This window comes from Zingiber officinale, unplaced genomic scaffold (assembly GCF_018446385.1).
Source record: "Zingiber officinale cultivar Zhangliang unplaced genomic scaffold, Zo_v1.1 ctg232, whole genome shotgun sequence".
Taxonomy (NCBI): Eukaryota; Viridiplantae; Streptophyta; class Magnoliopsida; order Zingiberales; family Zingiberaceae; genus Zingiber; species Zingiber officinale.
In genome coordinates this window covers 10,019-131,914 of record NW_024589907.1, presented here as the reverse complement: position 1 = coordinate 131,914, position 121,896 = coordinate 10,019, and the positions used below count along the sequence as shown (strand labels likewise).

General features: G+C 39.3%; 10 protein-coding genes, 1 long non-coding RNA gene and 2 other non-coding genes across 25 annotated transcripts in view; 8 read left to right on the top strand and 5 right to left on the bottom strand.

Annotated features, from left to right (window-relative positions):
• The first annotated feature begins 5,572 nt into the window (after positions 1-5,572).
• Positions 5,573-11,247, top strand: LOC122037049 (UDP-rhamnose/UDP-galactose transporter 3-like). Its single transcript, XM_042596504.1, has 5 exons — positions 5,573-5,812; positions 6,973-7,157; positions 7,243-7,443; positions 8,572-8,733; positions 10,704-11,247. The coding sequence occupies exons 1-5, from the start codon at positions 5,683-5,685 to the stop codon at positions 11,058-11,060; spliced, it is 1,035 nt and encodes a 344-aa protein (XP_042452438.1). The 5' UTR covers positions 5,573-5,682; the 3' UTR covers positions 11,061-11,247.
• Positions 11,248-12,749: 1,502 nt separating this feature from the next.
• On the top strand, positions 12,750-19,428 carry LOC122037062 (probable methionine--tRNA ligase). Of its 5 annotated transcripts, none has more exons than XM_042596523.1 (18): positions 12,750-12,935; positions 13,017-13,215; positions 13,771-13,924; positions 14,024-14,179; positions 14,306-14,536; positions 14,672-14,815; positions 15,786-15,876; positions 16,367-16,473; positions 16,580-16,694; positions 17,052-17,170; positions 17,246-17,311; positions 17,407-17,535; positions 17,614-17,757; positions 17,855-17,972; positions 18,102-18,331; positions 18,398-18,499; positions 18,577-18,803; positions 18,868-18,929. In XM_042596523.1, the coding sequence occupies exons 1-18, from the start codon at positions 12,815-12,817 to the stop codon at positions 18,911-18,913; spliced, it is 2,499 nt and encodes an 832-aa protein (XP_042452457.1). In that variant the 5' UTR covers positions 12,750-12,814; the 3' UTR covers positions 18,914-18,929. The 5 variants fall into 5 exon arrangements, with proteins under 5 accessions (XP_042452457.1, XP_042452458.1, XP_042452460.1 ...); XM_042596524.1 differs by lacking the exon at positions 18,868-18,929 and adding an exon at positions 18,940-19,428 and having other exon boundaries at positions 12,751-12,935; XM_042596526.1 differs by having other exon boundaries at positions 12,751-12,935; positions 13,071-13,215.
• On the bottom strand, positions 18,154-19,585 carry LOC122037066. Its single transcript, XR_006127492.1, has 2 exons — positions 19,543-19,585; positions 18,154-18,473 (listed from the first exon to the last, which is right to left on the bottom strand). It is a non-coding gene; the product is annotated as an uncharacterized LOC122037066 (long non-coding RNA).
• LOC122037097 lies at positions 19,016-19,106 on the bottom strand. The gene has a single exon (XR_006127496.1). It is a non-coding gene; the product is annotated as a small nucleolar RNA SNORD96 family (small nucleolar RNA).
• LOC122037098 lies at positions 19,352-19,441 on the bottom strand. The gene has a single exon (XR_006127497.1). It is a non-coding gene; the product is annotated as a small nucleolar RNA SNORD96 family (small nucleolar RNA).
• A 245-nt stretch (positions 19,586-19,830) lies between the features above and the next one.
• On the top strand, positions 19,831-23,830 carry LOC122037065 (myb family transcription factor PHL7-like). 3 transcript variants are annotated; one of them, XM_042596528.1, is made up of 7 exons: positions 19,831-20,247; positions 20,437-20,648; positions 20,775-20,851; positions 20,924-20,966; positions 21,111-21,168; positions 22,835-22,904; positions 23,364-23,830. In XM_042596528.1, exons 2-7 carry the CDS (start codon positions 20,450-20,452, stop codon positions 23,661-23,663), a joined length of 747 nt encoding a protein of 248 aa, XP_042452462.1. In that variant the 5' UTR covers positions 19,831-20,247; positions 20,437-20,449; the 3' UTR covers positions 23,664-23,830. The 3 variants fall into 3 exon arrangements, with proteins under 3 accessions (XP_042452462.1, XP_042452464.1, XP_042452463.1); XM_042596530.1 differs by having other exon boundaries at positions 19,832-20,247; positions 20,466-20,648; XM_042596529.1 differs by having other exon boundaries at positions 19,835-20,247; positions 20,443-20,648.
• Positions 23,831-39,252: 15,422 nt separating this feature from the next.
• Positions 39,253-43,201, top strand: LOC122037095 (transcription factor GAMYB-like). Of its 3 annotated transcripts, none has more exons than XM_042596577.1 (4): positions 39,253-39,361; positions 40,255-40,627; positions 41,895-42,723; positions 42,801-43,201. In XM_042596577.1, the coding sequence occupies exons 2-4, from the start codon at positions 40,259-40,261 to the stop codon at positions 43,010-43,012; spliced, it is 1,410 nt and encodes a 469-aa protein (XP_042452511.1). In that variant the 5' UTR covers positions 39,253-39,361; positions 40,255-40,258; the 3' UTR covers positions 43,013-43,201. The 3 variants fall into 3 exon arrangements, with proteins under 3 accessions (XP_042452511.1, XP_042452512.1, XP_042452510.1); XM_042596578.1 differs by lacking the exon at positions 39,253-39,361 and adding an exon at positions 39,370-39,726 and having other exon boundaries at positions 42,810-43,201; XM_042596576.1 differs by lacking the exon at positions 39,253-39,361 and adding an exon at positions 39,370-39,726.
• Positions 43,202-45,810: 2,609 nt separating this feature from the next.
• Positions 45,811-50,806, top strand: LOC122037051 (DNA repair RAD52-like protein 2, chloroplastic). Its single transcript, XM_042596506.1, has 4 exons — positions 45,811-46,280; positions 47,951-47,988; positions 49,146-49,234; positions 50,482-50,806. Exons 1-4 carry the CDS (start codon positions 45,967-45,969, stop codon positions 50,626-50,628), a joined length of 588 nt encoding a protein of 195 aa, XP_042452440.1. The 5' UTR covers positions 45,811-45,966; the 3' UTR covers positions 50,629-50,806.
• A 948-nt stretch (positions 50,807-51,754) lies between these two features.
• Positions 51,755-75,860, bottom strand: LOC122037089 (protein FORGETTER 1-like). 3 transcript variants are annotated; one of them, XM_042596566.1, is made up of 32 exons: positions 75,268-75,860; positions 72,329-72,394; positions 71,972-72,145; positions 71,751-71,881; positions 71,514-71,590; positions 69,004-69,185; positions 68,781-68,858; positions 67,813-67,945; positions 67,502-67,562; positions 67,341-67,422; positions 66,606-66,734; positions 66,307-66,450; positions 66,133-66,229; positions 65,933-66,064; positions 65,536-65,606; positions 65,278-65,450; positions 65,109-65,202; positions 63,265-63,362; positions 63,054-63,189; positions 62,849-62,955; positions 61,619-61,714; positions 61,446-61,533; positions 61,247-61,367; positions 59,641-59,752; positions 59,409-59,532; positions 59,251-59,328; positions 59,031-59,149; positions 57,115-57,171; positions 56,924-57,026; positions 55,587-55,715; positions 52,523-52,634; positions 51,755-52,259 (listed from the first exon to the last, which is right to left on the bottom strand). In XM_042596566.1, the coding sequence occupies exons 1-32, from the start codon at positions 75,691-75,693 to the stop codon at positions 52,228-52,230; spliced, it is 3,762 nt and encodes a 1,253-aa protein (XP_042452500.1). In that variant the 5' UTR covers positions 75,694-75,860; the 3' UTR covers positions 51,755-52,227. The 3 variants fall into 3 exon arrangements, with proteins under 3 accessions (XP_042452500.1, XP_042452501.1, XP_042452502.1); XM_042596567.1 differs by having other exon boundaries at positions 71,972-72,134; positions 75,268-75,402; XM_042596568.1 differs by lacking the exons at positions 72,329-72,394; positions 75,268-75,860 and having other exon boundaries at positions 71,985-72,099.
• Positions 75,861-76,171: 311 nt separating this feature from the next.
• LOC122037094 lies at positions 76,172-90,782 on the bottom strand. 2 transcript variants are annotated; one of them, XM_042596574.1, is made up of 6 exons: positions 90,552-90,782; positions 89,391-89,561; positions 88,716-88,952; positions 88,528-88,617; positions 76,754-76,873; positions 76,172-76,538 (listed from the first exon to the last, which is right to left on the bottom strand). In XM_042596574.1, exons 1-6 carry the CDS (start codon positions 90,726-90,728, stop codon positions 76,491-76,493), a joined length of 843 nt encoding a protein of 280 aa, XP_042452508.1. In that variant the 5' UTR covers positions 90,729-90,782; the 3' UTR covers positions 76,172-76,490. The 2 variants fall into 2 exon arrangements, with proteins under 2 accessions (XP_042452508.1, XP_042452509.1); XM_042596575.1 differs by having other exon boundaries at positions 88,725-88,952.
• A 10,042-nt stretch (positions 90,783-100,824) lies between these two features.
• Positions 100,825-105,711, top strand: LOC122037056 (phosphoinositide phospholipase C 2-like). Of its 2 annotated transcripts, none has more exons than XM_042596515.1 (9): positions 100,825-101,225; positions 102,103-102,299; positions 102,758-102,893; positions 102,967-103,233; positions 103,309-103,598; positions 103,812-103,929; positions 104,625-104,777; positions 104,842-104,928; positions 105,223-105,711. In XM_042596515.1, the coding sequence occupies exons 1-9, from the start codon at positions 100,908-100,910 to the stop codon at positions 105,514-105,516; spliced, it is 1,860 nt and encodes a 619-aa protein (XP_042452449.1). In that variant the 5' UTR covers positions 100,825-100,907; the 3' UTR covers positions 105,517-105,711. The 2 variants fall into 2 exon arrangements, with proteins under 2 accessions (XP_042452449.1, XP_042452448.1); XM_042596514.1 differs by having other exon boundaries at positions 103,306-103,598.
• Positions 105,712-109,945: 4,234 nt separating this feature from the next.
• On the top strand, positions 109,946-119,131 carry LOC122037096 (protein RETICULATA-RELATED 5, chloroplastic-like). The gene is made up of 7 exons (XM_042596580.1): positions 109,946-110,662; positions 112,342-112,471; positions 114,230-114,760; positions 115,494-115,601; positions 115,802-116,347; positions 118,093-118,215; positions 118,517-119,131. The coding sequence occupies exons 1-7, from the start codon at positions 110,025-110,027 to the stop codon at positions 118,739-118,741; spliced, it is 2,301 nt and encodes a 766-aa protein (XP_042452514.1). The 5' UTR covers positions 109,946-110,024; the 3' UTR covers positions 118,742-119,131.
• A 1,699-nt stretch (positions 119,132-120,830) lies between these two features.
• The window catches only part of LOC122037081, a 5,328-nt gene continuing 4,262 nt past the window's right edge, over positions 120,831-121,896 (top strand). Inside the window, exons 1-2 of the mRNA XM_042596553.1 lie at positions 120,831-121,171; positions 121,255-121,420. Coding sequence (XP_042452487.1) covers positions 121,076-121,171; positions 121,255-121,420 — 262 coding nt within the window. The 5' untranslated portion in view covers positions 120,831-121,075. The remainder of the gene's footprint in view (positions 121,172-121,254; positions 121,421-121,896) is intronic.

Sequence of the window (121,896 nt, the reverse complement as noted above, 5' to 3'; positions counted from 1 at the left end):
ATCAGAACTTTATGTGATGTCAGATATATACCAGAGCTAAGGAAGAACTTGATCTCACTAGGCACACTGGATGGTATTGGTTGTAATTACAAATCAGTGAGCGGGGTGATGAAAGTCAGCAAGAGAGCTCTGACGGTAATGAAAGGACAAAAGATAGCAGGAAACATCTACAAGTTGATAGGGACTACAGTTGTAGGTGGAGTCGCCTCGGTGGAGTCTGAATCAGATAATACTGTCTTGTGGCATATGCGGCTAGGGCATATGGGTGAACGTGGGATGCTAGAACTTCACAAGAGAGATTTGTTGAAGGGTGTCAAAACGTGCAAGCTTGAATTCTGCAAATTCTGTGTTCTTGGGAAACAGAGCAAAGTGCAATTTAAGACGGCAACAAACAAGACGGAGGGGATTCTGGACTACGTACATACGGATCTCTGGGGACCGGGCAGTGTAGCATCACGTGGAGGGCACTTGTATTTTGTGAGTTTTACTGATGATTTCTCACGAAAGGTATGGGTATACTTTATGCGTCACAAGTCAGAAACTTTTGCAAAGTTTAAATTGTAGAAAATTGAAGTAGAGAACTAGACCGGAAGGAAGATCAAATATCTTAGGTCAGACAATGGGATTGAGTACACAGATTCAAAGTTTCAGGAATTTTGTGAGCAACATGAGATAATGAGGCATTTCTCGGTTCGCAGGACACCTCAACAGAACGGGGTAACGAAAAGGTTGAACAGGACAATCATTGAGAAGGTAAGATATCTCAGGCTGAATGCAGGGCTTGCAAAGAATTTCTGGGTGGAAGCAGGTAACATGGCATGTTATCTTATTAATAGATCACCAAGGGTAGTACTAGAAAGTAAAGTATCAGAGAAAGTATGGATAGAGAATCAAGTAGATTACTCTCATCTTCGAGTTTTTGGATGTCCAGGTTATATGCACATATCTAGTGAGGAAAGATCAAAGCTGGATGCGAAATCAAAGCAGTGCATTTTTCTAGGGTATCAGAAAGGAGTTAAAGGCTTCAAGCTTTGGGATCCTAAGGCAAACAAGGTGGTGATCAGCAGAGATGTGGTGTTTGACGAGAAAGCTATGTTACAACGTACTCAGGAAGAAGGAAAGGAAACACCACAAAGCAACAAAGAGAAAGATATTATGCAGGTGGAGCTAGAGACTCATGACTTCGATGATTCTAGCTCAGAGCACATGGAGCATCGCACTATAGCTAGTGGTAGAACGAGACGAGTCGTAAAACCACCCACTAGATACGGATTCGAAGACTTGGTATCTTATGCACTTACCACTAGTAGCGGAGACCCTACATCTTTTCAGGAGGCAATACATAGCTCTGAAAAGGACAGGTGGACGGGTGCTATGGCAGAGGAGATGGAGTCGTTGCATAAGAACCAAACGTGGGATCTAGTGGAACTTCCTGAAGGAGAGAAAGCTATAGGGTGCAAGTGGATATTCAAGAAGAAAGAAGCAATGTCAGAGGGAGAAGAAGTGAAGTTTAAGGCTCGGTTGGTAGCAAAGGGGTATTCACAAAGAAAGGGGATTGACTATGAAGAAATTTTCTCTCCAGTGGTAAGACATACGTCAATTAGAGCGGTATTGGCTTTGGTGGCACATCACGATTTGTATTTGGAGCAAATGGATGTGAAGACGGCATTTCTTCATGGAAATTTGGAGGAGCAGATTTTTATGTCACAACCTGAGGGATTTAGTCAGTCCGGACAAGAGCAGTTGGTTTGTAAGTTGAAGAAATCGCTCTATGGACTGAAACAATCTCCTAGGCAATGGTACAAACGTTTTGATTCATACATGATTCAAAACGGATATAGGAGATGCGAGTATGACTGCTGCATATATGTGAAGGGCCTTGAAGATGAATCACTGATTTTCTTACTACTATACGTAGATGACATGCTCATTGTTGCGAAGAAGATGAGAGAGGTTGACAAATTGAAGAGGCTACTGAGCAAGGAATTTGACATGAAAGATTTGGGAGAGGCCAAGAAGATTCTTGGGATGGAGATTCACAGGAATAGAGTTGCAGGGAGATTATGATTGTCTCAACGTAGCTATGTGGAGAAGGTGTTGGATAGGTTCAACATGAAGAATGCAAAGTCGGTGAGCACACCCCTGGCGCATCACTTCAAGTTATCCAGTACACAGTGTCCAAAGACGGATGACGAGATCCAAGAGATGTCAAAGGTTCCTTATGCCAGTGCAGTTGGTTGTCTGATGTATGTCATGGTTTGCACGAGACCAGATTTGGCGCAAGAAGTTAGTATGGTAAGCAAGTTTCTCTCAAATCCTGGTCGACCACATTGGGATGCAGTGAAATAGATTTTCAGATACTTGAGAAATACAACTAATTATGGCATCATGTTCAGTAGACAACCGGAAGATCCTTTAGTTGCTGGGTACGTAGATGCAGACTATGCAGGAGATTTAGATAACAGGAGGTCTACTACAGGATACGTATTCACTGTGGCAGGAGGACCTATTTGTTGGAAATCTATGATACAATCTATTGTTGCATTGTCTACTACGGAATCCGAGTACATGGCAGCAGCTGAAGCAGCGAAGGAAGCTTTATGGCTTACAGGGTTGGTCAGAGAACTGGGTGTTCAGCAAGGTGGAGTCAAGTTGTTATGCGATAGTCAGAGTGCTATCTATTTGACGAAGAATCAGGTGTATCATGCGAGAACCAAACACATTGATGTGAGGTTTCACAAGATCAGAGAGCTGATTGCTTCCGGGGAAATTCAACTTGAGAAGGTTCACACTGCAGACAATGCTGCAGATATGCTGACAAAGCCAGTGACCACAGAGAAGTTTAAGCATTGCTTGAACTTGATCCATATCTCTAGATGCTAGAGGAAGGAAGCCCAGACCCAGAGATCCAGATGGAGTTTTGTCCAGATATTCGTATTCTTCGAAGGGGTGAATATTCGCCAAGGTGGAGATTGTTGACGAGTGGCTCATATTTGGATGAAGGGATATCATGGAAGAAAAATCTGTTAAGAATTTTCGTAATAAAATTCTGTTAAGATTTTATATAACAGAATTTTGTTATGTTTTTCATAACAAATTCTGTTACGATTTTACCGGGTCTGGGGGTTTAGCAGTATTTATAGGGATCATTGTAAACCCATTGTAGATCAGACAACACAAGAATCATTAGATGTGATTCTCTTGTGTAGAAGAGAATTCTAATAAAGCTTCGGCCGTTTTGTGGAGTAGGCAAGTCGCCGAACCACGATAACTCTTTTTCTTTCTCTTCTTCTTCTCCTTCCTGGTGTTTGCTCTCTTTTGTGAGTCTTTGTCTTGTTGTTCCGCGTGATCTCTTTTCTCTCTTCCTCTTCTTCCGCGGTTCAGAAAGGTTGAGAGGTATTGCCCTCTCTTTGCACAACACATCTAACATTAAGTATTCTGGAATAATTTTGATATTAATCAACTGAGTGTAAGAACATAGGAATGGAAGTAAAGCGAAAGATATAGCGAATGAAAAAGATGTCACGAGAAAGGAGTCGACGAGATCAGTGTATCTAAGGGACGAGGAGTTGTGGAAGAGTATACCGATAGAGTGAGAAGGACATACACGATGCATCTGAGGGACAAGAAATTAGGAATAAGTCTGCTCGAGGAAAAGATCAAAATTGGATTCAGATGAGATTAACTCTGGACGACCGAAGTATCACCCAGACAAGCGTTGAGTGATTGTCAACTTGAAAGTTGACAATCCAAGACACCTCCGATTCATTGAACGCTTCATGCTAATTTGAAGACTCAAGGCACTTCAGTTTATTGGAGACGCCTCATATGAACAATAGTCAAAACGCCTTAGATCAATTAGAGGCACCTTAGATGAAACAGAACCATTGTAGAGCAAATAAACATTGGAATCCAGCTTAGCAATAGTTGATGCGTCTCCGATGAACTGAGACACCTCCATTAAGTCATATCAACTGAACATTGGTAAATTTCATCCATTAGTGATGCCCCAGTCAAAGGAGGCACCCTAAGTTGTCGCATCAGTAAAATAATTATTTTGATTAATGCACTATAAATAGTATCATAGAGCTAGGAGTTCAATAGACACATATTTTGAATTCAATATTCATTATTGAAGTTTGTAAAAACTACTCGCCATTACTAAGGAAATCTTAGTTAGAGCTAATTGACTTTCTCTCATAAAAAATTTAATTTAATATTAATATCCCTGACTCAAGATATTTATTGAAGTTTTTTCGCTCGTGATGTTATCAATCATAAAATATGAGATTAAAGATAATTATGATAATACATATTATTTATATAAAATAATCATAGGATTCTTAATAAATAGTAAAAATAGATAAGTAGCAATAAAAGTTAATTTATAAGTACAGAGTTATTCATCCTTTAGTCCGATCTAATCCTAACAAATGATAAACTAGTGTTATAACCTTATTAATAACATTAGCAATAAAAAAAATAGCATTAGTGACCTGAGATAATTTCGATATAGTGGTAGTCTAATTTCATTTTCTTTTTCAGGACAAATATTAAATATTTAGAGAGATATTAAGTGTATATATATAAGTTACCTTATCAAGATTTTATCTTAAATTTTTAATAGGATAAATTTAAATTTTGTATTATTGAAAAGTTGATATATAGTATTAAGTTAAAAGTGGATATTTAAATTTAATAAAATAATTTTTTTTATTTTAAATGATGTATTTTGATAGGAAATTGTATGTCAATGGGTTAATAAATTGAATCTTAATATATGTATGTAATTAATATATAGAGATAATATTATTAAACTATCCTTAATAATGACTTACAAAATATATTCTAGTCATTTAGTATTATCTTTAATATTTGTTTCTCTAGAATCGTTGGCTATAATTGAATTGTAATACATGTATATAATTAATATAAAAAGATGATTTTACTAAAATATCCTTAATAATGACTTACAAAATATATTATGACTGTTTAAATTGTAGTCATTTAACATTATCTTTTAATACAATAAATTTATTTGATCAGAATCTAATTTATCAGAATTGAATTATAATACATGGATGTAATTATATATAAATGATATTATTAAAATATCTTTAATAACGACATACAAATTTATTTTAACTGATAAATTTTAATCATTTAATATTGCCCAATTTAATAATAACGTTGGAAAATTGTTAGAAGTTTCGCTTGAAGAACACAAATTTCGTCAAATAAAATAAAATAATAGATTTATTAAAAGCGATAAGCTTGAGATACATTTAGCAATTCATTTAGGTATAATTAGTACAAAATCATTATTTTTATAACAGCGTCGGCGGTTGACGTCAGCTCCCTTGCTTTTGACACGGTTTGCACTACTCCGTCCCTTCCATTGCGAGTTGGCGAGCAATGGTTCGACCGCTAGTCCAACCCTGTCCTGACACAGCACAGCGAATCCGGCACCATTACTTTTAAGATGCGATTTCGGTCACGATTAATAAAGTGCTTCGCTAACGACGGGCCCAATTTGACAATTCCAATCATTCTTTCGTGACTTACTTCGCGAGCAGAATTGAGGGGTTTGTTTTCCTCCTGGGCTTGCAGCTTCCGCTGACCTCTCTCTCTTCCTCTCTCTCTCTCTCTCTCTCCGCTGCTCATCGCCGTCGAGGAGCAGCAATGGATGCGGGGAAGAAGAAGCCCGTAGTGTCGGACGCGGGGGCTTGGGCCATGAACGTGGTCAGCGCCGTCGGCCTGATCATGGCCAACAAGCGGCTTATGTCCAACAGTGGCTACGCTTTCTCCTTCGGTATTCCCTTTCCCTCCCCCATTCTTCTTCCTCCTCGATTTAGTGCTTCTTTAGTTCGTTAAAGGGTTCGTTTTCTTGATCGTGAGATGAAGAATGTCGTTGGCTCGATGGAGTTCCTGGGGGCCGGAGAGGAGAAGTTTGAGCAGAAGAGTCGAGTTTCTAAGCTTCTTTTTGTGTTAGAATCGGGATTTGGATTTGGATTTGCGATTTTCGATGTTTTATCCTTGAAAACAAAGTCGACGTCAGTATGACAGTGTTTTGTCAATAATCGAGAGCTTTGGGTCGAATTGGAAACGCACGGAAGCTTTCTGTGAGATTCTCCAAGTTTATTGTACGATCAGATCTATGATATTCTTGAGCTTGTTTGATTTAGTTGGATTTGAGTTCTAGTATGTCTGGAAAAGCGAGCAACATACTCTTAAAATCTACGTTTTGATACTTTCTTTGTTGAGTTGAACTTATTTCAGATCTACAAAGATGTGCAATCCTCTAAGATCGCTACAGTTTGTAGGTTTTTTTAACAATAGCGGGGAAACAGTTAGCAGAACTTGAGATTTTTTCTTTTTCATGTTGGATTTTCATTTCGGACAAGGCCATTAATGTGAACCCATGCTGGTGAATTTGGAGCTTCAAAATTTATTAAAATAGTTTCTAGTGCTACTTTTGCTGCAAGCCCTTAGGGTGATCTGGGAGAGTAAAATTGACTCTAGATCTGAAGACTATGACACGATGATAGCTAAGGGGCCACACATAGTGTGTGATCTATCTGTTATGAGATTCAATGTGGAGTTTTGGTAAGTCATAAAGATGGACCTTGTACTTATCAACAGTCTTGAGGCACTGTGTTATAACAGTTCGCTTAGACCTATAGGGTTAGGGTGCTTTATATAGAAAAACAATATTCTAATTCATCAGTGTTCTTCCACTTGTGGTAACTATTTAACATTCTTATACAAACTACAACAGGCATAAGATCATCTGTAAGACCTTCGTCTGTGTGTTCTTCTACTTGTGGTAAATATTTAACATCTTATAAAAACTACAAAAGAGATAACATCACCTGCTATACTGAAATAAAAGTGCACCATTTGTACAATCTGATATTTGGTCAAGAAATTAACTCTAATTGAGTTTACTGACATCAATCTGGAATTTTGCAGCAACCACTCTAACTGGGTTCCACTTTACTGTGACGGCCATTGTTGGTTGGATTTCAAATGCAACAGGATTATCGGTCTCCAAGCATGTCCCTTTATGGGAGCTCTTGTGGTTCTCCATTGTTGCTAATATGTCAATTACTGGGATGAATCTTAGTCTCATGTTGAATTCTGTTGGATTTTATCAGGTCATTTTTGTGTGTGCACTTTTACAGAGGTTCATTTATAACCTCTTACACAAATGTGTCTCAGTTTGGACTTCAAAATGTGCAGATATCAAAGTTGAGCATAATACCAGTAGTGTGCTTGATGGAATTTTTCTTGCACAGTAAACACTACTCATCTAGGGTGATAATGGCTGTTACAGCTGTGGCATTAGGTGTCGGTATCTGTACGGTCACTGATGTAGAGGTCAAATCAAAGGGCTTAGTTTGTGCCTGCGTAGCAGTATTCTGCACCTCATTGCAGCAGATTGTGAGCATCTATAGTTTCTGCTATACATTTGATCAATTTATTTTTTATTGCAATGTCTTTCTCTATCCATCAATTGGAATTTGACTTTTGAAAGGTTTACTTCACGTTGTCTAGTTTCTTATGTACATAAGTTAACAAGTGCTGGATACTCTCGCTTGATGAATAGAAAAGCAACTTTATTATTCGTTTAAACTATTATCTAATTATGTGTGCTACATGTGGAATGTAAAGGTCACGTGAAGATATATTTGAATTTCCTGTTCACTTGTTGATTTCTAAGATTTTTTTTGTTTTTTTCGTGGATGTAGTTATTTGATAAGAAGAAATAAAGAAATTTCTTGGTCATCTGCCCTTACTCTGATTCCTGTTTCATTTTTTTTGTTATCTAAGGACTTTTTGTTTCTTTCCATTCTGTGTGCTCTCAGAATTCATTCATGTTTCTCAATTTGATAGTTAATGGGGCCAATTTCATACATAAAATTTTCAAGATCCTCAAGGCTTGGCACCTATAAATTTTAAATTATGAATACCACAAACTTTGATCATTTGTAGATTCATTCATGTGTGCTCTCAGGAGCCGTCATTTGTTTTTGGCAATACAAGAGGATCTGACTTGAAGGAAAAAAGAGAATCACCATAATATTTCTTTGTTGCTTCTCTTACTCATTTTTCCTTATACAAGGTCACATCACTAAGATGGAGATCATCTTTATAGAGTTTATTTGGAGCATATTCTTGGTTGTTCAGACTTCAGAGCACCAAAAAAGAGATTCTAATTTGTTTGTTCCCTTTTTTCTATCAATTTAAATTGCAACATACGAATTTTGTATGAATAATTACTTACTACCATTCTACCAATTGGGTATGAGCCTGGCGCATGAAAAAATAAATCTGATTTATAGATTCTAACCTAGGAGAGCACACTTGTGATCCAAGACTTTTCAGTAGACTGGTTTATACGATATCTTTAGTTCTTGAACCTCCTTGAGAATTTGTTTCTGTTAAAGTGTCGATTATAGTTTTTAGGATGTGATTGGCTGATTGCAGAGAACAATGGACTAGGTTGTGATGTAATTGTTCCAACTTTGTTGTATCTAATCATCTGATTTAAGTAATTTTATTTTTCAGACAATTGGGTCTCTTCAGAAAAAGTATGACATTGGTTCTTTTGAGCTTCTAAGTAAAACCGCACCGATTCAGGCTATCTCTCTTCTCCTCTTCGGTCCAACTGCAGACTACTATCTGAATGGGCACTTGATCTTCAAATACCATTACTCTATTGGAGCATTTGTAAGTTCCAAAAATACAAAATACCTTTTTTTTTACTGAAAATTGCTTGACCTAAGCTTCAAGTTCTGTTTGAAATTGTGCACATTGAGGTAGGCAAAATTTGCATTGAAACAATGACACATTGATAAACTCTAAATCTATATCTGACTGATTATTCAGGACATATTGAATAAGAGTGACATGCTGTTAAATAAATGTGCTCATGTGATAATTATAATTGATTATCCAGGACCTGTGCTTTCTTACTTTCCTAGCACATTATTGATTATTTTGACTTTGCTAGTTGACCAATAATAATAACAATAAATAAATATTTATCTGGTATGGTAAACATATCCAGTTTTACCTCATTGAATTCCAATTACTTGCAATTCATCTTATCGAGATTACCATGAAGAGTGGCTTGTGGTCAGTAAACAAAGTATGCCTTCTCACGAGAAAAGTTGGTGATTAGGTTAGAAAGAAGTATCCACACTAGTCAATAAAAGATGAGGGCTTCAAACAAGCACAAATGTTTTTGGCAAAAAATCAATTGTGGTGTCCAGAGCCTATCGATGCAAGCACACAAAACTATAACAATGAACTCAATCATAACTAGAAACAAAAACAAATACAGCATCCACATTTTTCTCTCACTATCCCTTTGGTGAAGTGTTAGAACAAAACAAAATGAACGAGATTACTGAAGAACAAGAAAGGGAAGGCATTATTCAGCCTCTGATGTTTGGCTCGCTGACTAAGCTTCAAGAATGCTCAAGGCTCAACAATCGAACTAGGGGTGCTTTGGTTCTGACGTTGTTACCCATTGACTGAGGTGCTAGGTTCGAGCCCCCATCTGCGCATGCTCTTATCAATTTAAGTCCCTATTTTAGGCACTGTTGACTGAGGTGCCGCGTTCGAGCCCTCTTATCAACTCTTTATCCATCGGATACGTGGTACTGAGGCTCCCAAAAAATCCCTTCGGGGGTTTCTGGGGTATGGGGCCGCAGAGCGGTGGGCCCAGTCACGTTAAAAAGTTTACCCTACCTTAGTTTCGGTCCCCTCGGATGGGTCTAGTGGCTAGCGCATGAGGTATTGCCACAATGAGGTCTGGGGTTTGAATCTTGGTAAAGTCGAGGTAAATACCTCCCTTATGTGTTAGTCACTATTCCAAAGGCTAGTAGCCGCTCGTGATTTACCTCCTCCGTGTTGGCTTTGGGACGGGTTGGCGGGGGCGCTAGGAGCGAGCGTATTCGTCTTTTGCCACAACAAAGAATGCTCAAGGCTCGCCAGATTGTTGACACATGAAGGAACATAGACTTTTTTAGGAATTTTAAAATTCATAATGCCTTGATGAGCAAGTTGAATTTCTCAATGGAACAAAGCTCAAGGAGGAAACAACAGTGTGGAAGCTTTGTATACTTTCTGGTGCAAATCACAAAGGCCACAAATAATGAACTAAGCATTTAGGATGAATGATTTACGAAAAGTAGGCATTATTATGCTCTAGATTGCCAGATGATGGCGCAAGTCCAGGCTAATTTGGCTAGAGACTTGTTCCCATTTGAGTCTGCATTCTTTCTTTGGTTCAAGTGCAATTCAAATAGGAAGGAGGAACTAAAAACATTGATTTATTCAATTGTCAATATAATGGATAATGCTTGTTTTGCTTCAATTAACAAGGGAGTTTTCGTCTACATTTGGTAATACCCTAATGAAAATTTATTTGCATTAAGGTTTTTGAGATTAGAGACCATGAAGGAACATCAGTGGGAAGTGGCAACCTCTTGTCATGAATCACCAGTATATCAACATTTCATGAAACACATCTGACAACAATGTGTTTAATTAGAACAAGTTTGGTTATCAATGTAAGAAAAGGAAAAGATTTGTTTGTAAGAAACTTTAACAGGGCTTTTACAAGTTGATAACTGTAGTAGATATGGAACAACTCCTCTGAATTCCTGGCAGACTAAGTTTGTGTTTTGCAGCTATTCATACTTCTCTCGTGTATCCTCGCCGTCTTCTGCAATACTAGTCAATACCTCTGCATTGGCCGATTCTCTGCGACATCATTCCAGGTCTTAGGGCACATGAAAACTGTGTGTGTTTTGATCCTCGGATGGCTACTATTTGACTCAGCTCTGACCCTGAAGAACATTCTCGGGATGTTGCTTGCGGTGCTCGGCATGGTCTTCTACAGTTGGGAAGTGGAGCATGAGAAGAAAGCTAAGCTGGCTTCAGATGCAAGAATCGACAGCGTGTTGGCAGGCGAAGACGCAAGGCTTTTGGGCAAGGAGAGTGGTGCTTCCAAGTATGATATCGAACTTTCCCGTTCAGAGAGCTAGGTCAGTTTACTATTGTTTGCTCCGCCAATTGATTCTACACGTATTTTTCTCCATCAGTTAGTTTCATTCAATCTTTAACTTCATCATTTTCGTCCAAATTGTTTCGGAATCATGTTAAGCACTACGTTTACTATATGAACCATAGTTTCTGTTGTAATGAAGTAGTTCTACGTATCTGTTTCCATTAGGATATTTGAGCATGCAATAACTGTGATTGTGCTATATATATATATACATCCTTACTTTGCACATTCATTGATGACTGAGTGTAAATTCAAAGGTTCATTTGGATGCTTCGATTCAATTTTAAGGATCGGAAAGTCCGGACGGGCTTCTCGGTGTCCGGCTTGACACTCAGTCGCCTATGACAGTGCAGAGTATCAAGTATATATATATTTGCTTTGCTTTGCTATGGAACAAAATTTGTGGACTGCTGCAGATCTACCCTCTGGCAGGTCTATGTAATTTTTTTTTTTCTAAAATCTAAAATTTTCTCGTGTCTTAGTCTTCACATTGTCTCGTCACTGGTCACGTCTACGGATCGCCCTAGGTCGGACCTTGTCAGGATTATGGCTGGATCGCGATCAGATTCCAGTCCGATCACAGCCGTATGCCAGCCAGATCCTGTCTTGCCGGATCAAGGTTAATTATCATCGGATTCCAGCGATGATCCGGCCACGAACCGGTCGGAGTATATATATATATATATATATATATCTTACTATTTTATTAAAAATCTCCCTCCTTTACTAACTAATTTTGGTGAAGCCTAAAATGAATTTACGTTACTGTCCTTTTTTTCTATTCACACTAAAAATAATTCCAAGGTTTATTAGTAATTCCACAAGCGAAACAATACGACGTATTATTATGAATTTTTCTCATCATTAATTTTCTCTGGTTGTTTTATATAAAAAAAATAAAGTTCTCTTTAGTCCCACGTCTTAGAATTGATAATACTATGATCAAAGAAACTTCTATAAATATTTTAAGTCGATTTTAAAAAATATACTTTTCTTAGTTTTTTTTTACTAAGATAAGTATAATATTAAATTAAAATAATTTTTTTCATAGGGAAGTCTATTATAATAATTTATTATTGGGGTCTAAATAATTTATATATTATTATATTACATACATAACGTGTGTGCACGATCACACTAGTATATATAAAAGTATATATCGTTTATGAGCTCTTCCACAGTTCCAATAACGGGAGGGAAACGGGACTGCCGTTTGGGTCCGCGGAGGGATTTCGGGCGCTTACATCGACAAGGGTCCAAAGCGCGTGTTTACAATGATGGCATACTGCTTTTCTTATAGAGGCGGACTCGTGATTCGATCCCCACGCGGGCCCCTCAGCGGCCACCGTTGGATGACGAATTGAGAAGAAGGTAGCAAAGTGAGTACGCGAAGCCTTCAGTCGGCAACGTAAAGTGACTCCTCTCACTTCGTGCGGGAGGAGTCGGAGGGAATCCGACGAACCGGATGCGAGAATGATGAATCCGAACAGTTGCAACGGCATCGCCTTTATTAAAAGTCCGGTGTAGAGCGCGTTTCCACCGTTTGATTTTATGATTTCGAATCTCGAAGCGTCGTCAACGGCGAACGCGCGTTGTCGCAGAAATATCGCACGCCGCCGCCCGCACTGTGCTCGTGGTCTCCCGAATAAAACCCCACTCTCTTTTCCTTTATATCTCTCGTCTTCGGTCTCCGTCGTCAGAAGCCAAATCAAGCTTCGTTAATCGTCGGCGATGGATGACACTCCAGCTCCGGATTCACCGAAGCTGCCAATCCCTGGTCGCCGGAACATCCTCATCACGAGCGCCCTCCCCTACGTCAACAACGTCCCTCACCTCGGCAACATCATTGGATGTAACTTGCCTCCTAAACCCATCTATTCGATTCTTCCTTTTTTTTTTTCTATCTATTTTTCGTTCGAATTCACGTGAGGAGATTTTCTGCTTTTGTATGGACGAAATATGAATCTTTTCCGGATTTTCGATGAAGGCGTTTTGAGCGCGGATGTGTTTGCTCGGTACTGCCGCCTAAGGGGTTATAACACCATATACATCTGTGGCACGGATGAGTACGGGACCGCGACAGAGACGAAGGCTATGGAGGAGAATTGCTCTCCTGAGGAAATTTGTGATAAGTTCGTACTTTGTTAATAATCTATGTTCTGCTTTGTTTATTTTGCTATGTCAATTTCGCTTTATTCCTGTGATCTGAACTTTCTAGATGTGAATTTAGGTTCCTTTGATGGAACCAATGCCAGTTTAGGTACTTTTATTAATATTGTGCTTTGAGCTGAAATTAATTGCATTTATTTTGTATTTTTTTTTCTTGTCCAAAGGAACTTTTGTCAACTCGAAGTAGAAAACTTGGTTCTTTTTTCCGCAAGAACTGCCTCCGTTTTCATCTTTGGATATGATAGCATCAAATTTTTTTTGCCTACTGAACCTATACTAATAGGACTGTATTTAGGCAGAGATTATGTAGCTCCCTTTATAATCCAGATTTATCAGCATCTGCAAGATTGATTCATAGATAAGTAAGATAGAGCCCTTCTTTCCATTGTTTTTTAAGAATGAAAAGTAGTATGTGATTGGTCTAAATTGGGTTGACTGCTCAATTTCATTTATTTATTTTTTCTTAACTCAAATGCTCACTTTTGTACATATTTTATTATATTCCACTGATACATTAGGTACCATGCAATTCATAAGGATGTTTATAAGTGGTTTGACATAAGCTTTGATGAGTTTGGGCGCACATCCTCTCCACAGCAGACCCAAGTCTGTCAATCAATTTTCCAGAAACTGATGGAGAATAACTGGTTGTCCGAGAATACTATACAGCAGGTACTTACTTGGTTCTATTGAATCATATAACATTCTTCAAGAGATGAGAGATCATATTTACTTCTTTTTTTTCTAATATAATCTTGAAATCTATTGCAGCTTTATTGTGATTCATGTCAACGTTTCTTAGCTGATCGTCTTGTGGAGGGAACATGTCCTACACTAGACTGTCATTATGGGTCTGCACGTGGTGATCAGTGTGAAAAGTGTGGAAAATTATTAAATCCTACTGAACTAATAGATCCAAAATGCAAGGTAAATTTTACTTTAATGTTTTTTCTCTAATCAGTTCTCAATTATTACCTTTTTTTGGGTGAAAATATTGTTATATCATGCTCAAGCCTTATACAGAAGTCTACCTTACGTTTCTTATGTCATTAGGTTTGCCAAAATACCCCACATGTACGTGATACAGACCATTTGTTTCTAGAGCTACCTTTATTAAGAGGGAAATTGGAAGAATATATTGATGCTATGTTGGTAGTTGGCTCGTGGAGCCAAAATGCTGTTCAAGCAACAAATGCATGGCTGAAGGAGGGCTTGAAACCGCGCTGCATCACTAGGGATCTAAAATGGGGGGTTCATGTACCACATGAAAAATATAAAGATAAGGTAAAAAACTTACCTATAAATGAAGTTATCCATACTTGTAGGCCACTTTTATACATCTAGGGAAATTTTAAATTGTTGGATTATCATCTCAAATTAAGCAATTACTTCATATTCACCTAATTTGTTCATCACTAGGTTTTCTATGTGTGGTTTGATGCACCAATTGGATATATCTCAATCACTGCATGCTACACTTCTGAGTGGGAGAAGTGGTGGAAGAATCCTGAAAATGTAGAGTTGTATCAATTCATGGGGAAGGATAATGTGCCATTTCACACGGTAGATCTTTTCTATTTTCTTGAGACTATGTTATTTGATTGACCATAATAATGGTGCTATGTTTTATTTTAGGTACTTGACTAATACTTATAAAACATTTTTTTGCTCGTGTATAGATTGTTCCTATGAAAAACTTAGGTTTAACTATATCATATAGCCTTTGGAGCTCTACCTAATTGAATCTCTTAGTTTTTTTTTTTTTTTTACTTCTGATACTCCCAAGTTTCTGAATGTGGATTGTGATTTTGTAAATTTAGTTGCATTAAGATTCTAGCATCACACTTTTTGTTCTTATATTGTCATCTGGAAATTAGAAATTGTCATATTTTTATTCATTGTATTTGTTTTTGGATTTACATATATTTCAAATGTGGTCTACATGTTTGATAATTATGCACTAATCTTATCCAATCATTCTACACTTGTAGTGAACCACAGTAATCAATTAACTGCATAGTTTTCTATGGCTTCCACATAATTATATTTTTGTATTTGTTTGAGAAAATTATATTCATGAACGTTAAAATTGAACATCTTGATATATATATATATATATATATATATATATATATATATATAATATAAAATATGATACGTCTATTGGGATTTCTGCCTAGCAATGAACTGGGTCCCAATGATCATTAGATTTGTGGCAGTAATGTACAAGCCAGAATGACATGTTCTTTTCCATGCCAGTTACAAGACAATTGTATAGGATGTATGAATTGTACCATCATAGTATCACGTAGCAATTATGTTTTGCTGCATATCTCAGTAAAGGATTGAGATGGCTAGTTAACATGCTATGGCATTGGTGTATGAGAACCCTTTTTATTAATGCCTCAATCACATTTTTGACATGATGAATGTTCTAGTTTGGTAAAAAAAATTTACAAATTGGATATACATGTATAAACACAAGTATTTTTCAATTTTTTCATGAAAATTTTCATTTTAAACTTCATTTTAGGTAATGTTTCCTTCCACTCTACTTGGAACGGGAGAAAAGTGGACAATGATGAAGACCATCAGTGTGACGGAATATTTAAATTATGAAACAGGTACCATTATCTATACCTTTTGTTTTCACATGATACTGGGTTTGTAACATACACTATTTAAATTAGAATTACAATTTGTAGTTAATTGATAATCTATCAGATATGGTCCCCTGTTTGGCAAATTAATCGACCACTTGAAGGAATAGTTCAAAAGAAGAATAGAACTAGAAAAAATACATGTGGATTATAGGTGCCTCTTTGCTATTTCACTGCTACAAGGAATCATCTATTATGCTATCAATAGTTTTAAGTACTAGTTAGTACTAGCCATATTATCAGATTGTAGATCCCGGAAAGTACTAGCATACCAGATTGTCACTATATTTATTATTATTTGTTGTACTATTTGAGTGCAACAATCTGTTGAGACCATTATAAAAGTGGCATTTAAAACTTTGGTAATACTTAAGTTTGATTTGTTACTTGCAATTAATAGAACTGCAGATGCATGTGTTTTGTTCATTTGAGCATATCACTTCCTCTATGACAGGAAAGTTTTCTAAAACTAAGGGCATAGGAATTTTTGGTAATGATGCAAAGGAAACAAATATTCCAGCAGAAGTATGGAGATATTATTTACTTACCAATAGGCCTGAGGTTAGTTCGAAAGTCATAACTGGGTTATCTTTTACCATGGATATCAAAATCCTCATATATAGTACTGCAATTTAGAATTGACCCCCAACTTCTTTGGATGATGCAGGTATCTGACACCTTATTTACATGGGTAGACTTGCAGGCTAAGCTGAATAGCGAATTGCTCAATAATCTGGGAAATTTTGTGAATCGTGTATTGAGCTTTATTGCTAAACCTGAAGGTTAGACAACTCCTGTGTTTGAAATCATGTACATACAGCACCTTAGAACTATAGTATTCTTCATTAAAGATAATGATTCAGTTGCTCAATCATAATCACTCAAAGATTATGCTTATCCTTTGCATAATTTCCTATATTACAAGATTATTCTCCCCGTGTCGCTACAATCTCCATTATTAAGTTGGTGACTTCAACACAATTGGAAGAGGCCCAAAAGTGTTTCTTCTACCTACTTCTGTAATAGCAGTATTCCTGTCAAGATTGTAGTGGCTATATTTTTTTTTTGTTTGTTGTCATCGAGATGCTTAATATGCCAGTAAGTTTTTTGGTAATCCTTTGTTATGTCTTTCTCTGCAGGATCAGGGTATAATTCTTTCGTTCCTGATGCGCCAGATGCAGAATTACACGATCTAACCAAAGATGTAGGAGAAAAAGTTGGTAAATTGGTTTATCAATATCTTGACGCTATGGAAAAGGTGATTATTGGCTTCAGTTGCAAAATTATAGCTTGCATTAGTTGAAACCTACTACTGGTTGATTTTCATATGCAGGTAAAGTTAAAGCAGGCATTGAGGATTGCTATGAGCATATCTAGCGAAGGAAATGCATATCTGCAAGTACAATACAATCCATCTTTTCTTTCTTTTTGACGATTTTCAGTAAGTAGGCAACTATTATGTTATGAATGCTCAATTGTGAATTTGCACTTTAGGAGAGCCAATTTTGGAGGCTTTACAAGGAAGATCCTACATCTTGTGCCATTGTGATGAAGACAGCAGCTGGGCTTGTCTACCTTCTTGCAGCTTTGCTAGAACCCTTTATGCCTTCTTTCTCCAAGGAAGTAAGTTTTCCTTGCACTGACTGTATTAGTCTTAAACACACACTTTTGAGTAACAATGCGATTTATTTTGCAAATCAGGTGCTAAAGCAACTAAATTTACCACCTGCATCACTTCTCTCATTCTACGACGACAATGGAATATCAAATATTGGGAAAATGCCTTGGCAGTTTCTGCCTTCTGGACTCTGTATTGGGAAACCTGAGCCACTATTTAAGGAACTTGTATGCGGCATTACTTACTGTGTTTATCTCCCTCATTCTCTAATAGCATAAGTTGCTGGAGTACGTAGATAACCTATTTAATGCTTTCCTTGTGCAGAAAGATGAAGATGTAGAGTATTTTAGGGCAAGATTTTCAGGTAGCCAAGCTGAAAGAAGGAAAGCAGAATCTGATGCAAATAAGATAGCTGAACAGCTAACGAACACCAATATAACAGGTTTCATGAAAACACCACATCCTTTTTCTCGAAACTATGTAATTCATAGTCTGTGTATTGTTTATCTATTTAATGACTAGGCAAATGATTTGATATGAAATAACTATCTAGTTTTCTGTTATTTTGCAGAAACTAGTGCAAAGAAACACCAAAGCAAATCAGGTCAAAATACAAAGGCAGAGGCTGCAGAAACTGATTCATCCATTTCAAAACTAGACATCCGAGTGGGCATCATAAGAAAAGCTCAGATACATCCAGATGCTGACAACCTTTACGTGGAAGAAATTGATGTGGGCGAGGAATCAACAAGAACAGTAGTTAGTGGACTAGCCAAGTGCATTCCTCTTCAACAATTGGAGGTCAAATACTACCTTTTCCCCTGCACCCTTCATTGAATGTGTGATCTTATCTACCCTAAATTGCAGAACCGCAAGGTCTGTGTTCTTTGCAACTTGAAACCAGCAACAATGCGTGGCATTAAATCTCATGCCATCGTCCTGACTGCATCAAGCAACGACAATACAAAGGTTAATTAGTTACAACTTAAGTGCATTTATGCTCTAGCAAGCAACTGATACGTGAAGATTGGACTGATGGCTTGCAGATGGAATTGGTTGATCCACCTGCGGCAGCTGCAGTGGGCGAACCAGTGACTTTCCCTGGATACTCCAATGAACCAGAAAGAATATTAAGTGCAAAGAGCAAGGTGTGGGAGAAGGTGCAGGCAGATTTGCATACAGATTCAGCACTGGTGGCCTGTTACAGGGATGTCCCCTTCACAACATCGGCTGGGGTATGCAAGGTCGCAACCATCGCCAATGGCGTAATAAGGTAGAATCTTATTTATCTGTAGACTGATAATCGCCTACTCAAACTCTTATTGTTCACATACAAGGAACATACAGTGTAATGTATTGATCAAATTGGAATGTACAAGTTGAATGGTGCGTTCCATCTTGTCTACCAGTATTAGGAAACACCAAAGTGTGGGTTCAATAGAGTGACAAGACCAAGAAAAATGCACAAGATAAACTCAAAAGCAGTTGCCTCAGATTTGCAGAATATCAACACAGCCCCAAGAGCTAATCAGCCCCGAAAGATGGTATTTTGATGATTAGGTTTCTTCACAGGCAACAAGAGATCAGTGAGCACAACACAAATGTTTACCAATATTCCTTTAAAAAAAAGAATAAATTTTGCGTAAGAGCGAATTGAGAATGGCTCAGAATTGCAGATTCACAACATGGCCAAAAGAGGCCAATCAGTCCCAAAAGATGGTGTGATCAACAAGCGATTCTTCACAGGCGAAGATGTAAATCTAGCACTGAAATCACAGATAAAGAACGAAAAAAAAAGGTTGAAAGATCAAGCGAGTTAAAACGCCTCGGATTAAAAGAATGACAGCATGGATACAATGATCCAATCAGCCCCGAAAGATGGTATTTGGTTTCGGATTTCTTCACAGGCAAATCAGCAATGCAAACAACCGAAAACCAATGACGAAAACCATGAGAGGAAATAGAGATCGGGAAGAGATCATCAGATAACAGAGGCGACGAAAAACCCTAACCTCGATCGAGCCGCCCCGATTCCGTTCTTCACGAGCGATGGGGAAGCAGGCGGAAGCGGGGTTACTTATAGGAACAGGCGACCGGATCTCACCGTTGGATCCTTAATCGGACGGACGGTTTTATTCGGTTTTAAGGGGAAAATATTAAACTATTAAAGTTAATTTTATTGGATATTTAGTTTTTTATAAACGAGAGAAATTAATTGTGTCACGAGATATTGACACGTGGAGGGAGGCCCCACTTGGCTGACAAAGCGGGGCCTGCCAGCTCACCGAGATGGTTGCTATTACCGCCGAAGAAGAAGGCAAGCAGGCAGCCCCACAACCATTGGATTCCTTCCTCCTCCAGAATCCCAGCCCTACAAGTAGCAGCGGCAGTCGCCGTAACAATGGCGGATCTCGTTTCCCTCCTCTCCGATTCTCTCGATTTCCCATCTGCCTCTCTCCGCGTGGATTTCACCCGTCTCCTTTGAATCCTTCCTCGCCTACTCTTTCCAGTTCCGGAGCTCTCTCCTGACCCTCCTTTCCGGATCGATGCCTTGGTCCCCCAGATTTCCTTGCCTGGCTCTGCCTCCACCCCATCTACTCCGCATCAATTTGCCGCCCTCCTCCCTCTCTCAAAGCCGAGCCACCTGGGAAGAAGTTTAGGTGGTGGTTCCTGTTTCCAAAGACGTGATTTTGTTACAAAAATCTCCGTTTCAAAAGGTACCTCTTCCCTCTGTTTCTTGTTTGATTTTTGAGCGATATTTTCCTTTTTACATAAAAATCGATTTTTTTCTCTCTTTATCTTCGTCTCTCCCTATACAAACAGACAGATCTAGAAATATGTTATTGCAGTTGTGTGTGTGTGTGTGATGGAAAAAAAAACATTGTTTTTTTTTCTCTTGCTTTAAGTTGCAGCTATATCATGCCAACGTTTCCAGCTGTTCCAATGACTTCGATCAATGGCCAAGGCACTAAGCAAGGTGGCATTGCTGGATTTTCAAGTTGTCCAACTTCAAATACTTCTGGTATTCCTGGAGTGAGTGGAAAGCAAAGGTTGAGATGGACTTCAGATCTTCATAGCCGCTTTGTTGATGCAATCACTCAACTTGGTGGACCAGATAGTGAGATTCTCTTTGATTCATGTTTTTCTTTCCCAGCTGTTTAGCTCAAATTTGTTTCTCTCAGCCAATTTTTATTTTGCAACAATGTATCTCTGCTTATAATCTATATACTAAATAATGATACAGGAGCAACACCAAAAGGTGTTTTAAGAGTAATGGGTGTACCAGGAATCACAATATACCATGTGAAGAGTCATCTCCAAGTATGCATTGTTCCTTCTAACGGGAGTTTTTGTACTTCATAATTTTATGTTTTCTTTAATTCAATTTTGCAGAAGTACCGCCTTGCAAAGTATTTACCAGAATTGCCAATTGAGGGTAAAAGTTAATTTTGTTCTTTATTTATGCTTAGGAGGGCTGTTCAGTATAGTTTTTTAAAAAAATAAAAATATTTTATGCAACATCTGTTCCTGGAAATTTATCTTTGTTGGGAATTAAGTTCCGGATGAATGATGGTTACAGGTTCTAAAGATGACAAGAAAGATTCTGGCTGTCCACTCTCTGATGTGGACTCTACACCGTAAGTGGCCTCTTTAATATGTTAGTGTTAGCATTCTTGTCCTTTGCCTTTGATGCAAATTCCATGCCACAAAGGTTCAAAAATATTTTAAAAAGGAGATTTAAATTGAAAGATGAATAAATATGAGGAGTCTAATGACTCTAATCTTTATCTACTGTAAGTTAGTGTTTTCCATTCCTTTAGACAAAAGCTTATGTTGGTTATTTGAGTTAGGATGGTAAAGTATCTTGTATTATTTGAGCTGCAAGGTTCTATATTTAATGTATTGGTCTATATTTAGTTGTTCATGTGGTCCAACAAGAACTTCTTGCTTGGTCCCCTAGTTTTCTAGTAAAGCAGAATTGGTGTGTGGTCTATATTACTTGGTTAGGTAACTGTAGATGTCATGCCTAGTATGTATATTGTCTTTCACTTAATCTGAGATTTTTCTATTTGATAATGTTCCATCCTTCAGTTCACTAATCAATAGTTCTATGAAGAATAGTTTGATAACAAAGCCTGACATCATTTCAACACAGATAGGAAGAAATTGTACTTAAGGATTAACTATCTACAAGAACTTTTTCTGTTAGGTATGCAAATACTAACCTGAAGAAAAACTGTGTAGATGTTAAAGTTGAGTGCCCTCTTAGTATTGCAAGAAATAACAAGTACATGAAAGCATGAAGAAATGAAAACACAAAATCAACAGATTAAGAACAAACAAGAGATACACAACTTGGTTCAACATGGATGCATACATCAGAGGTTTGTATGGAGACATACTATCACGTTATAAGGAATACATAAGATGGTTCGGGGCATGCATTGACGTAGGTAAAATCAGGTTGGTATAAAGTACTGGTAGAAATTGCTTTGGATTCTTACACGTTTTAGCCCATCAAATGGCATAGAATTTCAATTAGTCTTCACTGCTACAATCTCCTGATAGAAGCTAGCTGTTCAGTATCTCTCTACTCTCAATGAATGCATCACAACGCAAAAACCCATCGAGTATCATACATATATAGATTGCTTGTCATTCATGTCTGTAGTGGCCATCTGATGAAAAATTCTTATTCCACCCCATGTTCACATGCCATCTTTTTCTTACTACAACCCTTTCTTAGTGGTGGTACTAGAGAACATTTCTTTTTTTCTTTCTTTCCTTTCCTTAAATTGTTGTTTAGAAGTCAAACTAGATTACTTGAAAGGAGGTTAAAGATTAACTTTGAAATTTGCTTTTGATTTACTGTGATTGTCTTCTCCTAATTGCAATAATTGCTTGCCTTGGTTATGTCTTCTTGCTTCTCTTAATTTTTAAGATTATTAATCCTACTAACTTAACCCTATCCCTTGTTCTCCATGGATATCCTGCATCAGATTAGCATGATGTTCTGCTTTGTCCAATTTGTTGTCTTCGACCGTATAGAGAACTTTTCTCTTGCTGCAAAATGATTCCTTAGTTACACTTGCTAAACACTGAAGTTACCTGCCAAAAAGAATCTTTGCTACTAATTGTAAGATGATTATTTTTCATCCTGTGTTTTTGTGTTTTGTCATTTGGCTACTTAAGACATCATTGGATTTGCGTACTGCTTTGGGCAATTAAACTTAATAAAAATTTAATTACTAGTTATTTCCGGTGTGGGTTACACACATCTTAATGAACTTGTCTTTCTTCCAGAGGTACACAGTTGAATGATGCTCTGAAGATGCAAATAGAGGTGCAAAAAAGGCTTCACGAACAGCTTGAGGTGTGTTTCATTGGTCATTAGTCTTTCTTTACGGACACTGCACAAATTTCTCCCGAAAACTTGGAAGAAATCAGTGCCTAAAAGAATACCATCTTTATGACTCCTGGAGTTGGAGATGATCTAGTCGGTGTCATGCCAGTTCTTATTCATTACCAGACGCATTATTCTTCTGCATTAGCATGCATGGTAACAATAGATAATCCTTTAGTAACTTCTTCCATTCGAGTTACGAGCCTCACTGCAGATTATCAGCTATTCATGGTTGATGCAAAACATGGTTTACTTCATGCATCGAAGAGAAAACTCATTTCGCATAACTATAGGATAGGTAATTGTTAGCTTTATTTATCATTGAGCCAAGTCTTGAGTCAATGCAGACACACTGATCGGTGAGGGATTGATTTTCATGTTCAATACATGTGATACTTTTGGCCCCCCTCATTCTTGTGCATCATTCAGGTACAAAGGCAGTTGCAGCTTCGAATTGAGGCGCAAGGGAGATATCTCCAGAAGATCATTGAAGAGCAACAGAAGCAAGATGGCACAACCAAGTCCTTGGACGAAAAAACAATTAAACCATGCCATTCTCCTTCGATCCGCGATTCCCATGGCAAACTACCATCTTACAAGGAATCAAGGATAGTCGACCAGCTCCCGCACCATGAAATGCCTGAGCAAGAATCTAAGCCGGAGCTTCACGGCCATACTAACCATGACTACATGAAAGAAGTAAAAACAATTTTAGCTTTAGGGCACTGAGAACTCTGTTTTGCAGTATTGTAGTCCTAGCTGTTGAGAGCTGCCCCATAATGAATCTGTGATGACTAATTCTATTTGATCTGTTGAACTTCCATTAGGTTCATTGGGGAGAATTTGTGATTAAATTTCTATTAGATCTATTGAATGCGTGATGATTAATTGGTTCATTTTTTTTCTATCTTTATTTCCTAATTTTTCCACTCTAGTAAACTTAATTTCTGATTTCAATGGATATTACTATTTCTGCTAATTCCAAATATATATAATAGCAATTGATTAAAAAAACGCATTTTAAGTTATTTTTAAAAAAAAAACGCATTTAACTTTTAAATTTTGCGAATGATAATTTTTTTTATTTTATCTCTTCCATCCAAGAAAGTCTTCCGTTTCTATTTACATTAAAAAAAAATTAAGGGGAGGGATGGGCGTATCTGGTTATATTCCTTTCTTCCTCTCACCACTATATCATTATTGTATTACATTTAAAGAATATTATTATTGTTATTATAATGTTGAATTTTAAAAATTAATATTGTATAATTATTATTATGTTTATTTTTAAAAATAATATTATAGTGATGTTGATTTTTAAAATATATATCATTGATCATGTTCGTGCACTGAGTCGATGGAACTGGGGACGTGACACTCTCTGTTGTTCCCCGGTGATCTTCACAGCGACGTAAGCCTCTGATGAACCTGCAACAAAGTCGGGCCAGGAAGGGGTTCCCGGTGACGACCCTCCGACGCTCAAGTCAGGCGACGCCGAAAAGAAATAGAGGCAGAATAAAGACTGTGACTACAGTAGACAATGATAGAAAATCATACCTCCGTCGAAGTCCGAGGGTCTTTATATAGGACCCCGGAGAGGCGCGTGCACGCTTCCCGAGGCATGCACGTTCCTCAAAGCATACCTTGGGATGGCTGTGTCAGAAAAGCATGTCTGCCGCCATACCATAATTGTCCGAACATATCTCTGTCATGTCAGCGGAAACTCCCTCCGTACGATCCTTGGTACGGGTCGGTCGCCGACCATGCTGCTTGTCGGCGGCGGACGTCTCGAAAATGATATCACTAGCTGCCCATTTTGTCCTCTTCTAAGCCCCTTGTCTCTAATTGGCCCGATCGGGCTGGTCGCTTGGCTTCCCGAGCGCCCGGGTGTACACGTACCTCTAATCGAGCCAGACGTCCGCTCTGTCACATGGTCGGATGGGGCATCGCCTAGTCGTTCGGCAGTTCGACCGAGCAGCTTAGCTACTCAGCATAGCGGTTTCTCTATAAAGGAGCTTGTGAGCGTCGGAAGCTCGACCCCAGGTCGAGCTATCTTCGTGCCGGCCTGGGGTCTACCCAGGCCGGTCGGCCCAGAGATTCCTCCCTGCTCGGCCGAACCTTTGACTTCCTCCCAGCTCGACTGGACCTTTGACTCTCTCGTGCCATTAACCCCTTCCTCTGTGGGCCCCCGCCCCTTACCACCGGATCACATGTCTTCCCTTCAAGTCTAGTCGAAGGAGGTGGCGAGTCCGACTGACTGGACCGTTGACTTAGTGGTGTGTCTGCCCCTCGACTGTTGATGTTAATGTCTATCCGATCGGGGACTACACAAATGGGTGATGTCGATCGGCGCGTCACTGGTTGGTACTTGGAAAGTTTTATTTGCCCGCCGTTGTCCCGTCGCTCTGGCAGCGGTCACGTTGATTATCCCTAGAAAACTCCTCGGCATTTGTATAAATCATCGCCATTAAAGCTGAGCACGCGACCATGCCCGCATGATGGTGCTCATTAAATGTGACCAGTGGGTGAGCGCCACGTGGTCGCGCATCCGTCACCGTTTACTCGAGCCGTCAGGTCTGATGTGACCTTTGACTTTTCAAATTCGACGGTCATATCCCCTCCTCGGATCCTGTGACCTGGATCGGACGACTCCGGTCGATCGAGCCCAACGTTTATAAGGACATCTCCTCTTCACCTCTGTGGCATGGAATTTGCATCAAAGGCAAAGGACATCTCCTCTTCAACGGTCCGTCAGTCGGACTCGCCGCCTCCTTCGACTAGACTTGAAGGGAAGGCATGTGATCCGATGGTAAGGAGCGGGACCCACAGAGGAAGGGGTCAATGGCACGAGAGAGTCAAATGTCCGACCGAGCTGGAAGGAAGTCAAAGGTTCGGTCGAGCAGGGAGGAATCTCTCGGCCGACCGACCTGGGTAGACCCCGGGCCGGCACGAAGACAGCTCGACTTGGGGTCGAGCTTCCGACGCTCACAAGCTCTTTTATAGAGAAACCGCTATGTTGAGTAGCTAAGCTGCTCGGCCGAACTGCTGAACGACTAGTCAATGCCCCATCCGAGTGTGTGACCGAGCGGACGTCTGGCCCGGTTAGAGGTACGTGTACACCCGGGCGCTCGGGAAGCCAAGCGACCAGCCCGACTGGGCCAATTAGAGACAAGGGGCTTAGAAGAGGACAAAATGGGCAGCTAGTGATGCCATTCTCGAGACGTCCGCGCGCCGACAAGCAGCATGGTCGGCGGTCGGTCCGTACCAAGGATCGTACGGAGGGAGTTTCCGCTGACATGACAGAGATATGTTCGGACAATTACGGTATGGCGGCAGACATGCTTTTCTGACACAGTCATCCCAAGGTATGCTTTGAGGAGCGTGCATGCCTCGGGAAGCGTGCACACGCCTCTCTGGGGTCCTATATAAAGACCTCCGGACTTCGACGGAGGTATGATTTTCTATCATCGTCTACTGTAGTCACAGTCTTTATTCTGCCTCTATCTCTTCTCGTCGTCACCTGACTTGAGCGTCGAAGGGTTATCGCCGAGAACCCCTTCCCGACCCGACTTTGTTGCAGGTTCATCGGAGGCTTACGTCGCTGTAAAGATCACCGGGGAGCAGCAGAGAGCGCCATGTTCTCAGTTCCATCGACTCAGTGCACGGACAGGATCAATCACATTGAATAATAAAGAAGGATAAAATTATTGTGTTTATTTTTAAAAATAATACCATAGTAGTGTTTATTTTTAAATTATAATATCACAGTGGATGATAGAGAAGAATAAAAAATAGAAAAAAAATATGTGTCCTTTATACATTTAAAAGTTAATAGTTAAAGTAGTGGACTATGGGTGTAAATGAGTTAAATCGTTCGTGAGTTATTTGAAACTCGATTCGATAAAAGTTCGTTTGAGCTTGTTTAATGAGACTCGTTAAGATAAATGATCCGGTAGTAAGAACAGGGGACCCCATCCTGTGGAGTCAACGCCACGTAGAAGTCACAGTGGCAGTTGTCCATCCGGAGAGGGCCGGGTCCGACCGGACGGCAGGGCCGGGTCCGACCGGGCGGCAGGTCGGGCGTCCGGTGGAATAGAACGTCCCGATCGGACGATAGTCGGCTGATGGTTAAAAGGCACCCTGTCGAAATCAGGGTTCCGGCGCTCAGTGGAAAAGGTCGTGGGGCCGAGCGGACCTCACGCTCAGCCAAAGCCATAAGGTAACACTGCTAATAGTCTCCACAAAGTATATGATGGAAAATCTCCCCAAGTAAACCACCGCATATGTCCGGCCGGATGTTGAGGTTGTTGTCCGCCCGGACGACAGATCTGGAGCAATGGGGAAAAGGACAGGGGACGTCTTTTTCTGATAGCAGGTATGTTTCACGTGTAGGCCATGCTCCAAATCCTGTGACAGGGGATTTCGTTGTCCCATCGAGGACATGCCGAGACTGTAGCAGTATGGGTTAGGGAAGCTCACTGACAAGTCCTTACTGGGGTATGGGCCATGGACACGTGTACACCTCGGCAGGTGTACACTCACTTCTTCGCTGCCCTATATAAAGGTCCTCATTCTTCGCCGGAGGTATGCATTCTACGTGTTTTGAAGCCATTATTTATTCCTTGAGCTTCGCCTGACTTGAGCGTCGGAGGGTCGCCGCCGGGAACCCCTTCCCGGCCCGACTTCTGTGCAGGTTCGCCGGAGCTTCGTGCCGCCGTCCGAAGATCCACACTAGCAGCCAGGAAGCACCATATGCCCAGCGTCCATTGAATCAGCGTTCGGACAGGATCAAATTTGGCGCCGTCTGTGGGAACGTTCCTGTATCCGAGCGGAAACAATGGACGAGGCTGGACGACAACACCTGGTGACGCTTTCGAACGAGGAACTCGACGCTCTGATCGAGATAAGGGCCGCCAAGCTTGTGGAGCAAAAACAGAAGGCAACTGCCGAGCGGCCAGAGCAGTAAGCCACGTCTGCATCGGGTGGCCGAGCGGAAGCACCACCTGCGACAGTACCATTCCATCGGGCTCTCTTCCGCACTCCTGAAGCCGTAGCAACTAATCGAGAACGGGGATCATCTTCGGATGAAATACCGAGACGAGACAACAGAAAAGGGAAAGCCCCCCGAGCGGACGCTTCTCCCGAGCGGATCAATCGCCAATTTTCGGAGGCTATTCTACAAGACCCTCTGCCCAAGCACTATGTGCCTCCGACGATCGGCGAGTACAATGGGACAACCGACCCGGACGATCATCTGGGTAAGTTCGATAACACAGCCACTCTCCATCAATACACAGATGGAGTAAAGTGCCGAGTTTTTCTTACCACTCTCTCGGGATCGGCTCAACGGCGGTTTCGGAGATTGCCGGACGGATCTATCACAAGTTTCAAGGACTTCCGAACGGCCTTCCTCCACCATTTTGCAAGCAGCCGACGCTACCAGAAAACGAGCGTGAGCCTGTTCGCCATCAAGCAAGAAGCCCGTGAATTGCTCCGAGCTTACATCCAGCGATTCAACAAAGTGGCGATGGATATTCCAACGGCCACTTCGGAAACCATGATGAACGCCTTCACACAAGGCCTAGTGGATGGGGATTTCTTCCGCTCGCTAGTTCGGAAGTCGCCTCGAGACAATGACCATATGTTGCACCGAGCCAACGAGTACATCAATGTGGAGGAGGCCCAAGAGGCTCGAAGAAAGGAAGCTCCGGCTGATCGGGCTCGACTTGCCGAACGGAAGCCCCCCACCACTCAACCACCAAGAGGACCGAGGGCTGAAGCAATCCGCTCCCCTCATGTAAGGTCCCACGTGCAAGAGGTAGCTGCCGCCCGACCAAAGCCAAAGAAGAGATGGACCCCGATGTTCTGCTCCTTCCACCGGACGGATACACACAACACAAGGGATTACCGAAGTCTTCCCTTCGCGACTCATCCCGTGCCCCGGAATGCTGGACGGCGGTCTCCATCAGTCGACAGGCGACAGAGACCTAATGAAGCCGACCGGACATGAGTTGATAGGCGACAGCCACAGACGCCCGATCGGCATCGTTCTCCAAGGCAGGAGAATCGCAGAGCGTCCAGAGAACGGTCTCGACCGACCGCTCGGGAAGAGGAAAATAGAAGCAATACTTCCCGAGGCGAGATCAACGTTATTATTGGCGGGCCGACCGGAGGAGACTCCAGCCGAGCTAGAAAGGCGAGCGTCCGACAGCTCCAGATTCATGCGGTTGGCTGTAGCCAAGAACAAGCGGAAGGACCCGAAATTATTTTCGGGCCCGGGGACTTGGAAGGAGTTGAAGTGCCCCACGACGACGCTCTGCTCATCAAAGCGGTAATAGCGAATTATACTATCCACCGCGTTTTTGTAGATATAGGAAGCTCGGTCAACATCATCTTCAAGAAAGCATTCGATCAGTTGCAAATTGATCGAGCCGAGCTGTTACCCATGACAACTCCGCTCTATGGGTTCACTGGTAACGAAGTTCAGCCGGTCGGACAGATCCGGCTGGCTACCTCGCTGGGAGAAGAGCCGCTCAGGAGGACCAGGACAACAAACTTCGTGGTGGTCGATTCTCCCTCGTCCTACAACGTTATTTTGGGACGACCGGCTCTTAGCGAATTTCGAGCGGTCGTCTCAACCTTCCACCAGAGGATCAAGTTCCCCGTAGAGGACAAAGTGGGAGAAGTACGGGGAGATCAGCTAGCAGCTCGGCGATGCTACATCGAGATGGTCCGAGCAGAGGCATGTTCCGCTCGGAAGGCGTCCCGGATCGAGGTAAACGCCATCACCGAAAAGTCACCCTCTTTAATTTATGAAGAAAAAGAGGAAGTGCAGATTCACCCAACCCGATCGGAGGCCACAACCTTTATAGCGTCCGATCTGGAAGAGAAGCAGAAAGAAGAATTGATCCACAACCTCCGAAGAAATCATGATGTCTTCGTTTGGTCGACACATGAGCTGCCCGGAATTTCACCAAGTATAGCGCAGCATGAATTACACGTCCGACCGGACGCACGACCCGTGAAGCAGAGAAAAAGAGATTTCAGCGCCGAGCATAATGCTATCATCCGAGCGGAGGTGGAGAAACTCTTGGAGGCCGACCATATCCGCGAGGTACAGTTCCCGAGCTGGTTGGCTAACGTAGTATTAGTCTCCAAGCCGGGCGACAAGTGGAGAGTATGCATAGATTTTCGGGATCTCAACAAAGCTTGCCCGAAAGAATTTTATCCTCTGCCTCGGATAGATCAGCTGGTGGACTCTACAACCGGCTGTGAATTAATCTGTATGCTCGACGCTTACCAGGGCTATCACCAAGTGCCGCTCGCCCGTGAAGATCAAGAAAAGGTCAGCTTCGTGACGGCCGACGGCACTTATTGCTATAATGTAATGCCGTTCGGATTGAAGAATGCGGGGGCCACATATCAGCGCTTGATGAATAAAGTGTTCAGAGAGCAGATCGGACGGAATCTAGAAGTTTATGTGGACGACATTCTCATTAAGTCCGTCCGAGCGGCCGATCTCTTCAAGGACATAGAGGAAACCTTCTGAACGCTGCGCAAATATGGAGTCAAGTTAAATCCCCAGAAGTGCCTGTTCGGAGCAAAAGGAGGGCGCTTTCTGGGGTACATAGTGACCGAGCGGGGCATCGAAGCAAATCTCAGCAAGGTGAAAGCTCTACAAGATATGCCGCCTCCAAGAAATACAAGGGAAGTGCAGCGTTTGACCGGTCGGATAACCGCTCTGTCCCAGTTCATCTCCAAAACCGCCGACCGGAGCCTTCCGTTTTTCAGGATCTTATGCAAGGCTACAAAATTTCACTGGGACGAAGAATGCGACCGGGCGTTCGAAGATTTAAAGGCATATCTGAATTCTCTCCCGGTATTAGCCAAGCCGACTATTGGCGAGCCGCTCTGTATTTATCTATCCTCGACCGAGCAGGCAATTGGCTCGGCACTGGTGAGGGCGAGCGGAGAAGAGCCTGTGTATTTCCTTAGTCGCATTTTAAAGGATGCTGAATCTCGCTACACTGGGCTCGAAAAGCTAGCTTTTGCTCTGGTCCTCGCCGCTCGGCGCCTTCGTCCATATTTCTTGGCGCATACTATCATTGTCAAAACCAACAGCCCGCTCGGACGTGTTCTACTAAATCCAGAGGCATCCAGACGGCTCATCAAATGGACGACGGAGTTAAGTGAATTTGATATCCAATACCAGCCCCGCTCGGCGATAAAAGCGCAATCCTTGGCCGATTTTGTGACTGAGGTGCAAAGGTCGGAGCCAGAAGCTATGTGGAGAATATATGTGGATGGGTCGTCCACTCGGCTCACGAGCGGGATGGGGATATTGTTACTCTCCCCTCAAGAAGAGAAGATGCACTTATCCGTCCGGCTGGATTATAAAGCTACCAACAATGAAGCAGAGTATGAGGCCCTCATAGCCGGCTTGCAGGCAGCTCGACATGTGAGAGCCGGTCGGGTAACGCTTCACTCGGATTCGTAGTTGGCCGCTCAGCAGCTCTCTGGTACCTTCGAAATCAATAGTGCTCGGCTCAAGCTCTACGCTGAAGCCTTCGAGAAGCTCAAAGCTGACTTTAAAGAAGTTATTGTCCAGAAGATACCCAGAGCAGAAAATCAAATAGCCGATGAGTTAGCCAAGCTCGCGAGCTCAATAACGTCGGTCGCCATTCAGCAATCAATTGAAAAAGTACTGTTGGTGGCGCACGTCGACCGGATGGAAGGCCTCACATTTCCAAGCGACTGGCGGGCACCCATCATAGAGTTCCTCCGCTCGGGAGCCACGCCGTCCGACCGGAACGAAACCCAGCTGTTAAGAAGGAGGGCCGGTCGGTTCACACTCATCGGCGATCAGCTTTACAAAAAGGCTTTCTCACGCCTGCTGTTGAAATGCGTGAGCTCGGAAGACTCGGCTTACATCCTCCAAGAGGTACATCAAGGATCGTGCGGAGGACATCCGGGCGGATGATCGTTGGCCAAGAAGATCCTCTTGGCCGGGTACTTTTGGCCAAGTTTACAAGCAGACGCCGCTCGGACAGTATCTACGTGCCTTTCGTGCCATAAGTATCACAACTTCTCCCACCGACCGGCAGAGGAAATGAAGGCATCAACCGTTTCATGTCCGTTCGATCAATGGGGAATGGATATTGTCGGTCCATTTCCGATGGCGACCGGGCAACGGAAATTTCTGCTAGTGGCGGTGGATTATTTTTCCAAGTGGGTGGAGGCCGAGCCGCTAGCCAAGATCACCGAACAGATGGTCAAAAAATTTATCTGGCAACACATCATCTGTCGGTTCGGCATCCCTCGCCGATTAGTTTCCGATAATGGGCGGCAATTCACAGGGAAGATGCTAGAGGATTGGTGCAAAAGCTACGGCATCGAGCAACACTTTACGTCCGTGGCTTATCCCCAGAGCAACGGTCAAGCCGAAGTAACCAATCGGGAAATTCTTCGCATTCTGCGCGCCCGGCTCGACCATTTGGGAGGAAGTTGGCCGGATGAAGTGACGGGCGTCTTATGGGCCATCCGAACGACGCCAAAGGAAGGGACGGGTGTCACGCCGTTCCATTTGGTGTACGGTGGCGAGGCGGTCATTCCAGTCGAAGTCGGCGTCGAATCCGCTAGGATCCAACATTACGATGAGGACAATGCCGAGCGGAGGAACATGGAGCTGGATCTGGTCGAAGAAGAAAGAGCCAAGGCGTCCGTCCGGCTGATGGCGTACCGACAACGGATGAAACAAAGTTACAACCGCCGTGTAATCCCCAGATCATTCCAAGTCGGCGATCTTGTCTGGAAGAAAGTCAAGTCGGTCGGCGATGTCGATAAACTGGAGGCACCGTGGGCGGGCCCTTTCAAGGTTATTGAAAAGCTCCGCTCGGGCGCATATTATTTGGAGGATGAAGACGGGCGGCAGCTAGATCGACCGTGGAGTGCAAATCATCTCCAGCTTTATCGAGCTGGATGAAAGGTGCATGAATGTAACTCATTTTTGTGTATATGCTAGTATCTCGTGTCCTTGTAATGCAGGAAGCAAAATTAATTTAAAGGATGGTCAACGGTTACGCCGATCGGCAATATCTAAGTTAGCCGTGAAGGCCGTCGAGGTCCGACGTTAAATATCGAGAGACGAGCCGGCGTCTATAAACATCCGAGCGGAAGACCGTCGAGCTCCGACGTTAAATATCGAGAGACGAGCCGGCGTCTATAAACATCCGAGCGGAAGGTCGTCGAGCTCCGACGTTAAATATTGAGAGACGAGCCGGCGTCTATAAACATCCGAGTGGAAGACCGTCGAGCTCCGACGTTAAATATCGAGAGACGAGCCGGCGTCTATAAACATCCGAGCGGAAGACCGTCGAGCTCCGACGTTAAATATCGAGAGACGAGCCGGCGTCTATAAATCGTCCGAGCGGAAGACCGTCGAGCTCCGACGTTAAATATCAAGAGACGAGCTGGCGTCTATAAACATCCGAGCGGAAGACCGTCGAGCTCCGACGTTAAATATCGAGAGACGAGCCTATAAATCATCCGGCGGAAGACCGCCGAGCTCCGGCGTTAAATATCGAGAGACCGACCTTCGTCCGAAAAGATCGTCGAGCTCCGACGTTAAATATCGAGAGACGAGCCGGCGTCTATAAATCATCCGAGCGGAAGATCGTCGAGCTCCGACGTTAAATATCGAGAGACGAGCCGGCGTCTATAAACATCCGAGCGGAAGACCGTCGAGCTCCGACGTTAAATATCGAGAGACGAGCCGACGTCTATAAACATCCGAGCGGAAGACCGTCGAGCTCCGACGTTAAATATCGAGAGACGAGCCGGCGTCTATAAATCATCCGAGCGGAAGACCGTCGAGCTCCGACGTTAAATATCGAGAGACGAGCCGGCGTCTATAAACGTCCGAGCGGAATACCGTCGAGATCCGACGTTAAATATCAAGAGACGAACCGGCGTCTATAAACGTCCGAGCGGAAGACCGTCGAGCTCCGACGTTAAATATCGAGAGACGAGCCGCGTCTATAAATAATCCGAGCGGAAGATAGCTGGCATCTATAAACCCACCGAGTGGATTAAAGCATCTAATGTCCCGAGGCACGCGATTTCGATGTCGTTCGATCGTTTATACACGCTTCGAGCGGCCCAGTATCCAAAACTACTTGCATTTGGTAAACGAGCTATGCCCGCAAAGAACGCGGTGTATTTTGCCGAGCGAGGAGATCACGGCGATCACTTTGCTAAGATCCCTTATGGGGGAGCACACGAAATAATTATGGGCGAGCGGATAAACACACATCTCGGTTAGGAAAGGAGACAGCAAATACAAGGAAAACATTGCATTAAAGTTAGAGTTTTAAACCGAGCGGCCCAATTACACAAAAAAAGAAAAGGATGATATCCTGGCGAGTGGCCGAAATACAGAAAGCTACTCAATATAATCGTAAAGGTCCCTGGGAATGTTATTCAGGAGCGCCACCTGATCGCCGGTCGGAACAGCAGCAGACTCCGGAAGAAGACCCTTCGACTTTAGATAAGTGGTGGTGGCGGTCATAGCGAAGTCGAAGGCTGTGTACATCCGCTCGCATATCTTCTCTGAGAATTCAGGCGAGCGGATGTAGCTCTGTCTTAAGGTCGCGACTCGACTCGGCTCGGCATCTTGATATTCTTTGAACGCCGCCTGGGAGCCAGTAAGAGCCTCATTCAGATTCTGAATCTTAGCCGCGTCTGCCGAGCGGCCGGCCTTCTCCCGGTCGAGCTGCTCTGTCAATTCCTTTATCTTCAGCTCCAGGCCCCGAGCCTCAACGTTCTTCTTCTCCAGATCGGAGATAGCAGTATTCTTCCGAGTGGTGGCCAGAGTTATTTTTGTTTCAAGCGACTTGACTTGCCGCTCGGACTCGGCCAGGGCATGGGCCTGGTCGGCTGTCTTCTTCTCCTTGGCCGCCAGAAGAGTTTGAGCTTTCTTCAGCTCCTTTTGCAGCTCGGAATAGGAAGAGCCCTGAAGGCCGGACGGACCAACTGCGGCCTTCAGTTGTCGCAGCTCTTCATCCACCAAGGCCAAGCGGTTGGAAACCGCAATTTCCTCCACCCATCTCTGGCAAACGAAAATTATAATTTTTATCGGCCGATCGGAAGGAATGCATACAAAGCTTAGAAGCATAAACTTACCCCCAGTGGCCTCCTGCATGTGGCTATTGGCTAAATTTCCGAGGGGTATCAGCGTTGTGCGTGCCCGAGCATCGGCCCACATCTCAGCCAGGGGCCCTTTCAAGGTGATGGTGTGCTCGGGCGCAGATGGACGGTCGGCTTCTGGAAGCAGCTCTTCAGTCGGTAGATGAAGAGTGACCCGAATCGTGCGGCCATGACCGGGGGTCGTCCGACCGGCAGTCGGAAGGGGATCAGAAGCCGATGTAGAAAACTGGGAATGAATGGTCGAGCGCTGGGCTGAATGGCGAGCGGGCGGAAGGGTGCTGATTGGAATAGCCTCCACTGGAGCAGCTGGCTCGTCCCAATCCGAAGGCGTCCGGTTGGACGAGATAGTTTCGGTCTCTGGCGCCTTGCCCCGAGCAGTTGCAGTGACCCGCTCGGAGGGTTGGACAACTGAGGTAGCCGAGCATAGGGGAGTCTCCACTCGACGCCTCTTTTGTAAGGGCTGCTCCTCCTCCCGAGCGGAACCTTCCTCGGGGGCAGTTTGTTCTCTTGAGGGGGTGGCGCCGCTAGCCACATTTTGTTGGGAAGCTTGAGCGGCCGACTCAGCTTGAGTTCCGCTCTCTCCTTTATGGGATCCGACCGGCTGGATACCCAGTGCTTCCATCTCCTTGGCGGCCGCGGACTCTAGCGCCGCCGCCTTTCTCTTCAAAACACTGGCCATGACCGAATCCATAACGATGTCCGCTGCAGGAGAAAGAAAAGAAATCAGTTAGCAATTAAAGCAAATGCCCAAGCAAAGTTCTTACCGAAGCCGGTCGGAAGAGGAGTCCGTATAGGACTCAGCCCGAAGATGTATATCACTCCCTCGTGGAGAAGTTTGTTGATGTCAAGTCGCAGACCGGTCAGTATATTTGCAGCGTGGAGATAGTCCAGTCGGGTCTTGAACTTCTTCAACTCGGGAGTGGGGGGTAGGCTGACTTGCCATTGGGTCGGGAAGTTGGCCCGAGCGGGCATGCGGATGTAGAAAAAATAATCCTTCCAATGTTTATTGGAAGTAGGAAGCTTGTTGAAGAAAACCAAGCCGGGTCGAGCTTGGAACATGAAGGTGCCCGGCTCGGCTTGCTTAGGGTAGTAGAAATAAAAAAAGACCTCCGGTCGGAGGGGGATGCTGTGAATCTTAAACAAAACAACTACGCCGCAAAGGAGACGGAAGGTGTTGGGTACTAAACTGCCGAGCGACACACCAAAATAATTACAGACATCTATGATGAAAGGATGTACAGGAAAACGAAGACCGGCGGTAAACTGGTCTCGGAAGACACAGAAAGCTCCACGCGGCAGCCTGTGAGGCCGGGCAGAAGGACTAGCTAAGCGAATTTCGAAATCCTCTGGGATTTCGAAATTGTCTGTCAAAATATCGAAGTCCCGCTGTTCGAATCGGGACTGCATGGTGGTGTACCATGGGCCGAGCGACTGATCTTCGGGATTGGAAGAACTAGCCATGGGCCGATCGGAAGGAGTCAAAAGGCAAGAAGGCAGAAGAAAAACACCAGAAAACGAAAGGAAGTTTCAAGGATCGAAACCGAGGAAGAAATGCGGAGGAAACACCGGAAAGGAGGAAGGAAAGATATAAAACCTTGCTGCGAGGAAAGGGATCAAGGGAAAGGCGCCGGAGAGCGTCGGAGAGCAGAAACAGGATCGCCGGAGCTCTAAAGCGCAGGGGGCAGTGGTCGAGATCGCGGAGGCAAGTGAGGGGATAGAAGAAAACGAAGAATTTATAGGGTGAAGGCCGGGCGGCCTCCACCGTTGGATCCAGGTCACGGGAATCCAAGCATGCATCGAGCCGTCCATTTCGAATCGCTTCGATCACATCAAAACATCATGCCACTGCCGTCGTACGCCGATGGCATTGCTCCACGTGGCATTCAATCATTCTGAGCATTTAATGAAAGCATGCTCGACCTTAATGTCGAAGATTGGCGCAGAACACGAGGAGATCCGGTGAACGCCATTGTTGATTCGCTCAAGGCTACCTCTATGGTCGGTCGAGCGGGAGATACAAGCACGGAGGAACCGCTCGACTAGATTCTTAGTCCAGTCAGTCGGATTGTTCGCCTCCTTCGACTAGACTTGAAGGGAAGGCAAGTGATCCGGTAGTAAGAACAGGGGACCCCACCCTGTGGAGTCAACGCCACGTAGAAGTCACAGTGGCAGTTGTCCATCCGGAGAGGGTCGGGTCCGACCGGACGGTAGGGTCGGGTCCGACCGGGTGGCAGGCCGGCCGTCCGGTGGAATCGAACGTCCCGATCGGACGATAGTCGGCTGATGGTTAAAAGACACCCTGTCGAAATCAGGGTTCCGGCGCTCAGTGGAAAAGGTCGTGGGGCCGAGCGGACCTCACGCTCGGCCAAAGCCATAAGGTAACACTGCTAATAGTCTCCACAAAGTATATGATGGAAAATCTCCCCAAGTAAACCACCGCATATGTCCGGCCGGATGTTGAGGTTGCTGTCCGCCCGGACGACAGATCTGGAGCAATGGGGAAAAGGACAGGGGACGTCTTTTTCTGACAGCAGGTATGTTTCACGTGTAGGCCATGCTCCAAATCCTGTGACAGGGGATTTCGCTGTCCCATCGAGGACATGCCGAGACTGTAGCAGTATGGGTTAGGGAAGCTCACTGACAAGTCCTTACTGGGGTATGGGCCATGGACACGTGTACACCTCAGCAGGTGTACACTCACTTCTTCGCTGCCCTATATAAAGGCCCTCATTCTTCGCCAGAGGTATGCATTCTACGCGTTTTGAAGCCATTATTTATTCCTTGAGCTTCGCCTGACTTGAGCGTCGGAGGGTCGCCGCCGGGAACCCCTTCCCGGCCCGACTTCTGTGCAGGTTCGCCGGAGCTTCGTGCCGCCGTCCGAAGATCCACACTAGCAGCCAGGAAGCACCACGTGCCCAGCGTCCATTGAATCAGTGTTCGGACAGGATCAATAAACAAACCAAGCTCAAGTTTCACAATATTCAGCTCGTTAGTTCGTGAACATATTCGTTAAGCTCATAAATTAAATTTTGAATAAAAAAAAATAATTTTGATATTAAATTTATAGATTTTATACTCTACTTATGAAAAACATAGACAAATATATTAAATTTATTTATTAAAATAAAATTATAAATTTTAACCAGAATATTATAATTTTTTTAAAATATATAATTTAATTTTTAATGAATATTTAAATTTATAATTTATATTTATTAAGTTCGTTTAGGCTCGATAAAAGCTAGAATAAGTTCGTGAGCCATGAATATATTCGTTAAATAAAGTTCGAGCTCGACTCAATTATAAACGAGCCAAATTCAAATATCCAAAAGTTAGGCTCGGCTTGATTACATCCCTATAATGGACGGATAAGTTTAGTGGAAGATATAATGGACAAGAAGGATAGTACGGAAAATAAGTTGATGAACTCGATGTATTCGAGGAATGAAAAAATATGGAAAAGTATATTGATAGAGTCAGAAAGACGTGCGCGACAGTTCGAGTGACGAGAAATCAGAGAGGAAGATTACTTAAGGAGAAGTCGCAGTTGGATTTCAATGAATTCAAATCCAGCCACCCTAAGCATCACTTAAGAAGAGAGAGAAAAAAATTAATCTTTATTGAAGGTTAACTATATAAACAGACTGATAGAAGCTGCTGTCAAACCTAGTGCTCTCAAAATAAAATATTTGTATAATCTATTTTGCAAGATTATTCATCTGCTCTGGCTGGCCTCACCGAATCAACCGTTAGTAGTGGTGTTAAAATTCATAATTTTAAATGTGTTTGGTCAATTATATAGTGAACAAATAACTCAGATTAAAAAAAAATTATAAAAATTTTTTTGGAAAAAATAATTCAAAAATTAGTTATAAATTTGAGAAGGTCATTCTTATATTTATTTTAAAAAATAATTCTCAATTACAGCTATTTTTGAAAAAGGAAAAAAAATAATAACACCTAACCTGGGATTTTAGAAAACAAAAGTCGAACCTTTCCCGAAGTTCAACTTTTGAGAATTACTTTTTTTAATTGTTATTTATTTATTTATTTTTTTGAAAAAAAAAACAAATTAGGCTATTTTAGCCTTTTAGGGAAAGCATTTAATGGCTTGGATCTTTACCCTTTCACAGAATTCCCCGGCATCTTCGCCTGCGGAAGAGCGAGAGCGAGAGCGAGCACGGGCTTGAACTCGGTAGCTGCTCTGTTCCACTGTTCCGCAGGTTTTCCCTTCTCCTATTCCTCCGATTTCACGTTCCTTGATTATCCATTCAGAGCGGATTTGTTTGATTCCTAGAAAAATTTCACCTTCCGGTTCTCGATTGGAGTAGTCTGTCCAGCTAGCTTTGTCTGCTTTGGTTGCGAATTCTATCTTTGATATAGTTCTTGCTTCTTCTCCTCGTTTATCTTCGAAAGTGCATTTCTTACTTTTTTTAATCACGAGGATTAGGGTGCTCTTCGAGTTTATTTATTTATTTGGGGGAAAGCGGACACTTTTATATGTTTGATCATTGTTGATCTGCTTTGCCCAACGCCCTTGTTGTGTTCTCCTTGCACTTTGCTTTCTGGCCTTCGTTACGTGAAAAAGGTACTTGTTTTGTTTACTTCGATCACCTTTTTTTCATGAAATTTAGTAGATGCTTTGCGGATGCCTGTTTTCGGCGTTATCACGTCTAGGTTTTAGTAGCCAGAAACTTCTTATTTTACGCAATGTTGTTATATTTACTTCTTAGTTCTCAGTTGCTTTGCGGATGCCTCTCTTTGAACTTGTTAAACATAATTATTGATATTGATCGGCTTTCTTTCTGGTTGAACATGTTTGGATATGAGTTCCTGCTTCACTGGATGGTAATTAGATATATGGTAGTTGAGTCTGCATCCATGCCATTTTTTAATTCTTCATTAAAGTAAATTCTTTTAGATTTCTGAACACATTAAAAGCTGTACTTAAATTTTCCCCATCATTATGCTCATTCACTGGGTAAGATTTGTTGCTTCAGCTTTATATACACTCCTCACACAGTTTGAGGATATAGATACAGTGATTTAGTTCTTTCCCTTTAATTTTTTTCTTGATCGTTTCATTTCTGATAATATTCAAACTTGTTTTGATTAGGGGAATGAATCAGATGCAAAATGAGAGCAGGAAAACAATGATTCTAGAAAAAAGGATGGCTTCCCTATCTATTAAAGAAAAAGGCATCAGTGTGGGTTCTCTAAGTGGAGAAAATTGGGTTCTGAAAAAGGGACCTTGGACTTCTGTAGAGGATGCAATTTTGGCTGATTATGTTAAAAGACATGGCGAGGGAAATTGGAATTCTGTTCGGAAGCACACAAGTCTTTCTCGATGTGGCAAAAGCTGTCGTTTACGGTGGACTAATCATCTCCGTCCAAATTTAAAGAAAGGCACTTTCACACCAGAGGAAGAACAATTGATTATTGAACTCCATGCTAAGATTGGAAACAAATGGGCTCGTATGGCTGCACTTGTAAGTCTTCAGATTCTTGCTGATATGAAAGGTTATTGTCTGTGTCACGTTAACCTGTTAATTAATTACCTCCATTTACTTATGCTTTTGCTTTGAATTTTTTTTTTTTGTTGAATATTCTCATGATAATTTATTGACATACCTTTAGAATTAGTGCAGGCATATCTTTTCATAATATGCTAGTACTGCACTGGCCATTGGCGAAGGGGTGATGTAGATAGTAGCATTTTACATAGTTTATTCCTTCTTATATGATGTTTGAAATACCATGGCATTTTTCTCTCTAAAATTTACACTCGGATAAGCTCTATGCTCTATGCCGAACTTAGAGATATAAACCCTTTCTTTATGGTAAGTTAACTACGTGTTTTATTGCATTTTGATATTTTTTCCAATATTTCTTTATAATTTTATTGCGTTTCTTTTTCAAAATTTTACGTTGTTGTGGCTGTTCCTCTGCTTGTTCTCTTCTTACTTTCAATATGCGAATTCCTAAATTGTCCAATCTCATATATCAGTTTAGCATTAGTGAGTCACTGACCATAAGAATACACAGATTATCAAATCTAAATAGAATGTAACATCCATTCATATCCAATCTATTATAATCTTCACTAGTGGGAATCATCATGAGACCATATTTATATATCATTAAATGTTAAATGTTATTGACAACTCATAGAATATGTCTTTTAAGAGTGCAAAAATCCAGAATTTCTTTATAGGTAAAAGCTAATTGAGAAGTTGTCTTACCATCTAATTATCAGATGCAAAAAAACCTAGATCAATATTTATTTATTCTTAGCCTTCAAAACAAACTTTAAATGCTTATGTCAAGATTAAGAAGGAAAACAAAAATTCCAACTAATTCTAGATCCCATGGATTTGTTGACTGGTTAAATTTTCTAATTGTTAATTGTTTTATGAAACACTTCGTATTGTGTGCTCGCTTATTCATGAACTCCTACAAAACTATGTATCCTATTCACATGGCCTTGGCATTAATTATTCCACTGCCTTTATTATTTCTTTGATTGTTTGATGGGATATCTTTCAATATCGTATAATCCTTTCAGATTTGTGTTCGATAACAAATCCAATAATACAACTAGTATCTACTTGCATGTTACTTCATCTGAAATTTCTACCTAAATTGTTGTTTTGCATGTTGATACCTAATGATTTATTTTTTCAGATGCCTATTCTTTGAATTTTCTCTTGCACATTGTTCTTTTAGGATTCCATAATTAAATTTAATTAATTTCAGATGCCTGGTCGAACCGATAATGAAATAAAGAACTACTGGAATACCAGAATAAAAAGACACCAACGAGCCGGTTTGCCTCTATATCCTCCTAATATACGCTATCAAGCATCTGAGGAAAATCAGCAATACAAGAATGCCAGTGAGCATATGTACAGCGACAAGCATCCCAATGATGGCTGTCGGGGAAGCATTTTTGAAATGTCTGATATTCATGATATTGTAGCCGACAACTTCTATGCCTATCACGGGGCTTTTGATGCACCATCCTCAGATGTACGAGTTAGTAGCATGCTCCATCAGCAGTTTGGATCGCAAAACTATATTTTGGGAAATCCAGCATTGCCTAACATGAAGCGACTTAGAGACTCTGAGAAGCAATGCAGTGGTTTCACTGATAGCATCTCTGACGAACATTCCAAGTCCAAGCATATTGTGCTAGAACCTTTGTGGAAAAAACAGAAGACTTTCATATTGGATTATCCCTGTGATCCTGATCACCAGAGCAAGGCCCTACAAAGTTCCGGAGGTGCAAATCATGGTGGTCATGTCCTAAATGGCACATCGTCCGCTCCTAGTCCTATTCTCGGGGCTTCGGAGTTGGAGCTCCCTTCATTCCAATGTACAGAAGCTGATACTAACTGCTGCTTTCCATGTTCATCCACTCTCATGTCAGTGGATGCCTACGGTGAATCTCCCTCCGCAGCAGTCTCATCGCAATCTGACTGTACCTCGCCGAGAAAAAGTGGCCTACTGGAAGCACTGGTACATGAAGCACAGGCAATTAGCAAGCCGAAGTTCTTCGGTTTCCCACATCCTAATGCTTCTTCAAGTATACAATTCATCTTCTTGTCCTTTGTCTACCCTTTCTTGCACTTGACCATCTGATAAGTCCCTTATCCAAAATAGTTTCTGCAGGATTCAAAAACAAGGCGACCGAACTTTCTTGTCCAAATCTCGGAGAAAATGGCTCCGTTTGGCCGGACAGCTCTGTTCTGAATGATTCCCTATCGACATTCTTAGAGCACAACGGCTACAAATCCGTAACTGCTGCAACACCATCTGTTGGACTCGACTCGTATCCATGGACCTGCATGCCTCATACATGTCGAATGCCTTGATTCGAGCTGCGTCTCGACTAGTTTCGCGCATTTCTTCCCCATTGTATCTTCACCTCTCCGGGGCTTATGACTTTGTTCTGAATAAAATGCTCTCTCAGACTACAACCATTTTGTTGAGGCCTTGTTTGAACAAGACAATCTGTAGAGAGATCAAATTATAACTCTATAAACGCTGCAGTTATGTTTCTATTTCTCTTCCAGTTTAAAAATATCGTCTTTTTCTTTTGGAAAAAAGAAGTAATCTTACCAATATTTTTTTATCTTGAAATTGTTTTTTTTTTATTTTGATCCAATTACCTATTACTAAATCGCATGATTGTGTTTAGAGTATTTTTATACATACTATTAATCATTTATATCAAATGTGGATATCTCTTTTTTAAAAAATAAAATAAAATAAAATTAGGACTCATCATCATACGTTTTGCATCAAATATATTTTGCATCAAATATATATATATATATATATATATATATATATATATATATATATATATATATTAACGTTGTTACATATTTAATAGTTGTTATAATATGGAAATTGATTATTTTATTTTAATTAAAATTATTATATAAAAAATATTATTACATTAAAATATTTTTTAAATCTACTTAAATAAAATTATTTAAGTTGATCGAAATTATTTTGCATAATTATAAATAACGTTACATACTAAATCTTACATTCTAAAATTTAAATCCTAAAAGTTATTATATCAAAATATTTTTTTTTATCAATTTAATTAAAATTATTTAAACTTCTTCAAAATGATTATAAATGAGTTAAAATCATTTTAGACTAATACATTGTATCAACTCTCACCCAAGCGATTTAGTACCCTTGGTGACAAAAGAGGAATACACTCGTCCCCAGTGCCCCTGCCAATCTGTCACAGGACTAATATGGAAGAGGTAAATTACGAGCGGCTAATAGCTTTTGGAATAATGACTAGCACATAAGGGAGGCATTTACCTCAACTTTGCGAGATTCGAACCCCAGACCTCATGATGACAACACCTCATGTGCTAACTACTAGACCGTCCGAGGGGACAGCGATTTAGTACCCTTGATTCCACATAAGATATACATAAATAAATTACAAGGGATATTTTACCATAGCATAAACCCTTTGCATGGAGTTATTAGAGCATCTACAATAATAGAGAATGTTTCTCCCGAATATTTATTGCCCTCACATTCACGTCATCAATCAAATATCTCATTCCTTAATTATCCTAAATCCCACCATCAAATATCTTACAAATTAATACTTATAGGTCCATCTATTAAATATAAAAAATGATATGCTCAAAAGAAAATCTCAATAAATACTCAAGAAAAAACACATAAAATGATGGGGCCCAATAAAAGTGACATGATGGGTCATGAATTTATGTGTCTAGAAACATTTTCTTAGTATTTTTTCTTGTGTGTATCATCACTCTAAATATCGAGGCCGGATCCTCTGTCCTCAAATTTCTCTGTCCCCGTGTCCTCTTGCCGATTGGATGGACAAGATTACATCTCAAGGATACCTTACACATCACGAGGATACTGCACACATCTTAAGGATGTCATGATGTCTTGAGATGTAATCTGGTCTGTCCGATTGACAGAAGATACGGGGATAGAAAAATTTGAGGACAGAAGATTTGAATTGCTAAATATCACACTCTCAAATATTTCAAATTCCTTTCTTAAATATATTTTTTTATTTATTTATATTAAAAAAATAAGAGAGAAATCATAGGACATACATCTAATTTTAAATCTCCACCATAATATTTTATTACAATATGATATATTTAAGATGGAAGATATTTAAAAATAAAATATCTCCCAAATGTGGATGCCCTTACCCTTATAGCGGTTACAATAGTATATATATATATATATATATTTTAGGGTGGTAATTGAATCGGACCAAGCAGAATATTATGAGACTCGAACTCGGGCTCAGTTCGTTTTACCTAAGCTCGAGCTTCATTCGAGTTCGATTCGAACTTTAAATTTTATGTTCGAGTTTGACTTATAATAAAATTAAATAGTTCATGAACTACTTAAGCTCAATTAAAAAATAACTCATTTAAAAATTAAACAAACTTAGTTCGCACTTGACTCGTTAATATATAATATTTATAATTCATATAAGCAAGACTCTTAATAAACATGTTCACGAACATCTTAATAAATATGAGGATATAAATGAACCAAGTTACTCATAAGCTATTCGAAACTTGATTCGATAAAAGTCTGTTTGAGCTTGTTTAATGAAATTCATTAAGATAAACAAATCAAGCTCAAGCTTCACAATATTCGACTCGTTAACATGTTTTAAATTTATGAATCAACTATTAAATAAAAATAATAATAATTTTGATATTAATTTATAAATTTTACATTCTACTTATTAAATATATAGATAAATATATTAAATTTCTTTTTTAGAATAAAATTATAAATTTTAATAAAAATATTATATTTTTTTAAATATATAATTTTGTTTTTTTAATAAATATTAAAATTTATAATTTATATTTATTAAGCTCGTTTAGGTTCGATAAAAATTTGAATAAGCTCGTGAGTCATGAATATATATTCGTTAAATAAAACTCGAGCTCAGTTCGATTATAAACGAATCAAACTCAAACATTTAATAGTTCAATTCGGTTCGATTCAATTACATCCTTAAATAAATATATTCATGATTCACGAACATATTTATGAGTTCACAAATCAAATACAATCAAGTTCGAGCTTGGCTTAGCTCGTCTAGGCCTCTAATAAATATCAATTAGGGTCGGGCAGTGAGAGGAGAAAGTGGCGTGGTCTTACTTCAGGAGGGCAAGTCGAAGTCGCCCTGCCCTGCCTTGCCCTGCCCCGCTGCTGACCGGCTGCGTGCGAGAGGTTTCGAGATCCGCCTCCCACACCGCTCGGTCTTTGTAACCGCCGGATGGAAACCGCCCTCTTCCTTGCTCAATCGGCCTTTCCGGCGGTCAGGAGGGACGCGCGGGCCCTCTTTTCGGCGGCTGGGCGGCGGCCTAGGGTGTCGGCGATCCCCCTGGTCGTGTCGGCCCTGGAGAAGGGCCCTGGGGCTCCGGGAAACGCCGCGAAGATGAGCGGCGCTGGTGGGGTGCCGAACTCCAACTATGTGGTGCCTCTCGACCTGCCGCCCTCCTTCTGTCGCCCGCTCAAGGAGATCCTCCGGGACCTCAACAAGAGAGTGCCTGACAACATCATCAACCGCGACGACAATTCCATTCCTTGGTACCTGTCGACAACCCTCTTCCCCTTTCCATTCGATTAGTTGTCCGTTCGCAGTATTTCTTTTGGTGGATTTTGGAATTTTTGTTGGAATTTAGTACAGATCTTACTCAGATTTAGTCGATGCGAATGCCCATCGTTGACTATTGCCTGCTGTACTTGCCTATTGTAAAGTCAACTATCAGAGGTTTCTTCTCCGCTAATATCTTCGATACTATAGGTTCCGCAAAAGTGCCTCCTTGCATTGCTAGAGTTGACTATTTTGGCCACTTATGAGTGATAGCCTAGTTGGCGTTTGAATTGCTCCTAGCTACAAACTTTTGGATTGGATTATACGTTTTCCTCAGAACTTGGCCTGAATCCGTGTAGCCTAGTTGGCGACATGATGCTAGAAATTTTGGCGATATTTGTTTGTACAATCATATCAGATTATCATTTTTCCTCCAATTTTGATTATCATTCAATAATTCTCCTTTATTTTTACTCTAAAATCAAATCAAGCAGGAGCCTGGGACGTCCTTTATAGGGAAATGATATCGCGATAATTGATGAAAACTTTGGATCTTTTATGTGTTTCTCTGTAGCATTCATGATCCTTTTCTACACCTGATCTCTTCTTGTACCTCATCTCTGCCCTCCTTAGTTCTTTTTTCTCTTAATGTTTCAATAAATTCAATTTCTCTCCATCCTGCCTCTGCAGCGACTGGTTTTATCCTCCTTTGTTCAATTTCTCCCCCATTCTCTTCTACTCCTGATCTCTTCTTGTACTCTTCCTCTTTTTTTTTTTTTAGTATACATTGTTATCTAAGTACAAACACTATCCACAAAGTCTGACAACTTGTACTGAAACCTTGTAATTGTTCTGTTTTAATCTAAGGGGCACACAATGAACTCTTAGTTTTTTCTCCATTTCAATCACCCTCTCTTTGTTCAGTTAATACCATATATGCTCCTACATACATCATATGATATGCAGTGTGATTACTGCCTAATGGTTTTTAAAAAACCTGCTTTGCAAATTATTTGGGACTTGTAAAATAATTTTCACAATTGGATGTGTAAGAAAATAAATATCTCTGTTTTTTCAATACAAATTTAAGTGTCTGATTGCAAATTAACTTCTGGACATGGCAAAAGCTAGTGTTCATGATGTCATAAAGCATGACTTCTTCTCATAAATTGAAGGACAAATTTTATACAATGATCTTTTCTGCATCATATTTACCATCATCTTTTCATGTTCTAAATGAGTTTCATGTTGTCTGCATATTATCCTGCTTTTTTTTTTTTGAACAATTGGTTCTGTATTTTATCACATAGACTCCTAGCGTGCTACACAACCTTGACACATAATTTCAACAATGTGTTGTCAGTAATCTGAATATTTGTAACTGATCTATGGCTTGTTAGACAAAGAAAAGCCAAAAAAGAGTCTAAGTAATTAAATTGGTGCTTAGGATATATTTCACATGATTCCACCACTCATTTCTGTTCACTATTTATTTAATTACTAAAGTATTTGTGTTATTGTATGCTATTGATTCGTAAATTTTGTTTACACATGTTATTTGCATATTAATTCCTTTTTCATTAGGACTCTTTTGGCATAACTGCAAGTTGGTTCTGACATACTAACTGGGTTACTGCTGGTGGTGATGATTATTTTTCTGTAGGTACCATGCTAATAGAATGCTTAGCTTCTATGCCCCAGGTGGGTCTTTTTTACTTTGTCAAAGTTTAATTATTCTCTCTCTTTTCTAGGTTGCATGCAAATATGTACTATTTTTAAGCTTCTTTCTCGTTGATCTATTTATGCTTGATAATGTTCATGAAATATTTCTGCCACTGGAGTATTGCTTTATTTTCAACAGTTGCACAACACTATTCTGTGTTATTCCAACATGTCTTTCTAGAGTACAACTTTGAAATTTTACAGATATTGTCTTGATTTCTTGAACTGTATGGATATGTTCATCGACATTTAGATCCCCAGATACAATATTTGTATAATTTACAGTAAGATGTGTGTTGTGTAGGAGACATTAGAAGGCTTTACCTAAAGATTAGAGCTCAATGTGAATAGCAGGGATAAGCTCCATATAACCACAGATGATTGCAAATAATTTGAACTTGTTGTTTGTTGTTTTGTATCTTGTCTTAGAACTCTCATTAAGGCATATGTGTTCAACAAACTTTCAGCAATTTGATTGTTTTAGTAAAATTCAAACACCGCAGGTGAATTTGTTTACATCCCATTCTTGATTTCCACAATTTACTCATTACTTTTTTTTTCCTTTTCCTGTAGAGCAATCTGATCTTCTAATTTTCCATTGTAAAGAATTTTCGTAATTTATTTGTAGCTAAGAAGAGAAATCACATCCAATATACTTTTGACTTGGTATTATCATGGAAGAATAAAATAATATTGACGGTTCATAGGCAGAAAAAAAAAGACATGTAGCAGCCTAAGTTATATAATTCATTTTGTTCTTGAACAACTATAAGACATGGTTGACGCGGAGATAAATTTTTTTTTTTTTTTTGAATAGCCACTCCTGCATTGTTGGCCTTATACGTAGGTAAACAAAAAAGATGATGTATTCAACCTAAATAGTTTAGACATAGGATTTTTTTTATGTAATTCTATTTGGCCTTAAACAATTAGTAGGCATGCCTTAAACAATTAGTAGACATGTTTCGTAAAGATATATATATTTATTTCTTTGAAATATCAACTCCTGTATATTTTTTTTATATTTGCTTAACCATTAGTTAAGTTGGAGCTGGAATATGTTTGTCTCAGTTTGGTACCAGTCTTATAACGTTTTGAATTTCATTCAACATGGTGTTTTTTTTGTTCATCCCAAGGCTGGTGTGGCGAAGTTCGTGATGTTATATTCTCAGAAGGAAATGTGACTGTGGTGTACCGCATCACTGTACGAGGATTGGATGGCGAGGTACTTGACTACGTAACAATTTCCATTTCATAGCTTTCTTCCCTTTTTATGTCAATTTGATTCAAGTATTCAATGCTTGAATATCAAATATGAGCTTCTTATGGTGCTTGTTATTGTTGAATTACCGGGTCAAATGTCCACCCACTTAACTGCTCTGAAAAATATCATCATATTTTCTATGGTTCCTGTTTACTGGAATTATTATCTATGGTTCCTTTAGTGCTGTCTACTGGGTTGAAACCAGCAAAAAAAAGAGAAGATTAGGACTAAACAAAGAGAGGTCCTGATTTAGTTGTAATGTAATGCAGAAGACAAGGGGAGGAAATCTGATGAAACTTCAGTCCTACTTGTAGCATCCTAATCGGGCTAGAATGACTGAAATGACAATAAACCTAGCTGATTGGTCTAATGGGTTAGCAAGTGGTGTTTGATCTTATTAAATTTTAAATTCTTTTATTTTTTATCTTCACAACTCACTTTTGGAAGATTTTCATGCTTTCATTCACGTAATTCTTTCCTTGCCCCTATAGTTCTTCGCTACTGTTAAACACGATGACTAGGCCTTGTTTAATGTTTACTATGGTAGGGGGGAATATGAAACATAGGGGATGAGGAGAATTTAGAGAATTAGACAGGAAGAAAGAATCAAATCAAAAGAATTTTCAATATTCTATAATACCATAGACCTCTCTGTTCGCTACTGGCAGTAGAGGATCTCTTTCGTATGAATTCTTGATGATTTTAACTTTTAAGTGGCAAATGCCATAATCTTTATTCATTTATGCCTGAATTAAGAAAATCTCATGTTCTTATCCCTCATTCTAACTTCATATGCCAGGAAAATGTTCAATGTGTTATTCTTCTTATGACTTACAATTTAGCTTGAGCGAGATTGAAGACACTCGAATTTAATCTCAAACATGCAGAACATCTGAAACTTAAATGCCATCATCTGTTGTATGTCAAAGGTTGATCAATTCTATCAAAACCTAATCCCATCTTCCAGCAAATTATCAGGAACCATTTGGTCATGCTATTCTCTTTGCTTTTCCATTAAATTACCGAATTTCGGAACACTTATCAGCTCACTAGTCCAAAGCACTTGGGCAAGCGGATTGACCGAACTTCGCTACCATCAAAGCAAAGGGTTTAGAAGATGAATGGAAGGATGCATTCCCTGCAGGATAAAAGCAAAATGATTGAAATGGTTCCACATGCATTAAGCTAAATCTGTAACACTGTTGCAGGCACACCGTGATTCTACTGGGACTGTTTCGCTGAATGACGAGAAGTTTAAGGACCCGGTTGCTGCTGCCGAAGAACTAGCCTTCTGCAAGGCCTGCGCGCGGTTTGGGTTCGGTTTGTATCTCCACCACGAAGACGAGACTATGTAGGATATGTTATGGTGTATGGTACTGTTTGTACTCGATATGAAATCTTGCTACTTGTTTATGTACGTTGAGGTGCCCATACTTGGATCTTGCAGTTACTGTGTTATATACGGTGAGATGTAAATATCACAGTCAACTGGTGCGTAACGTGCTAAATTAAATGTTACAGTTTCAGAATTAATTTGTTGCTTTATCTGTACAACTGCGCATGCAAATCTCAAATTTTGACATTTTTTTTTCTACCATGCGAGGCGTGTTAAGCTTCTGAAGTTGAAACTGTGATCAAGGGGATTTTGAGACGATTTGAGTTTGATAATGAATTGTGGCATTGGTGCTTGGCTTGTGCCAATGATATTTTCACTCTTTGAACATCTTCTATGAAATCCACCATCCTCTATGCGTCATGTTATGTTTACCTGAAGAAAGCAGATTAGGAGGGATACATTGTATGGAAGGACTCGGAGAAAGATTGAAGCACATTAAGGTTCCGTTTGGTATGCATAATAAGATAAGATTATATTTTCAAATCAAACGTTTGGTAGAGTTGATTAGAGGTAAGATTATGAATGATTAAGGATAGGATTCATAATACCTTGATCTCAAGAAAAATTATTTATCCTACTGTAATCTATCCTAATCAATCCAACCCAATCCTATCCTATCATGCATACCAAATGGAGCCTAAATTTATTACAACTACCTTCATATCACAAAATCTTCACATTTTATTATATGAAATTGAGATTATAAATATATAAAAAAAATTAGTCCAATTCGCATTTTATTATATGAAATTGAGATTATAAATATATATAAAAAAGAATAATCCGATGCACGAAACTCTCGCTATACAAGATTCTGAAAAAATATCCATTATACGCAACCTTATCTTATTTTTTTTATAAGAGGATGTTTACCGGATTTGAACCAGTGCCCTTTTGATCACAAAACAATAATTTTACCGCTACGTCAAGACTTCCTTTCAAATTATAAATATATATCCCTAAAATATTGGGACATTCTTCTATCTAAAAATGATAAATACATGCAAAATTTGGATCGAGAATTTTCAAATGTCAGCGTTAAAAACACAGCTTCCAGAATAGGGTTTACACCAACTTGTATCAGATACTCGAGAAATGTCACATCGCATTCACCTCAAAAATCAGCATGCTTCAATAATTTTCATGCACGAAAGCCTAGAAAACAATCACAATCAATTAAAATCATTACACACAAGTGTTTGACTTGAGCATTGACTCCATCCATGTTGTTGCTTTTGTACATGTAGCGGCATCTTCTTTATCTACTTACACAGTGTACAACTATAACAAAAGGGCTACACATGGGACACTCTCAAAAGGGCATCTAAATGTACTTGTATTTTCTAGAACATATTGGCAAAAAAAAAAACAAAAACAAAAAAAATAGAGATGCGACTTTTGCACAACAAAAATCCAATAGCTCTCTCTGTGTTCCCAACTGAAGAATTGATCATTCTCTCGTCTAAATGCTCCAAATATCCAAAATGATTAACTATATATCTATATATGTAGATACGATAATTGGATGAGTTGGGCTCCAGCAAGAAACTTTCCCATGTTAACTTTCAACATCCTGAAAACCTGATAGATCTGCTTGAAAGATGAACAGCAAATCAGGAAAAAGGAAACATTGCACTTGATGATGGAATTCATAGAAAGGGCAGATAGAGATATCTAGAAATGCTAGGCTGATCAAATCAGGGTTAAACAAATAGAGACTTGATATTTAAATTTGTGCTCCAGTAGTCTAGCTAATTTCTTTGTTTTATGTTCTGTTTTAAGCAGGTAACTAGCAACAGAAACAAGAACACTTAGAAATAGCAAAACTAGCCCCAGCGAAAATTGGAAACAACCTTCCATGACTGATTCAATTGCAGCATTTGGAATAAGAAGGCCAACTATTCGCTGGCAATTTGTTGTAGTCTCCAGGCGCACTACTCGTGTCCTCCTATGGCTTTGACGAACCTTCTCATGCAAACAACCAACATAAGAAAAGGTCAGAAGGATATGAAAGTTCAACATAATACTCAAGGATGCTAATTATTCAGAAAGAAAAAGTTCTACTAGCAGATTCTGTAAATCCTTTCCCAAGATTACTGCTATTGCGGATGCTATATGCATGGCTGAAATATCCATAGGAGGGGGGAAAAAGTCATAGATGTTGTACTGGGTAGATCAATATAGGAACATATTTTGGTCCTGAAAATTTGATTTAAAGATTGAAAATTATGATGAGTTTAGAAATTGTAATTTTTATCAATCATATATAAAATGGGGCAAAAATTTTAAAGAAAATAAGGTAGGTTAAAGTGTAAGCTTGGATGATATTCCTATTGAATTTTGAAGTGATTAGGAGAACAATGTCTAACTTGGTTAATTAAGCTATAAGATGTCTGAGAAATGAAGAAAACAATTAGAACCTACCTATAAGCATAAACATGATGTACAATATTATTCTAGTTATAGAGAGATCCAGTAGATGAATTATATATTCAACTTCTAAAAAGAGTTACTGAGGAGAGAGGGATGAACCAGACAATTTCACAAATCAATTTAGTTACACTTCTTGAAGGTAAACCATAGATATTGTTTAGTTCTTTAGTCAACTAATAAAAAAAAGAAAATACGATTTACATATGATCAAGTGATTTAAAAGAAACATTTAGGAAAAACTTATGATAGAATTTGATGGATTTTAGAGAATAAATGAAAATCTAGCAGTTATATTAAGCCATAAAAATTATGCAAGATTATATATTTATTCATTTTAGCAAGGACAGTGTGACAAGTTATTTTCCTATAACAAAAGACTTACATTGAGAGTTCTCTAAGTCCCTAACTCTGTAAATTAGTCTAAATGAACTCACAAAGTCATATTCAAGAAAATTTTCCTAATTTGAATTGCAGACGACATTTTGTTAATTGATAAGAGTATAAACAGCTTAAATTCAAAACTTGAACGGTGGAGGGAAAAAAATAAAAACTGAGTGCTTTAAATTATTAAAAATAAATATATAAAATGTAGTTTCAGTGATAATGCAAGAACTGAGAAAATAATTAAAATGGATTGACATGAGATTTTTGAAGGAGGTTTAGATATGTCAATTCAACAAGGAGATAGAGGCGAAGGTATTATTAATATAATAAAGAATAAATGATTGAGATGGAGAGGAACTTATGAAGAAAATGTTATAAAACTTGAAATAAAATCCACTATGTTGTATGGATCAGAGTGTCTAGAAACAACATTTTATCTTTACAATCTCACACGATTTAGTAAAAAGATCAGAAAACTAATTCTTGGAATCCATATAAGTAGTATTAATTCATTGGAAGTTCTAACTTACCAAAAAAAAAAACAATGTGTCTACATTTGGTGTGCTAATAAAGAACTGGATTAGAAGCCACGTATGCCTAGCTGCTTATTGTCACAGTACAATTTATAGGTTTATTTTGATCTCATACAACAATTTAGTGACCCAACCAGTTTAGAAAAAAAATCATTGTCACTGATCATGTAATGCCTATACACTTTAACTCGTTGACCAATAAAACAAAAGAGTATAAGATAGGGACACAAAAGAATGTAGACATATTTTCTGTTGCTCAGGCACATTTCACATAGTTAATCAGAGCACAAGTCTGATATTGAATCAACTGTGAAATTTAGGCTCAAGCTTGACTCATCAAGCTTAGTGTCAACTTGACCTAAGTTGATTGATGTAGCTAAACGGACTCAATTCATTGACACATAAACAAGTTGCACAAAAAGACTAATCAGTAATAATTCTTGCCAAGAGTTTGTCAAATTGAAAGAACAAATATTATTATTCATCAGAATCACCTAGACTTAACTATCATTTAGTGGCACAATCAACATAATTATGAGGAGAAATTACAGTTTTGAGATTGAAAGAGTTAGCTTGAAATATGAGGATAGAGAAGGGGGCCTAAAACAATCTCCACAGCTAAAAGTCATTCATGGTTCTTGACACATGCATAATCCAATAACACTTGCCACCATAAGTTCATCAAAAATGACAAAACAACCTGTTGAGACCAAAAGGCATTCACATATCTCCACAATGGTATGATATTATCCATTTTGGACTTAGCCCTTATGCTTTTACTCTTGGACTTTACTCAAAAGGTCTCATACCAATAAAGATATCTTTCATGTTTTAAACCCATAATTTTTTTCATATATTTCCAAGGTGGAACTTTGATTGTATTTCCAACAATCCTCCCCCTACTCCGAGTCTCCATGCAATCATCCGGTCCCTCTTGGCCTTCTTGGAGTCACCCCACAACTTTGTTTAAGGTCACCCACATGACATCCGGTTTAGACTATGACTCTGATACCATTTGTTGAGACCAAAAGACATTCACATATCTCCACAATGATATGATATTGTCCACTTTAGACATAAACCCTCATGGTTTTATTTTAAGCTCTATCCAAAAGGTCTCACGTACCAATGGAGATATCTTTCATCTTTTAAACTCATGATTTCTATGTATTTTCAACATGAGACTTTGCTTATATTTCCAACAACATCCAATGATCAAATCGAAATGCAAAGTCCATCTATTGCAATTCTATCAGGAACAACCAACACTGACCACTACAAATATCAAGATATAAATCCAGATGATAATAAAGTTATACCAACCCAAAATAATGAAATCAATTGTATGCATCTCCACACCTTCAGCAAAAAAGAAGAAAAAATAAAATAAAAACTGAATGTTCACAAAGTTAATTATGATGGTTTTTATGATACTCCTTCATTGTGGGGAAGGCAACAGCTGCTTCATTGTGCTTTACTATGACAGCTTATATTTGCATATATTGTTAATCTAGTCAACAGTAAACTACAGTCGGAGATGTAAAAACAACATAAATGAGTAACTTACTTGCTTAGATAATGCTTTTTCTATGGTACTCCAGACAGGAAGAATGAGACCGCCCAAAACATTGACTTCTTGTAGCCTCCTTCCAACTGTACAATAAGTACCGAGTTTGCATTTGGGCCCATGCATGCACTGAAACATGAAAGCAATTCGTATTTCAGAGAATCAAATTGGTACGAGTGGATACAAACGTACAATATTACACTGACTAACTAAACATACGCATTCGAATTATGCATGTTCCTCCCATGAAGACTATTGTTGAGGGAACTTGCGTGTACAAGAAGAATAAGAAAATTGAAGTGATCCAACCATATATAGTTATAGTATAGTATAGGGGGCAGCTATATTAGTTGACTTGGGAACAAGTACCCAAAATGAATGCAGGTCCAAGTGTTTGAGATGACTATTCCTAGATATTAATATACGTGATCAATAAAAACATATAGTGTCCATCTGAAATGTTGGAGTATGTATGCTGGTATCTAGCATGGATATGGAAGAGATAAATGGTGAATCCAAATATCAAAGTTGGATAAAGTTGATATCTAATGGTGGAGCAAAGACGAGAGGTGGAGACATTTTTCAGTTAATCCATAGTCAACAATGATTTCAATGTCAGTGCAATCAATTTGAGCCAAATGACCAATGCCATTCCCAAGACTATACGAAGCATTGGATTTTGTTGTTCTACAGTCTGATAAAATAATACATATAATCTTATTTTTATTATTGGTGAATGCTAGTATGATGTGTGATATACTCCACTAAATCAACTAGATAAATTTGAGTTGTATTTTTATCATCATGTGGATCTAACTTGTTAGTTATTAGTATTTAACCAATTAACAAGAGTTGTGATAAATTGTGCAAAGGTGAAGTATGACATAATCAATAAACCACAAATGTTATTCAAACCTACATTTATGGGAGACATTATGAGATGGATTATTATTTGAACATGTCAATTAAAAAGATTTGTAACTCATTTTTAGTCACAGGATCACTTAGTTACATGTTGAATAAAAAGATTTGTAACTCATCTTAGTGTACCATGTATCAAACATCTTACATGTCCTTGGTTACATTTGTGAGAAAATACATTTATGCTCCATGAGGATCCATTAGGAAGAAAATTTCATTTTAATCCATCCATCTACTCTAACTAATAGTTCACTTTTTGCAAGTTTAGATGCTTTAAAACAAAGTACACTAAGATGAGAAGAATGACCAAAGAATATGGGCAATTGACTACATAGATCTAAAAAATTTGATTTCTAATAATATCGCCAAAATAAGACCATATAATTATTTCTTGTATAAAATGTTAAATGGATCACCTGCACAGAAGACACCTCATATTCATCTTGCCATCCTTTGTTGGCCTTTTCAATTGTAGATAACTTTTTGTATTTACTTTTAAGTTCAGCTGCAAGCATCTCCCTGAATAAAGAACATAATGGTAAAATCCAGAACAAAAGAAATATATACCAGAAGAAGATGATTTCATAAACTCAAAAGTCAAAACTACCTTAGTGCTTCACCAACAGCAGGGCGAAAAATTTTGTAAGTTCCCCCACTTCCTGAACTGTTGAAAGGTAAGCTTAAGAAATCAAATGGTCACAATGACTTCATCAAAGAAAGAAATTAGTGGGAAATTTGACTCAGTTCTTACTCCAGACAAACTGGAGATAAGTTTATCACCAACTTGAACAAATCTTCTAATATATGATGGGTCTTCAAAGCATTTTAAAATTCCAATTACATTTACATCAAGGTTCAAGATTCAATAAAGATAAAATATATCAAACCATGCACAAAATCATGGCAAGTAGAGAGGAACTCCAGATTATACTATCAGCAATATGGATGTCTTATATTAACAATTCTTTATAGTTTATACTTCTCAATATAGTTTTAGGAGGCCCATTTAAGCACAGGTCTTTTACATTAATAGTAAGTAACCCTGAACAAGAAATGTGCTTGTAGCAACTAATTGGCATGATTTAGTGTCCCCCTGCCTGCCCAAAACTTGGAGGGTGTGAATGAGAGAGGAAGGAAGATAGAAAATAACAAAATAGCATATGTACCCTTTTGTTTTCAATTAAATATTACCTGGAGCACTAGTTAAGGGTGTTTTAGTCATAATTTGTTCAAATCTACCCACCTTTCTCTCGGCACAGATAAAGCTGGAGGAGACCAAAACTTCTCTCCTTCCATCCTCAAAGCTCGGCAAGATACATTTTTCTACAACAGTTAATGCCTAGGCGCACCTCCTTATTCTTCTGCTATTCTGCAACAGGTTGGGCTTAACACATGGATCAATACTGAGCTCAGAATGGCCAGAACGACACCTACCCATCACATTTTAGACAAGGAGACCTAGGGTAAAAAAAAACCTGATAATTATTTTTCCCTATCGCTCTAGTTTATATATATTTAGAAGAGGTACATGTAATTTACCCTAAAATTATAATTAGTTATAATCATTATTTAGTTATTTTCACAAGATAGAATGTATATTATTTTTATTACTATTAACAATATATATCATTTTAACAATTGTTACTATGCTATCATGTATGCAATTATTATTTTAAAATGAATATTTATGGCATACTCTAGGGGTGGCAATTCGGGTCGTGTTCAAGTTGGCGGGTTGGAACATCAAAACCCGAATCCGACCTGATTAATATTTCGGGTCAAATTGTTCGACCCGAACCCGACCCATTTATCTGTATTTGACACGAACCCGACCTGAAATGACCCATAACCCGAATCCAACTCGAACCCAACTCGAAATGACTCATTTATAAAAACATGTTCATCTTAACCCGAAGTCAACCTGAACCCAACCCGAAAAGACCATTTTATTAAAATATGATTATTTCAACCCGAACTCAACCAGAATCCGACCTGAACCTGATCCAAAAATATTTATAAACGGATTTGCGGGTTGTAATCGAGTCATTTCAGGTTCACCCGAATCCGACCTGTTTATTAATCGTGTTAATCAAGTTGATCCAAACCCGACTTGAACCCAATAAGACCTAACCCTAACCTGATTTTTTCGTGTTCAGTTCGAGTCGTGTTTTCGTGTCGAGTCAGAAATTGCCACCCCTAGCATACATTGACAAAAAACAAGTTAAACTAATTTAATTGTTGACAAAATAACAATAACCTCAGTGTGAAAAATATTAATAACGAATGGCATTCATTGACACAGTGCCTCCTCTTTTAAGCGTGTATGATGATGACAGCTTTTAACATAGTAACAGAATGATTCTTTAACTAGGACTTCTGCAAAGTTAAATGCCTTAGGAAGATGGTAGGAGCAGAGTCTAAAAGCAACATGATTTTTCAACACTACAAAATTAAATGGGCTCTAGAGGTCATATATTAAGGCAATGGCAAAAAGATCAAATGAAAAACTTGCAGATGGCCTACCACTCTAGTGCCAATATGAAGTGCTTTCTTCCCATCCATTCTCTCCTAGATTCATAGAACCCATCATTAGCACAAGCAACTCCATCCTTCTGCCTTTCTTCAAGTAGAGATTTTGCAGACTACATGAAAGTAAAACCCCTATTAGTAGTAAATCAAATAGCCACTATAACATTTATGAAACGAATATATCTTGTTTCCAAAGATTAGGACACAAAATTACCTCCCAAGTAATTCCACGGTCAACAGAAAATGTAAACAATACAGTAGAAGCGCCAGAAAGATTATCAACATGAACTGTCTGCAAAGAATGCAATAAAACAACCCCTTTACAGAAGTCATTATTATGGTCAAGAAACATAACTACAGATTCTCACGTACCCTTGGTGATCCTTGCAGTTCAATAGAGTTAGCTTTAATATCGATGATTCCAGAATCAAATTGTCCTTCATTTCGAGCATTATGAACAGTAAGATCCAGAATGCTTACAAACAATTCAAACAACCTGCATTACAGATTAAAACATTCACTATTTTTTCTTTTTTAAACAAAAAAAAATCACTATCGGGAAAATGAAGAGTTGGCTTTTTATTGCAATAACGAATGGACAGGCCTGTTTTGAATATCCGGAGGCAAGCCCAAAATACGGTTTAAGAACCGCCCCACATCATGCATGTCAGAATCCACTATCCGCCCAGATACCTTTCCACCATCCTTTCCACTGCCTAATAATTACAATTTGAAATACCAAGAACCACTTTAGTATGAAACTAGCAAAAGCATTTTTACAGGAACAATGGTAAAACCGATGTCTTAGACATTGGAAAGGATATTTAGCAAACCGATTATGTTGCAACTGCGGAAACAAACACTAAAATGCAGTCATGGCACATCAATTTATCATAAAATGAAACAAAATAACACTACACTTTTGAATAGAAAATTTTCAAATATCCAAATTTGGCATGACTTTGGAGAATTACTTTAGCTGAGCATTTAGCCATTACATAATAGGTAAAAGGGGTAAACAGTAGAATAGCAAATTGAAATGACAGAACAGTGAATATAGGATCATATGGTTATGAAAAAAAAAAGAGTAGGAAATACCAATGCTAGAGTTGTGAGTCCAAACTATATGATTTGTAAATTGTGATGTATGATGTGCCCAGCATTCAAGACAGAAAGAAAACTTAGTGGAGAAAATAAGTAGAGCCCAGATAGCTAATCAAACAAGATTTTATACAGCAAAAATGTGAATCAATTCAGAATCAAATAAAAAACTATGAACTCAAGTCTGTTGAGCTTTTTTTTCTCTTTCTTTAATTGCAACATCATTCATCTGTATCGTAGACAGAAAAAAATGGTGCCACAGTCAGGACAACCAGAATGTTGAAAATCACAAATCACTAGTTTGAAGTCTTTTCTAAAATAACATACAATATATTTTTTCACAATAAATAATAAAAGATATATTTCCTGTTTATCTTTGAATACAAAAAGTATAAATCATTTCATGGGTATCCACTGTTATTATGATATTTAACTCTGGTACTTCCATCTACACATATTATTTCATGGATATCTAAAATATTCAACTTTTGTACTTCATTATATTTCCTTCTAGAAAAATTAAATATTCAATAATGGGTGAGCTTACCATGTTTAACAATTACATTTATCAATTTTTAGCTGACAATCACATTCTTTATACTTGTATAATATTGGTATGTTTGTTAAATTTTTAGGTTAATTTCTCAAGCACCAATGGAACATCAAAAGAGATGATGAGGAGTTTCTGTTGGAAGTTACATCATTATAAATATAGAGCCTGGTAGTAAATGCAACTGCAGTGAATTTTCAACAAGATGCACACAACCAGTGAATGGTCAAGGCATATCGTCCTAGTGATGAAGAACAAATCTTGCTCATGCACTTCGACACACATAAAAATGGATCCCTAACAATTCCAACAAATACAACAGATATAAGAGCAATTTCTCAAGAGCTAGTCTATCAGCACTCCATGGGATATAGGTCACTATCAGTTTGTAACAAAACCAAAAGACACGAAGTATTCATGGTTTTTTATTCTTGATATAAAATTAATATCATCGTGCACACTAATGGTAATTATACTCAATTTTCATTCAGAAGCTGAACCGGTAAAGGGGCAAGAGGTGTGGCCTAGGAAATAAGAATTAACTGCAAACTGTACTCACATATAACTGTATCCCTGACAATACCAACGGAAATAAGAGCAGCTTTAGCATAGGTAATAAATTCTTGAATAGTTGCTGGCTCCTCAGATGAACAGCCAGGAGGCAGTACAGGCAAAGGATCCTGCTAAAGCAATAACTAGTCAGCATGCAAAGTATAAGTTTAATAAGAAAGAGTTTAATGGAGAGCTCTGAAAACCACCTGCTCCATTATTCCCCTGTACATCATCATTAGAGCCTTCTTTCCATAGTTGTTGTCATAGTTGAAAGCACTCAACGATAGACCAGCCCTAGTAACACATAGAATTTTACTACTTACTTTATAATCTATCATATGGAATAAATTTAAAAAAAATCAATGTAAATGAGCATTACCTGCGGTCTCCTTGTGTTAGTGCTCCAAGAGACTCCAACCTCTTTGCAACAATTGACGCAAAGCGCTTTTCACCACCAAGATAAGTGAAAAGAAGCCTGCACACGCATGAGAAAGAGGTTATATTCTGTAGAAAAAATATACTTAACATCAGAAGGAGAATAACTCAACTAAGATATGAAAATTTCACCAAAAATAAACAATCAGGAGATGGGTGTCCTTCTCGCCCATGCACTAATTAAAAATCCACATGGGAGTGTTAAATAAAAGACATCCAAAAACTTGTACTTCAATCAGCCAAAAAGGAATTTTTCAGTTGCTTTAGTAAAAGAGCAAGAGTGGATCAAGGTTTTGATCCCAATCACTACCGCCCAATATTGGGATTGGCAGTGCACATCATCCTAACAAGACTAATATTATTGTTCATTAAATATTGAGTATATGATGTTTCAATTATTGTTTTTATTATAACAGAGTAAAGATTGAAGGGGAGCCTTAGCGCAAAGGTAAAGTTGATGCTATATTGTAGTAATGATTGAAAACAAATTAGAATAAACATGCAAGTAGTAACAGCAGTTGTTGATGTGATTGGCAAAAGTCTGTTGTAAGATTGGGTGATAGGCAATTCAAGTGCTGGTATCTGCAATTGAGGCAACGTTGTCCGTGAGCAGTAATGACTTTCTTACATCAGCCGCATTCAGGGCAGATAGGACACGATCTCATATGAGATAAAGAGAACAGAAATTTCATCAACAAAAGCCTCAAAGTAATGTTGCTTGAGAAAACCTTAGATGCCAATGACTTTGGGTGTCATCTATATCAATGAGTTGCATGCGTTGATCGACAAGTAGAAAGGTAAATTTTGTTTATGCCGGTCAACACGGCTCAAACCATACTTTAAATTAATGATAATTGTATCATATACTTCATCTATAAGAAAATGAAGTTTATGATAAGTTAAGGTTTGGTTGGATATCAGGATATAAAGCCTTGATAATTGTAACAATATTCAAGTTCATTTAACTGGATGCATAACATTTATTATCAATAAAATGAATAAATATCTCCAAATTACTACATAAAAATTAGACATGAACAAAGCAACACTGAGATATTCTTGAATACACTATCTTCATAAGGGAAAACAATTGATGTGATCAAATATTAGGTATGAACAAAACATAGACTTTCTTCAAAGTTCAAGGACAGAAGGTTAGAATGTATAAGACTACCTATATTGTGGTGCAGAAGCCTGATTAGAGCGATGAGTTCTACCAAATTGCTGAATGGCACGATCAGCACTCCATGGTAGTTCAAGTGTTATATGTACCCTCCTTTTCTGAAATGCAAAAGGTTTAAGCAAACTTAGCAGAGACGCATAGACATTAGATAATTCTGCAAAAGAGCTAAAGGCCAGCATTCTGATAATTCAAATACCTGGTTTAATGTCCTTCTATCAGCCTGTAAAGATACACCTGCGGAACCTGCTTCTGATATTATAGCAACCAATTTTTTCCCATCCATAAATAACTGTTTCTCGTGCATATTAACCATTTCCATGGCAACTTCCTTGCTGCAAAAAACATAATTGAGTAAAAAAAGGTAAAAGTGATAAAAAAATACACAGGCTTAGCAATTTCATTCTCACGTGCTCCTTGCTTGATAAATAACACCTTTTCCACCAGAAGCCCTTAGAAGCATGCCACGTCTACCAGTCATTTCAGCGACATTTTCTGGACCCCCTAACTGTAAATATCCATACAATTAAAAAATATGAAAAAGAAACAGTTGAACAATTAAATAAACTTAACCACACATAAATTGTAGATAAAACAAATCTAGAAATTCTCATTTATGAAATACAATCTGCAAGCTCTCCACAAGAAAGTCTGGCAGCGATTGAATTAAGTAAACAGAGCATAATTTTAAAAGCCTATCATCAAGAGTGCCTCAAATGAATCAGTACTTTACTATTCCTACTACTTTGGAAAGCATATCCTTCTTATTTTTTATATGGATATCATCATCATAGGTGATGGCTCTTTAGGAATCATGAGTCTAAAATCACCAACATTTTTAAACTAAAGACGTAGGAGAACTAAAATCCTTCCTTGGCATAAAGGTTGCAACCTCTGATAGCATTTCACAAATGTGATACGTGTTTGATATGCTTGAGAACACTACTGTGCTAGAAACTAGGCTAGTCAACACTCATATAGATCATAATGTCAAGGTAATGCAAGGACAAGGAAAGCCTCATATTAACATTTCACAAATCAAATACGTGTTTGATATACTTGAGGACACTTGTATGCTATAGATTCAAATGTTAAACTAATGAAAGAATAAGGGGAGCCATTAATTGATCCAGGGAGGTACAAAAGATTGGTTGACAAAATGAACTTCCACACGGCGTAACAATTGGATATCTCATTTGCAGCGAGTGTAATCAAACAATTCTCGAGGCTCTGTGTCAGGATTACTAGGAGGTAGCTTCAGGGAAAAGTCTCTTCTACCAAGATCAAAAGTGACCTTCAAATTATAGGACATGCCAACGATGATTGGGAAGGCACTCTACAAATGCAACAATCCACATTGAATTACTACATCATTCTAAGGGTAATAAGATTTCTTGGAAGGAAAAGAAGTAAATTGTCATAGCTAGATTGAATGCAGAGGCAAAGTATAGGGGTAGGGCTATAGGCATAGTGAATTTATCAGGGTTAAACAGCCCGTGAATAAGTTGACATGCTCCTACAGCACCAACAAAGTTGTATACTGCGACTATCAAATTGTCATGCACATAACCTCTAGTCCTCTACCCCAGTCTTTCATGAGAGAATAAAAGACAGATTGATTCACACTTTGTTGAGGAGAAGGTGAAGTCCAGTGAAGTTGCCACCTCATTCATCAACTCCAATGATTTAATGATCAAGTAATTTTACTAACCACATCTATAAAAGGTCCTAGCATCATATATATTTATAGCATGCTTTCATAATATCTTCAATCCAATTTGAAAGGGAACACTAAAGACCTATATGCATCTACAGTAAATATAAGGTGTATTATAAGACTACATCAGTGAAATGGTAGTGGGACTATGCAGGGTGTCAAAAAAAAAAAATCAACTTTAGTCAATTAGTTCCTACTATCGAAACTACACATGATGAAAACAAGGTCTTCATGTATCTAAAAATGCAATGGGTAAAAGAAATGTTCAACTAGAAATGTAATCAGAAGTACCACATATTAGCCTACTGCATAAGAGCCAACTAGGAAAAGAGGTAATAAAGCTTATATATAGAAAAATGATAATGATATCTAACATTAAAAGCATTAGCATGACTCAGAAAAGACACCCAATGTGAAACAAACAAGAAAAACTAGAAATAGAAAATGAAATCTAAAAACTCTACTCAATTATTCCACTTATGCCAGGAACATTATTTGAGGATGAATTTTCAGGCTGGTTCAGATAAGAAATAAGACCTTGTCAATTAAATCATCAAGAGGATTATTTGGCAAATCCAAGGACCGAATAATATCCAAAATCTTTGTTTTCCGCTCCAGTGATGCTTCATACCTGTTAGGTATAGTGTAAAAAGATACAACATAATTTTCAACATTACCTCTCCCTTGTATCATGATAATTCCGTACCTTTTCATAAGTTCAGCAACATAGGCATCTCTTGCATGGAAATACTCATCAGTTTTCTCCTTGCATGAGTAGCAAGACCAATCATCAGATACTAAATCAGTCCATGGAGGAACTAAACAACCAGGGTGGACAAGTCGAGCACAGCATGAACAACGAAGCAACAACTTTTTGTCCTTCAATGATAAGAAACCATTTCAGCTAAACATGTTTAAACAGAACTTAGAAAGAATGTAGAAAAATATGGAAGCATGCTTTTACCTCTTCACTGTTACATATTTCACAGATTTGGAACTCCTCATCAGATTCTGTAGATTCAAGATCAGACTCAGCTGAAACAAAATAAGATTTGAATGAAAACAAGGATAAAGTTAAGTTATTGTTGGAATTTTAATTTCTCTCCAAAGACAAAATGCATACACTTAAACAAACAATTACACAGTGGGCATTGCCTGATTAGAGGCCAGTTATCCCTCTCTCTCTTTTTTTCACCTCACTTGCTCTTATCTCTCTTCTAATCCCCTCCCTCTTTCCATATCCTCCCAAGTAAACACAGCCATGAGTAAATTAATTCAAATATCATTAAATTGGCAAACCATGGATTTCATCTTAAGGTAATGTTAGACAAAATTATTTGAAATTATTCTTGATTACTCACATAGAGACTCCTCAAAACTGTCAGTATCACTTGTAACATTCCATTTTGCAGTTTTTCTTTGTCTTTCTTTAAATGATACACCAGGAGTAGCAGAATGCCGCTTACGCTGAAGTTCCTTGACACTTTCTTCACCTAAAGCATAAAAGTTAGACAAACCATAACGTGCAGAAAGCCTTAAAGGTCAACTGGTAATAACATACCAAGTGAATCTGGCTTTGGAGGTACTGGATAGTTTTCTTCCACCAATTTAAGAAGCAGCTCACGAGGACCCGAAACAAAGTCTTCTAATTCAAGACCCTGCTCATGAAAAACTAAATAATCTAGATCAACATTTCAGTGAAACAAATTGCCAAGTAAAGATGAGAAACACCTACATATTTTGTAACAAATTCCTCAGTTCGAGCCTCCCCAGTACTTTGAAGGCCAATCACAACACACTTACCCTCTGCCAGTGCCTGCTTAGCTAACCTCACAGCAGCAGGTACTTTAGCTGACATACACATATGCCTAAAGAAACGCTAAAAAACATAAAACAAATAAGTTGTCACACTGACAAGAAGTAGCCAACATTCTGGCCCAGGCAAAAGAAGTTACGATCTTAAAAAAACAAAAAAATTGTACAGCACCATAGATCATGGAGAACATAAGATTACAACAAATAGAATTGCTTTACCTGATGGCTGGCCCAATACAGTCGCCAAACCTGACTAGAGTTCGGTTTCTCCTCTGAAAGAAAAGTGTTTGCTGACAACAATTCAACCCGTAATTCAGCCCAGAACTCAGCAGCCTTCTTATACATATCCTATTAATGAAATATAAGCATTTCCTATATCATCATGATGGTTAATGGACAAGGTAAAAAAAACATTAAGGAGGATAAATAAAACATAGTAAAGACAATCCACATGTTGCACTTAGCCCTGATCAGTTCAATTAGTCAGAAAATATGTGGGAAATATTAATAGCATGCGAGAGTAGATTAAGGACTTTCCCAAAAGGCACAAATATGAAACTAATGGTCATCCAGTTGATAGTAACGATGACAAAACAAAAAAATATCTAGTTTGAGCGTAGAGATGCATCTCATCCTTGTGTAATCCTATCTAAGTGTTTCCATTATGTTTACTTGTACTTCTGGGCTGTTACTATCTTGATGCTCGTGGGATTTGGTTGATTGCCCTCAACCAAAATTTCAAATGTTTATAATACTGCAATTTTAAAGCCTTCAAAAACACAAAAAAAAATTCTTACTTGAGGAGGAAAAAAAAACTCAATCTATATACATGAGTGTAGACTAATCTGGCAACCTTAATTTATTTTTCTATCCTGAAATGAATAGAATAAGACAATATTGATAATATAACTACAAACTTCAGAAACACTACTATGAGCTATGTTGAATCAGTACCATCATTCCCTCCTCGAGTGGTGCTTCTATTACTTCGAATTCAGCCCCTTTGTAACTAAGCGTACGACAAACATACATGCCCCTAAACAAGACAAATGGCATTACTGTCACAATAACATCATGAAACAATTAACCGGATAAGCAGGTTTCAAATGTTTCACCTTGCCTTCATGTCCATTGCAACTAGTTCAAGTGCTCCAACACCACCTTTATCAAGAGCCCCTGTAAATGGGAGTAACAAGTTTATTGAAAGTATTTCTCAAACAAAAGATAACTTTGCAAGAACATAGTGAGATGTGTAAGAACATTTTACAGAAATATTAAGATTTCATAGTTAGAATGGACCTCAACATCAGAGCTCAAATAAATTACTACTTGGGAGACAAATAACTAGTTCATTACTACTATGTCTTGTAAACAAATAAAGAATTATTATAATGATATTGATACTTATATTTGATAAAAGACAAACCTAAAAAATCCTGAAACTGAGGGAAACATGTTCCAGCACCCCATAGTCCAAGACGGACCATGTAACCCATATTTCGTGGCTCAGAAGCACCAGTTGCAGAGCAATAAACAAATCGAGCCTCAGGTAGTCTTGCCTGTATTCACAAACTTCTTATTACACACTTACAATACATGAGGTCAGTTGTGATATCTTAGAAATAGATAAAACAAACAAATACTCAAATCATACTCTGTTCATGCAGAAAATGTTGGTGAAAATACACCCGAAGTTAAGAAAAAAATAATTAATTGTCAACAAAATTGGGTGAGCAAATTAAGTTCCTTTACTATTTGTAGCATTAAGCCTTGAGGAAAACCACTGAATCAACAAGAACAAGAGAAAAATTCATATGTAAAAGAACATGTAAAAGAAAGGATCTTCCTTGGGCAAAAGATGCAATGACATTACTTCTGATCCTTGATCACTGTCATCACCTCCTCTGGATATTGATCTCTCTCTCTCTCTCCCTCCCTTGCAACAGCATGTGGAAGAGAGATGGTGCCTTCCCACATATGTCTCCTCCTTGGACTAACCTAATTAAACCAACTCTCATCCTAATTTTGATCTAAAAAAAGTCTTCTCCAATCTAATTAGATTGTAACCCAAACTCACCCACCTTAAACTAAAGCTCGGCCAAATCCTAATTAGAAGTTAAGTCTAATCACACTAGATTCACTATATATGTTACCCTCCAAGAATTCAAATTCAACCTGTCAAGAAATAAGATAAATAAAAAATTATACTAGTTAATAAAAGTAAATAAACGAGAAAAAAAGCCACAACAGAAGGCCTAATGCCTGAAACGGGAATATAGAACCTTGGCAGTTGGCATCTTGGATAGACTATCATTAAAACTGAATTAACCTAAAGAATTCACTATTTTCAAAGGAAAATTATAAAACTCCAGTAAATTTATAAGAACAATCAACCTGAATTTCTAACACTGCTTCGCCTGTTCGAGTAGGTTGGCTTCCTGCCTCAGGGATCAAATTTTTTGCCTTATGACACTGCAAGAAGAAAACTCTATAAAAACCTTATAACCAGCATGTAAGAACTCAATTGAATAGCATAATTCATTAAATTCAAGAGATAAAACAAACAAAATCATGAGGAAACACTTAAGGAAATTAGTAGTGTAATTAAATGGAGTACCTCATCAAACACCACTAGGCCATCAAAGTCTGACCCACACCATTGCAACAATTGCACCAACCGAGATCGACCTTTTTCAGATGATGCTATCAAGCTACTGTATGTTAAGAAAACTACCCCATCCTTTATTCCAACAGCTTTGGAGTCAAGCTTAGAGTAGGGAAGCTTGTTTAAAGCATGTACTGAAAAATAAAAAATCTTTCCCAGTTAATTCTAGGATGTAATAAAAATTAAATTCCATGAAACATCAACAACTTAATATATAAATTTCCACCTGGAAATATAGTCCTATGACAGCTAGTGTACCCATGATGCAGTTCTAAATACAGACCATAAAGTCACATCATAGTCAAACTACAAGAAATCATCTATATGTCAATTCCATAGCATCAGCTAAAAGAAGGATCATCCTTGATATGGTCCTACAAAAGTCCATTCCTCTAACATTACACATCACACTCACGCTCACACTCAACATAAAGAAATATTTGATCCTCTTTAGAGAAAATAATCTTCACTGATGCAGCATTTATGGTAAGGCTACATTTTCATAAAATCTTAAATGTTCAATGAGTCAAAACGTCATTGGAGAAAAATTTTTGTGGAGCAAATCTCTTGAGCACTCAACAGTAAGTAATGTTCATAATTTGAGATATTAACTTTAATGATATTGACTTCTAAATGGTACAAATGCACAACTGGCATCAAATCCATAATATCCGCATGGAACTAGTAGCAACCATAGATGTGATATTTGCAACTTTTTAGTACATTTAGTTGATGTGCCACGAAAACCTGTATTGGATCTTCCATTTCATATGATTCATGGAGGAATCTTCTTTACCTCAATTGACCATTTTTAAAGATAGAAGATCTTACATAGGTTATTCATCTCAATTGATAAAGTGCAAGTGTTCACCTTCTATTCAATAATAGGTCTTGTTTAATCTCTATTTGTATCCAAGCATGTTTCCATGCTAATTTGAAGAGGAGGTTGCACAATTAGATATCTTGGAGAAAATCTTCTTTTTCTTACTTCAACTAAGCATTAACCTGAAAAGCGGTCAGCCAATACTACAAATGGATAGAAGACTTCAATGGACGTAATTTTGCACACAACAAAAGATATCCAGCGGGGAAAAATAACCAAGCATCCCCAAACCCCCGAAGTTGACCAAGCAGAAAACTATTGTCCTTATACCCTATTACTTATATAATTTCTACCAAGTACCAACAACAGCTTTTCTACAGCAATCGACCACTAGCTTGTGAGTTCTGTCTTCAGTATCTGCATACTCACTTTGCCCCTCTCAATTCTCAATTTTTCCTCTCATCAATGTTCTCTTTGTTTTATTGCTTCTGCTCAAGATTTTGATGGATGAGGTCATCATTGTTTGATGCTTATTGATCTTCTGTTATTCAAACAATAAAATAAGCTCCAGCATCGTATTCAAGTTTCTACTTGAAAATAGCAGGTAATGGAGGATCACTCATTGGTATAGATTTGACATGTTTATTAAGTTCGTTTTAGCATTGCTGTAAGCATCAAACTGCCCCATCCACCACTAAGATTTTCTAGCCAAGTTTGTTGATCGTGTGCTAATTATTAAAATCATAATTGGCCAACGATTTTCGAATTAACGTCCCTTTATCCAGTTAGGCTATATCTTCCATGGAAGAAATGATTAAGCAAAGTTTCAGAGTACTCCAAAGGAGAAGAAAGAATTTGGTATGATTATTGAGAAAGTTGACCAATTGAACAAAATTTGTGGTTGGTATCATTATTGTAATAGTAACCTATGCAGTCAAATAGGCAGAATGCCATGCTTCAATATCACATGTTCCTACAGACACAGGTTTGCAAAAATTGCTTTTTATATTTAAATGGTTCTCTAGAACTATTTAGCCTATTAGCTCAACCTAATTTAATAGATATTTAGCAATAGATGAGGCATGAAGAAGATGACCACTCTCATTTTTGTTTAATATAATAAAAAAATATAAAAAGAGAGAATGAAAGAAATCCCTTGATGGACAAAATAAAGAATAATTAATTGATGATTAGAACCAAAAGTGGTTATACTTTGATCACACATGAAATTATACCTCGTAGTAGAAACTAATGATTTACAATTTGATTCACATAAAGAGAGAGGAATGTAATCATTATATGAAATCGCAATGATTATCTTTCCTGATAAAGATTACCAATTTTATATAAGTATAATGGAACTATTTTCATATGCAATGCATGTATTCCAATTTGGTAAGTATAAAACACTTGCATCTATTTGCTATTTTATTTTTGAATCACTAAAAATAATTTAATTATATTTCCGTGGATATAGTTAACATTAAATGTTTTTGTTAATGGCATGCATCCGCATGACCACATACCACATATACACTATGTGATGACTCAACCAAGATGCTTTTTAAACTAATGAACACTACATAGCACATAAAGGGCATTCATCCATGGACTTAAAATGCTGCACTCAGTGCACTACCTTCAATACAAGAAGCCCCAACATCATCCAAGTCTCTACGTGCATCGAACTTTAGGTCCGAACCAACAGAAACCCACCTGCCGAATAAGGGGAAAAAACAAAAAACAATGTTACTTCATCATGGAAAAAATACTCAAATTAATCATGGAAATATGAAATTGACCTTTCAACAATAACAACAAAAAATGATACATCCGTGATGATTTATTTTAATAGTATGACTACCAGAATGCTTACAGTGCTTTGCACCTCCCATGTTGCCAGTTTTCCCAGATCAACCCAGCAATAGTACGACCCTTACCCATACCAGCTCCATCACCAATGAAAAAACCTGCTCTAGCACCATTTTGAAGATAGTGAAGATGCCGCTGATATACGAACAAACACCATTGTTGTTATCGTGTTAGGTGCTGAAATGGATATATCTTAAACTTGCCATATAAGAGAAGAAAAATAACCTGGCAAGCATACACTAGAGTTTCAATCTGTAAGCATGACAGTGCATTTGATTTGTCCAGTTCATCCATAATCTTTAGATGGTATGTGGGTTCTGGAGGTTGAACAGCTGACAGCGAAGACGTTTCAACAACAGCATCTGGATGGGGACACCCAACAGACAATCTAGGAGGTCTCTATATTAAGACCATGTCAAAAATTATTTAAACATATAAAATTCTACTAGCACTCTATTTATTATTATTATTTCTTTTTTTTTTGGGTGTGCGTGTGGTGGGGGGAGCGATGAAAAAAATTCAAATGGAATAAGTTTCTAGTTACCCTATATTTGGTAATGTAGACATGCACCACACACTTACATAGTCAGTAAAGGTCTCCCCGATAGCACCACCCTCATCTTCTTCACGCTCCACATCGATTGCAACCTAAGATAGACAAATAAACTCAGATAACAAGATGACCTCCAAGAATACCTAGAATATTTGATATAAATAACAATAAATAAAAGAGTATTTGCATTAACAATAGATCACTTGTGCAAAAGAATTTATTTGTATGGCTCCCAAAGGCTTAAGTTGTTAACAAAGGTCCAATACGGGTTTATGATATGTCATAACCCCCTTTGCGGGCATTGGATAGTGGTCTTTACGATAAACTAGAAAAGGGATTTTATACATTGAATCAATTGAGCTAAAAATAGTATAAATAAAAGTATAGAAATTACATAACTAATTAATATCACTAAGTTAACAACATTTAAGTGCAAAGACCATAATATCATTGAAACAAAAAGTAATTAAAGTATCTAAAGTGGATTACAAAATCAAGGAAAAGGCAATCAACTAGCAAGCAATTGAAAACCCATAACACAATCGCATGTCATTTCCCAAATATTTGGACTCCACTATGTAAATTTTTTAATTCTAACAAGTGTTAATAAGAATATATCACTATAATATATAGGGCATTTTAATCGCTTTCAATTATGTAAAGCAGAATGTTAACGTGAAATGATCTTCATATACTTACTAGATTACAGTAATGGGTATCTATATATTGTTTCCTGTTATATGTGACCAAGTATAATGTAAATTATCTTTCTTTTGTAATGATATATTACCAATTATAAGTTGTGTCTAGATGCATTTTAATTATTATGTTACCAAACATATCTAATGCTTTACTAGTATTTTTCACATTCTTAGTTGTTGTGAATTATTTATTATATATTATTCCCTAAAAGATAATACGTCTTAACTATTGAAATTGCAATTAATTTACTTGCCTCGTCTTTAGGGTCAAAAATGTAATTCATGAAATTAAGAGGAACATTGTTGCCCGTATTTTTAAGGATGCCCACAACTCATTTTATTCATGCATCAATTTCTTGCTCAACAGTTCTGAACTTAAGAGCACAGAAATTGCAATGACATGGTTGCAAGGATTTTCATCACCTCCAGCTCCAGCCTTCTCTTGTATTCTCCACACTCTTTGACCTGTTTGATTTGCTTCTTCCATTTTTATGAAAATATTGTCAGGGAACAGCGAGCCATGACTTGATAAGATTCTCAAGAGAATCATAGAATTTCAGATTAAACTGAGCCGATTCTCAACCAGTTTACCCTGATTTTCTATTGATAGTAGACATGATAAAAATATTAATGAATAATACTGTTAATGACAATCAAATAAATATTAATCTGATATCACATATAATATTAGTGATATTACTGAAAATAATCATATTAATATTACCTCAATGCACCTTCTCCTACATTGCATAATCAGCTGTCATTCTCTCTGGTGCCATTCTGCACATGCAGGCACCTCTCTCACAGTGCAATTAGTCAATCCCTTCTCCCTCACAATGCTTCATATATGTGACCACCTCCCCAGTTACGCGTGTGTCTCACCCTCACATGAACCACATAACCCTCATGTAGTAACCGTAATCCATCCTTCATTCCTCAGCATAAACCTTCTCAACTTCACCGTCCACCATTCATGTTGATATACTATTCCCATGATGTTGTATCTAGATCGGCTTAACTTCTTGTCCTTTTATTTTTTGTTTCTCATTCTCATCTTTCCCGTTCAACCCTTCTTGTTGTTTGGTATCAATGTTGACTTGAATTATAAAATTTAATGAAGTCTCGATAAAATCTCGACCAAATTTGGAAAAGAAAAAGGTTGGTTGTTCCATTGACGAACAGATCCGAATTGATTCAAGTCATATGTGAGGTGTCTTTGAACACTTCAATTTCAGCAAATTTATTAATGAAAGAATCAAGAGATCATGACTGCTCATTCAGCTTGAGCCCACTGGAAGAGACTCTAATCAACAAAATTTAAGCAATCATTCATATTAATATATGCATGGCATATTTTCACTATGGCATGAATACAAAAAACTGGAATTTTCATAAAAATTGAAACTCGTGTCGAGAAGAAAATGAATGCATTTCTCTACAAAAGATGATTTTCTACATATCCTTCACACCCCCTCCAGAGCATCCTCGGGACTTTCTTCTCTTTAGGGACTTTTTCTAAAATCACATAATTCATCTCACTGGTTATTTATACAAGTAGCTAAAGATTAAAGTTAAATAGGTCAATGTACACTGTGCCAAATATCTAGGTCTATTTACTGAAAATACAACAATGCTAAAACTATTCCCATTGAAAAAAGGCATCCCGTAAGTACCTCCTATTGTAGAGATTAGAGATTCGATGAATATATAAAGTACAAGAAGCCAAATTGCCAACACACTCAGAAAAATTGCTTATAAGTTTAGGTGTGAAGCAAAGCATGCAGGATTTAGCTTGAGGGTTGAGTTGTCGAAAAGGATCATTGAACTGGGTTTTCTAGTCTAGTTGACAACTATGAATAGAAAAGGAACTGTGGCTACACACCCTACAAGGTCAATAGGTTAGCTTCATATAGTGGAAACTACATTTTATTCCTTATGCGGGAAAAATGATGCACATCAACAAATTTTTTGGCGTCTTTTATAAGCTCAGCCGGCATGCGCAGAGTAACAATCAGTTCCACCTGCTATCTTACTCATTAGCATAACCAAAAGGAAAAATAACAAGGAACATAAGAAGTCTCTGTCCTTGTGTAATTCCTTCCACGTTCTCAATATTAGATGCATCAGTGACATTTGCAAAACTAGTAAGACGGAGAATATTAAAACACAGTAATACTCAGAATCGGACATTTTCAACAGGAAAGGGGGGCTTTCTAATTAGACAAACAGAGAAAGGAAGGAAGGAAGGAAGGGATGCGGTTGATTGCCTCATTGATCTCCTCAGGCGGGTCTGGTGGGAATCCAACTAGGGAGGCCGGAGACGAAACAGAGGGAAAGTATTGTTGCAGCTTGGCTAGGTCGACCGCCAGGTCCACACCGCACTGCGGGCAGTTGAAACGGGCGAGGCCGTGAGGGACATTAAGGATCGCCTTGCAACGCGCGCAGGGCAGCTGGATCTTGGTGGGATCGATGCCCTGAGCCTTGGGCGGGGGGCGGCGGGGAGGGGGAGCGCCCAGGAGCTCAGGCGGCAGCATCTGCGGCAGCTGGCACTTGGGGCAGATGAACTCGGTCATCCCCGGTGCCACCGCGAGTATCCCATGGCATCCGGCGCAGCGGACCTGGAGGCTTCCCGCCGGCGGCCCCGGCGGAGGCAGAGCCAGAGGCGGCACCGTCGGGAGCGAGGGCTGCCCCATTCCTGCCCCCTGCCTCGCTCGCTCCTCTGCGCTCTCTATGACTCCGCTCGAATCCTTCCGCCGCGACTATCGATCTGCTGTGAATCGCCAACAGGAGGACCGATCGAATGTTTTGAAGCGAGAGAGAGAGAGAGAGAGAGAGAAGCGAGGGTTTGGATTTTACGGACGAGTAATTGGGGACATTATGATTCAGCAGTTATGATCGCGGTCACGTGTTCGTCAGCACCTAAACAGGATGCGCCTCTCCACCGCAAAGTGCACAGTTGTGGCTACAGCTGAATATTATTATGGAAAAATTAATTAATTAATTAATTAATAATTTCTTTCGACATTATTCACCTGTGAGTCGAGTGATAGATTTAACAATATTTTGAAATCTTATTTTTAAGAAAATAGAAAAAAAAATGTAAAGTCTACTCTGCTTACGCCTTTTTAAGTTTTAAATATGTGCTGAATATTTATCAAGTCTGACATATCGTTGTCGAAAACTTATTTCTAAAAATATTAAATAAATGTCATCATATGTACCTGGAAGTGATGAGAAAGAGACATTGCCTGTTCGAAGCTAACTACAACTAGCTGGTTAGCTCATGAAGGTATCCACAACGTAATATTGATGCAACTGCTTAAACAAAGAGAAAAAGGGAGCACTCTTATGTATCACTCGCCCAGGACTAGTCCTGGAAAGGAGACATATTACACAGGTTAAGATCGTTGTGTGGTCTCAGTTGACTGGGATTGTTCATGATGATGCTTGACTATAAGGAGATCCATAAAAGATTGAATGGATTGAGACTTCACTGTTGTTTATGCTTCTTTGCAGAGGGTTCTGATGACTGGTCCACCTGCATGAAATTGTATATCATACTTCCATGATTTGTGTAGCTCCAATGTATAACAAAATAGTTAAAGGAGATGTGAATGCCTTCGCAGAGAATGGGAAAAAAAATGATGTGATTAGATAAATTGAATTGATTAAATAAGGCTTGAATGGTGAAATAAATATAATTAACTACATTATAGCTACATTTCAACAAAAGTTGACAAAAAAAAATCTTACTGAATTCAATAGCTCTTCGCTAATGTAGGACATTGTCCTCAACGTGGCTTCCAATGTGTCTTTGGAAAGCTGAAATTTAACGTCGAGTTCCCCTGATGGAGAGTTGGCGTAATCTTGCAACTGAATGTGTTCCACAGCATCATAATTAGATAGAAAATTAGGAATGAAGGTTGGCAAACATAGATGATAATTTTGTTGAAACTTAGAAGATAAAATTAATGGACTATAATCACCAATTGAAGTAGAACAAACAGTGTTAAATTATTCAGTGGATGTCCTAGAGTAACTCTCTAGGTGCCAAAAAGAGCAACTATAGCATTTTTGTGGGATTTTAGCATGTCATGATCAAGGCTAAAGCCCTTAGTATTGTTGTCACCATTGTATCTCCATTGCTGTTCTTGTGTCAAAACTCAAAAATTAATTGAATGTTTGTCTTATTGTAAATTCTAATTTTGTTTGCATAAAGAAATAATAAAATCTAACAAAATCAGGCCTGCAGCCTTGATGAATTACTTACACTTCTGAAAGATCCAAGTTATAGACTTATAGGCATTGCTTACTGATCCTGTCCGAACCAGAAGTCAACAGACGCTGGGCACGTGACGCTCCAAGGCTCGCTGATGTAGGTCTCCAACTAGTGTCGAGATGCTCCGGCTATCCTGCACAGAAGTCGAGCCGGGAAGGGGATTCCCAGCGACGACCCTCCGACGCTCAAGTCAGGTAAATCACGATGAACAAGGTGGCTCCAGAAGTCTCAGAGTACATACCAGCCTCCCTTGTCGATGAAACCTGAGGTTCTTTATATAGAGCTGTGAAAGGTTTGGGCACGCGTACCAAGGTGCATAAGTGTCCCCTGTCCTATCCTAGGTATGCGGCTGTCAGAAAGCTTACCCGTCCTTTCCTAGGTACGCGGCTGTCAGAAAGTTTACCTGACCCATATCGCTACAGTCAGAGCATGCCCTCGATGGGACAGCAGAATCCCCTGTCACAAGATTTGGAGCATGACACACACGTGAAACCTACAGGTTGTCAGAGAAAGAAATCCTCTGGCCCTTTCCTTTGCTCCAAACTTGTAGTCCGAGCGGAAAGATACCTAAACATCCGACCGGACATCCGCAGTGGTTTACTTGTGCTTTGTGGAGACTAACAAACAGGGGTGCTTTATGACTGTGATCGGTCAAAAGGTCAGCTCGGTCCATGACCTTTTTAACTGAGCGTCGGAACCCCGATTTGACAGGGTGCCTACCAACTATAAGTGCAAACCGGCCGGACCCTTCCGGGTACTCGATTACATCGGCCGGCCGGCAGTCCAGTCGGACCGGCCATCTATGGCCGTTCGTCCGGTCGGACCACACTCTCCTCTGGGTGGGCTGCTGTTCCGGTGACTTCCACTTGGCGTTGACTTTGCAAGAAAAGGGGGGGCCCGCTCTTACTACCGGATCACTTGCCTTCCCCTCAAGTCTAGTCGAAGGAGGCGCATAGCCCGACTGACTGGACTGTGAGTCTAGCCGAACGGCTCTTCCATGCTAATCTTCTCCGCCCGGTCAGCGGCAGAGGTATCCTTGAATGAATCAATGATGGCTTTCGCCGGATCTCCTTGCGTTCTGCGCCAATCTTCGACATCAATGTCGATCATACCTTCATTAAATGCTCCGAATGATTGACTGCCACGTGGAGCAATGCCATCGGTACGGAGGCGGTTGCATGATATTTTGATGTGACCAAGCAATTCGAAATAAGCGGCTAGATGTATGCATTGATTCCGTGACTGGATCCGACGGTGGAGGCCGCCCTCACCCTATAAATTCTTCGTTTCCTTCTCGCCTTCACACGCCTCCGTTACCTCTGTGGAGCTCCGTCGATCTTGTTGCTGCCTTCTGACGCTCTCCGGCGCCTTTCCTCGATTCATCTCCCTCGTAAGGTTTTAGATCTCTCCTCCTTCCTTTCCGTTATCTAATCCGTATTTCTTCCCCTAGCTCGAGTCTTTGAAATTCCATTCCTTCGTCTTTGGAACTTCCTTTTTGATTTCTTCCCGATCATGGCGAGTTCTTCTCATCCGAAGAACAATCCTTAGGCCCATGGTATACTACCATCGATCTCGTTTTGAACAACGGGATTTTGATATTTTGGTGACAATTTGAAATCCCGAGGATATCAGTTCGCCTATTGGTCTGCCGCTCGGCCACAGCCGCAGTGGTTTCTGTCTTCGCGACCAATTTCCGGTCTGCGGTTCCCGTCCATCCTTTTATAGCGGGCGTCTGCAATTATTTTGGCGTGCCGCTCGGAAGTTTAGTACCAAACACCCGTCTCCTCTGCGGCGTTGTCGTTTTGTTCAAGATTCACAACATTCCCCTCCGTCGGAGGTCTTCTTTTATTTCTATTATCCTAAGCAAGCGGGCACCTTTATGTTCCAAGCTCGGCCGGTTTAGTCTTCTTCATAAACTACCCACTTCCAATAAACATTGGAAGGACTATTATTCTACCTCCGCATGCCCGAACTTTCCGACCCGGTGGCAAGTCGGTCTACCTCCCCTCCGGCCGAAGAAATTCAAGACCCCGGACTATCTTCACGCATGAATGTACTAGCGGTCTACGACTTGACATCAACAAGCTTCTTCACGAGGGAGTGATGTACATTTTGGGCTGAGTCCTATACGGACCCCAACCGGCTTCGGTAAGAACTTTGCTTTGGCACTTGCTTTAATTGCTAAGCGATTTCTTTTCTCTTCATGCGGTGACATCGTCATGGACTCTGATGGCGGCGTTCTAAAGAGAAAGCGGAGGCGTGGCGACAAAGAAATGAAGGCACCGGGTATTCGGTCGGTTCTCACGAAGAGAAAGCGGCACCAGTGAATCGGCCGCTCGAGCCTCTCAACATGTGGACGTGGCGCTACCCCTCAGGAACCAGCGGCCCCAGGAAGGGTCCGTTCGGGAGGAGGATCAGCCAAAGCACCGAGTGGAGACCCCGCTACGCTCGGCTACCTCCATGTCCAACCCTCGGCCGGGCCGCCTCATTGCGAAGGAAGGCGGTGCACGAGACCATTTCATCGGCCGGACGCCGGGACGGTGTTGCTCGGTCGAGGCCACTCCGGTCGACACTCTCCCCGCCGCTTCAGTCCAACGTTCGACCATCCATTCGCGGTCTTCGCGACCGATCCGGTCGGGCGATCCACAGTCACGGCCGCTGTCTGGTTACTCTTCATCTTGGTGAAGAGTTCTTGCGGCCGGACGGCCGTGCCCGAGCACACCTGTTACTTTGAAAGGGCCCTCGCGAGATGTGGGCGGCTCGGCAGCGTGTGATCCCTCTCGAACTTAGCAAGCGACCACATGCAAGCTACGGGGTAAGTTCTTCGTTGTTTTTGTTTTTGTTTTACCTAAAATATTTCCGCTCGGCTTCTAACAATTGCGCCTTCTCGTTTCGAGGTGGGTGGAAGAGATAGCGTTTCAACCGTCTGGCCATGGCGGACGAGGAGATAAAACAACTAGGCGGCGGTGGTCCGAGCGGCTCCCAGGGACCTTCCTACTCCGAGCTGCAAGAGTCAAAGAATCCGAGAGTCCGGCGGCGAAGAAAACAGTGATCGGCCCACCCCCGAGTCCGAGCGACAGGTCAAGTCGCTTGACACAAAGATAACTCGCCACCACTCGGAAGAACACAGCCATCTCCGATCCGGAGAAGAAAAGCGTGGAGGCCCGGGGCCTGGAGTTGAAGATAAAGGAGGACGGCTCGATCGGGAGAAGGCAGCTCGGCCGTCACGGAGAAGATTGAGCGTCTGAATGAGGCCACGACAAGCTCCGGCAACCTTGAGGAATACCGGGATCTGCCGGCCGAGTCGCCGCTCTCCGACAAAGTTACATCCGATCGCCCGAGTTCTCGGAGAAAATTTGCGAGCGGATGTACTCGGCTCGACACGCAATTACGGCCACTATGACCTATCTGAAGTCGAAGGGCCTTCTTCCGGAGTCCACCAATATTCCGGCCGACGATCAAGTGGAGCTCTGAGCAACATTCCGAGGGACCTCTACGACTACATCGAGTAATTTTTGTAATTTCGCCGCTCGGCTGAACATGAACCTTTTTGTACTTAGGCCACTCGACCTAAGGTTCTAATTTTAATGAAATGCTTTCCTTTCGTGTACTCTATCTTTTTGCACTGTTCCCTGGCTAACACTTGTACGGTCCGCTCGTCTTCTATCACATCATACCTTGGGCATTCGAGGTGCATTCTTCCAGAATGAAGTGTTTTCCCCAGCTCTTCCGTCCGGCCGAATATCAATCTGGGCTGCTAGCCAGAATCGCTCGCTATAAGCCGATCCGAACCTTTTATACCTCGAGTCCGATCGGAAAATAGCTTTGGTCTGACAATCGGCGGGGAATACGGATAATCGCAGTGTCGACGATATCCCGCTCGGATTATTTATAGACGCCGGCTCGTCTCTTGATTTTTAACGACGGAGCTCGTCGGCGCGGATATTTATAGCCGGTCGGCGCGGCTCTCGATCTTTAACGACGGAGCTCGTCGGTATTCCGCTCGGAGGGTTTATAGACGCCGGCTCGTCTCTTGATTTTTAACGACGGTGCTCGTCGGTATTCCGCTCGGAGGGTTTATAGACGCCGGCTCGTCTCCTGATGTTTAACGACGGTGCTCGTCGGTCTTCCGCTTGGAGGGTTATAGGCGCCGGCTCGTCTCTTGATCTTTGACGGTGCTCGTCGGTCTTCCTTCGGAGGGTTTATAGGCCGGCTCGTCTCTTGATCTTTAACGACGGTGCTCGTCGGTCTTCGCTCGGAGGGTTTATAGGCGGCTCGTCTCTTGATCTTTAACGACGGTGCTCGTCGGTCTTCCTTCGGAGGGTTTATAGACGCCGGCTCTTGATCGACGGTGCTCGTCGGTCTTCCTTCGGAGGGTTTATAGACGCCGGCTCGTCTCTTGATCTTTGACGGTGCTCGTCGGTATTCCGCTCGGAGAGTTCGTGGTCGGCGGCTCGTCTCTGGATCTTTAACGCCGGTGCTCGTCGGTATTCCGCTCGGAGGGTTTATAGACGCCGGCTCGTCTCTTGATCTTTAACGACGGTGCTCGTCGGTCTTCCGCTCGGAGGGTTTATAGACGCCGGCTCGTCTCTTGATCTTTAACGACGGTGCTCGTCGGTCTTCCGCTCGGAGGGTTTATAGACGCCGGCTCGTCTCTTGATCTTTAACGACGAGCAGATCTTTAACGACGGTGCTCGTCGGTCTTCCGCTCGGAGGGTTTATAGACGCCGGCTCGTCTCTTGATCTTTAACGACGGTGCTCGTCGGTATTCCGCTCGGAGGGTTTATAGACGCCGGCTCGTCTCTTGATCTTTAACGACGGTGCTCGTCGGTCTTCCGCTCGGAGGGTTTATAGACGCCGGCTCGTCTCTTGATCTTTAACGACGGTGCTCGTCGGCGCGGATATTTATAGCCGGTCGGCGCGGCTCTGCGGTTTAACGTCTGGGCTAGACGGCCGTCAAGGCTAATTTTGACACTTCCGTTCGGAGTTGCTCTTCGCCTTTCCCCCAGCTTGGATAATGCCTTCCTGGCCGCACGGCTCAGGATCTACTTCATCTAGTATTTTGGCTCGAATAATATACCTCCGTTCGAAGGGTACGGGGCCTTCGATCTTCGAGCGTTTGGCTTGACCAATTTAATTCCGGCCGAACGGCACGGGTTATTTGCTTACAAGTCTAACCACATAAACCTCCCGGCCGATCGGCCTGGGGGCCTTCGCGCTACGATGATAATGCCTTATATTCGCTCCTTTGACTTTTCATCTCTGCATTTCAAGTATTTAGTCGAAAAATGAAATACACGGTGATTTACAGTGATACACCTTTCACCACGGCTGGAGGTGGTTCGCTCCACGGCCTATCTGCCGTCCGTCCTCATCCTCCGGATAATACGCGCCGGAGCTTTCGATGATTTTGAAAGGGCCTGCCCATGGCGCTTCCTTCGCCGACCGGCTTGACTTTCTTCGAGACAAGATCGCCGACTTGGAGCGATCTGGGATTATACGCCGGTTGTAGTTTTGCTTCATCCGGTGCCGCCGAGCGGACGCCTTTGCCCTCTCCTCTTCTACCAAGTCCGGCTCTATGTTTCTTCGTTCGGTGTTGTCATCATCATAGTTACGGATCCTGGTTGACTCAAGACTTCGACCGGTATGACGACCTCACCGCCATATACCAAATGGAGCGGTGTGACTCCGTCCCTTCTTTTGGCGTCGTTCGGATAGCCCACAAGGCGCTCGGCACTTCATCCGGCCAACTCCTCCCAAATGGTCGAGCCGAGCGCGAAGAATCTGAAGAATTTCCGGTTGGCGACTTGACCGTTGCTCCGAGGATAGGCCACGGACGTGAAATGTTGCTCGATCGTAGCTTTGGCACCAATCCTCCAACATCTTCCACTGCTGTTCGGACACGGATCGGCGAGGATGCCGAACCGACAAATGATGTCTTTGCCGGATGAATTTTTAACCATTTGCTCGATGATCTTTGCGGCTCGGCCTCCACCCACTTGGAGAAATAATCTACCGCCACTAGTAAAATTTCCTCTGCCGGTCGCCATCGGAAATGGACCCACAATATCCATTCCCCACCGATCGAACGGACATGAGATGGTTGATGCCTTCATCTCCTCTGCCGGTCGGTGGGAGAAGTTGTGATACTACGGCATGAAAGGCAGACGGTCCGATCGGCGTCCGCTTGTAAAGTTGGCCAAAAGTATCCGGCCAAAGGATCTTCTAGCTATCGTCCGCCCGGATGACCTCCACATGATCCTTGATGTACTTCACGGAGGATGTAAGATGAGTCCTCCGAGCTTACACATTTTAGCAGAGGGCGCGAGAAAGCTTTCTTGATGAGTGTAAACCGACTGGCTCTTCTTCCGAGGAGCCGGGCCGCATATTCATCGGATGGTGTGGTGCCGACGGAGGAATTCTATAATAGGTGTCCTCCGGTCACTTGAAAGCGAGGCCTTGCATCCGGTCGACATGCGCCACCATCAGCGTTTTCAATTGGGGCTGAATGGCGATCGGCGTTATTGAGCTCACGAGTTTGGCCATCGGCCGCCTGGTTCTCCGTTCGGGGAATCTTCCGAATAAGCACCTCTCGGAAAGTAGCTTTGAGTTTCTCAAAGGCCTCGGCGTAGAGTTTAAGCCGAACACTGTTGATTTCAAAGGTGCTGGAAAGTTGCTGAGCGGCCAACCGGGAATCCGAGTAGAGAGTTACCCGACCGGCCCCCACATGTCGTGCCGTCTGTAATCCGGCTATAAGGGCCTCATACTCTGCCTCATTGTTGGTGGCCTTGTAGTCCAGTAGGACGGATAGGTGCATCTTTTCTTCTTGCGGTGAGATTAGCAGCACCCCAACTCCACTTCCCTGCCGAGTGGATGATCCGCCCACGTATATCTTCCAAGCGACCTCTGGTTCGGGAGTCTACACCTCAGTAACCAAGTCTGCTAAGGATTGCACCTTAATGGTCGTTCGGATCTGATACTGGATGTCGAATTCGCTGAGCTCCGTCGTCAACTTGATTAGCCGCCTTGACGCTTCTGGATTGAGGAAGACTCTCCCCAGGGAGTTGTTGGTCATTACAATGATCGTGTGCGCGAGGAAGTTCATGCGAAGCCTCCTAGCGGTGAGTACCAGTGCGAAAGCAAGTTTCTTGAGACCAGTATAGCTAGATTTGACATCTTTCAAAATATGGCTCTAGAAATACACCGACTGCTCCTCACCGTTCGACCATACAAGGGCCGAGCCGAATGCATGCTCGGTCGAAGACAGATAGATCCTGAGAGACTCTCCGACGACTGTCTTGGCTAGTACCGGTAGTGAATTGAGATAGGCTTTGAGCTCTTCGAACACTTGATCGCACTCCTCATCCCACTGGAACTTGATGGCTCGGCGCAAGATCTTGAAGAAAGGTAGACTCCGGTCGACTGTCTTAGAGATGAATCGGGATAAGGCGGTTATCCGACCGGTCAGCCGCTGCACTTCCTTGTGTTTCCTGGAGGAAGCATGTCTTGCAGAGCTTTCACCTTGTTGGGATTTGCTTGATCCCCGCTCGGTCACTATATACCCCAAACCTCTCTTTGGCCGAGCAGGCATTTCGGGAGTTTAGCTTGACTCCATATGCGGAGTGTTCGGAAGGTTTCTTCCATATCCTTGAAAAGATCGGCCGCTCGGACGGATTTGATAAGAATGTCGTCCACGTAAACTTCCAGGTTCCGCCCGATCTGCTCCTTGAATACCTTGTTCATCAAGCGATAGGTGGCCCGGCATTCTTCAATCCGAGCGGCATCACATTGTAGCAATATGTCTCGTCGTGATGAAGCTCACCTTTTCTTGATCTTGGCGGCGGTGCACAGTGATAGCCACGGTAGGCGTCGAGCATGCAATTAACTCTGACCTAGTAGAGTCCACCGGTGATCTATCAAGGCGGAGGATAAAATCTTTGGGACATGCTTTGTTTAAGTCCCGAAAGTCAATGCAACTTGCCGCCCGGCTTAGAGACCAATACCACGTTGGCTAGCCACTCGGGAGCGCACCTCGCGTATGTGGCCTCGAGTTTCTCTACTTCCGCCGGATTATGGCATTCGCTCGCTAAAATCTCTTTTTACGCTTTCGGCGTCGGTCGGACATGCAACTCGTATGTTGCGCTAGGCTTGGCGAAATTCGGCAACTCGTGTGTCGACCAAACAAAGACATCATGATTTTCTTTGGAGGCATTGGATCAGCTTCTTCTGTTTTTCCTCTAGATCCGAGGCGATGAAAGTGGTGGCCTCCGATCGGGTCGGATGGATCTGAACTTCCTCCTTTTCATCATAAATTAAAGCGGAGGTTTCTCGGTTATGGCGTGTACCTCGATTCGGGGCCCCGAGCGGAAGAAGCCTCTGCTCGGATCATCTCTATATAGCAAGCTGCTAGTTGATCTCCCGCACTTCTCCAACTTTGTCCTCCACGGAAATTTATCTTCGGTGGAAGGTTGAGACAACCGCTCGGAATTCGCCGTGCCAAAATGGCGTTGTAGGATGAGGGAGAGTCAACCACCACAGTTTGTTGTCCGGTCCTCTGGCGGTTCTTCTCGATTGAGGTGGCCGGATTTGTCCATTTGAACTTCATTGCCCGTAAACCCGTAGGGCGGGGTCGGCAGCGGCTCGGCTCGATCAATTTGTGATCGAACGCCTTCTTGAATAGTATGTTGACCGAGCTCCCTGTGTCACAAATATGCGATGAATGGTGTAATTTGCTATTACCGCTTTAATGAGCGGCGCGGGGTACTTCTACTCCTTCCAAGTCTCCGGGCCCGAAAGTGATTTCCGGTCCACTTGCCCGCTGCATGGATCTGGAGCTGCCGGACGTTTGCCTTTCTTGCTCGGTTGGAGTCTCCTCCGGTCGGCCCACCAATAACGTTGATTTCGCCCGGAAGTATTGCTCTGTTTTCTTCCTCCGAGTGGATGGTGGGACCGTTCCTGGACGTCCGCGACTCTCTGTCTTGGGGATCTATCGCCGATCGGACGTATGGTGATGTCGCCTCTCTATGCGGGTCCGGTCGGCTTCCTGGGTCCTTTGCCTCGTGTTGAGGGAGGAGACCGTCGTTCGGCTCTCGGGAGCAGGATTGGACACAAAGGGAAGGCTTGGCAATCCCTCGTGTTGTGCGTATCCGTTTGGTGGAATTTGCGAACATTGGGGTCCACCTCTTCTTTGGCTTGGGCGGGGCGGCAGCTACTTCTTGCACCTGGGATCGAATTGCTTCAGCCCTTGGTCCTCTAGGTGGTTCCTGAGTGAGCTTTCGCTCGGCATGAACAAGTGCACGCTCGGTTGGAGCTTCTTTTTCCGGCGGCTTGCGCTTCTTCCACGCTTATGTATTCGTTGGCCGATGTAGCATGTGATCATAGTCTCGGGGCGGCTTCGAACGAGACCTGAAGAAGTCCCCATCAACAAGGCCTTGTGTGAAAGCGTTCATCATCGTTTCCGATGTGGTGTTGGGATGTCCATCGCCACTTGGTTGAATCATTGGATGTAAGCTCGAGCGATTCTTTTGGTTCTTGCTTGATGGCGAACAAGCTAACGCTTGTTTTCTGATAACGCTGGCGAAGTGGTGGAGGAAGGCCGTTCGGAAGTCCTGAAGCTTGTGATGGATCCGTCCGGAAACCACCGGGCCGATCCCAGGGCGTGGTAAGGAAGACTCGGCACTTCACTCCATCGATGTATTGGTGGGGCGTGGCGGTATTATCAAACTTACCCAAATGATCATCGGGTCCGTTGTTCCATTATACTCGCCGATCGTAGGGGCACGTAGTGCTTGGGCAGAGGATCTCGCAGAATGGCTTCCGAAAATTGGCGGTTGGTCCGCTCGGAGATGAGTCCGTCAGGAGCTTTCCCTTCCCGTCATCCCGCCTTGGCATTTCATCCGAGGAAGATCCTATATCTCTGGCGCGGCTCAGCGGTGCGAAATAAGGCCCGGTGGAATGCGACGGTGGTCGGAGGTGCTTCCGCTCGGCCCCCGGACGTTGTTGCTCCCTCCGCTCGGCGGATGCTTTTGCTTTGCTCCACGAGTTTGGCGGCCCTTATCTCGACCAGAGCGTCGAGTTCCTCCCTTGAAAGCGTCACCGTGTGCTGTCGTCCAGCCTCGTCCATTGTCTATGCTCGGATGCAGGAGCGTTCCCACGAGCGCCAATTTGATCCTGTCCAACCAGTCAGCAGCTGGGCACGTGACGCTCAAGGCTCGATGTAGGTCTCCACTAGTGTCGAGATGCTCGGCTATCACGCAGTCGGTAGGAAGGGATTCAGTGACGACCCTCCGACGCTCAAGTCGGGTAAATCACGATGAACAAGGTGGCTCGAAGTCTCGAGTACATACCTCCTTTGTCGATGAAACCCGTTCTTATTATAGAGTGTGAAAGGTTTGGGCACGCGTACCAAGGTGCATAAGTGTCCCCTGTCTTATCCTAGGTATGCGGCTGTCAGAAAGCTTACCTGTCCTTTCCTAGGTACGCGGCTGTCAGAAAGTTTACCTGACCCATATCGCTACAGTCAGAGCATGCCCTCGATGGGACAGCAGAATCCCCTGTCACAAGATTTGGAGCATGACACACACGTGAAACCTACAGGTTGTCAGAGAAAGAAATCCTCTGGCCCTTTCCTTTGCTCCAAACTTGTAGTCCGAGCGGAAAGATACCTAAACATCCGACCGGACATCCGCAGTGGTTTACTTGTGCTTTGTGGAGACTAACAAACAGGGGTGCTTTATGACTGTGATCGGTCAAAAGGTCAGCTCGGTCCATGACCTTTTTAACTGAGCGTCGGAACCCCGATTTGACAGGGTGCCTACCAACTATAAGTGCAAACCGGCCGGACCCTTCCGGGTACTCGATTCCATCGGCCGGCCGGCCATCTATGGCCGTCCGTCCGGTCGGACCACACTCTCCTCTGGGTGGGCGGCTGTTCCGGTGACTTCCACTTGGCGTTGACTTTGCCAGAGAAGGGGGGGGCCCGCTCTTGCTACCGGATCACTTACTATAAAATTTAGTTGAACTGTCATGTCAAAAAAAACATGATTTACAAGTTTAACATCAGAGTCAGATGCTGTAAATAATGGAACAGCTTTTGTTCTACATTTAAATAAATTTTGACAGTATATCATATATATAGACAAAAATATATAAAAACATTTTAAAAGTCATGTACTATGTCAAAAAAAACAAGGGAATATTTAACATGTTATGTTAGAGATATTATCTGCATCATCAAGTATCTGCATACCTTTAATGTGATGATAGCTACTCTATTTGAAGGTTGCGAATTTCGGTTTTGCATGGTCCATGTCATCGACCTCAGTCTAGGAAGATTGTCCTATGTAGATCATGGAAACATCTCATCACACTTTAAAAAACACTTTTGTCCAGACGCTGGAAGTCCATAATTATTAATGACAAATTACAAAGAGTTACATTTGGTGCCATATTCTTGGAAGAGCCAAATTCCTCGTGAAGAGACATGGTAGCTGCCAATGGAGAATGTGAATCGGCATCAATTTCATTGGAAGACTGGACATTCTTATTATTGATACAAGTTCTATTGTTTATTTGCCAGGTGGATGACAAATTCTCCAACAATGAGAAAGATGGAAGAGCAGGAGTGGCATTAACTTTGACCTGATCTGAAATCCTTATCTGTTGCTGAAGAGGCTACATAAACAATAAAATACATAGTAAGTAAGATCTGAAATTCAAATATTAAGACAAAAGTAAGCTCAAATATTAAGCCAAAGGGAAATACAACTACGCAAATTCTACAGTCGAACACCTACCACTACAAAAAATTTGAAATGACAACAAAGAAAAGGGAACGAAAAATTGTTGAGCGACCAAAGATAGGAATTAGGTTGTGAGAGGCAGTTAGTACTTAAAATTTTCTTTGTTGATTGCCACTATCAATGTTATCACAGAGGCAAAACAGCAGCAATTACTTTGTTGCATCCAGAAATACATAGAATCTCCCAGAAATATCTATGTAGATCTTTAGTCATGAAAAAAGATATATTGGATATTACTGTGTAAATGAAAATGAATATGCCATGTGATGACTACATGTTGTAATAGCATACATCATTTAAATATGTGTACCTGGCCTGTCAATGATTCCTCAATCCACTGATGAAGATACTTATTGAATATTAGCAAAATAATGGTTTGAAGTTCAGTAGGAAGACCAGGAGGAAACAATTTGCTGATGTTATCTCCCGCTAGCTTGTCACCTATGCACTTTCTTATGAGACATCGAAGAGAAGCCAAAATCTATAATTACAAAATACAAACTGTAACTATAAAGGATGAAAAAGTAAACTAAACAAAAAAAGCAAACAATTTATCACCTCAATGTGTGAAAATAAACATAAAAAAAAACACATACTCAGTAAGCTGTAGGCAGTAAGGATAGCAAAAAAAAGAATTTGAACAGGCAGTGACGTGATTGGCCATCAAAAGAAGTAGATCATTACACATTTTTAAGGGTCAAACAACTAAAATTTGTTTAAAAAAAGGTAAATAATGTTTAGATATAAGTACAATGAGGAAATGTTCATTTAGCTTCCCATCTTGATTAACTAGAGGTGAGAGACCAGCTCTAATGCCATGTGGAAGCTCCAAATGAAGGGTTATTCCAACCCAATACACCAAGGCACTTATATGGAGATCCCCTTGATAACTAACCATGCCCCAAAAAAGCCTCACTAAGTCCAGTGGGACAAATGCTGTTCTGCTAGAGCAAACCGACATGAAAATGGAAAATCATCTTCCTACTCTCCTGCAGGTAGTGAATTCCTAAAGGAATATATCCATCAAGTGGTTTATTATTATTATTTGAACTGTTCAAAGCCATGTGACTATGTGAGAAGAGCAATAAAAGGTATATGCTCACGAGTATTTTTGGCTTCCTCAAAAGTCAAATTGGCACCCGTGTGAGATAACAAGAACATCATGATTTTCCCAAGCATCTAAAAGAATGATTGACCTAATAATCTTTATCGCAGATAACCATAAATGAGGCAAGAGAACGTATCATTATGCACAGTCAAAATGGTGCAGGATAACTTCTCTCAAATCGTTGTGCTATTCAGGGTCTCATCGTTATCACTTTACTTCAAACATTACCATTATGCTAATTGTTGTTAACGTTACTAATCGCTTCTGAATATCCAGCGGAACCTCGACGCCAGGAAAGACAAACGGTAGCACAAAAAAGGAACAAACCCTAAATTTAAAACCGGAACAAGTACGGGCACTCACTGGATCGAGCTCGTCGGTTACGGAAAGCGCGAGGAGAGATCGGACACGAGACTTCTCGAGGGAGTCGAGGCCAGTCCTTCGATTCTTCCAGAGGGTTTGGAGCACTTCGGAGAGGGTTCCTTGGGGGGTGGCCGGAGGGAGCTTGAGGAGATGGACCAACGCGGGGTCGCCTTCCATTCGCACAGCGCCGCCTCAGGGCGGAGCGGTTTCGAAAGGACGGGTTTTACTAACCCCAGAAAAAATAAAAAATAATAATAAAAAGGGCGGAATGACAAGTTCTGCATAGAGCTGCGATTTAATCTTAGCCGTTGATAGGTGACGGCCAGGATTAACTCAGCTGGAACGCGCGATAACATTTGGTTCATTGATGAATAAATAGAAGGGAAAAATGAAAACACTGAAGAAAATCAAAATTTAAATTTTAAATAAGACAAATATCCACTCGACATAAATTATATTTTAGATCTATCTTCAAAATTAATTAATTATCCAAATATGAATATTAGATAAAAAAAATTAAACTAGAGAATTAAGTTATCAACCATCTTTCATTAGGGTATTTATAATTATGGCAGCTCTCCAAGAGCTCCCTCGATACTATCTGAATAACTTATTTATGGGTTTTAATTTTTTGTCATTATATTTTATCTTATATATAAATAAAATTTAAATTTATGAATTATCACTAAATAATATTAATAATTAAAAAATATATTATTTGAAATAAAAGACCTAAATAAAAAAATTATTTATTTTTAATTTAAATAAAAAAAATTTAATTTAAAAAAACTATGAATTATTTCTCATTTTGGAAGTTTTCTCCCATGCCACGTCCACATGGGGAGCTCCTAAGAAACTCTCGTTATAGAACGCTCTCTTATATACAAGAGGACTCCATTATCTAAATTGAAGGGGTAAAATTCTCTAGCTCAAAATTTTCAGAACCAGAAAAGATCTTGTTCATTTATTAGTTTGATAGATTAGACCCTATCTATTTAATATGTGGGATCTAATCCATTCAACTAATTAATAAATAGGGGATCAAGATTGATCTAGAAATCCTAGACCAAAAAATTTTTGCTCAAATTGAAGAAGTCTCAACTAGACTCATGGGCGGAACAAAAAGGATAAGGGTGTCATGACTCTCATTTTTTTTAAAAAAAAATTATTGATATACCTTTAAAGTTTTAATTAATAAAATAATTTTATTTTAAAAAACAACCAGGCACAAAATCCTATTTCCCATCCTTTTCAAACGACAACCTCTTGTTCTCTTTTAAAAAAAAGTTATTCTCTTTATCTTATAATGTGTGAATGTATCACATTCTCCATCAATTCCCTTATGTATTAGCCTTTCAATTTTGGCATTTTGGAATATATGATATTTATTTTTTGTTATTTATGTGTTAATTATTAGTTTAATGTGTTTTTTAAGTTTTCATCTATTTTTATAATTTTCATCTATTTTTCAATTTTGGCATTTTGGACACGTATACGATATTTATTTGTTGTTCTTTATGTGTTACTTGTTAATTTTATATATATATATATAGATAGATATATATATATATAGTTTTCATAATTTTCACTTATTTTCTAATTTATCAAATAATTGTAGGGTGGATTATTATAAAAAAAATTAAAAAATCACATTCGAATCGATATTGATGATAATATTTTAATTTCTATAGTTTTTTATTGATATAAATTATACTTTTATGATAATAAAAAATGATTCATTCGTTTAATGTCTCCTTATTAAAATGAAGAAGGTAAATGAGCATGATTTTTTGGATCACTTTTGTATGATACAGGAGATGTACTACTTGTATTACGGTCAGATCACACCCTGTATCGCTTTTTTATGGTACAAGAGATGTACCATTCGCATTTGCGGGCGGATCGCGGGTGCGATCCGGCCGTAAATGGTTGAGATCCCTTCTTGGATTCATCGTCCCCATCAGATTATAGTTTTTATTCAGAGCAGGCGGCCGGAGGCCGCCCGAAAACCTCCAGTGGTAGATAAGTGATTAGATTACTGGGCGTGCAACGAGAATGTCCTCCGAGCGGCCTCCGGTCGCCTGCTCCGAACAAAAATTATAACTTGGTGGGGGTGATGAACCCAAGAAGGGATCGCAACTATTTGCGACCAGATCGCGGCCACGATTCGGCCGCAAATACAAATGGCACATCCCTTGGACCACAAAAGTGGTCCAAGAGATCCTGCCTCAAGATAAATAGTCTATAGAAAAGGACAGACATAAGGCTACTAGACGAGATTTAACTTTAGACAAAATCTATCCGTGAATCCTAAACAAAATTTATCCATGCCTGGTTAGATCGGCACAAGGAGGTCTTGATCAAATTGAAGGACTCTGACAGCAGTCGGTATTCTCTAGATCGTAATCTCTGATCCGTTCTTAGACTAAAGATTACTAATAGATAAAATCCCATCGACTTTACTTATGTAATAAATGGGATCCATAAAATCTCATTTATAAATGAAATGATCCATCCTTTAGATCGTAAAGATGATCCGGCGAGTCCCGACCAAAATATCTCAACTAGACTACAATGAGACCACGTGTACACGATCTACCGACCTGAAATAGGATCACCACTATTCTAGAGTACGCCTCACACGGAACGTAGTAAAGTTTCCAATTGGTATAGCGACACAATTCTATTCATTAATTCTTGGAATATATTCGTCTTGTCCCTTAATTCTTTTGCTTCATGTGCAAGTCTCACTGCCTTATATTTATTCATCAACGCAACCACTTTGCATCTCGATCCCTTGCCGTTCCCACTGCCAATTAATTACTTACGCAATCGATCGACCACTCGACGACGTGGACGCAAATGGGGTAGATTAGTTAGTTAATTAATTAAATATTAATGAATGGAATGATGATATAATTATTTTTATTCTCGAGGGTCGACGACGCATGACGCAAATTGCTGAGAACCGTGAAACATGTTTAGTTAATTCCATAATGATCGAACGCACTTTTAATTAATAAATTAATTAATAAGCATCTCAGACAGAGAGACGACGCAGTCAAGGATTGTAGATAATAATCGAGGAACGCATCGCGCGCCTGATGCTGACGAGAGAGATTCTTGTCGGCGAGTAGTGGCGAAGGATTGCCCTCCCACTTTTCATGCCGGACAAGCGACTAAGCGAGGGCGCTGTGTTTGCGGAGATATCCCAAAACACCCCTCTTTTTGTGTCTTTTACAGATTACTCCTCGTTCATGTAATTAGGATTAAAATATCAAATATAATTATATTTATTTGGTAGATTTATTTATAAGTTACACATATGAATACGATTCGAATCCTTTAAATCGATCTAGCTTATATTTAGTGAATTTTGGATAATTAAATTTGAGTTGAATGTATTCAATTCGTTATTATCTATGGGTTGATAACGGATTAGATTGGTTACCTATATAAGGGGAGGTCCCCGAGGGTTTAGGGAGAATCTTGACCTAAACCCTAAATTCTAAATCCTAGTTTTTTTTGTCCCCTATTGACAAAAGACCTTTCGGCGTCGTCATCCCCTAAGTCCTTTGAAGGATTTTCCTTTATTTACTTCCGATGTTTCTTCTTCTTCCTCAAGATTTTTTAGACAGTGCTAAAATAAAAAATACATGACTCTCTTTATTATTACTAGTGATCGTGCACACGCGTCGCGTGTGTATACATTAAATTATATTGACCCTTTTATAATGAAATTATATTAATTAAAATATTTTAGCATTAAAATACTAAAGTAGAGTCATTAGGGTACTTTTGAAAATCTTTATTATTTGGGTCTTTGAAAATCTGAATTGTTTGGATTTTCGAGTGTCACCCTTACGGCTTCCCTATGAAAAAAATTAATTTAAGTTAATATTATATTTATCTTAGTAAAAAAACTAAGAAAAGTATATTTTTTAAAATTGTCAGCCTAAAATATTTATAGAATCTTTTTTTATCATAGTGTTATCAATTCTAAGATGTGCGACTAAAGAGAACTATATTTTTTTATATAAAACAACCAGAGTCTTGAACTCTAGATCACTGATTGTTTCACTTGTGGAATTACTAATAATCCTTGAAATTATTTTTAGTGTGAATAGAAAAAAGATATTAACGTAAATTTATTTTAGGCTTCACTAAAATTAGTTAAAATTAAATTTTAAAATTAGTTAGTGAATGAAGAAGATTTTTAATAAAATAGTAAGAGATTTATATATTTATTTTCTTATATATTTTGGATGAAAATGATGATCAGGTTTTTATATTTCCTATATATAAATTCTTAAATAATTCCTAAATTAAAATTAATGCTGACTTAGATTTTGAAAAATTATCATAAAATTATAATATTATGGAACGGATCAGAAATTAAAGTTGAAAAAAAAAGAGCTCCAACTTAATGAGATGGATCAGGCTTTGGGTATGCTAAGTATAAAATTTACATTGGTAATAAAAAAAAATAAACAGGGTAGAATCTAGAACAGTCCTACGCAAGATCCGACTTTGGTCTTAATACTATAGGGTCTATCGTGAATGGAATCGTCTCTGACATTAAGGCATTTTGAAATTGCATGAGTTCAGTGGGGTGGGTACGAGTTTGAAAGTTTAATCTTTAAGAATAATTAACTTAGGATGATATTTTTTATTTTTGTTAGTTGTACTGAATATTTAATTTATATTGACTAATTTTAAAGTTGATCAATTTAATTTCGTATAATTTTTTTACTAGTTGTCGAAATGAATCGAGAAGTACTCGTACTAGATGATCCATCAACCAAACATTCTTACGTCAACCTTATATTAAGGGAAATTAATCCGCTAAATTGCCAAATTGAAACTCGATTTTTAAATGTCTTAAAAACTAGAAGATGATATACAATCATATCATTGTCTCAGGGGCGAGGAGCGACACTTATAATTAGTTTTAGATTACAAGTATATATTCAAATAACGATAATTGACCAAAGGGTGTGTGGAACTTTCTGAATTGACCAAAAGACATATACTTTGGTAATTACCAAAGGACATACTAATTTAGCTGGTCTTTCCCATTCTACCTCTCGTGCAAACCGTATACAACCTCAACATATCTTTCCCTTCCTCTCTCTCCGCTCGTGAAAAATAAATCTCTTTTCCTTTCTCTCACATAAATATTTATTCAACTTGAATTATTTGTTTTAAAACCTCTGGACCACTATTAAGGAATATCGAAAATAATAATAGATAGTATATTTGGACTCCTTGTAATCTTAGAAACCAACAAGACCTAAAATGGGTACAATCTAAGTTCTTTAGGCTGATTAGCGTGTTTCAATCAAAATTCACTGATCAATCTAGGGGCCTTAGATTGCATTCATTTCATTCCTGTGTGATCCTGTTCAAAATTTAAGTCAGACGAAGGTTAGTTGTGATGTCGTCGGTGTTGGTGGAGAGGCGACTTGGATACACCTAGCGTATATGCACCGGAAAGACGGGCCCCCACGTGGAGCTAAAGGGCAGTGATGATGAGACTGGCGGTACTTAGGCTCTGCACATACTCAGACAAGCACACAGAATGTTAGAGACCAAAAACTAGGGAAAAATTCCCCGGCACAGACCTTCCGACACTTAAGTCAGGTCATTTTCCCCAGAAGAACAGTGTACGAAGGAAAAAAAAAGAACCGTAGAAAACGTGTGCGAATGCGCGCGTACCTGGCTAAGGGAAAGGACCTCCCTTTTTAGATGATGTTGCGTACATTCAGAACATATGTTGTTAGAGAATGTCAGGTGTAAGATAGCCTCCTATTGGTGGAAGAAAGGTTCCATTCGTAGATGATAGCAGGCCGTTGAAATATTCCCCGACGTATGACAATTATTTCCTGATAGGAGGTTACGATTCCCTGACATTGTTGTCGTTTGGTGCATTTTGTCCCGCCCAAGTTTATCTACAGGTGGCTCGGGATGATCGTTAGGGTGTGACACCTGGCTCAAGTCTTGATGAGGGGGGCAAGCTATGGTAAGGGCTCCATCTTTCACATTTAGATCGTTAAATGACCGACCGAGAGTTGTCTTACTGAAAGTACTAGGTCTGGCTATGTTGCTCGAGTTGAGGAAACCCGACCAGTCGGGGCAAGTCAGGCATTACTCCAGACTTCATCTTATGTCTCAGATCTGAGACCCTGATCTGTTTGTACCTGTCCGGAAATTATGCGGCTGATGACGTTAGGCGGTCTAACTCTTTTCCCCTCCTAACTATTGACTGTCATGTTTCTTTGACTTATGACCGTCACGTCCCCTTGACTTTGTTATCGGGCCCTACCTTTATGCATCGTATCACTGTGAATTTATGAGATTATAAAGAGTTCAAATATGTCCTGCATTACTATTTTTTACTTCCTAATGATGGTACAGAGGTTTTGAAATAATTAAATTTTTTTTTATCTTTTTGATCATAGGATATAAGTACTCTAGTTTTCTTATATAAGAACCAAGGCGACGTACAAAATTATACAAACTATAAGGATATTAAACTAATAAGTCATATCATGAAATTTTGGGAAAATTAATAAAAAAAAATTAAAGAAGGAGACCATAGATACCAAAAATCAATTTGGGTTCATGCTTAGAAGGTCGATAATAGAAGTTATATATCTTCTTAGATAATTAATTGAAAAATATCGGAAGTCAAAACAAAATCTACATATATGATATTCATCGACTTAGAAAAAACTTATGATAGAGTCTCACGAGATATTATATGGAGAATTCTAAAACAGAGAGGTGTTAGCATAACATATATTGAACTAATTAAGAATATGTACGAGGATTTAACAACCAGAGTAAAGAATTTTGGCGGGGATTACTATAAGAGAAAGATTTTAGGCTTAGTAGATTAAAGACATAATATATGAAATTTAAGTTTAGCAATAGTAGAAGTAATGAGACAATTGTTAAGATAGAAAAAAATGAGTTGTCCGGAACTAATAGCTTTAAATATTTAGGATCATTTTTGTAAAATGATAGAGAGATTGAGAAAGATGTCTTACATAGAACACAAGCAGGATGATTGAAATTGAGGGAAGCGTCGAGTGTTTTATATGACCGTAAATTACCTCTGAAACTCAAAAAAAAATTCTATAAAATTATAGTTAGACATGTTATATTATATAGAGCTTAATGTTGAGCTATGATTCGAGCACATGAGCAGGAGATAAGAGTTGCAGAAGTAAGAATGTTAAGGTGGATGAGTGGACATATGAGGATGAACAAAATAAGAAATGAAAGCATCAGAGAGAAAGTCCGAGTTACATCTATTGAGAAAAAACTCTGAGAGACACGTTTAAGATGGTACAAACATATACTTAGATAACCAATAAATGCTCCAGTTAGACAATGTAAAACTATGATAAACATGTATATCATACGAGAAAGAAAAAGATAAAAAAAGACTTGGTTAACAATAATAAAATAAGATAAAATTTATTTAAGTATAAATGATGTTATATATGAGATAGAGTTCAATTGTGTAAAAGAATTCATATAATTGATCCCACCTAATGGGATAAGCCTTGGTTATTGTTGGTCTTTAGATATTAAGCCCAACATATAAGAAAACAAGGGAAAAAAAGAAGTAAAAAAAAAAAAATTGCAAAACCTCTGAACCACTACTAGGAAAGTCAAGCAATAATAAATGATATATATTTAGACTTCTTACAATATCAGAAACTTATAGAACCTGAAATGAGTGTAATTTAAGGTCTTTAGGTTAATTAGTGGATTTCATTTAAAATCAATTGATTGACCTAGAGAGCTTATATTGTATTTATTTTAAGTCTGGTAGATATTTTAGGTTGTAAGGAGTATAAATATACCCTCTATTATTGTTTTCGGCTTTCGTAGGGGTGGTCGAGAGGTTTTGAAGAAAAAAAAATCTTTTTTTTTCTCATAAGTTAAGCCTTATGATATCCTATATTAGGCCTAACGTGATCTTGATATGCTTACGTATAATTAAGGACCAAACAAAAAAGAAGATTTATTTTTTTTAAAAGTTCTAACCACCATTAGGGAAGCCGAAAATAGAAATTGAGGGTATATTTAAACTTATTATAATCTCAGAAATCCACATAACTTGAAATATATGCAATATAGAACCTCTATGACATTAGTAGGTTTCAATCGAAAATAATAATGGAAGACATATTTGAACCTCTTGCAATATTAGAAACTCATAGGATTTTAAATTGGTGCAATATGAGGTATTTAATCAATCATTTAATTTTGGTCGAAACCCACTTATCAACCTAAATATCTTAGATTGCAAGTATTTCAGATATGTGAGTTTGTAAAAATACAAGAAGTCTAAATATACTCTCCATTTTTATTTTTGGCTTCCCTAATAGTAATCTAAAGGTTTTGGAAAAAATAAATCTTCTTCTATTTTTTTTTCTTGTTTTGTTGTTATGTTACTATCAAACCTAACTACCTTTTTCTTTTCTTGTTTTCTCATATGCTGATATGCTTCTATTAGGTCTAACGTAGTCCTGATATACTCTCATATCGGGATGAAAATAATTTTTTTGTTCAAAACCTCTATATCACCACTAGAGAAATCAACAATAATAGAAGACATATTTAGACTCCTTATAATTTCAGAAATTTATAAGACCTAAAATAAATGTAATACGAGGTCTTTAAGTTAATCAGTAAATTTTGACTCACTAATCAATCTGGATGACACCAATTGCATCCATCTTTAATATTGTTTCATTTTTAAGGTTCTCGGAAGTCTAAATATATCATTCATTATGATTTTCAATATTCTCTACTATGGTCTAGGCATTTAAAAATAAATAAATTTGAGTTAAATAAAAATCAACAGTGAAAAAAAACAGAGAGATTTATTTTTCATGAGTAGAAAAAGAAGATAGATGAAAATTGCATACGGTTAATAAGAGGAGTATAATTGGAAGAGTAAGAGAGTGTTTGACTGAGCTTATAAACTCTCTAAAAGAGTTTATAAGCTGTTTTAGAGCTTATAAGCTCTTCAAATTTATTTGGTAATTTTTTTTTCAAACAGCTTATAAGCTGTCAAAATAAACTGTTTTGAAACTTATAAGTTATTTTAAAAAAAGTATGGAAGATCCTACTTTTTTAAAAAAGATCTTATTTTAATAAATTTTTTATCTTAAATATCCTTATATAATTTCATAAATCCTCATCTTATCCTCTATAACTTTTTATAAGCCTAATATCTTTTTATCTCTGCCAACTTCTCTTCCAACGCTGTGTCATCTTCTCCGCAAACGTCTCTTTCCAATTTCCTCTCCCCCGGTACAAAAAATTCGTTCAAAACTATGGAAGACCCTACTTTTTCAAAAAAGATCGTATTTTAATAATTTTTTTCTCTAAAATATCCTTATATAATTTCATAAATCCTCATCTTATCCTCTATAACTTTTTATAAGCCTAATATCTTTTTATCTCCGCCAACTTCTCTTCTGTCATATTCTCCGCAAACGTCTCTTTCCAATTTCCTCTCTCTCGGTACAAAAATTCGTTCAAAACCCTCTATTAATAAAAAGTCCAAAACCCTCTATTAATAGTATTATATCATTTTTGATAATTTTATTAATGAAAAGATCTTATAATACCAAACACATCAATACCTTTAAGTTGATTATAATAAGTTTACCCAAACACTTTTAATAATAAGTTTAACAACTTATTTTTAAAATAAGACCTAATAACTTATAAACTTCTAAAATAACTTATAAACGGTACAAACTTATAAGTCACTTTTAATAAATTTAGCCAAATATCCTCTAAATTAGTAGATCTTTTAATAATTATCACGCACATTTTAATCAACCCCTGATTAATTACCGTTCAAATATCATTGTCGAAGAAAATAAAAGGAGAATTTAATATCTTTCGTTGGTAACGAAAGTTGTCCCTACAAATTTACATTGTATATTATTGAAAAATTTAATACGATATAATAATTTTAGTCAAAATTACTATATCATTCAGTAATTTTAAATGGATTTATAGATCCAAATCCTTTTATGTGAAAAAAAAGAAGAAAGAAGGACCTTAAAGTCGATAGTAAAATTTATAGGAATGAAACTGAAAAAATGGATAAATAATGTAAACAGACAAAATAAAAGATGCCTCCTCCGAGTCGTGTTTTTAATATTTATATAAAAAGGGATCTTTCTATATATATATCTATATATAATTTAAATATTTAATTTCTTTTGACCGGAGCATCGTTTAAAGCATCATGGTGGTCTGGTGGGGGGAGCTGGGCAGGGAGACGTGGAGGCGAGGAAGGGGGAGATCCGTCTGGAGATGAGCAGCTACAAGTGCTGCATTTGCTTCACGCGAAAGTTCGCCTGCAGCGCGGTGGCGCCGCCGTCGGACGTGAGGGATGCGTTCGCTGCCTACGCCGGCGGGGCGACCTACATGGGGCCGGATCATCTGTGGCGCTTCCTCGCCGAAGAGCAGGGCGAGGCGGACGCTACCCTCGCCGACGCCGATCGGATCATCGAACGCCTCCGAGGCCGCCATCACCACCTCCCGGCCGCGCTCGCTCGCCCCGGCATCACCCTTGAAGACTTCTTCCACTTCCTCTTCGCCGATGACCTAAACCCTCCTCTTGTGCCCCAGGTTCCATTTTTGTTGATTTATTCGAAATACTTCCCCCTTTAATCTTTGCAGGCTATGTTTTGATCATCTGAGCTACGGCAAGATAATCTTTGCTCCCTACGCTCCTGCGTGAACCAGAGTTTTCATTGATGAATTTTAGTCAATTTTTCATTTTATACGACGGGAGATTTTGGAGTAACAACAGCTTATAGAGATTTACTAGCGATTCTCTAGTTGAATGTTCTTTTGATTCTCTCAGTTAGCACGAGTAATGCAGATCGTGCTACAATTTTTGTTCCACATCTGCTGACAGCTTTGGTATTTGCTTAATTTAAAAATGGAAGTGCAAAGTGAATGCTTTGCTACGGCTCCTATGGATTTTTACCATTGAGTGCTATGTTTTTGAATAGCAATTGAGAACAATCACAGTAAAAATTGGAGAGAGGTACTACCTTATTGGCCTTTAACAACCTGTAAACTCACATCACAACATATAGAACTAAAAAAATGTCTAATTGTTGTGAAATTCCAATTATGATTCTGTAGAATAATCTGGAACAATCCATTAGTGAGAAATATGTAACCATCATAAACTTCCAATTGCAATACTGTGGAATGATCGAAAAATCAGCTGAAAATCACCAAAAATTACCCCAAAGCCTTGGGGGCTTAGTAGCTTGATAGGAGCTTTACTAATGACATTATCAAAATTATAATGAACTTTTAGTTAAATTGATATTGGTTGGTAGAGATGGAAATTGGCATCGATAATGAATTTGTTTTATTTATAGTGTACATTAATTGCTGCTATAGTTTATACCTCATCAAGAGCTAGAATATGCTTATCTTGTCTAGCCAGTTAGTTAACATCACTCTTGGATACATTACCCTTCAACAGGTTCACCATGACATGAAACTTCCATTGTCACATTACTACATTTACACGGGTCATAATTCTTACTTGACGGGAAACCAACTTAGCAGTAACTGCAGCGATGCTCCAATCATAAAAGCATTGAAGAGAGGTGTCAGAGTAATTGAATTAGACATGTGGCCTAATTCTGCAAAAGACAATGTTAATATCCTTCATGGAAGGTAAATTTGATGCTTGAAAATTACATATATACAGTCACATTCATCCTGTTCCATGATTGTACTCTTAAAATTTAATGCTATAACAATCACGTTTACTTATTTTGGAAATTGAGGCACTTGTGAACAGCTAGAATAATGAAAACAAGCTACTTGTTTGTGGAAGGAAAAATTGAACAGCTAGATAATGTTAATTTCCTTCATGGAAGGTAAATTTGATGCTTGAAAATTACATATATACAGTCACATGCAACCTGTTCCATGATTGTACTCTTAAAATTAAATGCTATCACAACCACGTTTAATTAATTTGGAAATTGAGGCATTTGTGATCAGCTAGAATAATGAAAACAAGCTACTTGTTTGTGGAAGGAAATATTGAGCATTTTCAAATATGATTAATTTTATAATGGATAATTAAAGAAGTTATACTTGCATTTCATTGTATTTGTGCTTTACAGGACTCTGACGTCTCCAGTGGAGATGATCAAATGTTTGAAATCTATTAAAGAACATGCCTTTTTTGCATCACCATATCCAGTGGTCATTACTCTAGAGGACCACCTTACCTCAGAGCTTCAATCTAAAGTTGCTAAGGTAAGTCTTGTTTAATGAATATAAATTTTTAATTGTTTTCGTCTTAATTACCAGTTTAGTTCTCATATGTTAGATGATCACCGAAACATTTGGAGACATGCTATATTACCCAGAGACGGATTGTACTGTGGAGTTCCCCTCCCCAGAAGCTCTGAAGCACAGAGTCATTATTTCTACTAAACCACCTAAAGAGTTCCTTGAATCAGGGAAGGATAAAGACATGGAAAACAATCCTCAAAAGGGTAAAGCTGAGCCTGAAAAGGCTGGCAAGATTTCAAGAGGAGACTCATGGGGAGACAGTATTACTGAACTAAAAGCTCTTCGTGCATCTAATGATGAGGTTAACACCGCTTTGATTATATTTTGTTCTAAAATGAAGATTTAAGTCTTGTACGTCTATTTCCCTATCTAGCAGCAAGGCACAATCAACATATATCACTTCAAACCTGAACTGAATGCCAGTAGCCACAGTGAGAGAGAATCAGATGACAGTGATGATGTAGATGATGATGACGATGATGATCAGAATCAACTTCAGCGGCAGTCAGAACCTGACTATCGAGGCATCATAACCATCCATGCTGGAAAACCTAAAGGGCGGCTGAGAGATGCACTTAATGCTGATTCTTTACATGTAAGGAGACTTAGTTTGAGTGAGCCAAGGTTTGAAAAGGCAACAGAGTCTCATGGGCCTGAACTTTTAAGGTAATTCTAGCAATAAATAAATAGGCAAGCATCGATTATTGAATGACAACTTAAGCATATAGCCCACAGCATAAAGTAAAAGAAAGAACTGGTTTCTCAAAAACAAAGTTTACTGTACTAGGGAATGCTATTTTGATACACAATCATATTGCACTGGAGATACATAAGCATTTTGTATATTTGCTTATTTTTTTTTATCATTTGCTCAATTAGGTTTACTCGGAAGAATATTCTTAGAATATACCCAAGGGGCACACGTTTTGATTCTTCTAACTACAACCCTTTGCTTGGATGGATTCATGGTGCACAGATGGTTGCATTTAATATGCAGGTATGCTCCTTGCTTATTGTGCAAGATCTCAATATGACAGTTTATCTGATGCAACTCAGAAATAATGGACAAGGGAAATAAGATAATAAAAAACCAAATAGGAAGACCAGTGTGATTAGTCACATTTCCTATTTTTTTTCTTTCTTCTAGTTTTTCTTTGTTTATCATGTAGCTCTAGTATTTTCATCACTTTTTTGCCTTAATTGTTCTATCTACACCTTTGATGTTTGGATTCTGTTAAATCCATTTTTAGTATTTACTAGAGCTTTAATTGAAACGACAAATCTCAACACCATGTAAATATAGATCTTGAATAGAAAATAGTGTAGATTTACCTCCTCCTAGGATCCCTGTGGAGCCAGGCCTAGGGGGCCGCTGGGCGGCGGGACCCGCCTTTTTGCACAATTGAATAGAAAATAGTGTAGTCTAACGCCATTGTACCTGTATTTACCTCTTTCTATATCCGTGATACCCGGCCTTAAGGGCGCCGTTAAGGAAGCGGATCTACCTTTGAATAGAAAATAGTGTAATTGCAAGGGAGATTTGATATGGATTGTCACAAACCAAATAACTCCTTTCTCATGGATGAGGTGGGGCTACTAGTCCTGAGACAATTCCATCAGTGTTAGTTGTATTTTTTGTCTTTTCCATGTGACATGTTCCAAACATCTAAATATATTCTCTCCCCTTGGCAGGGGTATGGCCGATCGCTTTGGTTGATGCAAGGATTGTTTAGAGCAAATGGAAGTTGTGGCTATGTAAGGAAACCTGACTTCTTGATGAAAAATGATCCAACTGGTGACGTTTTTGATCCTAAAGCAAGTTTACCTGTGAAGACAACCCTGAAGGTTTGTAGTTTCTCTATCTCTGCTAGCATTTGCTACTTTTCATTGACTTGAGGAATTATAATAGGTTAAGGTATACTTGGGAGATGGATGGCGCATGGATTTTAGTCCAACGCATTTTGACTCTTACTCGCCTCCCGATTTCTACACAAAGGTAAAATTATAGTTCTTTCAATATGGAGCCCGTATGAAAATACTACTTGCTGAAGTACTATCGGTAGAAATTGATGTCAAAAAAAAAAAAATAGACGTCTTTATTGATGAATCCAAAAAAAAATATAAGAAAATAAAGAGTACAAAGTCTTATACAGTTAATTATCAAACCTAAACCTTAAATTGGAAAGGTAAAAGATTAAATTACCCTCAAGCTATAAACAAATAATTCTAATTATATAATCTAACACCATCTACTATTCTAATATTCAAAGTAGTTATTTATGATCTCTAGGTGGGTATTGCTGGAGTGCTGGCTGATACCAAAATGAAGAAGACGAAGACAAAGCATGATAACTGGGCACCAGTTTGGGAAGAGGAATTCAGTTTCCCCTTGACTGTTCCAGAATTGGCTTTGCTCAGGATTGAAGTCCATGAGTATGATTTGTCCGAAAAGAGTGATTTCGCGGGACAAACATGCCTTCCGGTTTGGGAGCTAAAACAAGGAATCCGCTGCGTGCCGCTTTACGACCGCAAGGGCGACAAATACAAGTCTGTCAGGCTGCTAATACGCTTTCAGTTTGTGTGACGAGCATCTTCTCCAGGGACAAGTCTTTGGTTTCCAACTTCAGGCTTGCATGCTCTGGTATGTTGCCAGTGTTGGAAAATTGATTTCCATAACTAATAAATTGAATAGGGATAAGATTTATTTTATGGGTAGATCATTGTAAATTAATATCTAAGATTATTCGAGTAATAAAAGCAAACAAAAACGTTACTTGCAGATGAGTTAGATTTGAATATCAATTCGCGAGGAATTATGAATTAATTTTTAAAGTTTGAGTATAAAAGAATTAATCAATCAATTAAAATTAATTAGTAGATATATTAATTGATTAATTAATTGAAAAGATTAATATCAACTGCACTATGTCTATGTCTATGTCTATGTCTATGTCTGCTTAGGCAACACCGATGAATCATATGGCGAAAGGTGAAACGTTTATAAAGGAGATAAATTATGATAACTGAAGAGATAAATGGATGGAAGATGAATTATACAGGATATAATGATTTATGCTCCAATTCAATTTCTTGACCATACTGTCGACATCCATGGTAGTAAAAAGGTAGAATCTGTCATCCAACGATCCCACATGGTCGGTCCCATGATCATATGTTGGACCAGTTAGTGCTGGCAAGAGGGGGGTTGAGTTTATCTGTCAAAAAGTAAAATAAATATCTTTCTCGACCGTTCAACTCAGATTAACAGCAATAGTATAATTAAAATAAACAACAAGAAAATGAAGGAAGAGACACAGGGTTTACTGGGTTACAACCTAGGTGGTTGTTAATCCAAGGACAATGAAAGCTCTAAAAATCTCCTTCGATGAAGGCAGAGAAGTCTCTTACACTCGTTAATTGCTCAGATTATTGCTAGGAAAAGAATATAGAAGTTGTTATTTATTTCCTAGGTGTAGGGGTATTTTTATAGCCCATGGAAAATCTTATCCGTGGCTTGAAGGCGCCTTCTATAGGGCTGGAAGGCATCTTCAGCGATGTGCCAAAGGATAAAGTTTATCCTTCGGCAACGGCTAAAATCAGCTTGGTTGAAGGCGTCTTCCGAAGGCTCCTTCGTACTGTTCATCGAAAGCGTCTTCCATGGATGGAAGGCGCCTTCCACAATGAAGGTGTGGAGGTGCCTTCAATTCACTTTGAAGGCACCTACAACAGCAATTCCAGCTTCCTTTTCGCTCTTTTGCTACTTCGATCGCCTGGGTGATAGCGGGCATCCGAGATAGGGTTCATCTAAACTCATTTCCCGGTCTTCTCCTCGAGCAGGCTTCCGCTTCGGCTTCTCGTCCCTCAGAACGTCGCGCACGTCATTCTCGTCCGCTGGTGTACTCTTCCACAGCATCTCGTCCCTCGGATGCACCAAGCCCATAGGCTTCATTCCCGTGTCATCCTTCTCGCTAGTTGCGTCTTCCGCTTGTCTTCTTGTGTTCCTAAGCTTATGCACACTTAGACACAGGGGTCTAACACAATAGGACCTAACTTTAATTTGATTTATCACATCAAAACTATTACGGGGTTCCAACACCATATATGAAGAGGTAAATTAGAAAACTGTAGTTTACTAGTGCAGGGCACCGCCGAGATCCATGTGGCAAAAGGCGATTCGCTCAGTGATAAGTTATTATTTGACACATTTTTTTGAATTGATATTGAGTGTATTACATTTAATTGCACATGTGTATATGCACTTTTTATCATGTTTATACATGGAGATTGTTTTAGCTCAAGTGTATATTTTTTTTCTCTTAATTCATGATATTATTCTCATAATTTGAATTTGGTTTATAGGACACTTGAGTTGATTCAATTGGTACATGATCAAGACTAGCAAGTAATTCACTCCACAAATGAAGGAGCTTATACCTAATCCAGTTCAACCCATTCCTACTGATTGAGCTTAACCCAAGTCAAACCCACCTCAACAAAACCCTAATGTTGCATTTGAACCTAACATAAACCCCTAAATAAACCCGGTTTAAACTAAGGTATAAAACCCAAATTTCTTACGGATGAACAATGGCTTAGTTTTACTATTCATCCACGATCTTCTTTATCGCGTGACGCACCACAAGTCATCATCTTTTTCTAGATCTTCTCCTCAACAAGTTTCATTGACATTGAGGTTCCTAACTATTGGCGTCCATGTTCCAGTCATCTGAGTTTGCTGATAGGTGTTCCTCCGGTGACAATTCTGTTTCCGCGATTCTCTACTTCCACTATTTTTTGGCGGCATTCCTCCGGTGGCAGTGGTTCTGCTTGCCATCAGTGAACATTTGCGGCGTTCCTCTAGTGTTACTAAGTCCCTTCCGACGACATTCCATCTTTCATCATCCATCTAATAGATCCAGAGAGTTCAGATCGCAGAGTTGTAGATTTTCTGAGTTTGGCAACTTGATTCTTCATCAACATTGCTTGGAGAGGTTTCCTTTGGTGCTGGTGAAGGTCGAGTTGAGTATAGTGGTTGTGAGCTTCTTCTTCAATTGCAGAAGTGAGGTTTCACTGAGCTTCCTTGTGTGAAGGCAAAGAGAGACTTATTTGAGAAGTGGTTTGGTGTGGAGATGGTTTCTTCGTTTCTTGCATTTCCTCAATTATAGAATAGATTTCAATTTACATTTGTTATGTTCTTATCAAATAATCTACTATTTCTTTATCTAGGTGATGTTTAATTCCTGTCAAGTAGTTAGTATTTCATTGATGTAATTTAGTTTAAGTTGTTGTTAAAGCTTGGTTAATTGTTAAATTTTTAAGTTTTAAGTTAGGGTTTAATTTTTTGCTTTAGATTAGAATTCATTTATGTTTTGTTATTTTATTCCTTAGTTTAATTGTGCTGATGGTGAAACTCATAGCGTAGAGTGACAATGTATTATAGATTAATTATTATCATTTAGTTATATTTCATTCAAGTATTAGATTAGTTTCTTACTATTTTTTTTTTCATTTATTAGATTTAGAATTAAAATCAAACAACCCCCATTTTAATGATTAAAAGCCTAAAAATAGTTCTAAGTCTAAGACAAATATCCGATTGTTAGTTTCTGAGTGATTCGACCCTGGGCTCTTTATTACGATATTATTATATAGTTAAGGAGTTTATTGGAATTATATTGTTAATTTGATAGAATTTATCACTCGCCTTCAGTGCCTCCGCCTATGTATTCCTAGACTAATACGGGAGAGAAATTTGATAAACTCAGTTAGCTTCATTGACTAGTCCTGGGATGAACGGTCCGACCATAAGAAATTTTTTCATTGACCACCAGGGTAAATCGAGAAACTCACGTGGCAGGTAGATCAGAAGTCCTGTATCTTTTGGTTATATACCCTATTGAATTTTTTTTTATAAATATATCATAATTAGAGATCGAATGATAAATACTTAGATAATAACTTAAATATCTTACCACGATATCATAGCTCGGGACGCACCCTTTACATTCATGGTGGTAAAAAGTGAATACACTCGCTTTCAGTACCTTCGTCAATCTCTCTCAGGATTAATATAGAGAAGGTAAATCATGGATGACTATTAATTTTTAAAATAGTAATTAGTACATTAAAAAAAATATTTATCTCGATTTTACGATGATTATATCTCATACTCTAATTATTAGATATGAAGAGACTGCACCGTTTACATCCATCCAACAGCATCAAGTTGTGATTTTGTACGGTACTAGAGGTCTGCCTTTTCCATGAAATCACAAATACGTGCACTGTAATGGAACACATGGATGCGGCCCCAGCCAGTCGCTACCGGAGTCGTTGGAATGACGTGGCAACCTCATCCTCTATCACATGCAGAGAGACCCCTGTATCTTTCAACCCGCAATCTCATCCTTTCATATAAATCGCACGAACAAACAAACTTATTAAAATAGGCGGTCCATTTTATTTGATAAAAGATGAATACATTTACTCCTAATATTTTTATTAATTTATTTCAATATTAATATAGATGAGATAAATTATGAATAACTACTAGCTTTTAGAATAATGATTAACACATAAGAGAGATATTTATCTTGACTTTTGTCAAGATTCGAATCTCAAACTTTATTATGACAATACCTCATACGTTAATCATTAGATCCATCCTCATGTTCATTCATTGGTAGATTATATTTTATCTATTAAATAAGTAGAGTCTAGCTCACTTGCTAATAAATTTACAAGACCTTTCCTGTCCAGAAAGTCTTGAATTAGAGGATCTGCTCTGATGAGTCACGGACTCTTATAAAATAAGGGACGTTTGGTTAAATAATAGGAATGACTATAAGTATGAATTTAATAGTAGGATGGAATAAAAATAAGAATAAAAATGAAATCCATCAAATTATATGAATCAAATTGATTTCCATAAATTTAATAATCATTCTCAAAATATCATTCCCAACCTTCCCTTAAATTACTGAGTTACAGTGGTTTGGAATTTCCTATATAAAGCTGGGTCAGTTAGGCCTGAACAGTGCGCTGGCGGGCGATACGGAAGAGTAGGGTGCGAGCGGATAACGGGCCGCCGAAATGATCGCCCACGGCCAGAACATCGCCGATCTCGCGTCCTCGTTCCTTTCCCAGCGCCGCCCTTCTCCTCGCAGCCGTTTTGCCCGCCAATATTCCCCTGTGAGGTTTCTCTCTCCGAGGCCCGCGGCACGCGCACTCCGCCACGACACCTCGGGCGATGATGGGGACGGCCAGGCGGCCGTCACTGCCAAGCGGCGGGAGTTCTTGCTGTTGCCCTCCTTGGCCATGGCTGCGGGCTTCCTTTACTCGTTTTCGGCTGCCGCCGCAGAGGAGAAGGCCCCCGAGCCGCTGCCCGCCCCGCCCGCGTCCTCCGTCGTTGACGAAGGGAAAGTGAAGGAGAAGGAAGATAAGCAGGAGGAGCCGGAGATTTTGTCTAGGATTTACGACGCGACGGTGATTGGGGAACCGGAGGCGGTGGGGAAGGACAAGAGGAGGTTGTGGGAGAAGCTGATGGGCGCTCGCGTGGTGTACTTGGGGGAGTCTGAGATGGTGCCGGATCGGGACGATAGGGTTTTGGAGTTGGAGATTGTCAAGAATCTTAGGAATCGTTGCTTGGAGCAGCAGAGGACCATATCCTTGGCTCTCGAAGCTTTTCCTATTAATCTCCAACAACAGCTAAATCAGTTCATGGATGGAAGGTTAGGTGGTAGCCATGGTTCTGCGTTTTAGTTTTGAAAGTTGATTAATTCTCTTATCGTGTAGAAATTTATGATTTTGTTTATTGTTTTCTTTCATTTTCTTCTTGAACTAAGCATTATTTTCTCAATTTGGATAAGGTAGTTCAAAGATGATTTTTTTTTTTTTTTCCTTTTTCCTCTTCTTTTATTTTTTTTGGAAAAAGAAAAAAGGGTGAACAAAACCATTCAGCCTACAAGAAAAGTATAACAAAGGTGCAGCAAAACAGAGAACAAGTCAATGAATCATGGCCCCAAGGAAGGCCAGAAATAAGTTATCAAGGAGCCTAACTATACAAGGAAAAAGTTCTCCAATTTATGTTAGGCCAGGAGATAAAAAAAAGATCCGAGTTTTAGCTTAGCAGGACCATACGTGAAGTGACGTAACCCAAGACGTCAGTAAATCTAGCAAGCAATGAAGGCATGAAGCAAATGACTTTACTTGGAAGTTGACATCGTTCCTATCTGTCCAGATCACTGAGAGCCACACCTGATAAAAAGTATCCTCAGGGGCTCTCCTGGCAATAATAAGGATGCAATGACCCAAATAGAGAGGGTGTCCATGACAACCATGAAATGTCAAACTGGTACCACCTGGCAACCCTGCTTGGCAAACAGACATAAGGAGAACAGACACTAACTAGTTTCCTCCTCAATCGAACAAAGGACACAACTAGTCATATATCCTGCAAAGGGTCTCCACAGTGTTGATTTTCCTATGAAGGATCAACCATGACCAAATATGACACTACCTCGGAGCATAGGAGAGCCAAAAACGGAATAGGGAGCATTTTTGGTGGACAACCATCCAAGATGGTGATCAGTGGATAGAATTGTTATCTCATCGAATTGGATGAATGGAGAAAAGTAGGTCAATCATAGTTTTTTTTTTCATCTGAGTTCGTTTTTCCCCCTCTTTGTTCAATTCTTTCCTTCCTTTCATTCTTTCATGCTAACTTGCTTCTTTGCTTTCTTTCTTTTCTTATCTTCTACTGGAGCATATGTGCACTGCAGAGATGAAACCTATCACACAAGATGTGAGTCTTCTTTAGTTTTATATATTTGGTAAATTTGTTATGACGAATGCTAACTCTACTCTTACTATCCTAACTAAGTTGAATAAGGCAATGAGTCAACTGTCTGTGAACATAACAATTGTGTTATTAAGAAATGAACCGAGCTGATAGTTTATGATAGTGAGGTTCAAATTATTATTGCTCTAGTACATAAGGTATGGAAATTAATGCAGCAGTGCATTATGCAAGTTGACTTGCTTAGAATTGTGAGGATTGAGGGACCATTAACCAAGGTTTTAAAAGGTGTTTGCATGAAGAATTTCTTGTATGTTTTCCTTGTATAACATTTGTTTCCATTTGTAGCCTTCATCTTTCTTATCTAGAAATCAATTTGTAGAAACAATATGCTCATGTAGGTATTAATTATGGAAAAAAAATAGCAGTATTTTCATTAGTCTTGTGGAGTTTGATATGACTATGACATTTATATAAGTCAATGTATTATCATTCATCATTTTCTACTTATTAGAGAGATGATGCTATGACAGAATTGAAAGAGGAAACTATTATGCATCATTATCATTGTTGCTTTGTTTCATACTTATTAGAGAGATGATGCTATGACAGAATTGATGGAGGAAGCTTAAAAACTTACACTTCCCATTGGCCATCTGAACGCTGGCAGGAATATGAACCTCTCCTAAATTACTGTCGTGATAATGGAATTAGGATTGTTGCTTGTGGTACCCCACTGAAGGTAATACCAAACACATATAAAAGATACACATTTGGTAATACAAATCAATGCTTCTTTCAACTTATATACCTTTTTGTTTTTGTTCAATTTTGAAGACCATATATATATATATATATATATATATATATATATATATATATATATATATATATATATATTTGCATACAAGCTTTTATCATTGTCTATTGAAACTAGCCAATTTTGTTATTAGCATATTTTAAATATATCATATTCCTTCAAATGTGTTGAAATATTTGCTTGTAAATCATCTTTACCGTTTTTGCTTCAATTATTGCTGAATCTTAACTGCCATAGCAATCCTGATAGTATGGTTTATTTGCATTATTTTACATCATACCTGGCTTGAAACGTCTCCAATGAGGGTTACAGTCTCTAGTCAGGCTACAAATGTCAACTATCAAGTGATGTGGGATTTGGCTCAATTTTGAGTTATATTTCATGCTGTCGAAACAGACAAAAAATAACACTCGGTGAGTTATAAAATGTCAAGGGTAACCACAAGTTAATATTTGGATAATTGAAAACAAACTGAAAGTAGATATATAAAATTGTTCTATATCAAATTTTTGTCTACTTATATAGGTAGGCTATACTATACATCAACTCATGAAGCAATCCAATTTACACTAGCAATAACTAGTAGTTGCTGATTCACTAATGTCTTGGTGACTAATTTTGTTTGAGTGTATGTATAAATATAAGGTTCTGTTACAATAATCTTTTAGTGAAAGCAGCAGATAAAAAATGGCAGGGACTTTTATTTGTTATGAGTGATGGTTCCATCTTTAACAGAGGAAATTTAGTTTGCAGTCAGACAAAATAATACAACTTTGGTTAAATATGGCATAACTAAATCATAAAGTTAGTGAATGGTGAGAATCAATTTGATCAGATTTTTGCATGAATGGCAACATCGTGGTTTAAGTTAAGTTGGTTTGAAACTTGTAAGACTTACTGAACCTTCTTGGGTACTTTTAATGTCCTATCTAATTAAATCTGCTCCTCGTGGTTTTAGAATCTTTTGGTGTCTACTTACTTGAAGCATATACAATTTGTCACATGAAATTTATCTTCCACATCAAAGCTATTCCTCTTTCTCTCTTCTTTTAGCATTGCCATATTCGTTGTTGTCTCTTAAATGACATCTACACCATCAAGATTTGAAGTTGACTATGAGGGTATAGTTGATGATGATTGTCCTATTGCCAAAAATAGTTAATTATGAAATATCCTATTCACCATTGCATTTTAATGCCTAATTAAATTAAATGGATAACATGTAGCATTTCTGTCATGGTGAGGTATGAAACAACAGTTTGTTGTTATGATTAATAATTGATATGTTCCATTGATCATTTATAGTAATCAACATCATTTAAAGTCTGTGTAATTTAGGATGGATTTTATTTCAAGTAAACTAGGAATCTTTAACCTATTTATGATTGCTTGACTGAATGTTAGATGCACAATTTGAAAATTTACTAAATGAGTCAATAAAAACATTGATTTGACAACTTTGAAAAAAGTTTATACATTTCTTTTTGATGGCTGTATTATTGTTCTCTTTTGAATTTAATTTATATATTTTACTGTTAGAACTCAATTAATTGCAAAACATTATAGCTGCTATGATTAGTATTTGCTTCAGGGATATGGATATTAACAATTTATTGGTATTTGTTCTGTTTATGTGGATACATCAAGGAGATTGTTGTGTTTCCCTTCTAAATGTATCAGGTACTCAGAACTGTTCAAGCTGAAGGCATTCGAGGCCTTAGAAATGGAGAGCGGAAGTTATATGCTCCTCCAGCTGGATCAGGCTTCATTTCTGGCTTCACTTCCGTCACTGGAAGATCACTGATAGACAGCATTTCTTCAACTCCATCTTCCCTTTTTGGTCCAAGTTCATACCTATCTGCGCAGGCTAGAGTTGTTGATGATTATACAATGTCCCAGAGTATCCTTAAAGCTATTACAGATGACGATTCAGTGGGGATGCTTGTAGTTATAACTGGTGCAAGCCATGTAATTTATGGATCAAGAGGAATAGGAATTCCTGCTCGAATATCGAAGAAACTGCAAAAGAAAAATCAAGCTGTGATACTACTTGATCCTGAAAGACAGCAAATACGCAGAGAAGGTGAAGTCCCAGTTGCTGATTTCTTGTGGTACTCTGCTGCTAAGCCTTGCAGTCGAAATTGCTTTGATCGTGTTGAAATTGCTCGTGTAATGAATGCAGCAGGGAGGAGACGTGAAGCTCTACCTCAGGTAGTTTATTGATACATACATTTGTTGCCCTTCATAGGACTTTAAGGTGGTGTGAGACAATAAAGTTTATTATTTATTTAACCCTATAAACTGAAGTTTGGTGCATTAGTTGTTGACCTCGACAGCTTTGAGGTTGAATCCTATAGCAAAGTGAGAATTTGGCTCAACCTTACTTAGGCCTTGCTATAGAAACTTGTCCACCTAACCTCACCTGTGGAAGATTGGCATTTATTACAATACGAACCTCATTTTTTTCCCTTTTTGATGCATACCTCAGATAATTATTTGTTACATAATGCTTTTTTGTTGTCACTCTTGAAGCCAGTTTTTTTTGTCCCTAACACAAGTTTTGATCCAAAGTGAAACTTCAGAGGAGACCTATGAAGATATCTGTTTTTTAAGGGCAAAGGTGCAGAGCAATATACTATATTTCTTCCAAAAAATGCAACTGTATTATAGTATGTGCACTTTTGGCCTTTATATACTTAATTATGCAATTCAATTATATATGTTATTTTTTCCTAAATCCTATTGCTCCATTCAAGATGGACCAAGCCTAGAAGGAAATAGTTGTCTAGAAAATATCTTATTTCATTGGCTGGCTTTACCCATTGGTAATCTTTAGTTTTTTTTTCTTCTGTTGGAGATAAAGATTACTTGAAAGTCCATTTGTCTATACCTTGAATGTTTATGCAGTTATATTGTTGATACTCTTTTTTTGTTCTTTGAACAGGACCTCCAGAAAGGATTGGACCTTGGAATTGTGTCACCTGAGATACTGCAGAATTTTTTTGACCTTGAGCAATATCCTTTAATCTCTGAACTGATTCACCGATTCCAAGTAAGACCTATATATCTTTCTCTTCCTCTTCGATGTAATCCATGCCCAATTTTCTAAATCAATGAGCATTATTTATTATTAAACAGATGTTATGATGTTTCATCTTTAATAAACTAGAAGTAATTGTGCAAGAATAGTATAGATGCTGATGTTTTTGATTGTTTATTGTGATATGTTCACATGATTTCTTGATTTTGCAGGGTTTTCGGGAAAGGCTTCTGGCAGATCCTAAATTTCTACATAGGTTGGCCATAGAAGAGGCCATTTCAATTACAACAACACTATTAGCTCAATATGAAAGACGGAAAGGACGATTTCTTGAAGAAATTGATTATGTTCTAACTGATACTATCAGAGGTTCTGTTGTTGATTTTTTTACCGTGTGGCTTCCTGCTCCAACACTTTCTTTTTTAACTCATGCTGATGAAAGTTCATCATCGGAGAATTTTGATTTGTTGAAAGACCTACTAGGGTCAATTCCAGATAATGCCTTCCAAAAAAATGTTGTGGGTAAAGACTGGAATTTGAGTCATAGGTTTGCATCAGTATTCGTTGGAGGATTGAAACTTGCGGGTGTGGGATTTATCTCTAGTATTGGTGCCGGAGTTGCTTCAGATGTTTTGTATTTACTCCGTCAAAGTTTGAGACCAGCATTATCTGTGAATAAACGCAAAAGATCTCCCATATACAAGTCAGCCATAGTATATGGATGCTTTCTTGGGACTTCAGCAAATTTGCGTTATCAGGTATTTTGGCAGTTTCTTGTGTTTATTAAATCTGTAACCATTTGAATTCTTTATGCAACAACTTGCTCTTATCAATCTTGCATAATTCCTTCTATGATTTGATCACGTACTCTATCCAGAGAGTATCAGGAATCTGCATGTGGTAATGATATTTGTAAATTGAGCTAAAAACCACAAAAGGCTATCTATCCCACAATGATAGGATTGGCTGGGTTTTAACTACTATATTTCACTTTTCTAATCAATACTGGTTTAAGAGACTGGTCAGAGTGATACTTTAATGCAACCTCACTGCCATAATCAATAATATACTTGATATTTGCATGGTTTGAGAAAAAAGTTCTAGAGACCTTGAAATCATCAAAATCTCTTATCTGTAACATATGATCACACCTACTCAACTACCAAATATAAGCTTGATGAGTACGTTGGGCGGCTGGGTCTCTATGAATCATAGTACATCTCTTCATGGTCTATGAGAAGTTGCCTTTGATGTGATCTTTTTGACAAACTTTGTAGCATAATTACAATACCATGATCTCTGATGTCATATTTATCATAAAATAAAACTATGATTTAATGATCCAAACCATAGATCTCAGAATTCATAAGTCAGGCATTAGACCTAGGTAGTCCTGTAAACTAACACAACCATTTAGGGTCAAGGTAATCCATTCCACGAGTGATCCGACACCAAAATCTCATTGGAAGATTGCAATCTCAAAGGGGAGTGTCAGCACTTGGTATTGGCAACATCAAAAAGGCATGCACTGACAACTCTGTGAAACATTGTGGAAGGCCATCTTAGCTAGTGGGAAGGGCTTATGAGTGGCTTTATCTGGGATATTGTGAACCTAAGGTTCATTGCTTTTGGAGTTCAAGAGCAGGTAAGTCATTCCTCATTCTTTTTTGTCATCTTCTTCTCGCTCCTCTTACTCTTCTTCCCTTTTGCCTCCTCTTCCTCCCCTTCCTTCCTCCCCTTTTTATCAACGTTGAGACCAATTCATGTTGAACAAGGTAAGTCTGCTCAACATTGAAAGGATCTATTTGGCCAGCCATGCAAACCTGGCATCAAAGGTCTTATACATTGAACACAAACATCATCCTGTTTGTGAACTTTTGGACAAGATGATTTGTCACAATCCAATCTCAGAAATTTTGATCAATAATTTGATAGATGTTAATTCACAGTAGGGCTTGATGCAGGTCCATGGTTTAGAGAAGTTTTATTCCTATATCATATTTGTAACATACTTTCTAAAGTGACAATTGCCTGATATCATATTTGTCATGAGTTTACTGAAGATAATTTTATGATAGAAAACCATGTATGTCATGCTTGAGCCAATTAAGGGGATCTGACTCAACATGATCGCTGAACCAACACAATCATATTGTGTACTTCTGGTTGAGTCAATTTTGCAAAATTTCAACCTAAGCAAATTTTGACTAACAACTAATTTATGGAAACTATACAATCCAAATTGTTTTAGACTAAATTAATTTGTAGACTCACACAACTTGCCATAAAATAAAGGTATCATGACCTTTGAGTCAAATATTATCAAGCTAGTTCACAAAACATGCCACTATTGATTTATTGTTGGCCATCAATTGGTGAATAATTGTTTATATGAAAGCCTTGTTCAACATGATTTGTATTCTTATTGATAGTATTTTTTCGAAATTTATCTTATTGGATAACTATGTCCATGATCGTTAATGCACACATCTGAAATATGCAGATAATTGCTGGATTAGTGGAACACCGCCTTTCTGATTATTTGTTATCTTATGGCAATGGAACATTACTTGTTAACGCATTGTCTTTCACGGTCCGCACGATCAACTCATACTGGGGAACACAGGTTGATGATCCTTAACTCATAAATCAGTCTTGTCCTCGTTTATTTGCAAATTTGTTATTCCTTATATAGTCGTGCAAGAAACTATGATTATTAGGACCTTCTAGATTATAGTTCCTCATTTGAGAGGCTAAAACAAACTAAAATGATCCATTTGTATTTTGGTACAACCTTCACTGACAGTACGTATGTAGGACCAAGATGAGAGTATTGGGTACATTGTGATGCTGAAAAGAATATCATAAAGCTTTATAAATTGCTAGTTTCGTGTCATCTTCAATTGATATTCCTTCATTTTTTGCAGCAATGGGTTGATCTTGCTCGATATACAGGACTACAAATTCAAAAAAAGGAAGCTATCAAGGATCAGGTTGCAAATACATCCGATGTGCCACTTTTAGAATGCTCCAAGACACAAATAAACAACACGGATGAAAGCAATAATCAGGTGCAACTTTTAGAATGCTCCACAACAAAGATAAACAATATGGATGAAAACAATAACCAGTCAGGTGATACCCCAACATAATACATCAGCTTCGATCAATCCGTTCAGATGGTTACAGACACTCAGGATCAGTACATGGCTCAATTTGTTGTCTATCGGATGGACTACTGCAGTTCGCCACAACTTTGGTTTTTGTAGCTATTGTTTCCAGAATGGCAACCTCAAGAAATCACAAATGTAGCCGTGCCTGAGTTTCAGAAACTATCCTTGGCAAAAGTTTGACAAGAAGATGCACATAACACAAAGTTAACTGGAAATAGTTTTCTGCTTCAGAAACCAACACAATACCAATCTCCTACAGTGCTACATCATTTTTTTTTTCTTTCTTTAGACTATTAAAGGTCCATTTTGAAGAACACATTTTGTTTTGAAATTTGACACTTGATCACCTAATCAACTCAAGTTTATACATTTTGATGATGGCACACATTTGCTCAAGTTGATGCATGAAATTCAGTTACTGGTAAAATGCTAACTATGAAGGCATGAAATACCTAATTCAGTTATTGGTAAAATGCTAATTTTCTTAGCTGTATTTGTTTAAAGAATAATGTTAAATCTTGCTAACTCATTGTTTTTTTTTTCTTTATTTTTTTTTTCTAGTGATTTGAACATGTAGATGCATTTTAATTGTGATTCATCTTAATATTTAATTAATTCATCACAAAAGACATACAAGATCAAGTAAAATGCATATCATAGAAAATTGAGTGGTCTATATCATTGAATGTGGAGGCCTCACAAGTATATGGTGAAGGAAAAAATCTTTATATTGCCCCAATGTGTTAATATACAAATGTTGGCCACTTATATATCTTAGAAACCATGACTCATGATTAAAGGTCGTTTATGGTTGCCCCCGGGGCACGGTGCAGTAGTAAGGGACAAGAATGATTCTCGTCTATTCCAATATTATGTTGGATATTTTCGAAGGCTAACGAAATTCAAATCATTCATGATGTTGTCATGCTAAGATCCACCTATGCTACTCAAAGTTGCTTGTTGACCAGAGGCAGGATCTCTTGGATCTTTTTTGTGCTCCAGGGATGTGTCACTTATATTTACGGTCGGATCGTGGTCGCGATCCGATCGTAAATGGTTGCGATCCCTTTTTGGATTCACCGTCCCCACTAGGTTATAATTTTTGTTCGAAGCGGGCGGCAGGAGGTCACCCAAAGGACACCCTCGCTCGGCGCTCAGTAACTTGACCACTTATCCACCATCGGAGGCCTCCGGGCAGCCTCCGACCGCCCGCTCCGAACAAAAACTATAGCCTAGTGGAGACGGTGAACCCAAGAAAGGACCGCAACAATTTGCGACCGGATCACGACCACGATTCGATCGCAAATACGAGTGGCACATTCCCTGGACCATAAAAAAGTGGTCTAAGAAATCTGTGCTTTGATAACCAATCTATGGAGTTGGGTCATCCACTTCCGGAGCTAGTTGGATCCAAGACATAGATATCTAAGTATACCTAGTTGTTTTTAAAAGGTTATTCATGGTTACAATGACTAACTTTAAGAGTACTTAAATATTTTTTTTAAAAAAATACTAATAATTTGTAGGCCGTATAATTTAGAGCACAGATCTTTTGGACTACTTTTTTGTGGTCCAGAGGATGTGTCACTCGTATTTGCGGTCGGATCATGGCCACGATCGGCCTCAAATGGTTGTGATCCATTCCTGAGTTCACCGTCCCCATCAGGTTATAATTTTTGTTCGGAGCGGGCGGCCAGAGGCCACCCGAACACCTCCGGTGGTGGATAAGTGGCTAGGTTACTAGGTGCCGAGCGAGGGTGTCCTCCGGGCGACCTCCGACTGCCCGCTCCGAATAAAAACTATAACCTGATGGGGACGATGAATTTAGGAAGGGATCGTAACCATTTGCGGTCAGATCATGATTGTGATCCAACTATAAATGCGAGTGACATATCCCCTGGATCATAAAAAGTGATCCAGAAGATCCTTTCTCTATAATTTAACTTTTCAAATGTTATAAAAAATAATTCAAAGGGCATATTGGGGATTTTCAAAAGACGGAGGGAGTTCTTTGTGATGCATTTATTCATTTTGGATCCGGTTTGCTCCTATCATAATCCAAACCCGTTTGGATCGGAAGCTTACAAGTCTTCGTCGCGATTCAGGCGGCTCCAGCTCCTCGTCTTCGTTCGCACTTCAACAGATTTCTTCCTCGATCCATCTTCGAGAATTAGAGATCGATTCATCTGTGTTCTTCTCGTCCTTCGATTGGATTCGGCATCTCGTAGATTCGATCTGCAGTTAGACTGTGTGATGTTTCCCATCCTCGAGACTATATCTTTTTGCTCTTTTAAGAGATTTTGATCGGAGGGCATGGGAAGGTTTAGATCTTTGTCTGCGATTCTGTCACTGTACTTTCTTTTGTTGGCATCCGTCGCTTCATCTCGTGTTCTAATGAGCGATTCGAAGGTAATGACTGTTTTCCTTTTCTATATTCCGTTACGCCGTTCTTAAATTGTACTTTACGACATGTATGATGAGTTCTTCATCAGGATACGCCATCGTCGACTCCGACTCCGGTTTCTCCTCGACCGGCCGAGATACCTCCTCCAAACCCTAACAATACTCTTGGGGTCAAGGAACTGAACGAGACTTGTGATTCTTCACATGTTCGCTGTCATGGAAGTTTAACTGTTTGTCTTCTCTATTCTGAAAAAGGTAACATCGGTTTGTCATTTTTTATTTTTTTTCGTGGTCAATTTATGTAAAGATGTTCAACTATGCTCTTAAAATTGGAATTTATAGCTTTAATAACAGTTATTATCCGTACCCACTTATTTTTTTCGATGTTATCATTGCTTCCTATATATGCACTTGATACATGATTGTGTCCTTTCCCAAGTATTTGATTCTGCAGGCGGAAAGTAGTCTTTTCATCTTTTTTATTTTGCTTTTTTTTCCCCCATTCCAAAGTTTAACTACTTGAATCAAATAGTATATTCCCTTTAAAATGCTAATTCTAAATGTTCTGATAATTTGTTTGAAAATACTTGCAAATTTTCAAACCACACACATATGATATCCCAAAACCACGCCCCAAAGTTTGGAAATGCCAAACTTCAGCTCCCAAATTCTGCACTTTGATCAACTGCACCATCATTATATCACTAATTGTGTCCTAATGTGACTGCCAA

What these genes read in the sequence shown, in the direction of transcription:
- LOC122037049 (XM_042596504.1), top strand. Translation starts at nt 5,683, where the DNA reads ATGGATGCGGGGAAGAAGAAGCCCGTAGTGTCGGACGCGGGGGCTTGG. An exon ending in GCACCTCATTGCAGCAGATT is followed by an intron (nt 7,444 to 8,571) that starts GTGAGCATCTAT and finishes TTTATTTTTCAG; the next exon opens with ACAATTGGGTCTCTTCAGAA. An exon ending in ATTACTCTATTGGAGCATTT is followed by an intron (nt 8,734 to 10,703) that starts GTAAGTTCCAAA and finishes TGTGTTTTGCAG; the next exon opens with CTATTCATACTTCTCTCGTG.
- LOC122037062 (XM_042596523.1), top strand. Translation starts at nt 12,815, where the DNA reads ATGGATGACACTCCAGCTCCGGATTCACCGAAGCTGCCAATCCCTGGT. An exon ending in AAGGAAATGCATATCTGCAA is followed by an intron (nt 17,312 to 17,406) that starts GTACAATACAAT and finishes TTTGCACTTTAG; the next exon opens with GAGAGCCAATTTTGGAGGCT. An exon ending in TTCCTCTTCAACAATTGGAG is followed by an intron (nt 18,332 to 18,397) that starts GTCAAATACTAC and finishes CCTAAATTGCAG; the next exon opens with AACCGCAAGGTCTGTGTTCT.
- LOC122037065 (XM_042596528.1), top strand. Translation starts at nt 20,450, where the DNA reads ATGCCAACGTTTCCAGCTGTTCCAATGACTTCGATCAATGGCCAAGGC. An exon ending in TCAACTTGGTGGACCAGATA is followed by an intron (nt 20,649 to 20,774) that starts GTGAGATTCTCT and finishes ATAATGATACAG; the next exon opens with GAGCAACACCAAAAGGTGTT. An exon ending in ACCAGAATTGCCAATTGAGG is followed by an intron (nt 20,967 to 21,110) that starts GTAAAAGTTAAT and finishes TGATGGTTACAG; the next exon opens with GTTCTAAAGATGACAAGAAA.
- LOC122037095 (XM_042596577.1), top strand. Translation starts at nt 40,259, where the DNA reads ATGAATCAGATGCAAAATGAGAGCAGGAAAACAATGATTCTAGAAAAA. An exon ending in GGGCTCGTATGGCTGCACTT is followed by an intron (nt 40,628 to 41,894) that starts GTAAGTCTTCAG and finishes AATTAATTTCAG; the next exon opens with ATGCCTGGTCGAACCGATAA. An exon ending in ACATCCTAATGCTTCTTCAA is followed by an intron (nt 42,724 to 42,800) that starts GTATACAATTCA and finishes TATCCAAAATAG; the next exon opens with TTTCTGCAGGATTCAAAAAC.
- LOC122037051 (XM_042596506.1), top strand. Translation starts at nt 45,967, where the DNA reads ATGGAAACCGCCCTCTTCCTTGCTCAATCGGCCTTTCCGGCGGTCAGG. An exon ending in GCTTAGCTTCTATGCCCCAG is followed by an intron (nt 47,989 to 49,145) that starts GTGGGTCTTTTT and finishes GTTCATCCCAAG; the next exon opens with GCTGGTGTGGCGAAGTTCGT. An exon ending in TACGAGGATTGGATGGCGAG is followed by an intron (nt 49,235 to 50,481) that starts GTACTTGACTAC and finishes ACACTGTTGCAG; the next exon opens with GCACACCGTGATTCTACTGG.
- LOC122037089 (XM_042596566.1), bottom strand. Translation starts at nt 75,693, where the DNA reads ATGGGGCAGCCCTCGCTCCCGACGGTGCCGCCTCTGGCTCTGCCTCCG. An exon ending in TCAGTTTCAGGATTTTTTAG is followed by an intron (nt 67,563 to 67,812) that starts GTTTGTCTTTTA and finishes TCCCATTTACAG; the next exon opens with GGGCTCTTGATAAAGGTGGT. An exon ending in AATTGAATCAGTCATGGAAG is followed by an intron (nt 52,260 to 52,522) that starts GTTGTTTCCAAT and finishes TCTTTCAAGCAG; the next exon opens with ATCTATCAGGTTTTCAGGAT.
- LOC122037094 (XM_042596574.1), bottom strand. Translation starts at nt 90,728, where the DNA reads ATGGAAGGCGACCCCGCGTTGGTCCATCTCCTCAAGCTCCCTCCGGCC. An exon ending in CCAAGAATATGGCACCAAAT is followed by an intron (nt 88,618 to 88,715) that starts GTAACTCTTTGT and finishes TGATCTACATAG; the next exon opens with GACAATCTTCCTAGACTGAG. An exon ending in GCGAAGAGCTATTGAATTCA is followed by an intron (nt 76,539 to 76,753) that starts GTAAGATTTTTT and finishes AATTTCATGCAG; the next exon opens with GTGGACCAGTCATCAGAACC.
- LOC122037056 (XM_042596514.1), top strand. Translation starts at nt 100,908, where the DNA reads ATGAGCAGCTACAAGTGCTGCATTTGCTTCACGCGAAAGTTCGCCTGC. An exon ending in TTCAATCTAAAGTTGCTAAG is followed by an intron (nt 102,894 to 102,966) that starts GTAAGTCTTGTT and finishes CTCATATGTTAG; the next exon opens with ATGATCACCGAAACATTTGG. An exon ending in CATGGGCCTGAACTTTTAAG is followed by an intron (nt 103,599 to 103,811) that starts GTAATTCTAGCA and finishes TTGCTCAATTAG; the next exon opens with GTTTACTCGGAAGAATATTC.
- LOC122037096 (XM_042596580.1), top strand. Translation starts at nt 110,025, where the DNA reads ATGATCGCCCACGGCCAGAACATCGCCGATCTCGCGTCCTCGTTCCTT. An exon ending in CAGCAAATTTGCGTTATCAG is followed by an intron (nt 116,348 to 118,092) that starts GTATTTTGGCAG and finishes TGAAATATGCAG; the next exon opens with ATAATTGCTGGATTAGTGGA. An exon ending in ACTCATACTGGGGAACACAG is followed by an intron (nt 118,216 to 118,516) that starts GTTGATGATCCT and finishes CATTTTTTGCAG; the next exon opens with CAATGGGTTGATCTTGCTCG.